The sequence below is a fragment of the Telopea speciosissima genome, chromosome 8, assembly GCF_018873765.1.
Source record: "Telopea speciosissima isolate NSW1024214 ecotype Mountain lineage chromosome 8, Tspe_v1, whole genome shotgun sequence".
In the NCBI taxonomy this organism is placed as follows: domain Eukaryota; kingdom Viridiplantae; phylum Streptophyta; class Magnoliopsida; order Proteales; family Proteaceae; genus Telopea; species Telopea speciosissima.
In genome coordinates this window covers 63,057,726-63,168,651 of record NC_057923.1, presented here as the reverse complement: position 1 = coordinate 63,168,651, position 110,926 = coordinate 63,057,726, and the positions used below count along the sequence as shown (strand labels likewise).

General features: G+C 38.7%; 7 protein-coding genes, 1 long non-coding RNA gene, 6 other non-coding genes and 1 pseudogene across 15 annotated transcripts; 4 read left to right on the top strand and 11 right to left on the bottom strand.

Annotated features, from left to right (window-relative positions):
- The first annotated feature begins 2,733 nt into the window (after positions 1–2,733).
- Positions 2,734–7,320, top strand: LOC122670927 (annotated as a pseudogene).
- A 1,396-nt stretch (positions 7,321–8,716) lies between these two features.
- Positions 8,717–12,709, bottom strand: LOC122670926 (ABC transporter I family member 20). The gene is made up of 7 exons (XM_043867969.1): positions 12,488–12,709; positions 12,227–12,360; positions 11,946–12,065; positions 10,100–10,195; positions 9,838–9,990; positions 9,679–9,756; positions 8,717–9,358 (listed from the first exon to the last, which is right to left on the bottom strand). The coding sequence occupies exons 1-7, from the start codon at positions 12,657–12,659 to the stop codon at positions 9,119–9,121; spliced, it is 993 nt and encodes a 330-aa protein (XP_043723904.1). The 5' UTR covers positions 12,660–12,709; the 3' UTR covers positions 8,717–9,118.
- A 2,443-nt stretch (positions 12,710–15,152) lies between these two features.
- Positions 15,153–15,312, bottom strand: LOC122638418. The gene has a single exon (XR_006329421.1). It is a non-coding gene; the product is annotated as a U1 spliceosomal RNA (small nuclear RNA).
- Positions 15,153–18,411, bottom strand: LOC122670930. Its single transcript, XR_006334288.1, has 2 exons — positions 18,245–18,411; positions 15,153–15,203 (listed from the first exon to the last, which is right to left on the bottom strand). It is a non-coding gene; the product is annotated as an uncharacterized LOC122670930 (long non-coding RNA).
- On the bottom strand, positions 16,302–16,496 carry LOC122638440. Its single transcript, XR_006329437.1, has one exon. It is a non-coding gene; the product is annotated as a U2 spliceosomal RNA (small nuclear RNA).
- LOC122638431 lies at positions 18,213–18,373 on the bottom strand. Its single transcript, XR_006329429.1, has one exon. It is a non-coding gene; the product is annotated as a U1 spliceosomal RNA (small nuclear RNA).
- Positions 18,412–20,907: 2,496 nt separating the features above from the next.
- Positions 20,908–21,103, bottom strand: LOC122638438. The gene has a single exon (XR_006329436.1). It is a non-coding gene; the product is annotated as a U2 spliceosomal RNA (small nuclear RNA).
- Positions 21,104–24,027: 2,924 nt separating this feature from the next.
- LOC122638478 lies at positions 24,028–24,188 on the bottom strand. The gene has a single exon (XR_006329470.1). It is a non-coding gene; the product is annotated as a U1 spliceosomal RNA (small nuclear RNA).
- A 1,182-nt stretch (positions 24,189–25,370) lies between these two features.
- On the bottom strand, positions 25,371–25,566 carry LOC122638437. Its single transcript, XR_006329435.1, has one exon. It is a non-coding gene; the product is annotated as a U2 spliceosomal RNA (small nuclear RNA).
- A 4,088-nt stretch (positions 25,567–29,654) lies between these two features.
- LOC122670925 (galactinol synthase 1-like) lies at positions 29,655–49,691 on the bottom strand. Its single transcript, XM_043867968.1, has 5 exons — positions 49,680–49,691; positions 31,813–31,818; positions 30,590–30,921; positions 29,987–30,442; positions 29,655–29,891 (listed from the first exon to the last, which is right to left on the bottom strand). Exons 3-5 carry the CDS (start codon positions 30,917–30,919, stop codon positions 29,670–29,672), a joined length of 1,008 nt encoding a protein of 335 aa, XP_043723903.1. The 5' UTR covers positions 30,920–30,921; positions 31,813–31,818; positions 49,680–49,691; the 3' UTR covers positions 29,655–29,669.
- Positions 34,682–46,776, bottom strand: LOC122670924 (chloroplast stem-loop binding protein of 41 kDa b, chloroplastic). Of its 2 annotated transcripts, none has more exons than XM_043867966.1 (10): positions 46,495–46,776; positions 46,083–46,220; positions 45,882–45,968; positions 39,383–39,473; positions 36,670–36,724; positions 36,493–36,553; positions 35,658–35,879; positions 35,445–35,561; positions 35,235–35,324; positions 34,682–34,993 (listed from the first exon to the last, which is right to left on the bottom strand). In XM_043867966.1, exons 1-10 carry the CDS (start codon positions 46,597–46,599, stop codon positions 34,814–34,816), a joined length of 1,146 nt encoding a protein of 381 aa, XP_043723901.1. In that variant the 5' UTR covers positions 46,600–46,776; the 3' UTR covers positions 34,682–34,813. The 2 variants fall into 2 exon arrangements, with proteins under 2 accessions (XP_043723901.1, XP_043723902.1); XM_043867967.1 differs by having other exon boundaries at positions 46,083–46,217; positions 46,495–46,773.
- A 2,088-nt stretch (positions 49,692–51,779) lies between the features above and the next one.
- Positions 51,780–56,121, top strand: LOC122671303 (30S ribosomal protein S1, chloroplastic). The gene is made up of 7 exons (XM_043868435.1): positions 51,780–52,227; positions 52,912–53,187; positions 53,594–53,674; positions 53,793–54,074; positions 54,187–54,297; positions 54,633–54,719; positions 55,638–56,121. The coding sequence occupies exons 1-7, from the start codon at positions 51,940–51,942 to the stop codon at positions 55,740–55,742; spliced, it is 1,230 nt and encodes a 409-aa protein (XP_043724370.1). The 5' UTR covers positions 51,780–51,939; the 3' UTR covers positions 55,743–56,121.
- A 1,766-nt stretch (positions 56,122–57,887) lies between these two features.
- On the top strand, positions 57,888–74,273 carry LOC122638280 (Golgi apparatus membrane protein-like protein ECHIDNA). Its single transcript, XM_043831164.1, has 6 exons — positions 57,888–58,043; positions 58,599–58,655; positions 58,737–58,940; positions 59,140–59,199; positions 71,298–71,424; positions 74,176–74,273. The coding sequence occupies exons 1-6, from the start codon at positions 58,029–58,031 to the stop codon at positions 74,262–74,264; spliced, it is 552 nt and encodes a 183-aa protein (XP_043687099.1). The 5' UTR covers positions 57,888–58,028; the 3' UTR covers positions 74,265–74,273.
- A 4,073-nt stretch (positions 74,274–78,346) lies between these two features.
- LOC122671889 (AP-3 complex subunit mu) lies at positions 78,347–94,055 on the top strand. Its single transcript, XM_043869363.1, has 8 exons — positions 78,347–78,480; positions 78,902–79,001; positions 79,461–79,571; positions 89,829–89,918; positions 91,012–91,259; positions 92,326–92,535; positions 92,612–92,819; positions 93,412–94,055. Exons 1-8 carry the CDS (start codon positions 78,446–78,448, stop codon positions 93,655–93,657), a joined length of 1,248 nt encoding a protein of 415 aa, XP_043725298.1. The 5' UTR covers positions 78,347–78,445; the 3' UTR covers positions 93,658–94,055.
- An 11,029-nt stretch (positions 94,056–105,084) lies between these two features.
- Positions 105,085–106,515, bottom strand: LOC122671941 (MYB-like transcription factor EOBI). The gene is made up of 3 exons (XM_043869430.1): positions 106,323–106,515; positions 105,869–105,998; positions 105,085–105,769 (listed from the first exon to the last, which is right to left on the bottom strand). The coding sequence occupies exons 1-3, from the start codon at positions 106,480–106,482 to the stop codon at positions 105,118–105,120; spliced, it is 942 nt and encodes a 313-aa protein (XP_043725365.1). The 5' UTR covers positions 106,483–106,515; the 3' UTR covers positions 105,085–105,117.
- Between the last annotated feature and the right edge of the window lie 4,411 nt (positions 106,516–110,926).

Here is a 110,926-nt window from a genome sequence, read left to right as displayed (position 1 = left end):
CCGAAATTCCAAACTGGTCCATCGAATGACCCTTCCCACATATCGAGCCTTGTTTTGACTGCCTAGATTGGTGGCTTTCAAAGTAAGGGTGTCAATTTGGAACCGAAACTGACTGTTTAAAACTTTACCATACCAAATTGAAGGCGAATCGGTATGGTTTCAGTATTCAGAAAAGACATCTTCCTTGGTTTGGTATGGAATTGGTTTCTAAGGCAAAACAGTTCGATATGTACCGAATCATACTGAATTGTCTATTTTTTAACCAAACCAAGGATACCAACTACACATGTATATTCCATAAAAGTCAAAACCCTAAGTCCCAAGGACCTAATGTCCTAACCATTATAATCCTATTCATGAATGCTAAATGGAACCAAAATTAAATTTGGGCTGAAATGAATATGTGCTTTGTTGCCTTGTGGGCTGGAATCGAAATAAAAATATTGTATGACAACGTTTCTGTTTTAAAAAATTGATTTTGGTTTCAGTACAGTTTTTTGTGTTTTGTGTTTTTTGAGTGTTTCTAGGTCTTAAAATGTTGATGGTAACATTGGAAAAAATAATGTTCTTGGAACTAAAAAGAAATAGAAACCTATATGGGTCGCACTTAATAGAATCATTTCTCAACTGGTGTTATATCGACAGAAAGATCATAGATGGTGGCTCCTTGCTGAATTTTTCAAAGACAGTCCAAACAGAAAAGATTCAGATTGATACCCTAAAGATTTAACCCTATAAATCCTAACCGATAGAAGAACTGCTGCGTCTACTCCCTGTGAATCCTTGAATGTAATATATGCAAGCTGAGAACTTTCACATTCCCTAAAATTAGGTGATGCAAGTTTTTCTTCAGAATTGAACTAGTAAACAAGCTAGCAAATACATAATAATTGAAGCTCTCCATTAAAGCTAAATTTAAGCAGATACATGATAGTTGTCATGGCGTCCTGGCGCTGGAGAGGGCTGCATGGCGACCTACGCCATGGCGACCCTCTTTGATTTCTTCTTCCGACTCTCTTTCCCTCTTCGATTTCTTCTTCCTGTCTTCGATTTCTTCTTCCCTCTTCGATTTCTTCTTTCCCTCTTCAATTTCTTTCGATTTCTTCTTCGATTTCTTCTTCTGTCTTCTTTCCTCTTCGATTTCTTTCAATTTCTTCTTTCCTCTTCGATTTCTTCTTCGATTTCTGAATTTTCTTCTTAAAACTTGAGAAATAATAGAGAAAAATAAAACATGGCTTGAGTATACATCTATTAACACATTAAAAATAGAGAAAATAAAAAATAAAACATGGTCGACATGCTCGCCATGGCAGCGCCCGTGGGGGCGACATGTCGATATCGACGTGACACCCTCCACCGACTTGGATCGCCGTGACGCCGTGACAACTATGGATACATGATAATTAACACTCCCTAAATACACAGATGCACTTGGAGAGAGAGAGAGAGATGGGTTCATAAACCCTAAATCCAAGTAAGAAATTGACACAAAGGATTTAAAAACTCTAAATCCAAGTAAGAAATTGTTTTCTTGAATGTGTTATAGTTCATACCTTGGGACGAGTAGAAAGGTTGCAGAGAGTCCTTCACGGAGGAGCAAAGTTGAAGCTAGGCGACATTGAGTTGCAGAGGTCAAGCGGTGTTCTTGTGAAGATGAGAGGTTATGTTTTACCTCGTCCTTGTGAGATTTTATCTCATGTTATGTTTAGATGAAAAATTCTATCATTACCCCTCGTTCACTTAAGAGGAGGTTTGTTTCTCCGCAAATTCGTAGAAGTGACTCTCAAATGCGAAAAACACCATTTTGATATTTCTCCAATGGGATTCAAAAATGTGCCAAGTGCTGGGTTCGTTTAAAAAAAAAAATGACATATCATATGATTTTCAACCCATTTCTGTTTTAAAAAATAAATAAATAAATTTTTTAGAACATTGCCATACAGAGCCTAAGATAGTACCTACTAAAAGGATTCAAATAAGGACTTTAATCTGCTGTTGTAACTGCAGCGTTGCTGTACTTATTGTGCGACGCTGCAGGTGCCATGTATGTACAACGGGCCCCACATAACACACATGGCACTTGCAGTACCGCACGATGAGTACAACAACACTGCAATTACAGCAACAGATATACTCAACAGCGCTGCAGTTACAGCAGCAGATAAAAATCTTTCAAATAAGGAACAAGATCCAAGTTGAATAAGGAATTGTATTATATTGAAACGTACCAAACCGGTTCAATATTGGTATTGAAAATACAATCATGTTCTCGATACAATACAATTTTAATATCTACTTTCTGTCTTTCGTACAGAACCGAAATCTACCCTTACTTCAGAGTCCTGACTCAAGTCACCGGTCAACCTTTTTCAGGTCGGACCAGAACGGTTTGGTTCGAACCTGGAGGGGCTGGCCCCGGGCTGCATCATGAGTTTTCATTACGCGGTTTTTATTGGCGGATTAACGGTCTCCGTCTGCTTGCACATTACGCGTTAATTTTACTAACGAGGTGTTAACGCCGTTCTCCTCGATCTTCTATATATAGAATCTCCATTTTGATGGAATCTAGTTGTGGTGGACAGCTCCTTGAGATCTGATATCTCGGATCGCCGAAAACTTCCTCCTGCTTCATGTAAGATTTTGTTTCGATTTCATCGTTCTTCCTTCTTCCTTCTTATTTATCTCTGATCTATCATTTCAACCTTTCATTTAGGGGTTTTTGAATCCCTTGGGCTTTGCTTTATGCTTGGATCTGCTCTGCTCTGTTCAATTATCTAGTCCATTGAGCTGTTACTATTTGAGTTCGAATTGTTGTTTGTTTTGGTTTATCGATTTGCGGAATTTAGGTTAGATTTTACTTTCGTCGGATAGTCTTTTGTATTTGTGTTTATATTACTGAACTCTGCTACCTGTTATGTCCGATCCACATTTTTATTGAGAACATGTTTTTTGTTTGCTCGATTTATGCGTTTTTATGCGTTTGAGGGTTGGTTCGATATTTTTTAATGAAATTTTCTAGTTGAATTTCTTACGGGATTTATTGATTTGCCGTCCCAAGGTTGATGTGAATTGCAATTTTTGTTTGAACGTGGAAATGGGATTTGGATGACTGGACATCTTGGTTGATCTGTTTCACCAAAAAATCTGAGTTGATCTTAAATATTTGTATTGGATGCATAGCTTATCAATGTCTAATTCATCAAGTGAGATCTAGTCATCATTACGTAATGATTTTGCGTCGTGTTTGCGCTGTTGGAAGATTTTATGAGTTTACTTTTGACAGGTAGTGTTAGCTAATGTAAATATTTCCCGTTCTATTTTGGCTTTTAGATGATGATGATGATGACGATGCTGATGACGTTGACGATGAAAATGATAATCTTTTTCATTTTTTTTGTTTGAATAAACTATGGCTTGTTTATGTGAATTTTGTTTCAGGTTAATATTATGAGTTAGTTGAAATGTTCTTCCTTTTTTAGAAAGAATTGTTCTAATGCGTAGGACTGGTCTTCCATAAGAGACATTTTGCATTGATTCCTGATTTGTTTCTTGAATTCTTTACTCTTTTTTTGGCTTAAAAGAATCCGTCAGAGATTTTATTTTTGTCATTGCTATAAATATAAAATTACAGCTTTTCCATTATAGATTTCAAAGATAATGTTTGAAAGTCTATGTTATACCCTGTTGTTCAAGTTGTAGTAAACTGTGCCAAGGTAGTATCTTCATCCTTTGTATACCCATCAACCTTACATAAACTTGTTTATGTTATGCCCTTTGTAAGGATTTTCCGTTTATACATTTGGAGACGCTATCCATTGGTGTACTTTGCATGTTACCTTCTTGCTAGTATGACATTTCACACAGAATCCTTGAACATTGCATGGATTTTTGAGTTAGGATTCTTTTTGCTACCAGATACGAAGATGGGGCTGTCTTTCACCAAGCTTTTCAGCCGGCTGTTTGCCAAGAAAGAGATGCGTATTCTTATGGTGGGTCTTGATGCTGCGGGTAAGACCACCATTTTGTACAAGCTCAAGCTGGGAGAGATTGTCACCACCATTCCTACAATTGGTATGTCCTATTTTGTTGGCTGTCTAATTCGTAGTAAAAAGTATTTTATCATTTCTAAATTCGTGCCAGGCATTATTTGCTGTTTTGGCTTAAAGTTTTCCTTGCATCATTAAAGAGTTGAATTAGAAATTGCTTGTATTAACTATTTCTCTTGGTACCTTAAAATTTCAATGTAGAAATTCATTCATCTAATGGGAGTTTGGGAGTGAGTGAAATCCATTCACGATTCTGTTATCTTGGTGTTGGTTTATGTTCAACCCCTGGTTGAGCTGGATTAACTTGTCCCATTCCTTTTCTTGGCTAGACATCAGGATCGGGTTCTAAAACATTCTTAATGACAACAAATATGCAGTGATGTCCTCTTCTAATATAAATTCATGATCCATAATCATTAGTTTTCTGATTAACCACACCTTATTTACCACAGATTTGTCATGTACAGATCTTATGTTGCACCTATACACTAGTCGTGTAACTATGGTCACTTTGTGACTTTGTTGAAGGACATCTATGGTCTTGTCTTGTCTTTGTTTAACTTGTTGAACTGTTCTTGTATCAGGGTTTAATGTTGAAACTGTGGAATATAAGAACATTAGCTTCACCGTCTGGGATGTAGGAGGTCAGGACAAGGTATGTGGTTGCATCATTATATCAGGATTTTGGTTCTTCTGCTTTGTTTTCTTTCTTCTCATTTTCTTTAAAATAAAAAAAATATGGAATATTGTTATCACTATTAGGCAAAAGGTTATTTGTACGGCCATGCATGGAGACAATAGGAGGGTCGAAATGACCAAAACCCAATCCCCTATTTGGCGAATCATTGATGCACGAAATCTCCTGTGTGTCAACCCCTTTCCCTTACTTGTTGGGAAAAAACTATAGACTGAGGATGTAAAAGTAAGATAACTAGATGTAGGTTTGTGCAAATTATTCCAACTAGCACGGTAGCTGGCCTACTAGTTGGTTTAGCTCAACATCTGCATGGGTTTCTCACTTCATGCTCAAGAGCATTTAGATGATGTTTTGATAAGACCATTTCAGGATGGCTTCCGAATTTCCCATTGCATTGTCTAAAATTATTTAAGAAGGATTTTTTTTTTATAAAGCATTAAAGTCTAATTATTTTTATGCACTGCTACTGCAGACAAATGTTTGAAATTAATTCTCTTTAGAATTGTTTAAAAACTCAGAATGCACAGAGAGACAGTCTTATTGATCCAGGACTATTCTTACATGTTGCTCAGCTGACTAGGCCTGTATATACTTCTGCAAAGTATTCTTGCCACTACAGAGATTTGGCAGAGTGACATTTGAATGGTCTTGCAACTGGGGCTTTTGCTTTAAAAAAAAGTCTTAAATTATATTCCAATCTTGTATGATATTTGCTTTTGTTAATTAGCCTGCTTATGGAAGGTCTTGTTCTGATTAGATGTCCTTTTTCAGTACTCTACACAAACATAATATAGATGTAGTCCCTGTCACCTTTGTCTTTCAATCCTTCCTCCTGTTTTACGAGGGAAGATGATCCATGTTGTGGCAACTATTATATTTAAACACATTGATAAAAGGTGTGATCATATGTACCATTATTTCAATCAATAGTTTTGTTATAAAATATATGTTAAGGGCATGTTTGTCTTATAAATGTGCATTTACTTGTATGTGTGACATGTGCTTACTAGTTTAATGCATGTAGTTGTTTGTTAGAATTAGCATGCTTATGGACGGTCTAGTACTGATTTGATTTATTTCCATCAGCACTTAACATAATCATAAGCTAAATTTTCTCATGCCACCTTGTCTTTTCAGTGTTTTCTTCAGTTGCATGGAGAAATGACTATATACATTGTGGCTGACATGTCAAAAAAATTTCAGCAATGTTTTGTATATGCTTGTTTACGTCTATAAAAACTTTACTTTCTAGGTATATAGATAACAAGCTTATGGATTTTTTTAAAGAAACTAACATGCTTATGGATGGAATGTGCTTGTTAGGGATCCTTCCATTATCATTATCATGAGCATCTTCCAAAGTTGCCTTGTCCTTGATAGTTGAATCTTCAATATTATTTTGAAAGCTTCTTCAATAACTCACTTTGTTTGAAGAATACAGATTAGAGACCCTTGAAAAAATAAAGTGATCTATCATGAGACCACATGTTCTAAATAGCCGACGGTCTGGGAATATCCTCCTAGACTGTCTGTTTAGGTTCTCTTTTTCCTATATTATTTACTTGGCTGGCCCTAAAAAAATTTTTTGATTTCACTCTTCTGTGTGTGCAAATGTAGATTCGGCCATTGTGGAGACACTACTTCCAAAACACACAAGGTCTTATCTTTGTGGTTGACAGCAATGATCGGGATCGAGTTATTGAGGCTAGGGATGAACTGCATAGAATGTTGAATGAGGTAACAGAAAGCTTCAAATGGATCTTTTATTCCAAGCTGGGCATCCTATTGATTGGTTTTAAAGGAACTTTGTTGCATATATGTCGTTTCATAACAATAATTCCTATTTGCCCTTGATTATTTGTCGTGGGCAGGATGAATTGAGGGAGGCTGTGCTGCTTGTGTTTGCAAACAAGCAAGATCTTCCTAATGCAATGAATGCCGCTGAGATCACTGATAAGCTTGGTCTGCACTCACTCCGCCAACGTCACTGGTAAAATAAACTATATAGCATTGATCTCTCTCTCTCTCTCTCTCTCTCTCTCTCTCTCTCTCTCTCTTGGGTAGAAATAATTTTTACATTCCCCCCCCCCCCACCCCCCAAAAAAAAAAACAAAAAAACAAAAAAAAGGGTCCATCGTTGATGTTTCTTAATTCCAGACGATAAGATATTTATCTGGTCTCCTCATGTCACTGGCAGGTACATCCAGAGCACATGTGCCACTTCTGGGGAAGGGCTGTACGAGGGACTGGACTGGCTGTCCAATAACATTGCCAACAAGGTTGGTCCATATTGAAAATTGTTTTATGTGATCCCAGTAGTATGCAATTCAAAGTTGCAATAAAATGTGGAATTGGTTGAGCTTTTTGTTCCTTTCTGATTTGCATTTTTGTTTTATTGCAGGCATAGAATAAGGGATGTAATTTTCAGTGATTTTTTGGGCCTGCAGTCAGACATGTCGGAGTAGAGACAGTTACTATTATTATCTTGGTTTCTTGGATTTTCCCCCCTTATATGTTCTGTTTAAAGTGATATGTTTATCCATTCTCTCACAGTTTATGGTATATACATTGGTTTTTTTAGGTCCCAGTAGTACAAAATATTTGGAAAAAAAAATCATTGCAGCTGGAAGTGAAAGTTAAGATGAACCTGTCGCTGTATTCGTAACTTTATTTTCTAGTAAAATTATACTAATGTTTACTGCACTCTAAGTTACTGCAAAATGACCACAACCATAGAGGGAAAGCTCTGAACTCGAGAATCCCTTTTATCATATCCTGGTACCCAGATTTAATTCACTGTCACTGTGTGGCTTGCATTTGTTGTTGAAGAAAAAGCGTCAGTGGAGTTTGAAGCACTCTTATCAGGACAATAGGTTTGCTGGGTTGCTGAAACTACAGAGCTTCTCCCAACTAGTGCTTTCAAGCAATGTGCAAAACACACATTGGGTAGAGTTACTCTAGGCAAGTATGTCAAGAGGACATAGTATTCCTCTGGCAAAACGGTCCAGATATTAAGCCAAAGTAGTCAGCTCTCCCTTGATATACTCTCCTAAGGTTTCTAATTCTCCAATACTGACAGAGATTCAACCGGTCAACTCATTATCTGGATACTTTGTCCCTTTGTGGCAATAGCTGGAGAAACAATTTTTACTGAAATATCACAAGTCCATGGAACTTGAAACTCTATACCCCATGAAAAAGTAAGTCTGCTCAAAATCAATGAAACGTATCTCTAGTAGCAAGATAGATCCTCAATTTTATTGAATCAAAAACTCTCAAAAACATTGATTTTGGGTAATCTTTCTTCTACCCATTTCTAATTTTAAGGTTTATTCCAATTCCAGACCAATTCTGACCGATTCGAATTGCTGGAAACTTGTGGTATCCGATCCCAGGTTGGTATAGTTGAACCATGACTTTGGAAGAGTAATATGCTCCTCGGTTGGCAGTAGAGTATTATTTTTGAAGCTATTGGATTGTTTAATTCATCTATTGTGGATTCATTTGGCAAATCGTACAACTTTTAAGAGAGAGAATCAATGAAGCATGACAAAAGTTGAGGGTTTTCTGGAAATGATAGAGGACCACCTTCACTAAAGAATAGTGAAAACACAGCCAACTCTAATGAAATGTAAAGAAACTTGGTAACAGGACTCAATAAAGCAATACATTTTGAACATCCTGAAATTGCTTTGGATTTGCTCTGACTTATGTAATTCGAAAGCCCATGTAAGTGGCTGCTAATGAGCAAATAGATTGCACTTCGATCACAATCAATGAAGCATGACAAATTCCGGCATTGACAAAGTTACGAGGCACAGCTCAAATCATTGATAGGCACCGCTGGGTGCTGACGATGGGTTACAGTACCCCAGTTCACCCCCTCGCCCCTGAGCCAAGTGAAAAGTTGCCTACACTCGTAGATCTGAATCAAAGCGGGAAGTGAGAGTAGCTTAACATCAAGTCAAAAGCAGAATCTAAACCAAGAGATTTTTGTGGCACATAGTGCAAAACACTGTTTGACAAGATTAGATCCATCACACAAATTGAGAAAACTGGAACCCTCATTAATGGAATTACTAGCAATACAGAAATCTATATATCTGTTTTCTTTCAAGAGCTGTTGCTGATTACAACTTTTCCAGTACCTTACATATTGTAACCCACCCCCCATAACACAAAAAAAGAAGACAGACAAAATCCACTTACATGGCTTAAGAATTAACAATCCATCAGTGGATGCAAATTATTCTCCTCAACATAAAAAATATTGAATAGTTTTTCAATGACATCAGCAGTAAGTAACAAATTGATCCTAACAGGTGCAACTCCACTGACACCAGTCTACTGATTGATATGTTATGTGCTAAAGCCACTACTGTCTCAGAATGCTGTTTGAGCTGTAGAAGAAATTCTCCTGACCTGCTACAGTAGAGTGAAGCCTCCCTGCCGCCCAACCATTGTTCATTGCACGAGCAACACTACGAGCAGGGTCCCCAGTCACTCGACTTCCCTCGACTTGCTTTTCAAATTCTGAATAACCACTTGCCTTCCTTTCTTTCCTTCTCTTTCTCTCTTCATCCCTCTCCTTCCTCAGCCAACTCTCCACGGTTCTCTACAAGTCCAAACCACATTGACAAATAGAAGGTATTCAAAAGACAAGCTGAACTGAAAAAAGGAAAAAAGGAAATTGGCTGGTAGTACAATGAGACATGGCCTTTGAAAGACAATTAGACAAATCCCACAAGGGGAGTAATCCAAGAATTTATACAGAAATAAGCAAAGGGAATAGTGAAAGCAAATTATAGTCATCCATACAGTGAAAAAATTCGAGATAAGGTGCATTAATATCTTAGAATATCATGACATCATGATTCCATAATTAAAATGTGATTGATGAACATGCTTTGGCATTCAGAAAGGAGAATAACTAACCATAAGAGACAAACTGCTAATCTCCTTAACCTTTTGCATTGGCATTGCTAATTGTAACTTCCCATGTGCAACATAAACCTGGAAGAACAATTTCATTATAGGAGGTATGGATACTGGAGTTGCAAACTGAGCACCACCACTTAAAAAAAGAATTCATACAATATGTGATGGCCAATCCTCAAGACCGTCGAATATATGGGTTGCATATATAATTGTAGCACCTCGCTCTTCACATTCCTTTCTGAGGAATTTCAAAAGGTCAGCCCTTCCTAGCACATCAAGGTCAACTGTTATCTCATCAAGAAGAAGAACCTACAGAAGAAGCATGACAAAGTGTTTGTTATATACCCTTACTAAGAAGATAAAAATGAGATTATAAGTTAAAATTTTAAATGTTGCACAAGCCAGTGAGAGAAAATACCTTAAATGGTTTGAGGAGACCCATACAAATTTGTACCCGTCTTCTCTGACCATCAGATGCTTTGTGCATTCTCCATGACAGGTCAACATCTAACACCTACACTACCCAAAAACCACTGCCTAGTCAATATCCATCGAAGTTCAGGAGACAATGATACTATTTTATCTTTCCATTGTACCAGTTGGAAAAATAGTTCATAACATGAGGATGGCTTCTAGAAATCTATCTGCATAATGCACGGACATATACTGCAGAAGGTTTTTCATGGAACATATACTACACAAGAATGGGCGAGCCTTGGTGCAACGATTAAGTTGTGCTATTGCCACGTCTTGGCTGCAGGTTCAAAACTTGGAAACAACCTCTCCTGCGAAGCAGGGGGTAAGGCTGCATACATTTGCCCTTCCCAAACCCTGTAATAGCAGAGCCTCGTGCACTGGCACACTCTTTTATATAGTACACAAGGTTGTAACTAAGTTCTCCGAAAATTGAAAAAACTGATTCTAACCCACAGCTACGTACCCCATTATGTTCAATTTCTACCTTTCTTGACAAAGCCCTAAAGGAAGAGCATGGGGCCCCAAATAAATGTTCTCCTCACATTTTTTTGCTTTAAATAAAAAATGGGAGTGTTCTCTAAGCTGGTCGGGTAGGTAGCCCACGTCCTCTCACATCATGGAAAGGGCATACCCAGTGCACACCCTCTCACATCATATATATTTTATTTTCTCTCGCCTAAAAATCAATAAAAAAAACGTCTGTGAGGGGGCGTGGGCTACGTCAACTGTTCAGAGACACTTTTCCCATAAAAAATATAGTAGCCCTCTACAGGGATCTATTCAAGTTGCTTCAGGCTGGATGCCAGGAGGAGGGACAGGAAATTATAAGAATGGGACATCAACCTCCAACAACAACAACTCAGCCTTATCCCAACTAAATGGGGTCGGGCGACATGGATCTGTTCAAAACAAAGTAGGGAAAATCGAGGTCCTCACAAAGGGAAAAGAAAGTAAGAGGAATGAAGAATAAAAATGAACAAATGTGATAAGCAAAGTGAGAAATGAAAAATGAAAGCTTAGGTTTAACACATGATTATAATGTCATATTGACATCAACCTCCAAAGGACATTATAATCACGTGTTAAACCCGTTAAACCAATCTATCAAGAGGCATTCGCTTAATAAGCTTAGGTACGCACAATAAATTAAAAAAAATAATAATAATAATATTTGAATCATATGTTTCCCATGAATTTGCTTGTAAATCAGTAAGGTATGCAGAACATTAGCTTCTTAAGCTACTCTTGCAGTAACGGTGAAGGGAACCAAAGCAGAAACGGATACAGGAAACAGGGATGCAGCTCTGAATTTTCAGAAAGATGCAAAGATACAGACATGTATATATTAAATTAATTTTACTAAACCTTAGAAGCATTAGGGTAGGACCATGATGAAAATGGTTATGACATTGCTACCACTACCTATTTTGAATCGTATTTTTTTCTCAGTATGTATTCAGATATTAAGAAATTAAATAAAATTAACTTGGAGAATAGATCCTAATAATGGTAATATAACTTAAAACTAATTGGTGTTTCTCAATTAGATGTTTGCGCATTGATTAGCTTCTAAATTAATCAAATACGCAGGGCAGTTTACTATCTTATGAGCTATTTTTCCAGATAAGGATAAGAACAGTCGGACACAGATATGAATATGAGAAACAGGAGCGCTAGGTAGCATTTTCAGAATCTATGACAGCTAAGACATCCTTAAAAAAACCCCAAGTTCAGTGATAAAAAATGAACATAACACCTTGGAGGCTTGGACATAGAAGATGGGGTACCTTAATGAGTTCAGCTCTCCTTTGAGGATCGATACCTGAAACCCCAAATATCATTTTCTCTGCAGAAATATCCATTTGAATGGGAACCTCAAAGCCAGCAAATGCAACATCTCGCTTCCACTGCAAAAAAATATCTCCACACTATAAGAATTAATTAAATAATGATCTTTCCTTCCCTCTTCTTCTTCTTCTCTTTTTTTTTGGGGGGGGTGGGGTTGAGGGGGTTCCCCTAATTACAGAAATAAATGAAACTTATAATAGAGAGAACGGAAGCCGAGAACCTCTCCGCCGAGATAACAGAGATCGCCCGACGACGTCAAGGCGGTGTCGTGGAAGGCGGATCTGCCAAGAACACGAACCATGTGAGGCTCCACCATGTGTTTCCCTCCCAGTATCTTAAGAATCGTTGTTTTTCCTGCAGCATCACCACCAGTAAACACCAGATCATAAAATTAGAAAGAATATGGTGGAGAGAAGAAGAAATTAGGATGAGAATAATTAAAATTGGGAGGGATCAAGAGAATAGGGGAGAGAAAAGGGACCAGCTCCATTAGAACCGACGAGAAGGCAACGTTGGCCGGAAAGGAGAGACAGAGAGAAGTCTTCGATCAGAGGGGTTGATCCGGGAGGAGGATGGCCATCGATGCCGGGATACGTGAACCTGAGATTGTTGATCTCCACCATTGGTGTCCTCTCCTCCCCTTCCTCTGACATTTTTGTCTCGTACTACTCAATATGACTTTGGAAGTTTCTCTCAAGTCTCACGTAGCAGAAGTAGTTATAGTACAAAGCTTGCAAGCTTTCGAGGGGCGATGGCGACTCAAGATTTGAAGACTCGGCAAGCCGAGTTGCAGACTCGGCCATGTCGACTGTGAATGAAGCAGAAAGCGTGGCATCTTCTCACCCATTACACTTTTTTTTTTTTTTTTTTGGTAACATCTCACCCATTACACTATCTCATCTAATTTCATATCTCTCTCTCGTGGCATATTTTAATCCATCGGATTCTCTCACCTAATATCACTAGTGTCTCCTTCGTGAGCAACGTTGCGGAGTGTACGTTCAGCACTCAACACTTATTTTTTTTTTCACATAATAAAAAATAAGGAAAATATTCTCTGTGATGCAGCGTAGCCTGTGCAGATCCGAACAAAGTATGGAGTGGATTTTTCAACTCTTAAGGGTGGGTTAGGGCTGGAGCTTACATTCTTGGAGTGTACAGGCCTGAGATCATGGCTGGGCCAGACCAGAGTTGAGGCCTTGGGCTGAGCCCGGCCCAACTATAGGTTATAGTGTAATGATGATAGCATATTTATTGTGTTACATTTTAAGCTCAATTTAATTTTAAACCAATGAACACAAGAGATGAAAATTGTATAAATTCTATCTTCTGGTTAGATGTTCTATTTACAATTTGCATGCATTTTTAGATAATTAGATGTTCTAGTTGTAAATAATTATGCGTTTATACATGTGTTGAGTATATTTAGATAAGGCAAATGGATTTGTGTAACAATTTTTTTTCTTTTAATAGTCAGATAAATTGACCTGAGATAAGGATAATTCTCACTATGAATTAGGATAATTCTTGAAAATATTAGGGTCAGCCAAGGTCGAGGTCAATAAGGGTCACCCCGGCCCTAAATGGCAAAACAAGGTCAAGGTCAATTAGGGCAACTGGGCTAGGCTGAGCCTGACAGGGTATGGCCTAGGTTGAGATTCTTAGGCCCATAGTTAAAACCAAGATAGGCTTGGGCTAAGATAAGGGTATCGAAGGTTAAAAAATCTGGCTTATTGCAGCCCTATGTAGTATACATCATGGATTTTAAACTTGGGATCGGGTCGAATGGATCCACACCGATATTGATTCGGATATGAATTGGTAGGAATTGATCCCAAAAATACTTTTGAATTGATCCTTTAGATCTGAAGCCCAACGATTTGGTCCTAAAAACCCTAGAATTGGCTGCTCCGGAATGTCTGAAATCCTGATTGGTCACAGAGGACAATGATGTGATTCCAAATGCTGATTTTGATTTTTGTAACCATGACATATACACATATATGTAATTAAGTACAGTGACTCTCTCTCTCTCTCTCTCTCCATTGTCATTGGGAGGGGGGAGCATGGGGGAATTCTCCCCACACTAGCATTGTGGGGAACCCTCTACCTATTTATATTGGGATTGAGTTCCCTCTCAGTTGCATAGTATACGGTAGCACCTCCTTGTGTTGCTCTCTCTCTCTCTCCTTCGTTCATTTGAAGCAATGATTTTATTTGTGAAAATAGTGAAATGTCATCATTAATTCATATCTTATTTTCCAAGGTTTGAAATACACTTTATTCCAATTAGGTCAGAGGGTCATGTCTCATGTGGATTAAGAGGTTCTCTCTTCACCATGATTTCAGTATCATTTTTATCAGATGTCTCCGAAGAGACTTTCAGTATCATTTTGATATCGGCTGATCCATATCAGTATGATACTAGATCAATATTAAATTAAATAGAGGGTAAAATAAAATTAAAAAGAAAAAAAATACTATTTGATCTTGTAGCTCTTGCGCTTAGACTCAAGAATGCATGAAGTAATCGTTCTACACCCATGGAAATAAAAAATCTCATCTATGTTGATGCCCTTGCGGACGCACTCATTGACCCCCGTGCTGATGCAGGGTATACACACCCAGATAGCGATATGTTGCCAAAAAAACAAATAGGATTTGTATTGATACCTTCGAGTGCAAAACATCCAATACCTAAAACCATGGTCTTCACCTGTGTGGGAGAAAGGATACTCAATCCTTTTGAAAATAACATCTTGAATTCCTAACAAGTAAATGTTGTTATTAAACATGCATGTGCTTCTGAGAATTGAGATTAAGGAAATATCCCTTTTCAACTCAGTGGCCCTTCTTATACAAGAAATGCAGATGGCAATCTTCAATGTGAACATCTTCCAAAGCATTAAGAAATCTGTGACTCGATCCAATTTTAACCATAAAATATATTAGATTCCTTTAACTTAGATCAGAGTCCTCTCTACAGATACCAAGTTTCAAAACCTAACTACCACAAGGAATCTCCAAAAAGCTTTCACTTACTTGTGTTGGTAGGGGCCGCGCGAACGCGTCCTCTCTACAGATACCAAGTTTCAAAACCTAACTACCACAAGGAATCTCCAAAAAGCTTTCACTTACTTGTGTTGGTAGGGGCCGCGCGAACGCGTACCCCTCTGCCACAAATTATGACGTACACTCTCCCACTTGGGGAGATGTTAGGCAGGCACCCCTCCCAAGTGCAATGGAGGTCACCAACCTAGGCAATGGGCCTTCTTGATCACCCATAAACCCCGTCCAGGTAAGTATGTTCTAACTCTATATCCTTCCCTTATTTATATGCTTCTCTTCTTCATTCCCTTATGAATTGATCGATGTGGGACTTAAAAAAAAAAAACACCTCATGTTACCCATATTACCCTCCCTATGTGGTCCCTCTTCTTCCCACCAATGAAAATGACTGAAGCATATCATATTTTGGTTGGTTGCACATAAGAGTTCTGATCATCTTCTCTTACACTGCTTATTTATTCTATCTTGGGCTGTGATATCATTAATGTTGGAACCCGATGGATAGTGAAAGAGTTTATCACTTTTATCATATCAAACAAAGTCCAAAGAGAAATCTAGTTTTGACATTTAATAGACAGAGTTTAGACTTCACGAGGTGTATTGGATGATAATTGAGCTTTGTTTACGAGGAGAAAAAGAAAAAGAAAAAAAAACGAATTGGAAGTGTGGTTTGGACAGGTTAGTGGGAGCTTCAAATTGCAGGTGTTGCACTTTTTAACCTTTTTCTTCAGCCTACAAGCTTTCTATAGCTTACATTACATGTACCTCCTGTGAATGAAAGAGAACCATCTTTAAACAGTTAGGTTCCTCTCCGACATGGTTTCAAAAATTGGAGTTGACCTCTCAAATCTGATCTAGATCTAAGGGTGTCAAAACCTCGTTCAATAACATGACTTGATGGTACGATATCGGTTCCTTGACAGTTGTGGTCAATCAAAATCCCAAATACTCAAATATACCCAAAATTCCTTTATCATATATATAAGGGGATACCCAATGCACAAGGCTCCCACCGCTACAAGGTCTAGAGAGGATCATAATGTACACAGCCTTAACCCTTGTTGTGTCGCAAAGAAGCTATTTCCAGAGATTGCACCTTCCCTTAGCCTCATATCACACCTTAACTAACCTGTTTTAGCAAGTATAGTTGGACAACAAAAGAAAATTTTCTCAGCTACTGTAGAGATCAGATCATTATAAAGGTGGAAGCTTTGAATATTGTATTAGTGGGGTGCGCCGGGCCCTTGCAGTAGTGCAACGCATGGGCGACGCTCGAAGACCCCGGCAGCAAGCTACCGTGATGGGCTTCCCCCTTAAAAAATTAATTTAATATCATGTGAGTCGATGACCCACGTATCAGATATTAAACTGATAAGAACAGATACTACACTTGATCTTAGCCAAAAGGCCGAGAAAGGTATGCTTTGTTATCTGTCTCTGTTTTCCTTTTATAAGCTCTCTCTTCACATCCCTCTTCCCTCTCTTGCCGATGTGGGATTCGGTCAGTATTCACCTCCCCTGTTTATGCACTCTCTGATATCCCCAAACCCAAAACAAGGTTTGCTCTCTATGTTTCTCTGTGCACAAAAAAACTGTGTTGATGCCCAAGGGTGGCACTTAAAACATGAATCCTGTCAATCACCTCTTGTATATGTACCGGTCTAAACAGTCCAACAAAGCATTAGTCTCCTTGCTTCAGGTACAAGTGGATAACTACACATTTCCTTGGGTAGATCAACAACACTTACTCTAGAACACTTTCTCTTCTCTCCAAATAGCCCTACTTGTGGCCTGGCCAAGTCAAAAACTGAAGAACTGCTACAAACCACTGGTGTAGTTGAATGCAGAAATGACAGAGTGCTCTTCTTCTATAGGAAGAAGACTCCAACCTGTGCCCATTCTGTGAAACATATTACAACTGTGATTCCTACTACGAGGAACTTCATGACCAAGGGCTTAATGCTCAAAAGTGTGATTGGAGCCTTTGTAATGTTAGATTGTAGTTAGTTTCTATTTTATAATGTTCTAAAATAACCTCTATTTTGAAAAAGTCTTAAGTTATAAGGGATTCTTCCAACCATACGTAGGGGTTTCCCATTTTTGTGATTGTTATGGAAGTTATAAATAAGAGAGAGACCATAAACCAATTGAGTTATTGAGAAATTGGGTTTTGCCCTCTTTGGTTCAGTAGTGAATAAGCTGTCCTTGGACTGTGCTGATGCAGCTCCAGCCCTATTGTGATTAAGCAATAGGTTGGGATTGGTGGTGAAGTCATTCCCACAGGCCTTGGTGGTGATCCAAGAGTATATCCCCCTATCCTTTCCCTTCTCACCTTCTTCTTCTTTAACCTTTCGAGTTTTCAGATCAGATTACTTGATCTCAAGTTCTATTGACAATTCACTGCCCCTAGTACTACTTCCCTTGATTTCTATTCTCTACAAATTACTAATTACTGATGTACTTGCTAATTCTGTTCATCTGAGTGTCCTAACCTGATTCTTTGTTTCGATTTTGGGTATTATTTGCTTCCTAGATGCTATTTCTGTTGGGTACTGAATCTGACTTACTATTATTCCCTGTTAGTTTCTAATTTCAGTGAAGTAAGTAATTCTTTGTTTCTATTCCTAGGTACTTCCAGCGAAGAAAATGGCCAAGGAAGCATTATAAGTCAGTAACTGCAAGCAACTCCAATATAGATAGTATATTATGATTATCAAAAGGAAAAGAAAACAAAAAGAAAGATTGATCCTCCATTATCAGTTTGAAATATACACATGAATTATGTGTGAGAGACTCTTTAATATATGTCTTATGCATACATTCATGCATTAATGAAGATCTTTATGGATGAAATTGTCAAATCTAATGGTTAAAAATCAGTACTTTTCCACTTAAAATGTAAAATAACAAATTAATTAAGAAGAAGCCTCCCAAGTCCCAAATTGGTTAATGGCCTTCTAACAGGTATGGTAGAAATAGTACAGCAAATGATAGCTGAGTTGTTCATAGACAGCCCTTTCCAATTCCAGACCTATCAATGTAAATCACGCTTCCTCAACCACAGATCCATTAAAAACAGAGAGCCATTACATTACCACTCAGATGAGGAAGTTTAAAAGCTTTAGATTATGGAAATGGTAGGGGCCGCACGAACGCATACCCCCTCTACCACAAATTATGACGTACACTCTCCCACTTGGGGAGATGTTAAGCGGGCACCCTTCCCAAGTGCAATGGAAGTCACCAACCTAGGCAATGGGCCTTCTTGATCACCCATAAACCCCGTCCAGGTAAGTATGTTTCAAATTTATAGTCTTCCCTTTTTTATATGCTTCTCTTCCTTCATTCCCCAAGGAACTGATCGATGTGGGACTTAAAAAAAAAGACACCCCTCATGTTACCCATGTTACCCTCCCTCTGTGGTGTCTCTTCTTCCCACCGCTGAAGTATATCGTATTGATCGAAATCTAGTAGTAACAGAGCAGAATCGGTTGGATCGGTCACGTTAGGATTCTTAAGACTTTGATTGCATGTTAATTGAGCTTTGTTTTGAAGGATCTTAAGGGAAAGGAAGCAGTCAAGTTACAAGGAGAAAAACAAAAACCCAATTTGGAAAAGTTTGTTGCTCCATTCTATGCATTGGACGGATTAGTTTGAACTTCAAATTGCAGGTAGTGTTGCACTTCTTAACCCTTTTTCAGCTTACCTTACATATAACCTTGTTAATGAAAGAGGGGATTGGTCGAATCAACTGATTTAGATCAAGATTGGCCATGACCGATTCCGATTCTAGCCACCATTCTGAATCAGACGATTCTACGGTTTTGGGACTGGACCATTGGGTTTCAGATTGAAGGACCAATTATATGGTCTTCTGAACCAATTCTGATCCGATCCACAAATATAAGGGTGTCAAATGGGATGGTTTTGGGTAATTGAAAACGATTGCTAGTTAGGGTCATAAGGAGGCCCATCCCAAAAACATCTCATTTATTAATTAGTTTTAAAATTAGGATCCGGTCTCATTTAATAATGGGATGATCCGGTTCTAGTTTTTTAATTGTTATGGCTAGGGGTGTCAATTTTGGATCAGAACCAAACTGCACCGAAACCGGCCCGCTAGGAACCGGAACCGACCCACCCAATAGCTTATTGGTCCGGTTCCGGATCTACCGATAAGTTATTGGTCCGGTTGTGGATCTACCAGAATAAATTCACATCCTAACCCTAATTTTTAAGACGACTCAAGGTCATGAGAGCTAACGTCAAACCCTTTTATTTTTTTAGTTTTTCAATTTGCCTTGTACCACTTATGTCATATACTATTTTACCAAAGATTTGGCTGTAAATTTTTAAAATCCATTTAGGAATGCTAACTTAAGAACATACCTTAAAATAATCCTAACTTATGAGAGTGGTGGTGTTCCTACTCATTAATTAATACCAAACAAGAGGTAATATAGACTACTTATGCCACTTATGTGATTTGAGGGGAAAAAAAAATGAATCACATCTCAAGTGAACAAAATTAGTGTCTTATTACAATATTATTAAATATGTGTAGAATGTGTTAGGGAATTTTTTTAAAAAAATTTTGATTGGACTGCTTGGAACCGTTTAGGAACTGAAATCGGCCCACCCATTAGTTAATGGTCCTGGATCTTAAGTTTGGAACCGATTAGCTTATGGTCCGGCTCTGGTCCTGACCCCTTAGGACTGGAACCATTAAGAAACTAGACCGATAGCCCAGAACCAGACCAATTGACACCCCTAGTCAAAACCTAGTCTGAACTATATCAATATGAGCTTATTGGATCATGTTTCGGGCTGGGGATTTGTGGCACCCACACAATTAGATTGCACCGAAACCAAAATTGATAAGACCGAACCAAAGTTAAAAAACCTAAATGACACTAAAATCACCTGATAATAAACAGACAGCAGCTCAAAATTCATAAAAAAAACACATTTTTTTTATATACTTATTAACATATTTACATGGTACATTGAAACTGGTGAAACCGAATTAAAACCGACCCAAATTGACCGATTGGCACCCCTAGTTATGGCAATTAATTTCTTGAACACTCAAATATGTCTAAACTTTTTAAGTATACGAATAATTGATTTTATATATATATATATATATATATATATATATATTCCTAAATATACAAATAATCAAACATCAATTTTTAAGCATGTTAAATGGGTCGAAAATTTTCCGGGACATCAAGCATCTTTGCTCTTCCTTTACCTTGGCCCGAAAGGCCCTATTGTTTGCGAGTATTGATAGAATAGCCATTGTCCATTCCTTGGCTTCATGACTTATGTAATGCTAAAGCCATTGCTTGTACTCATTTTCCCTTTCAATAAGACTCCCTCAATCCCTCTTTAACCCCCCCCCCCCTCCTCCCTCCCACCCAAAAAAAGATGGTCAATCTTATTAGTATTTAATAATAACAGTTAACAACATAACTAATAATCCTTAGTTTTTCTTTATAGTTACAACAGAACTCTTATATAAGTCATAAGGGTGTTAATGTGTATTGAGTATCAAAACCGATTCTATATAGATATAAGATATACGTACCAAATCTTCGTTTCAATATTGTATTGATATGAGATAGATACCTGTGCCAAATCGGTATTCAATAAGATATCATTATGGGCTATGGAATGTTGATATAATTCTACAATACCAAATCGGTATTTAGTAGCAGGATGGTGCGCAATGTACCAAACCAAATCCCTTATTAACATCCTTAATTATAACTAGTATATCTTTTAAGGTAAGCCCGTACTACTCGACAAGTATTAAACTATGAATTGGTGGGGTGCGCCAGGCCCATGCAATAGTGCACCGCATGGGCGACGCTTGAAGACCCCGGCAGCAAGCTACCGTGATGGACCTTCCCCCGAGAAAAATTAATTTAATATCATGTGGATCGATGATCCACGTATCAGATATTAAACTGATAAGAACAGATACTACACTTGATCTTAGCCAAAAGGCCGAGAAAGGTATGCTTTGATACTTGTCTCTGTTTTCCTTTTATAAGCTCTCTTGACAATCCTCTTCCCTCTCTGGCCGATGTGGGATTCGGTCAGTATTAACTTCCCCTGTTTATGCATTCTCTGATACCCCCAAACCCAAAACATGGTTTGCTCTCTATGTTTCTCTGCATCATTCATTCACTTATATCTGAACGCATCAATCAAGCAAATGTACTAGAAATAGTTTAGTGAACAACTTACTTTTACTTCCTAACTTGTCCACTTCAGATTTTGACTGCTTCAATTCCTTTAATATACTGTCAAACCTGTTCTTCTCATCCAAGCCTACTTGAAAAACTGAACTTCATTCACCCTCTTTCATCTGGCTAGAGACATCTTTAATTTCTATTAAGACCTAATCCCTTCTTTGTTGTCCATTTTAAAGTAGGAATAAAATCAAGAATATTGGGAAAGCAAAAATCTGGATCATAAATAAGCCTGTATTCACCATCATTATATGAGCTGAGAGGTCCTAAGAAAACAAATAACAGTTATAACAAGAGAAACTGTAACGATTATCGTTACAGAAAGGGGAAAATAAGGTTGCAGAAGGGGAAGAGGAAGAGGAAATGCTGTCTTCGAGGGCACCGACCTCCTAGAAAAAAGGGGAAGAAGAAGATAGAATGGAGAGAGAATTGATATTTCTTCATTGCTCTTTACAACCTCTTGCTTTACATTATATATCCAAATTCTAGAAAATTACCTATCTACCCCTAACAAACTAACCCAACACAAATTACCCATCTACCCCTAACAGAATAACCCAACACAATAACCCATCTACCTATGATCATAACAGAAACCTTTAGAATTTATCAAGAGAGGAATTAAAATATGGTCAACTGTGTTAGAGATCAACCCAAAGAGGAGCTTTACAAAAAAGAGTGTCGATGCCCAAAGGTGGCACTGAAAACATGAATCCTATCAATCACATCTTGTACAGGTCTAACCAGTCCTGCATAGCATTAGTCTTCCTTGCATCAGGTACCCTAGAACCATCACTTACCCTCGAACTCCCCCCTCCCCCTCTCTCCAAATAGCTCTACATGTGGCCTAGCCAAATCATTAAATGAAGAACTCCTTCAAACCATTGGTGTGGTGAATGCAGGGATGACTGACTGACTGCTCTTTTCGTTTTTTTTTTTTTTTCATTTTTTTTTTTTATAAGTAAGCCCAAAGGAGAGTTGAACTCTTGAACTCTTACTTCACTGTGAGGTGTTGGTCCTTGCCAACTGAGCTATCCCATTGGGGTTACTGAGTCCTCTTCTTCTAAAGGAAGAAGACTCCAACCCACTCCTATTCTGTAAACGAAAATTTAAAACTGCAAACTCCAGCCAGTCATCCTTCAAAACAGAACGCCTTGAAATTTTCAGCAAATATAACACACTACTTAAATCAGTTTTCCAAAGAGAACACCTTAATTGAAAGTCCCAGTAAATCCAGAATAAAAGTAATGAAAAAAAAGAGAGTAAGAGATGATCCACTGTTTGCACAGGATGTTAGGACGGCCGTGCCAGACGCGTTCTGGACACTCAGAGCATCGCATGGTTTAGAGTTTCACAACTGGACCTTAATTTTCTTTTCTTTTCTTTTTTGTGTTTGATAATTTGCTTCTATTTTGAAGCAAGACTGAAGTTATAAGGGATTCCTCCTATCATACATAAGGGTTTCCTATTGTGAAGCAATAGGTTGGGATTGGTGGTGAAGCCATTCCTGCAGGCCTTGGTGGTGAATCCAAGGTTATATCCCCCTATCTTTTCCCTTCTTCTTCTTCATGTTCTTTCTAATCTTCTTCTTCTTCAACCATTCAAGTTTTCTGACCAGATTATTAGTACCAAAAAGGCAGTAGATTCATCCCATTGATCTCAAGTTCTATTGACAATTCACTGCCTCTTTTCTATGTTCTGTTACAGCAGTACTACTTCCCTTGATTTCTATTCTCTACAAGTTACTAATTGCTGTTGTGTACTTGCATTCGACCAGCAGATTTTGCAGATCTGATCCTTGGATCTGAAGATATTTGGTTTCTTAAAAATTTAAGATCTTGGTTTCAATTTCCTGTTGTGAGTCACAGACCAGAATCCAGCCATTGGATTCCCTTGAAAGTTTGAGAATTTTTTCTCTTGCTTGAGTACTGCCTAAAACCAGAAGTTGAGCCATTCTTAGATTTCCCCTAAATCTGGTTTTTCCTGGATTGTCCTGAGATCCTTACCTGTGGGTTGCATCTGATCCTACTTTAGGTTAACCAGATTGCATTAGGAAGAATTGTTAGTCTTTTACCATAACCTTTATTTCCTTACTGGGGATCTGCTCTTGGCTGTCATACTTAAATTCTACTCTGATAATACCAGCTCTTTGAAGGCACTTCTACTAAAATTCTATGGTAATTTCCACTGCCATGCATGTTCCTCAGTTGCAAGATCCAACATTTCTCCATCATCCTACATCACACCCACCACACTAGTAGCCCTGGAAAACAATTGATCTGATCTACAACTTCTATTGACTCACAAATGGCCTTGTATGTTCCAACAGTAATAAGTATACTAGAAATAGTTTAGTGACCAACTTACTTCTACTTCTGTAGATCCATGCCTCCCTCTCCCTTGCACAATAAAAAGCAAATGATAGCTAAGTTCCTAAATGCTTGATTCTTGATCAGTTTGTTCATACACAGCCCTTTCCAGACCATAAAAAAAATTACGAACATTCTGCTGCCAAGAAACAAAAGAGTCGAGATTCTTCTTCTTCAACCACAAACCATTAAAGAGAAACAGAGCTAGATGAGAAATTTGAAAGTTCTAGACTATTAGATTTGAAAAACTAGAGGGGGTTAAGACAAAAGGTAACATACCATTCAGATGACAAGGATTAAAAGTTTAGTATTTTGAAATGGTAGGGGCCGCGCGAACGCGTACCCCCTCTGCCACAAATTATGACGTACACTCTCCCACTTGGGGAGATGTTAGGCGGGCACCCCTCCCAAGTGCAATGGAGGTCACCAACCTAGGCAATGGGCCTTCTTGATCACCCATAAACCCCGTCCAGGTAAGTATGTTTCAACTCTATACCCTTCCTTTTTTTATATGCTTCTCTTCCTTCATTCCCTTATGAACTCATCGATGTGGGACTAAAAAAACGACACACCTCATTTTTGTTCTGGATAGATATATTTTTCTTAGTTGAAAACACACACTTCATGTTACCTCCCTTATAGTGGTCTCCCCCCTCTCCTATTAACGAGATTAACTGAAGCATATCATTAGAAGTAAGTATTGAAATCCCCTATGGACTGGGGTTAGCTCTGCAAATGTGCAGAGCTATGTGTAGTGTGGTGTAGTAGTAGGCACTTCTAGGCTTCCTTATCGGCCACTGGATCACTCTAATGCTTCAGGTTCTGTTTTTTTTAAGTGTGCTCTTCGCTTTGTCTAGGAAAAGGTTAAAAAGAAATACCTGATGTAAGAGAATCAAACGGGACAGTTCAATATACAAGAACCGTCTCATTTATTAAATGGTCCAAAAACTAGGATCGATCTCGTTTCGTTATGGGATGGGCCGATTCAAATTCCTTAGTAGTTATAAAAATCTTGAACACTCAAATATGTCCAAAATTTCTGCATATAAATAACTTTGACAACATCAACTCAGCCTTATCCCAACTAAATGGGGTCGGCAACTTATTCTTAAATTTTTTGTATTGGGGGTAATCATAATCGTCCAATGAATTTTCACTCGATGTCCTGGTGAGAACCCCCTCCTCTCACTGCCGAATCCTATGTCTGTCCGTCCTTCAAAGGTCTAACGAAACTCCACATGGGTCATTTCAACCAACACCGCTGCATCTCTCCCTCATCTCCTTGGAAGTCGAGAGTAACATTATTTACTACCATCATTGGTTAGAACTGGTTACAAAGCTGGGAATCTCAAGTCTACAATGAATTGTGATTATGTGAAGAATTATTACAAGTTCCTTGCGATTATGTGAAAAATTATTACATGTTCCTTGCTATGTTTGATGCTGAATTTAAACCAACCTAGATTTCCTTAAAAAGGATGTTTGTGTTTTGCTAGAATTTATTGAATAAAAGCCGCATGTATTAGAGTTTCACAACTGTAGATACCTTCCTCCACCATGGTGATTTCCGCTACTGTAGTCCTTGAAGAGCCTTAACCGCAAAAAAGGAATGATTTCTACATCCGATAGTAGACATTTAAATGTAAACTTTCACTTTGTATTAGTGGGGTGCGCCAGGCCCGTGCAGTAGTGCAACGCATGGGCGACACTTGAAGACCCGGGTAGCAAGCTACCGTGGTGGGCCTTCCCCCGAGAAAAATTAATTTAATATCATGTGGATCGATGATCCACGTATCAGATATTAAACTGATAAGAACAGATACTACACTTGATCTTAGCCAAAAGGCCGAGAAAGGTATGCTTAGATACCTGTCTCTGTTTTCATTTTATAAGCTCTCTCTTGACATCCCTCTTCCCTCTCTGGCCGATGTGGGATTCGATCAGTATTAACTTCCTCTATTTATGCATTTTTTTTTTTTCCATATATCATTCACTTCTGTTTTCCATTGAATTTCTTTAATATATACTGTCAAACCTGTTGTTCTCCATCCATGCCTACTTGAAAGATTGAACATCACCCACTTATGTCTGATTAGAGGCATATTTAATTTCCATTAAGACCTAATCTCTTCTTTATTGTCCATTTTAAATTAAAGTGAGAATAAAAACAAGAATATTGGGAAAGCAAAAATCTGGATCATAAAAATAAGCCCTTATAAATGATCGATCATTGTATGATCTCTTTTAAAGATTAGCTCAAAGTGGAGTTTTATAAAAATAACAAAAAAGTGTTGATGCCCATTTGTGGCACTCAAAATATGAATCTATCAATTATGTCTTGTACAGGTCTAACAAGTCCTACATAGTATTAATCTCCTTGCAACATGTACAAGAGGTAAGTATACATTTTCTTGGATAAGGAAACAACACTTGTTCGAAGAACTTTCTCCTCTCTCCAAATAGCTCTACATACCAAAAGAACATCGAGCCAAGCAATTTGAGATGGCCTCCAAATCAGGAAATGAAAAACTACTTTCTTTTTTTTTACCCTGAATATTCTCTGGGACCCGGGACAGCCCCTACGATTTTATTCCATCTTTCAAAAATAATAGGAGTACAAGAGGGGGGGGACTTACCCGCCTTACCCCAAACCCAAGTTGACCAGAGGCTCAATCGCACACACTCTAACGCTCCTATCTGAGCTCACACCCACCCTTACATGATTGGCAATCTTAGGATCTAATAACCGGGAGACCAATAGCGTCCTCATGAATAATTCGCCGCAGCTCATGAGGCAACCGAGATTCCCCATAGAACGTGGAATCCTTCTTCCAATCACAAGCTAAATTTGCCAGATAGTCTGCAGCCCTGTTTCCTTCTCTGAAGGTGAATTCTATCACTGGTTTAAGAGCGCTTACCAAGCCTAATACTTCCTGGAACCAATACCAGGCCACCGTTCGCCTGGAAGAATTGACACCACAGGGGTTTTCCTGACATAGCTCTCCACAGCCCCTTCAAACGCAACGCCCTTGTCATGTCCTCTAGGTGTCGAATTCCCAACCCTCCTTCTGCGAACGGTGCACACACCTTGCTCCATGCAACCCAATGGTGCCACTTTCCCCACTCCGAATGACCCCACAAAAAGTCCGAGCAGATTCCATTGAATTTTCTTAGGATTATGGTGGGGAAGTCCAAAGAGGAACTAACATGAATCGGCATGGCAACCCACAAAAACTACTTCAAACAACTGGTATGGTGAATATAGAAATGCTTGAGTGCTCTTCTTCTAGAGGAAGAAAACTTCAACCAGCTCCCTTTATGTGAAATATACCACAACTGTGTATCCTTCTAGGTGGAACTTCATGACCAAGGGATTAATGCTCAAAGTGATTGCATTGCTCCACCCTAACCTATCAAATTGATGTAATTGTCACCAAAAAAAATAATACTAATTTATGTAATGGAAGTAAAAACTCCTCTTGTGGTACAAATGAACTTGAGCAACAACTAGATACTACAACACGCTCCAAATGAATATCGAAGTAATGATGGGCTAAGTCATGCCACGAGTCATTATCCTTAAGATTGTATTCACCCTTTACAGAGGAAAAGGGTTCTCACGAATCAATCCCCAAGATGAAACAACCCCTTAGGTAGTTGTTGCACTCACATATTGAGCCACGTCAAGACACTCTCAAATCATGCATAATCAACCAACAGATTTGAAGAAGAAGCATTTTCAAAATAGAGAGAGAGAGAGAGAGAGGAAACCCGTAACCTAGAGATGAGAGAGGAGAGAGAGCTAGCCTTTTTTTCAAGGAACCTTACTCTTGAAGTTTTATTACTATGTAAATTACCCATTCCTCTTTTCACAAGCAATGCGGATGGATCCGGCTCTTCTTCAACGCATTTGTGTGCCGCACGATATGCAGTGTACATCGTGCAGCTGGGGAGCTCTGGGCACTCCGATCCATACGCCAGCACACATCTTGATGTGTTGGCGTGTGGATCGAGGCCTCCCTAACTGCACAATGCACCAGCACACATCTTGACGTGTTGGCGTGTGAATCGAGACCTCCCTAACCGCACAATGCACCAGCACACATCTTAACGTGCTGGCGTGTGGATCGAGGCCTCCCTAACCGCACAATGCACCAGCACACATCTTGACGTGCTGGCGTGTGGATCGAGGCCTCCCTAACCGCACAATGCACCAGCACAGGAGAGGAGCCCAATCCATGCGGAACTATACATTTCTCACTCCTCCTACTTTACAAAAGCAATATGGGAAAAGTAAATCATTTAAATCTTGTGGAAGACAAAAACAAAGAAAATCAAAGAGATATTTTGATACTTATTTTTTCTTTGAAATTCATTTAATACAACAGAGACAGAGAGAGAACGTTCAGAGGATCTCTTTTTATTCATTTCCCCAATAGAAATTCAGAATAACCAAAATTGCATCAGATGCTTTGCCCCAAACATTACATCTCTTTAAAGATTCTTTTTATCCATTTCCAGTGCGATCAAAATACAGTTAATTAAAACAAGTTTTGTTACGTCCCCTTGAGGTAGAGATGCTCGTTAATTACAAGCATGAACCTGGAACTTGGAGCTCACTTCGAGGAAGAAGGAAATGAGGAGAGAGAGAGATGGTGTGGACAAAGCAGAAGCTATAAAAGAAAGTATTCTATAAGAAAAGTTGGGTAATATTACATTGAATCACCACAAAAAAAAAAGAAGGGTGAGGTTGGGAAGTAGGCCCATAATAAGGCAGACAGGAATACACTTGGCTCTTAAAATAAAGCGATCTTAAGATCCTGAAAAGAAAGTATTTTACAGGGAAAACCTTAATAAACAAAGACTTGGCCTTTTAAAATTTTAGAACAAACTAAGGAAAGCAAAGGCAATTGTTCTTTTAAGGTGGTTGGTGTACCAATACTTTACCTGCATTTAATAACTAATCACAAAAACATTAGAATCTAATAACCGTACCAGCAGCGCGGCTTAATGTAGAATCAGACTGTAACTTTGTAAGGACACCATCTCTTATTTTGGACACCATTTCTTATTTCAGTTATATCCCTAAGGGAGTCAACTATTAGTGGATTTCCTAACTAAGAAGGTCTTATTTATCTCGTATACGACAGTTTGACCAAACTTCACTCTGTAATTTATCAAAGCTTGTAGATCTAAACTTGTAATCTTCCGTGTATTTGAGCTGAATAGTTTTTCTACTTATCCAAAAAAATGAAAAATACATGAAGACAAATGGCATAATTTTCTCTAGAAAATGCATTTAGAAACACACTAAAAATCAGACAAAAAAAAATATAGATAAACGGGAGATCCATTACTTTCCAGGAACCTCTAATGGGCTGGCCCATTAAGATATCACCAAATGGGCTGGCATTATATTTCTGGATAACTTGTTCCTTTTGTGGCTTCTCATTAGGCTGGTTTAATGATTAAGAAGTCTACATTCCTAAACAAGATAAGTGTTATTGGCAAAGAACTTAAAAGTGTTGTTCGGCCTGAACTGCTGATGAATTATTTTCAAAGATAAGTGTTACTTTGATGCATGAGAATCGCTCCAAATAGAAGACAGACTTCTGATACTAGGAGACAGAGAGTGTGTGTGAGATAAAGAGTCTTTAAGAACACAGTATCAATTTTTAAATAGGAATAAGAGATACAAATGTATAGTAGATACAGACAATCAAAACAAGAAACCTTTTTAGAGTACGGGATCCACTTTACTTTACTTACAGTTCCCAAACCAAAACAACTAACAAAGAAAAAAAGGTGAGGGACCATCAAAGCCCTTCCAGAAAGGCTCTCTCTCTCTCTCTCCATCGCTATTACAAACTGATCCTTCTTAATTCATACACTAGTTTTCCTTTTTTTGTTTTTTTATTTTCTATACACTATACTGAATTGAAAGACTCACAAAGCCGCCAACCTAAGCAGCGGACGGTGCCGTAATGTAGTGAACAACGCCTGCCTCCGACAATGCATCAAGGAAGGGTTGCCGGTTAACCACCGCCACGGCCTCACCTTCTACAGGCTTCTTGTAGTCCAAAGACTCATCGTCGTATATGTCCCACCACTTCTTCACCAGCATCTTTGTGTCCTCTCTCTCCATGTTTTCTTCCTTACCCGTGTATCTCCAGGGTTTCGATCCCTGTCCAAAAAGCCCATGAAGAAATCAAATTAGACGGATACCCACCAACTATTCGTAGAAAATCTTTAAAGAAACATTTGAATTGAAGAGCTTACCGCAGCACAGTAGTGAACGACTTTCACTTTGTCCAACTCCACATTCTCTGGGTGACGCCATAACATGGCCAATACCAGATTGTAGACTAGAGGTATGGGCTTGTAAATATCCTTGAAGAACATGTTGAGGTAGTCTTGCTCTGCAAAAGCGGTGGTAGGGGTGACTTGCAATCTCTTCAGTAGATCGTCACAGGTAGAGAGGCTTGGCTGGTACACGAACATGCCGGCGTTGAAGTAGAAGGCAGGGGGAGAACCCATCTCGGCGGACCACTTTACCCTGTCAGGGCACTGCTGGCAGTACCCGATCTTGTACTGTGGAGTGTGGCTCCATGTCTTCTCGCAGAAACAATCCATTACAGCATAGAAGTAACCATTTGGCAGATCGAAGAGGTGATCTATGTTATCGTATACCTGGATGTCCGCGTCCAAGTATATCATTTTGCTGTACTCCACGAACTACAGAACAGATAAAACCAAACAATTTAGAAACCACATCGGAAGGTCTCTGCAATCTGCATGTGTTTGTTCTTACACATGGAAGCACATAACCCAACATGAACAGAGGAAAAAGACAGAGAAACAGTGAGAATCGACTAAACTTACCCCCCAAATACGGAGTTTCGAGTAATTGATGACGTAATAAGCCATGGCGAACTGAGTTTGATTCTCTGGAGGATGCACCGGTTCAATTTCTCTGACGATGCAGCCCTGAGACTCAAGAATCTGTCGATGCTCCTGAGGGACGTCAGGCAAAACGGCCACCACGAGTGGATACGCACTGTTCACCTTCCTAAGCCCCTTCGCCAAACCCACAGCACCTTTAATGTAATCTCCATTCCCTGCCAAGAACGTAACGTATGCTCTTGCCGGTGGACTTGCAGGTTTAGAGAAAGCGGAGTTCACGACTGTGTTGCTAACAATTCTGGGAGCCATTACTGATCAAAAGGGTCTTTGTCGTTGGAATCGTAAGGGAAGAAAGCACTAAATTAAGCCAAAGAGAGATTGGATTTGTAGAGGATAGCACAAGAGAGAAGGTTATAGGTTTGCTAATGGCAGAACAGAAGACGAGAAATTTTGGGGATTGTTGTCTATCTGGGTTGGTTGTAGCTCTGCAAGAAGGCGGGTTTGGGTTTTACTTAAATAGACTATGAAATGCATGCTTAGTGGAACGAAGTTACCTAAAGAAAGGTAATTAGATTCCAATGATCTCGGATTTTGTGCAAACACGTGGAGGGCTGAGACGATCTAACGGTGATTCGGATGTCGACACGAAAGTTCTCGAATGGGCTCACACGTGTCAGGATTGGAAGACACTAGAAGACCTCCACCTCTACGTCTCATGGATCTCCTCCTTCCCAAGTAAGACTGTAGGACCGTACCCCTAATTAAGTATGAGTCATAGATTTTTCCAAAGATGACGGAAATGCCCTCTTCCCATTACATCAACATACGATGAGTGAGAGGAGGCGGTGTCCTCCTCTCATGAAGCACCGACACTGTGAGACTTCATTTTATATTCCAGCATGACCTCACTCAGAAGTTAGAACCATGGCTTTAAAAAATAAGAATCGGATCGGTCGGATCTGTCGATTGGGATCCGAATCGGACTCATTTCATATGTTTCAAAATGATCAATTCTAGGGTTTTTAGATTTTGGATCGCTGGAGTTAAGATCTAAGGGGTCGATTCTAGGGTTTTTGGATCCATATTGATCGTTACATATAGGATTTCTAAGGTTCAAATTGATTCTTGTCGATTCCGATCAATTATGAATAAATTGAAATAAAAATTGGAATTGACTAAGGCCGAATGTTGATTCCACTTACTTGAATCTTAACTCTCGTCTGATAAATGTTTGAAGACCCGAGGCAAAACCAAACAATGATCGCAAATCGGATAAACCAAATCCAACCATTACATCAGCCAATGTTAGTAGCGACATCTTTTTGTATATGGGGCCAATGAAAATATGCGTGAGGACATCTAATGGGGATGTAATTTTTCATTTCATGGGATAAGATGATCATTTTGCCCTTATTGTGTTTAGGCGTAGGCGTCAATGCACCACGTAGCTTGGCCTTCTTTTTTCCATACTAAAAATGATACTCTGGTTAATATTTTTTGTAATATTATTTATCATCTTGTCTAAAAATTGAATTTCAATTAAAAATAATTTACTTCCTCCAAAGATTCCAAATCAAGTCATAGGTTTGTTATCACTAACCCAAATTGACCGATCTGACCGTCCAAATTAATGGTACCAAAAACAAAGGATTCAAACAGTTCCACCTTTCAAAGTCTTTTATAGAGGTCTGACTCTAGACCTCTGGACCACTGATTTAACATATCCTGAATTGGATCGGAGGTTTGCCGATTCGATTCGGATTGGCTGATCGGAAGGAAATACCTGTTAGATGAGCTTATATCAATTGGGACAGTCAAACTGACCTTAATCTAGACCGTCCAATCCACCTGATACGATTTAGGATCCCTACACTTGAATCCTTGATCCAAACACCGCCAAGTCTTCAAGCTCAGACCCAATGGAATAGTTGTGCGTGATCGAACGGACATGATTCTGTAAGGAGTACATTTGTATATGCATCGCAGAGTACAATACAGTTTCTCTTCTCTTTGATTCTAACAGTCTTAACTGCTCTAACCTCAGCAGTTAAGATTATATAATTTATAGATAAAAACGTCGTCGACACGGATATGATAAAACTAAAAGAAACTAAATTTGCCACGTGGATGAAAATTATTGGTCAGTTACATTTCAACCGTTTTATCTACTTCGCTCTTTACTTCTAGCTTATAAAATAGAATGTTTTAGGTACCTTTTACTCCATATGGTCGGTGTGGGACAGTTTTCCGGTATTTTGGGCTCTGCTCGTGAATGAGAATGGGGGTCCTCCATAACTGAAGGAATTCAAAATATGAAGGTCTACATTGAACTAGAGAATGCCAAGTGTCAGTATCTCTTCTTGCGGACGGTGTTTAACCACATGGCAGAAGCTCATATCTCCTCCAGTCAAGCTTAACGGTAACGAGTTCACTTGAAATTTCTAGGAACCTCCATGAAAGTGAGATATTCTCTCAAAGTTTCTTATTCTTCTTTCAAAGGGTTCGTCTTTTCTCTTTCTTTTTTGGATTATAATATCGATAATCCGGATTAGAGTATAATAGAATTGCTAAGATTTTGTTGTGGGCCCATTGAGAGATCTCTTCCCTTTTTTTCTTTTTTCTTTTTTTTTTTTAATTTTATTTAAAATACAGTATCTCTTAAAAAGGATTCCTTTTTTAAGGGTATTCATTGGTTGTTTTATGGCGGTGTAAATTATGATTTCGGATATTTAAAAAAAAAAATTGTATATTAATAGGCCAATTGCGTGATTGGTCAAAAAACAATTAATGTGGTCGGTCGGTGGTCGTCAAACAAAAACTTACCTTCCTGTGAAGGCAGATTTGTTTCAAGCCAGTTCGTGTTTTGGTGACCCAAAACCAACTGGGCCAACAATAGCAACTTGAAATTTCTAGGAACCCCTCAAAGTTTCTCATTCTTCTTCCAAAAGGTTCGTCTTTTCTCTTTTGTTTGGATTATAATGTCGATAATCCGGTTGGATCCAGTTTAGAACTGGGACGTTGAGGACAAAACTAAACCTGATCAGCCATACCTGCGTTTAAAACTGAACCGGCCAGCATATGGAGGTAGGATTCTCCCCAATTAAGGGTTCTAGCTCCCCAATGCATGGTTTTAATGCACAGTATCGGCAATGGTATTAGTAGTTACTGCTGATACTGATATTGATACTAATATGGATTGGCCGTATCAGACCTTTTGCCCTTCAAAATATCAATACAATGTTTTTGGACCATTTTCCCTCCTCTATTCGGATACCACCAATACAGTACCGGTCAGGTATCAACCACGACCAATAGCGTTTCGGATCACTGATATGAGATTGCTTCATCTACCTCTTCTGAATCTTGAATCCCCCTTCGCAATCTGTTTCTATAACTTGACATGAGTATAATGAGTTACTTCCTTGGGATTCTTATGTTGTAATTTGTAATGGTAGTTATTCTAAGGATTCTGCAAGAGGATGTGATTACAAGATACCAGACAATTAGGTGCGGAACTCATCACCATCTGGACTGACTATCAAATCTTGGTTGAGGTTTTAGATCAGGATATGGGCGTAGGTACATACTCATACACAGCACTAGTTAGCATTCCTTTTCCCCTTTTTTCTATATGAGAAACAAAATAAGTAAATTAAAAAAAGATTACACAACTAAGAAGTATGTTTGACCATTCGTAAATCGAAAAGGATGTTTTAGGACCCTAGAATGGGTGAGTTTTCCTTCACAACCCAGTCAAAGAAAACTTGCTCCTAAAGATCTAGTGTAACAGAAAACATCAAAAGATCTTAAATGGAGAGCGTATCGCCTTTTTTTAAACATGGAAAATATATATAGAAAGGCCTACAATCATATCAAGTTTGTGCCAACATAACTCATTTATAAGTTATAGATACAATAGTGAATTTCAGACTACACAGAATCGATTTCATTAGAGCATACCACCAAGGTTATATTCTTGAATGAGATCACATTCATTGAAGGATGAGTTGGGGATAAGAAGCAAATTTGCAATGAGATAGCCTCCAGCATGGCAACACATATGGGCCATACGGCAAAGCTACTACCAATTTGATTTTCTCTGTGCAAATGTGTTCTCTCTGTAAATATGCAATCCCAGAAACTCTATGCCAATTTATGAGAAACTTGCAAGGGAAAAAAAAAGAGAGTATAACAAAAAGGGAACTAGCTCTGGAGAACAAGGTTCTTGCCGAGAATAATGTCATCCGTTGAGAAGTCTGCTGCTTTCCTAAAAGTGCCCCGACCAAAGTCCAAGTTGTAGGAATCAGCAAGACCATCAACCAGGTCAAATTCAGGCTTCCACCCTAGCTCGCTCTTGGCTTTTTCAATGGAAGCAAAAAAGTGCTGCATTTCATTTGCAATGTAAAGATAATAATGCCATCAGTGAGACTGCTTGCATAATGATGGATGTTAATCCATCTGAGAAAGCACACACTTCCATCATATTCTCTCAACTTAATTAATTTGCTCTTACTAATATAACAAGGCAATTCAAACTATCCCTTTATTTCGACTATTCAATTTATTTATTTTGTTCTGTTAATGATCAGTGGATGTATAACAGTGAATAGGTCCACTAATATACCTGATCACGGAAGGGAAACGCCTTCTTTTTACCAAAATCAAACTCCTTTGGATTGAAATGTATAATCTCTGGCTCAGGAAATCCAGCAGCCTATGAATTAAAACAAAGAAAAAGAAAAATAGAAACCACCATTTAGTTTGTACATTAATTCCTAGTTTCTTCTCAAAAATATCAATAAACTTCTCCAGGTTAATAAGTTGAAAATTTTACCTTAGCACATGCTCTTGCTAATCCATCGAAGGTGACATATTTTTCTCCAGAGATGTTGAAGACTTGCTTACTTGCTTTCTGGTTGCCAAGAACCTGAACAAAGGCCCTAGCCAAATCCTGTGATTTTGTTTTAACTTAAATACATCAGCCAAATTAGTTTGATAGAGGTCAACGCGTCATGAAAATAAACAATAAGAACACAATTTTGCTAACCTTAACATGACCAAGTTGGGTTATTTGAACTCCAGAGTTCGGAATAGGAATTGGGCGACCTGCTTTCAGTCGGTGGAAAAACCACTCCTCAACAGGGTTGTAGTTCAAAGGGCCATAAATATAGACTGGCCTTAGAGAAGTCCAATTAACATCCTTCGCTTCTAACAAGCTCTCGGTCTCGAGCTTCCCTTTGTGCCTGCTCTTTGGGTCAACTGCATCAGTCTGTCACCAAGCCTTAACAAGTTAGAATTAAAACCATTATGATAACCCAAAAAACTAGAAAGTGACTTTGCATCACAACAACCCTCATAAAGGATGAAAACTTAAATCCCTCCTCTTAGAAGCCAGTTTGGGTCAAATGGTTAATATAAAGGCTTTTGCCTGTCTTTCAACCTTGTTGGACCCTTGTGACATATAGATAAGCACTTTCTGAACAAAGCATAGGATAGAGATATGGGGTCCAGTTTAGCACTGTTAGCAATTGGCACCAAGAGTACTGAACCATAAGTTCAAATCACTCCATAAAAAATTACATTCTTTTTTTCTGTCCCAGCTCAAGATGGGGACAGAGTACAGAATCATATGCAGCATTGCTCCATTAACTAAGAGATTATTGGGTTTGATCCATTTGAATTGGCCCAGAACAAGAAGATAGAATCCCCATTCATTTGTGTGATGATTCCATTGTCTCTAAGCAATACACATAGCTCTGGGAGCCACAGGTGATGTTTTAAGTCTTCATTTGATCATTCACCTTACAGTGAATCCTGAGTAACCTCAACAAGGGCAAAAGTGACTTGTAACTTGGAAGGACAATGTATGATCACATATTCACCTCAAAGTGTGGTAGTAGATCAGACTTGAGATAAACACCAGCTGATGAGCAATATATGTACCTGTGAAAGATTTGTTATTTCATGTTAATTATAAAATATCACAAACTTCAGATGCTGTTAAAATGATGATAAAAAAACACTTTTAAAGGGATTAAGGAGATCTGATAAAAGCTTACTGCTCCAGCTTTGGCAATGAGTCTATAATTGGCTCTACTTCATCAGCCTCTCGTCCTAATTACAACAAAATATCTCAATAATTTTGGGGGTGGGGATGGGAGAAGAATTTATGCAAGTGCAAGCTTCTTGTTTTAAGGAAGCATAGGGCTGCAGGACTACATGTAGGGCTGTAAATGGATAGCCGAAAATCCAAATCCGATCCGAGTTCGAATCCGTTTAGAAGGTTCCGAATCCGGAATTTTGGTTTCCGAATCCGTCCGAAAGCTAATCGGATTCGGAGTTGGATAGTTCTATTCGGAGTCGGATAATAATCGGATAATTTGATTGTAAATTATGGTTATTTAATATTTTTTATAAAAATATATAAATATTACTATATTACCCTTATTATTAGTATTTTTATAAGGTTATTTTTGTAATATCATCCTAACTCTTAACCTAATACAGTAATACTAGGGCTGTAACCCTAATCGAGAAATCCCAGAATCCCTATTCTCTTGAATCTCTTCCTCCCTCTTTCATTCTCGATTCTCAAGTCTCAGAGTTTCAAGCCCTCAGCGGCGCCGGCACTCTGCACTCAAGCCTCAAGTTTCAAGGTCACTCACTCTCGATTCTCGACTCTTAGCGGCACCGGCAACGGCACACGCACAACCCTTCAAGTCCGATTGTTCTCCTTCTTCCGTATCTCTCTCTTGGTTTTGTCTCTCGCTCTCTTCTCTTTGCTTTTTTTCCTTTTTTTTCTTTTCACTGGTCAAACTGTAGAAGGGGCTGATCGAAGTTTCAGAGGGGAAAAAAAGGGGTGGAGAGCGTTTTCACTGGGAATCGACAGTGGGTGTTTTTTTAGTCAAATGGGTGGGGTGATTTTCATTGAAAATTGAAGAAGTTATCTGGTTTGGCGTCAAGGAATTGGGTGGGAATGAGACTCGAAGGGAGGAGTGTTTTGCTGTGAACGTCAAGTGTTTTTGTTTGTTTGAATTCGCTGTTACAGGCTTACAGCAGGGGGTAAATGGGTAATGAAAGGAGAATAGGTTATTACTGTTGGAGTCGAGAGGGGGGAGGGGTTTGGGCATGAATCTTTGGATCTCATACGAGGGTTTTTTATACACAAAAGTAATAGTTAAAGCTCTTTATCTCAAGTGGACAGCATGGATCATTGCATCCTCACAGGTATTGTAAATAAATTTCTATTTACCTTGTTTTCCTCTTCTTGTTTGGTGTTTTCTTTCATCAGGAATTGGTGTAATGTGACTTTTTATTTTCTGGTGGTGGTGGGAGCATCAGGAATTCTGGACTCTTTATGAGTGCCTTATTTAGGTAATGAGGCTAGGGGAAGTTGAGAGAGAGGGTCTTTGGCTTCTTTAGCATCTCTCTTTAATTAATTTTTGTTGCTTTATTTCTTCTCTGTTATAAAGTGGGTTCATGGAAAACCTATGATAGGGATTGGGTCATGTACATCATATGGTGTGAGGTTTCTGGTATTTTTATTGTTGTCATCTCTTTCGTCTGTTATTGCTCTTTTCTAGAGAAGGATATCCATTTTGGTAGATAGGCTCCAGTATCAGAGGGCTTTATATGGAAGTTCTATGTAGGCCACCCCAGAAGGTTGAGTTGTTTGTCCATATCCTTCTGTGCTTGTGGAAAGAAAAGGAAACTTGCATCACCATTTTCTTACTTCACAATCCATTAGATCCACAAAAAGAGAGAGAGTGCAGTGAGGAAAAGGTTTTTAATAACTTGTTCATGGTTTAGGAAAATTCAAGAATATTTCAGTGTCTCTTTACAGGATAAAAGGTTGCAAAATTTAAGTGAAGCAATGATGTGGACAATCTGAATGGTTGGATGGATTTTAGGCCTTTTGGACTGAGCATGTCTAACATGTTGGTTGAACTCAATTCTTACCTTATGTTTGGTTTTTCCCCTTGTCTTCAGCATTTCATAGTTTAAATTTAAACTCTGTTCCCCTTGCCATAATAATTTGAATTAATGAAAAATGATTATTGCATATGCTTCAAACATTTCTGAGTTCTAAATTCTTCTATTTTCCCCCTAGGGGGTGGCTGCTAAACACTTTCTTGACATCCTAGGTGTTTGGGGCAAGAATATTGTTAATAGTGTGCCAAATTGAATTTTGGTTGCCCTTCTCTTGCTGTGCATTATTATTTACATTTTCTTTTTCTCCAAGTCTTGGTCAATTGAGTGATAAGTTGATGTTAGTCTCTTTTTAGATGGTTGCCCTTATCCGGAATTATAGTGGTCTCCCTCGAATATCACTCATGTACATTTAATGAGATGATATCTTGCAACTTCATTTTGAGGTTTGATTTGAAGATAACAGGATCAATCTACCATTTAATTAATGATAATCCAATTTAAAGAACAAAACTACACCTTTCTAAGAATAGGCAGCAGTTTAATAAAACAGGTAATCGGAGTCGGAAATCCATAAGTGTAATGTTCACGAATCAGAGAGTTTATCGGATCGGATAGTATCCGGATATCTGATAAACTCTCGGATTCGGATACGGTAATACCTTTTAAATGTTCGTCGGATATTGGATCGAATTCGGATATTGCATTCGTTAAACGGATTCGGATTCGGATAGTAGTGAATCCGAGCCGTTTACAGCCCTACATGCATAGTTTAAAGAATACATTTGAGAGATTTGGAAAGAACCATGACATAAAGAGATAAAACTAGCGAATGAAACATACCATTTATATCATAGACAACATCAAAGCCTTCAGCCGCGAGGCTGGTCTTCACAAATTCAAAGTTCTTCCTGTCTCCTTTCAAATGCAAGATCTACCCATCATCATGATCAATGCACCATAAGAAAATTAATAGTCACTTCCCATTTTAGGATCAAGCTCTTGATCTCCATTTTATTTACTAAAGGTATTTGTTTTGTTCTGTTTGGCAGCAATAGTCTAGTGGTTATGTTAGAAGAATCAGAACTGGAGGGAAACAACAGGTCCCACAACTTTCTACTCTTCTACAGACTTCTGTAAGGGCTTCATCAAAAACAAGTTGTGTAGTGTAAAAAAATTGTGACCCTGTGTGTACATCCAGAGCTTATTTTGGGAAGCCTTGGATCACTCCCCAATGGCACACTCAAATCATGGTTCGAGAACTCGCGAGATCTCGCCGAGTTTCTCGGTTTCGTGAGATAGCGAGTCGAGATGGGAATCGGTTCCTAAAACTGCAATATCTCGCCGAGATCTCGAGATCTCGCAGGCCAAGTCTCGATTGCCATTTCTCTGTTTTTTTAGTTATAAAATTTCAATATCTCGCCGAGATCTCGGCGAAATCTCGATATCGAGTTATATGGTTTTTTACCCAGTTTCCATGACCCATATGCCCATTTTTTTAAAAGAGAGCAATGTACAGAACTCGGAAATCTCGAGTTCTGTCCAAAGCTCTCTAAAGTTTAGAGAAAAACACTCCAAGAGCTCTCTCTCTCTCAAATTTCTTCCTATTTCTCTCAAATCTTTGGTGGATTATGATGTTTGAAGTGAGATTCAAGTGGTAAAGTGAAGATTCAACTCCAAATCATCACCTATTTGTAGGATTTCAAAGGTATTTTCTAATTTTTCCCAAATCTATTTTTTTCAAAAAAATTTGTGTAATACTTGTTAGATTCATGTGGTTTTGATATATGTTAAACATCTTTGCCCGATCTATCTCTTGATGGAGTCGGGTTTATTTTCAGTTATTAAATTTTTTATTATAATTTCTGAAAAAATAAATGATTTATTTGAAAAAAGAAAATGAAAAAAATAGGATGAATAGTGATTGTTTGAAAATGAATTTGATATATGTTAAACAACTTGGGATGCTCTACAGCCCCATGGATTAATTTTTTATTTTCACCCATTAAAAAAATTATTTTATTTTTCAGATTTAATAAATATATTATAAAAATTTATATAATATAAAGGAAAAATACTTGTTGCTTATGGAAAATTATGTACAACATATGTACATAATATTCAACTTGAAATGGTCTCAAATACATCATTACATTATATTTTTCTTATACTTTAAGTTATAAATATTTTTAAAAAAATTTCAAAATATTATTTTTAATTAAGAAATAAATACTAGGGTTAGGGGATAAATAAGAGATAGTTATTTCATAGTTCTAGTTGCTTGACATTACGTTTAAGAGTTATGAATAGCATATTTTAAGTCTTGAATACCTTACTTTAAGTGATCCATGGTTATTAATACATGTTTTTTTATGTAACAGTGTAAAATATAAGACATTTTGTACACAATGTCTGATATAGCATGGCAACATGGAGTCCCCATGTCCGCAGACAAAAAGAAGTCCAAATGCAATTATTGTGGGAAGTTGCTATCTGGAGGAGCCACTAGGTTAAAGCAACACTTATCTGGTACAGGCAAGGATGTTGTCTCATACCCAAATGTTCTTGTCCAAGTGAAAGTGACAATGGCACAACACTTGAAAGGAGGAAGATTAAAGAAAGCTGAGAGGGAAAGAATGCAACAAGAGTTTGGTGAGGCAGAACTAGAGAGGACTGGTGTAGAGGTCCGTGGCAGAGATGATACTGACATTGGGCCTCCACCTGGTGAGTTTCAATCAGAGGCTGAATGGAGAATTTACCAGCAGACTTTGGCTGAGAGTAGACAAAGTTTTCATTTTGAGAATATAAGAACATATGAGCAAGCAAGAGGAGCTGGTGGATCTGGCTCAGCTGTACCAGTGCAAGAAGATGAGAGGAGGAAAAGCACTGGGACAAGAAATATACCACGAACCCAAACCCAACCACGAGAACAAGCTCCAGATCCCATTTTTTAGCAGGATCCCACAACTTTTAGGCAACAAGATGCCTAGCAGCCAACCATCCCGTAAATATTTAGTGGTAAACAAGAGGAAGCACGAAAAGCCTTCAGCAAGTTCATGCTTTACCATGGCATTCCAGCCAATGTTGCACAAGGACCATACTATAATGCATTCCTTGATGCTGCAGGGAGGGCTGGTGCAGGATGGAAGGGACCTTCACCACATGAATTATACAATGTATATTTGCCTCAGGAGGTACTGGAGCTGAAAGATTACATTGATAGTTTGAAGCCAATGTGGGAGACATATGGGGTTACTCTTATGGCTGATGGATGGACTGGACCTACTAGACTATCCATCATAAATTTCATGGTGAGTTGCAATGGAAGACTGTATTCTTGAAGTCCATCGATGCATCAAATAATGTAAAGGATGCATCATACTTGTATAAGGAATTGAAGCAAGTGGTGGAGGAGGTAGGACCAAGGAACGTTATCCAAATTGTGACGGATAACGGTTCCAACTTTAAAAAGGCTGGAGAGAAGTTGATGAATAAGAAGAGTAAGAGGATCCGCCTCTTTTGGACCCCATGTGCAGCCCATTCTATTGATTTAATGCTGAAGGTCATGGGGAAAAAGACTTTGGTGGCGGGTGTGGTAAATAAGGCAAGACAAGTGACAACTTTTGTGTACAACCATTCTTATGCTTTAGCCTTGTTGAGGGAGAAATGCAATGGAGATTTAGTGAGGCCTGGTGTCACTCGATTTGCCACCAATTACATTGCATTGAAGAGCTTTCAGACTAAGGCGATAGGTTTGAGGTCTATGTTTGCAAGTGATAAATGGTTTGGTTGGCAAGAATTCTAAGTCAGGAGATGCAAAGGCAGCACAACAGACCATTGCAAGTGATGGATTTTGGAAGGACTTGGGGAAAGTGGTTGCCATATTAGAGCCAGTGGTGGCAGTACTGAGGATGGTTGATACAGAGAAGAAGCCTACCTTGGCCCACATTTATGCTGCCATCCAAAAAATCAAGGAAATGGTTAGAGCTGCTATACCTCGAAGTGCAAAATCCTACACTAACATCATTGATAAGCGGTGGGAGAAGCACTTGAGTCATCCATTGCATAAAGCTGATGAGTTCAACATACTTTACACTTTAAATGTTATAACTTTTTTACATTTACATATTCAAAACCCAAAGGCATTAAGTCAGTAAAGTCACTAACAAATCATATTTGTGGGGTCTACTTTACCAGCATACTATTTGAATCCAAAGTATCACTACTCCCATGATCTTGGGCTAGACATAGAATTGTTAGAGGCAGTTCAAACTGTTACTGCGAAGTTAGAGCTCAATCCAAAGACACAATCTGCTTGCAATGATGAGGTGAGAGTATGAGACTTTGGTACTTAGTTTATGAGTGTAATTACTAAATAGGAAATACTAATTCCTCAAATTGAAATTAGATCAAATACTTTAGAGATGCCTCAGCAAGTTTCGGTCGACAAGCTGCAGTGGAGGGTAGACAAAAGTTAGACCCTGGTAGGTGGCATGATATTGCATATTTACATTTATGAATTATAATTTTATCTCTTTAGAATGTACATATTCTTACTATTCTATATATGTAATGCAGCCGACTGGTGGGTGCTTTATGGTACAAGTTCACCCAACCTGAGGAAGGTAGCAGTGAGAGTGCTCTCACAAACTTGTTCATCCTCCGGATGTGAGCGCAACTGGAGTACATTCTCATTGATACATTCAAAGAGGCGGAACAGGTTGGGTAGCGAACGGCTAGAGCAGCTTATGTATGTGCCCTACAATATGAGATTAAGGATGAGGCACATACGTGAAGGAATTGAGGCCAATGATAAAGAACCCATTGAACTGTCCAACATTTTCCAAGAGGACTCTGATGACGATGAGGATCCCCTAATCCAGTGGGTGAGGGATCGTGGTACACCTGATATGGATCAGCCTGGGGGTAGGCCCGACCCCACCATTGCGTCTGTAACCGGCACTGATGTTGAGGATTATATGTCGTCGCAAGAGGGGCGTGCACATGCAGAGTCACCGAAACCTTTTGAGCCTGCTGTAGGAAGTCCTGCTGATGATGATGATGGTAGTGGTGATGACAGTGGTGATGGTGATGGTGATGATGGTGATGGTGGTGGTGGTGGTGGTGGTGGTGGTGGTGGTGGTGGTGGTCGTGGCATACCGAGTGGCGGTTATTATGATGATCGTCATGAGGGGATGCGCGAGCAGTACCAGTATGAGGTGGGAACACAGGGGGACCCTGTGCGTTTCACCGGTGAGTCTCAGTTTACGCATACCACTCAAGATCAAGACCATGGTGGCCACCCTAAAACATACAAAAGAAAGAAGGGTCGCCAACACTCACATCAGTCAGATGCTCAAGATGATGACAACAGTATGAACACCATGCTTGCAAGTTTCAGAAGCATGAGTATAGATACTACTAGTGAGCATCGATCATGGCAATCATCTTAGCATCATCATGGCTATGACTATGGCCAGGAGAGCACCGGTTCTGATTATAGTGCCTATGGTCAGTATGGGCAGTCAGCAGCTGAGTATGACAGACAAAGCTCTGGGTCAGGTTTTAGGTACATATTCTCAGTCCCAAACCAGCCATACATGCCTCAAACTCAATATGACAGTAGCAATGGATCTTACACTTCATACCAACAGCCTCCCATGTACCCTAAGATAGGGACATTGGTATATGTTGATGAGAAGACTTATATGGCAGCTGTGTCACACTATGTGCAACACTATAGCAATTCCATGACATGGGAATTCTTTGTGGATCAATTTGGGGATGAATTTATTACTCAATCATATTTTATGTAACAAATTCAGTAAACATTGATGTAATGTACTTTTTATTTGAATGTTTTGATTGATAATTTGATATGTACTAATTAGAATGTTTTGATTGCTAAATTTGCTAAGTTTTACTAAATTATATATAGAGTAGGTTGTTTTAGACTTTTAGTACGACTCGTCGCCTACCAACCTATGGTCCAAAGTAAAACTCATATTTGGACTTGTTTTTTGGCAAATCTAGGCATGCCATTGTGTTTAAATGGCCTGAAATAGGCTGGATACCAAGTTTCAGACCCAAAATATGTGTAAAACCCACCGAGTTGGGGGTCCGAGTCAAAAAAAAAATAAAAAAAATTGCACCAACTGGCCGAGATCTCGACTCGACTCGGTTTCTGGCTTGGCCGAGATGCAACCGAGACCCGAGTCTTAGAACCTTGACTCAAATAAAGCCATGAGAGTTTAGTCATGCCCTTGTGCTGTTGTGCTGTGCATCAATTGGGTTAGGCGAGGGCAGGGTTAACCCAAGCACAACACTAGGCTTTTTACCCTGTCCAACTGAAGCCCAACTTGAGCTAACCGACAGACAGGCTTTGAGTGGGTTGTGCTTGGACGCTGGCTGGAGTCCAATCCCATAGCACAACCCACTTCTACTTTAGGATTTGGGCAATCTGAACCATTAGATAAATACGATGCTCCATAAATAGGCCGTGTGTCCAATGCACGAGGCTCTCGCCACGGCGGGATTTGGGGAGGGTCATAATATACGCAGCCTTACTCCTGCTTTCACAGAGAAGCTTTTTCCAAACTCAAACCCAAGGCCCTCATCAATTTACATGTCTGCAAGAGATATTGGGATCTACATATCCACAGAATTTTGGTCTCATCTGATACTCTCATAGTTTTACAACTTTCAGAATCTTTCTTCATGTAATTTGCAAAGCTACCCACCAAGCATTCATTTTTAAAAATGTCTACAGGTTTAGCTGTAGTTGTGGGTGTCTATACCTTATCAGTTCCTCCCTTAATTTATTTCAAATATTATCGTAAAGCAAATGGATAAATCTCAACCGGCATCTCATCCTCATCCTCAACCTCAAACTCATCTCCTTTGGTCTGTCATCTTTGTCGCTGTGTTTGGTCGGCATAAGGTGTTTCTAACTATTTTCTAAGTGGATAAGGAGCTTGTCATGCACGCACAGCTATGGGCCTATGAGGCGTTTAAGTAAGAGCTGTAAATTAAACAGCTGACTCTCGAAGCCTCACTGCTATGCTCCGCGTGTCGGATGAAACCTGCACCGGCAGGAGGAAACCAGGTTTATTGCCCAATTGCCTTCTTGTCCATCTCAGAAACTAGAAAAATCCCCCCTCCAACCAAACGCAACCGACTCTCTCATCTTCATCAGTCATTCCACCAAAAATTTAGTAAAAATCAAGGTTTGGACTCTGGAGAATGGAGACCATCGATGAAACATCGTCTGGTGTGGGCCGTCTTTAAAGGGGATTTCCAGTTGAAAAGAAAAAAAAATTAAAGAAAGTGTGGGCAACGGTACCTTAGACGAGAAATCAGCAAAATCTTGGTTTGATTCCCCAGGAAGTTGCTGGGCGATGGGTGCTTTCCCTCTGGTAAACAAGGTCACCTGCAAGTGCCAACAACATATTTCCTTTTCAATTTGCCCATTTGACCAACCCTACTAGTTTCAATTAATTAGCAGAAAAGGGGAAGAACGACTGAGAGAAGAAAAAAAAAATACCTGATGACCTTCTTTGACAAGGAGTCTTGATAAAAATATACCAATAAATCTGGTGCCTCCCATTATAAGGATTTTCTTTGCACTTGATGCCTTCACCTGCAACGCTCCTTTTGTCTGCCATGTCTTCCTTCTATACTGCCAATACCAAATATTACCGCCAAATTAATAGGTGAAATCTAGCTTAAATAGGATATTTTTTGGCCTAAGAATGCCAAATTGCTCAAGATTCCTTGTTATCATCTAGGATTTTAGCTTGTTGAATAAAGGGTTTTCCAAATTGAGAAGGGAAAAAAGAGAAGGTAATTCAGGGTTTTGTTCTTCTTTATCCTTTCAGCTCCCCAAACTGAATTAAAGGAGACAGTGGGCTATACATTATGAAGTGAAGTGAGGGATTTGCAGGTATATATCCTACCTGAATTAGGTTGTTGTGCAATCGTACGCCATTGAAGTCAGAGAGAGAAGATGCGAGAGGAAAGAAGGAGGGCTGTTTCTGCTGCACCACTACTAGCCTCGCCATGCTCTTCTACTTTGTTGCTTCTCCTTATCAGATGGATTATGGGTTCCGAGTTTAAGGCCTCTCTCGCCCATTGCTTCTCCTTTGGCTCCTTCTCTCCACTCTTCTCTGAATAAGGATAAGACAAGCCCCACTTCGGTTTCTTCCATCCACAGCCTCTCATTCAAAATGTTAGCCAAAGCTTCATGTCTCGATCAGACTCTCCATCCTAGAATCTTTAGCAGTTATATTTGTTTGTTGTTCTCAAATCTCAAGTAGTTTTTTTTGTTTTTTTTTTTGATGAAAAAATTCTCAAAGCAGTTTTACTCTTTCCTATGATGACTTCAGTTTTTAAGGCAAACAAGGGAAATGTTTCTTGCATACTTATATTACAAAGCATTGAAAGATTAACCATAACATATCAAAAAAAAACAAAAAAAAACAAAAAAAAAAAGATTAAACATTTAGGACATCCACTTTCTTTCTTTCTGTTTTATTTTTGGTCTAACCTAATCAGGGACCCCATAGGCCAACTACAGAAAGGGGGAAGGTTCAGAAGCCAACCTCATACTAACATAAACCTACAGCTACTAAGGAAAATAGGAGCCTTTCTATGGGTAGTAAAGGACCCATAGCCATGTAACCTCAAGTGACTTTCTCCTAGCTTATATGCCCCCGCCTTAGGAGAGTCGATCATGCGACCTCCTTGAGCGGGAGGGGGGGGGGGGGAATGCACTCAACTAGCAAACCACCGACCAACGGACCAAACAATTGTATACATCCTTAATAATTTGCCTATCAAATTTGGTGTTTATCTCATTTGTATGGCATATCATTCATGACTCTTCTCAATTGTTTTTCAGTGGTTTCGATTAAGTAAAAATGTTTGATATTTGATATGGATAACATATGACAGGCTATGATGTACGGTGCAAAATATTGGATAATTAAAAAGCATCATATAGATAAATTCAGTGTAGCAAAGATGAGGATGTTAAGATGGATGAGTGGCAAAACTAGGAAGGATAAAGTAAGAAATGATCATATTAGAGCTGATTTGGGAATAGCTCCATTACATGATAAGCTATGAGAAAGTTGTCCGAGGTGTTATTGTCATGTTCAACAGAGGCCTGAGGATGCTCCAATACGGAGGAGTGATTTGATCCAACTTGAAGGAGAACTAGAACACTGAATTTATTAAACCGCACAAAAATGGGTTTCTTGTGTGAGAGTGTTGAAGCCAAAAAAATCATTTGTAGAAATTGATTATTATTTTTTTGTGAATAGTTGGACACCTTAAAATTTGAGGGACAAGAGGTCAGAAATGTCCTTCACTTGTCTTTAAATAATTCCAATTTTGATTATATTTCCTTGGTGAAATTGGGGTGCATTGAAAGTGGTATCTTGATTATTGGACTAAATAAAAAAATTGGTCAAAAATCTGTTGCAAATTTGGTGATCATAGATTTATGTATATATATTTTGGGGAGAGGGGTCGCTAACAGAGGCCAATGAGAGCGGGGGAGGGAGCATCCAACAAGGGTGGGTTTTTTCATTTCACAAGGGGCAGGGTGGCCATTTCACCCTTCCAGTATCTAAACACAGGCGTCGTGCAACCTGGCAGACTTCTTTTTTCCGATTTTTCTTCACGATTATTTCGATGGTATAATGTTTAAAAGGAAAATGATGTACACACTGTCAGTAGTGCAGGCCCTCTCTTTGTCTCTCTCTCATGACATTCTTTGCCACGCTCTCTCTTCCCTCCTCCCTAATCATGTGGGCATCTTGTATAGTAATCACAAAACCCTCCCTCCCATTCGCTCATTGGCTTGGTGTTGGAGATGCCAATACACATGGCCAGCATGTGGATCCATCCCCAATGTTTAAATAGGTTATGTTATTCGATTTATTAAAAATGTTTTTCAAGTGTTGAATAAAGATAAGGGAGAGGGTTCTCATAGCCAACGGAATGGAGAACCAAACAATTAGGGGGCAAGTTACTCAATGAAGGGCAGGAGGAGAGAGAGGAGTTGTTGGCATAGCCTCCATTGCTAGCTAACAAATAAAAAAAGGAAAATAGGTTTTTGAGCCACCAAGCTAGGGTACTCTAGCATCCTCTCTATCTCTCTCCTCCTCACATGAGATGACCTTGTATGATAGATATATATACAAGAGTGATGAGTACATGTATAAGGGCAATAATTAATATTACAATGCAAATTGTTAAATTTGATGTTTGTGTTGCACTGCGTGTCAGCACCTACTATATACACTAACACCCCCTCAAACTCAAGATGGTGAATGGGAAACCATTTGAAGTTTGGATGTAAGAAATCAAAGATGTACAGAAGTGTGATCCTTGGTAACAGCATCAACTAGTTGATATGCAGAGGAGATGTGTGATAAACGGAGTGTGCGTTGAAGAACATAATGACGAACAAAATGAAAATCAATTTTGATATGTTTTGTTCTTTTATTAAAGACTTCATTGTGACTAATTTGGATAGCACTTTTATTGTCACAATAAAGTGGAGTTGGAGTACTCGAGGGAACACTCATATCACGAAGAAGTCGTCGTAGCCAGATAATCTTATAAGTGGTGTCGGCAAATGCACGATACTCAGCTTCACTATTGGAGCGTGACACAACAGATTGTTTTTTGCTACGCCATGAGATGAGAGAATTACCCAAAAGTATACAGAAACTTGTAGTTGACCAACGATCAATAACATCACTAGCCCAATTAGCATCAAAATATGCTTGAAGCTCAACAGATGAAGAGGCTGAAATAAGGTGTGTTTTATGTATCAAAAAATGTGCAGCACAACAACATAATGAACAGGTTGAGGAGCAGCCATAAATTAATTGACTACATGAACAACATAAGCGATTGGCTAATTTGGAGGTCGTAGTGGTGATACGCAAGGTTGAATGGGTGGGTTGTGATGCGCACAACAGGGAGATGCGATGGAAGTGTTGTAGCGACAACAAGATTTAAATCAGTGGTGATAACAATTGCAAACTCATATTAAAGGAAGCTTGTGGGACAGTTGTTGTGCATTGGAGGGACAACAGCGATCACGGTGGTGGAGTGACTCTAATACTTCAGACATACAGGCAGTTTTAGAACAGATGATAGCAAGCAGCTGCGAAACTAATGGTTGGAGGAGCACTTGCAGTGATTGGGCGGAGCGAGTGCAACGGTCAACAAGACAACAAGTTAGTGCACATGATGTGTAGGGCAACAATGACTTTGCTTATAGAGGCACGACAATAGTGTTAAGTAAGTGTGTTGAGGTGTTGGGACTTGCAGTTGCTGGTGTTGTGGAGAGACTTAGTGGGCACGGAGTGGGTGACTTGTAAATATCCCATGATGGATAGTGCAGAGGCAATGATGGAGGTTGTGGGTTGAAGTCGATGATGAAGGCTATGCGGTGTCTTGTGAGCCGAGGTTTTAGACGTGGGTTGATGTACACAGATGTTGGAGCCGCGGATAGCAGATGCTCGTGCAGTGTTGGAGCATAGATCGATGCGCACAGATGCTGTCTTGCAAGGGTGAAACTTGTACATTGAGGAACATGACAACTATTTGAGGTAGGCAAATCTGGTGAGAGCTGCAAACATAATAGACAAGCGCATGTACGACTAGTTGAGGCAGGTAAGTTTGGTGAGAGTTGCAAATAGAATAGAGAAGGACATGGATGACAGAGTACAATCGTCTACACAGGCTCTGATACCATGTGAACTAACATGTGACATTATGTATATTTTTCATTCATGTATGATAGGGTAAGCCATGGTGCAACAATAAGGTTGCTCCATTGTGATCAAGTGGTCACGGGTTCGAGTCTCTGTAAATAGTCTCTCCGCAAAGCGGGGGTAAGGTTGTGTACATTATAACCCTCCCCAGACCCCACAGTGGTGCGAGTCTCATGTGCTGGGTACTCTCTTTTTTATGATAGAGTATACATACAAGAGTGTTTATATGTACAAGGGCAATAATTAATATTACAATGCAAATTGTCAATTTGGTGTCTGCGCCGCACTGTGTATCAGCACTTACTATATACACTGACACTATGTATATAACTATTTTGTCACATCTTATTGGTACACTTCTCTATACCACTTGCTCAGAAAATCCTCTCCCAATAAAAAAAAGGAGAAATGATTCTTTGAGCAAGCGGCATATATAGGAGAGTGCACCAATGAGGTGCAATAAAACAATATCTTACATTGGAGGGCAACAAGGGTATTTCATGCAAGGAAGAGAGAAATGAACACATAAGTGGTAGCATCATGACTTTATAAAACAATATACCAATACTCATATGGATCGACCTTATCGGGCCAAAGTAGAAGTACAATTTGCCTTCAATTTCAATAAAAAAAATTGTTTTCTAAACAGATTTTCCCCCCTAATAAGAACTGTTTTAGTGATATAGGATCAGACAAATGCTAGTATCAAACACAGCCAATACTGATACAAATATACTCGATCTGATACCATTTATTAAAACCATGGGTAGCATACCTTGCCCCGACAACTCAGGGAATCTTTTTTCAAAAAATAAATAATAATGGGAGGGTGATCGTTGTTGGGCTGCATGGCCCCTGCACCAACATGGGGGCCAATGAGAGTTTGCATTGTGGATTTCAAGCATACTCTCAGAGAAGGGAAGTTTGCTGTTGACTGCATTGCGTCTTGAGCCTCTTTGGATAATGTGATGACTTCTAGGAGATTTCTCCTCCCGCTTTTCTTTGTAATTTTTTGTTTCTGGACTCCTCTGGGACTCTTTTGCCCAATGGTTTTAGATAATAAAGATTGTTATAAAAATAAAAAAAAAGAGTTTGCAGGGGTGACATCTAATAGGGGTGAGATTTTTCATTTCAAGGGTGGGGAAGGCGGTCATTTTGCACTTTTTTTTGTCTAGGCGCAAGCCTCACACACCCTTTTTTTCCTCATACAGAGAGAGGGGCAACCAGCAGGCTGCATGGCCCCTACACCACTGTGGACGAGGGCATCCAATATGGGTGGAAATTTTCTTTCCACGGGCTAGGGCGGTCATTTCGCCCTTCCTTTGTGTAGGCGCAGGCGCTAAAATCTCCAGTCAGCGGGACTTTTCCCTGAAGCGAGACAACCACCCACGCAGAATCCCTCTTGCTAGCTAGCTCCATCTATCTTAATTCTTATCTGGTCAGGGAATGAAAATGAAGCAGTGGATAAAGCAAACAAGCGAGAATCCTTGCTCTCGTTTCTGGACTACTTGAAGTTAAGTGTTGCGACTTTCGTGTGAACACCGACACTGGGTAGACTACTAGGGACTACAACCCAAGTACCCAACTTCGTTTCAATCTCTAAAAATGGCATCTTCGGTTCAGCAGTTTGCAGGCCTGAGATGTCCATCTCTCTCCTCCTCTCACCTCTCCAAGCCCTTCTCTCCAAAGCCCCAAAAGACTGCCTTTTCCCCCATAGTCTCTGCTGTGGCCATTTCAAATGCCCAGACTAGAGAGAGACAGAAGCTCAAGGAAATGTTCGAAGAAGCATATGAACGATGCCGTACCGCTCCGATGCAAGGTGTATCATTTACATTCGAAGATTTCGATGCCGCACTCGAAAAGTACGATTTCAATTCCGAAATTGGCACCAAGGTGAGGGACTTCTGTGCCCATGCTTTCACCCCTTCAAACGGGCTAAAAAAAAAAGGCTAAGTTAAAAGGACATTAGCTTTTTTGACGTTTATGAGATTGAATGAGTAAATTATTCACTGATGTTCCTTATATAGTTTGGCTTGACAATTAACTCCTTCTCCGAGGAGTTTTTATTATTTGGGTTTCTGAAGAAATGCTTGTGATGGGTTTGAATCAGTGTAGCTAATTCATAACTGGACCCTTTTTTCATTTGTGTAGACTTTTGGCACAAATGTGTTGATGGGTGTGAATTTGAACTGATTACAATATTTAAGTTCGTGAAGATCTATGTGCCCAAATTTGTGGTTTTGATTATATGCTAGTTCTGGGTTGGGTCTTTATTGCATCATTTTCTTCCTGTGGACTTTTGGGGAAAATTTTAGGAAAATTTTAAAATTTTAATATTTTAATAAAGAAGTACATAGTTCTTCATTCTTGCAGAGTATCTGTTCCATATTTAACTCAGAATCTGGATGCAGATATTCCACTTTGTTACATAACAAGATTATTGGCTTTGTAGAGGCAATTTATCTGAAATGTCAGTCTTTTTAAGTACTTTACTTCTTTTAAAGCTTTTGGTATGTAGTCAAATGTGACTCTGTTTGCGAGGAAAAGTTGTTTGATGATTTGTAGCTGCATTTTCAGGTAAAAGGTACAGTATTCTGTACAGAAGCTAATGGAGCACTAGTTGACATTACTGCAAAATCTTCAGCTTACCTACCTGTGCAAGAGGCATGTATTCTCAAGATTAAACACGTAGAAGAAGCTGGCATCATTCCTGGCTTACGAGAAGAGTTTGTAATTATTGGTGAGAATGAAGCTGATGATAGCTTGATCTTGAGTTTACGTTCAATCCAGTATGACCTTGCATGGGAGCGATGTAGACAGCTTCAGTCTGAGGATGTGGTCATCAAGGGTAAGGTGAGAAGATTCCATGACAAGAAAATATTATATTGCAACCTATGAATGGCATACCCATTCTTCTAGTCAGGATATGCAGGACATAGACACCATCACTGTAATTTCTCCTGCAATTGATTTGTTCTTTCTTATGCAATAAAATGTCATCCTTTGCGCATAGATTTTTCTAGAATGCAGGTATCTCTTCTTAAGTGTCTGACTGGTTCTAGTTAGTTAATTTTCAAGTTATTCATTCTTTACATCTTCAAGTTTCTTACTGTATTCTTGCTATTACTCACTGCTCATAGAAAAGAATTTTTTCCTTTTTCCAGACTGGATCGTGTTCCTCTTTTTCTTTGTACTCTGCTACCCTGCAGTTTGAATTACTGTTTATTATTCTTCATCTCACCAAGTAAAAAAAATGCAGATTGTTGGTGGAAATAAAGGTGGAGTGGTAGCAGTTGTAGAGGGCATTAGGGGATTTGTTCCATTCTCACAGATATCATCAGTTAGATTTTCTCCCTGGCTTTTATATTTTGTTTTGAGCATTGCATTTTTTTTGTTAATTTTTTTAAGTCCCAAGCATGTCTGAGAAATGAATGTTGATGTCTTCATGTGCTTACTAGAAATCAGCAGCGGAAGAACTCCTGGGTAAGGAGCTTCCGCTGAAATTTGTGGAGGTTGATGAGGAGCAGTCCAGACTTGTCCTCAGTAACCGCAAGGCCATGGCTGACAGCCAGGCACAGCTTGGGATTGGATCAGTTGTTACTGGAACTGTGCAAAGTCTGAAGCCGTATGGTGCCTTCATTGACATTGGTGGGATTAATGGCCTTCTCCATATCAGTCAAATTAGTCATGATCGTGTTTCTGATATCTCGACTGTCCTTCAACCTGGTGACACCCTCAAGGTATTTCTTAAACCAAAATCCTAGTCCAGTTGAAGAATTTATTTACCATCTCCCAAAGATTGTCCTTTTAATTTCTATGTTTTTATTTTATAAACTGTTTTTCATTGTGAAGGTTATGATACTGAGCCATGATCGTGAGAGGGGCCGGGTGAGTCTGTCTACCAAAAAGCTTGAACCCACGCCTGGAGACATGATTCGCAATCCAGAGCTTGTATTTGAGAAGGTATTTTTTTTCTATCAATGAGTTATCATGTAGTAGTTATCGTTTTTACTCTGACCAATGTTTTGCTGTGGTGCTCGGAAATATTAGCTGTTCTTTGTATGCTTCCGGTTATCCTTTTAAATAATTTTATATTAATCTTGATATTTGTGAAATTTCACGGATGTGAGAAGAGAGTAATAGTGGGGATGCTATATATTCTTTTAGTTCCTTGTTTTTTCTTCTCTCCCCCTCTTAGTGGTACCCCTTCCCGATTTTTTCATGTTCTTGTCCTATCTTTAATTTATATTATATAATCTGGAGTTGTAACAGTATGTTTGTGATTATGCTTATAACAGGCAGAGGATATGGCTAGAACATTCAGACAGCGAATAGCCCAAGCAGAAGCCATGGCCCGTGCTGACATGTTGAGGTTCCAGCCTGAGGTATTTCTTCATATATTAAGTTCATAGGTGTTTGAAAAATAGAGAGGAATACAAGATGAAGATATACTAAATATTTAGCTCTCTCTTACTGACTTGTAACTAATAGAGAAGTAAAGGGGGGGGGGGAGTTGGGTGATGTAATTTCTCTTAGCAATAAATCTGAGCTGTAGATGTGGAGATGGGTGGTGAGACTAGAGAAGATAAAATCCGAGAAGAATGCATCCCTCAAAACTTAGGGGCAGCACCAGTAGTTGACAATGTGAGGGAAGGTTGAACTAGATGGATCATGTGTGGTTAAGACCAAGGATGCACCACTACGGAGCACGGTTGGTCATGCAAGGGAAAGGGGATGGCCAAAAATGACTTGGGATGTAGTGTAAAAATACACGACATGAAATATGGCCCATATAATGTGGAATGGTGGGAGAGGATATGTAATCATCACCTAATAATTAGGTGGAGGCTTTGTTGGGTTGGGTTTTCGAATTTCAAATATTTGCAAAATCAAATTCTTGGAATTTAGCCGATGACTCCTTGCATAGAATTTCAATGAGTTTAACCGAGCTTTCCCAGGGGGAATGTTTCACTTTCCTTCTTCCCCAAGTAATCTGATGTGTGGGTATCAGATTTTTAGTACTCCGATATACTTAAGATGATTATGGGAATCTTATCAGATAAAATTTTGAAAGGAAATCTATGAGATGGCAAAAATACCTCTACGATGGGGGTATCTATTCCCTTCAATTTGTAAATGCAGCATATGATGTGGTTCTACATATGCTCTACTTCAGAGGGCCATAAGTTTTCACTGAGCTTATGAAAGTTTTTACATTATTGCTTACTTAGGTGTCCATACTTATTCAATTGATCTGTTCAAGTGTTTAAGCCCTAATTGTTGTCCTCTTTACCCTTTTGCAGAGTGGATTGACCCTCGGCTCTGATGGAATCCTTGGCCCGCTTACACCAGATTTGCCAGTTGAAGGTCTAGATTTGAGTGAAGTTCCACTAGCTGTAGAATCCTAACTGAAAAGTACACAGAAGCTTGGAAGGATGTAGCTTAAAATTTTCACCAAATATGATTATTTATCCTGTACTATGTTGCATAAAATGAACAAATGAGTTTCTATGGAAATTAACACTCTCATGCTCTCCTCTTTGTCCACTGGATTGTCCAGACAATAGGAGCTGGGAAGGAAGAAATGTCATTTGCAGTTTGAAACTTCTCAAGATGAGTTTTGTAACAGTGCCAGCCAAAAGGGTTTTGCTTCTGCTCTTACCTCTTGAAAAATCAGAGGCTTTGGTGGAAGTTTGCACAGTCGGTTTGACATCAAGATCTCCTTGTAAAATAAAATCATCAGACTTGAACTTAATGGTAGTAATGGTTTAATCTTTTGTTGCTCAATCCAGCACCCCCCCTCCCCCAAAGTTTAGACAATGATATTGAACAGTGATACCCCTTCTACCTGTGAAATTTTAATCCAAACCATATCTTATATTTGATGAAAAAAGATGTTTAAGTATGGTTAGAAGGATGGGGTGGGATTATAAGATACTAAAGTACATCTGATGAAAATGTTCTTAGGAAATAAATTGGGATGGAAGCCAAACAAATCTTACTCAAGACTACTGTTTTGTTACCCAAATCAGAAAACAAAGACATCAAAACTCCAAATTTTAACAGATACACCAAATTACCAAATTGCCAAATTGGCCTTATATACATGATCTTAGAATAAAAAAAATACCTTTAAATGCCATGAAATGTTAAAACCTAACCGTCCCAAAACCTCAATAAACATTAAAAAGAAAGCAAGAAACATTCAAAAAAAAAAATTGTTCTTAAAAAACCATAAGAAACTGTTCCTATGCCTATATGAAACCCTAAGATCCCGTTTGCTTGATGGGGACTTAGGTGGGGTGGAAAAATGTTGATGTGACATTTTAAAATCCCATCTCAACCTTGTTAATTTGGCTTGGGGTGATGTACTTATAAAAGTTCAATGAACAACATTAAATGCTTTGGTCGCACATCACACTTGAAAATCTCACTTCTATGCTATTTAAAGTTCAAAAAAAAAAAAGGACTTTGGTTATTGTTCATGTGAAAAATAAAAATCCCACTTTTATTCTCCAACCCAATCCATTGTGGGACCCAATCCCACAACATTCTCACCCCGTCCTCCCCGTCAAACAAACAAGGTCTAAATGCATGTATGCATGCATGGGAATTCAAATTACATGCATCGGAATTCAAATTAAGCCTGGTCGCGTGGCTCCTTTGTCTAGATATAGCAGCGCATGAAAGTACCACCCTACCATCATAAAATAAAAAAATAGCATCTATGTTGATGCCCTTGCATTGACCCCGTGCTTGTGCAGGCGCTACATGACCAGATAGTGATCTCTTACCTTTAAAAGAAAAAATCACTTATATTAGTCATAATAATGTTCAAACATTTTGTAGCATTTAGCACTTTTTGTACGTTACTTGAGAAACAATCTTTTTTGTATCAGAAACTCATATGGACATTTACCCTAGTAATACTATTTTTCTTTAATTCCCCCCCCAAAAAAAAGAGCAAACATTAAGGCCGATATCGATGCGGATCGACTACTAATATTGATGTGTATGTGGATACCGATATTAAATTCCTTTACCAAAAAAAAAATGCAATTGGATTCGACTCCTCTCCTCCAAGCCCAGCACCCAAGAGGCATCCAATGATGTTGGGCTGTTGGATGCGCGTCGGGCCTCACGCAAGCACACATTCCCTCGCGCCTAACAACCCAACATGATTGGATGCCTCCTTGTGCGCTCCCTCGACACTGGGGTTGTAGGAGAGGAGTCCGATCGTAATGATTTCCATGTATCTCCCACAAGCAAATATGAGCCTATGGGTATCTCGGAAAGCAACGATCGTTTCTCGGACAAATTTGATTCCTCTGCATGTATACGTGCAGGTACACGTACATATGAGAGGGAACCACCTATCATATTTTTACCATTTACAAGGGAAGAAGGGGTATTTATGAAAACAAAATAAACATGTGATTGACTCTAAGATGTATATTTACCTCCACCGTGCAGATGATCCATTCTTCTCCGACACCATAAGTACGCACCCATTAAACTGATTAAACGAAGGAAACTCATTTGCCCGTGCAGGGAAAAGTTAGAGCAGGGGGGGAAAGTCGGCCAAAGAGGCTGCGAGGGAAGATCTCTTGTTGGTTTTCATTTCTCATGAACAAGGAGTCGAGGAGGAGAGGAGAGCCTAGTGATATCGATAGGGCATCTGTCCATCTCTTACCATGGATCTAAACCAGGTGATTCCTCTATACAATTCCATCATCTTCAATTTCCTGCGGATCTGGGTTGCCTAGATTTCTCTGTTTTAAACGTATGTAGGACCCCACTCTTTTAGGGATAGATGAAAAGGCATCTGTTATTTCTTGCTATTTGAGTTTCGAGTTCGCTAATAATCCGTTATATCTGCGTAAGTATCCATTGATTGATTGTTTGTTTTGGGGATTTTCATTGCGACTCTCGGTTGTAATGCTATTAGTTAGACTTCCCAATATCCTTAGAGTTTCGAGTTAATGTTAATTTTTTATGAATCCATGAACTATTTGGAGTTAAATTTTGTATGGCTGAAAAATGATTCACAGGGTAAGCGATCAAAGTATCTTAATTCGTTGTTTTTTTGGCCCATTTTGTTAAGCATTTTATGATTGACCATGTCATTGCCTGGGAGTTATATTCCATGCTGCATGGTGGTAAGTGTAAGATCTTGCATCTGGGGTTCTTGAATCAAAGTTGGTTTGATGCTTGACTCATATCTTCTATTTGTTAATTAATGGGTATTTTCTTTACGTGTTCAGCCTGCAGGTGAAAATTATGCCAACCCAAAGACATGTTTCTTTCATGTGCTATTCAAGGTCCAGTGTTTCATCTTTATATTTTGATAATAACATTTTTTTTAACCCATTTAGTAACTTACTCTCTCTGAACTTTGATAGGCTGCTGCATTGGCGTTTTACATTCTTTCAGCCCTCTTCTTTGATGGCTTTGTCATCATCTTCGTCGTAACTGTTCTTCTTGCTGCTCTCGACTTTTGGGTGGTAAAGAATGTCAGTGGGCGGATATTAGTTGGTCTGAGGTGGTGGAATGAAATAAATGATTTGGGAGAGAGTGTATGGAAATTCGAATGCCTTGACCAAGAGGTTAGTTAGTAGTACCTTGTGTCAATTTTATGCAGGAATTACTTTTCTTTTCCTTCTTTGTAAAACATGTGGGAAATAACCGAAGATATGCTAGATTTTTCTTTTGGTGCAAAAGATATGCTAGATGAGTCTGCACTTTTGCAATAATTTAATCTGCATCTCATTTATTTAATATATATTGTTTTTTTTTTTTTTCTAGTCATTGTCCCGGATGAACAAGAAGGACTCATGGCTCTTCTGGTGGACGCTTTATCTCTCAGTAAGTGAACGTTCATTGAGGGTACTATCTGACTGTTCTGCCTGCAAATTAGCATCTGATTCTGTATGTGATGAATTAAGCTATTGTATTTAGTTTCTGGAAGTAAATGGAAGGACAACCGAATAGATTGGAAGAAAAATTGTCAGAATATGCATCAATAAGCAGAAATTAAAACCGTTTAAAGTTAAGAGGGCTACAAGATCTATTGTTTAGAGAAGACAAGTCTTTGGAGGTTTTCTTTTCAGTAATAATTTAGACTTGAAACTGGTTTGCTTAAACTCAGCTTGTTTTTGAGCAAATGGATGCTGAGTGTGGGATTCCTTGGAGGCTAATACCATAGAGGAGGCTGTCTGTGGAGGCATTCATGGACACCTTGTCTGATTGGATGCACAGATAAGCCAACTCAGTGGCAGATGGCTTGGCCAAGAAGAAAAATGTGCTAAGGGTCTCCATGCTTCTAAGTTTCTAGCCCCCATCATGATTATGGGCACTGGTCTATATATCTTGTAATGTCCTTGCATCAAACTTGTAATAGGGTTTTAAAAAATGAAGTATGGTAGTGAAAACACCCTATTTGAAAGAGATATTGATGTAGGAGCACTTCCTTGGACCAATGCAAATCTGTTGGGAAGCCCAGATGGAGAAGAAAACCCTTAATTTTATATTGGGTAAGATGATTAGGAGATAGAGTTAGATTTTACTTCTCTTTCTTTTAGACTACAATTAGGAAAATTTCAATTTCCTTTTTATAACATATGCTTGTAATCCTACAATTTAGACAGTTGATTCAGAATGAATTAGTTGTGAGGTAATGTGGTGTGGCGTGGCCTGCTGGCCATCGTGCTCTCTCCCCTCTTCCCAATTTCTCTCCCATCCCCATGCGAGATCCTCTTCCCCTTTCTCCTTCCTTATTTCCAGGTATGATCTCTCCCTATCTCCCTTCGTAGTTCTTTTCCCTCCTTTCTTCTTTTTTTTTTGGTTTTCTTTCCCCATCCCCTTTTCTGCGGTACTAGTTGATTTGGGAAAATTGTTTAAAATGCCAATCGGTTAAACCCAGTTTGGGCCAAGGATTTTGAAGATCTTTCTTGGTTGGAAGCAACTAATCATCAAGTCTTAGGTCGAAACTCAAAGAGGGCTGTGAGAATTAAACCTGAAACTGCTGCTGAATCTTCTTCCGCTAGTCCCAGTTTCAGTCAAGTCTTGTTTCGATAATCGTTGTTTATGGGACTAATATTGGGTGATCTTAGAAGGTCTATGGGTCAATGAACTCCACTTGAAATTTCAGTCTCATTGGTTAATGTAGATGGTGTTCAACTAAGAACCACTCTACAGTAGGATCGATGATAGGTTGCAGCAGGACATCAAATTAGAATCAAAATCAAAATTATTAACTTACTAAATAAGAACCAAACCAGCCAGCAGAAGGTCACCAAACTTAGGTGGAGTGGAGGTGATGTTGAACAGGTTCTATGCTCCAAAATTCAGCCAGTTATGATGGCTGAAGGCGGAGATATGAAGGGGACTCGAAAATAGAAACTTAGCCCTCAAAATAGAAGGTTGTACAGTATTTTACAAACCAACAGCAATCTGGGCTCCAAACAGGGATCGGGTATAGGTCCTGGTAGCAGTGACAAGCCCTCAAAATCTCAGTCCACCTGAGATCCACTGGATAGTCTTTCAAAGAAAGTTTTTTTTTTTTTTCTGTTAAAATTCTGGTTGCTGAAACAGCCTCCATGATTTGGTATATATAGGGGAAGAGGAGACTAAACATCCTCTTGAGATACATGCATTTGACATAAAGAGACTGTTGGAATTCCCAAGCTAGATGGAATTCGACACCTAAAAAATTAAAACCAATGCATAGAAAATAAAACCTAGACCCAAAACTAAAACCAAGAAATAGAAAAATGTTCTCGAGACATTGGAACTACAAACAAGAATAATTAAAGAAAACATTTAAAACTGCCTAGGAACATGAAAAGACACTTAACTAGAAACTAGAAAAATTAAAAGACACTTTGTTGGAATTGAGGAGTCACTGCTGGGATTGAAAAGTCGATAGACTGTTGTGGACTTGTGGGGCCAGACTTGGCAGTCCCAAGGGTCCACGAATTTGCTGTAAGGGACAGAATTGAAATCAGTCCAGGTTGGAAAGATCTGGCTGGGCCTGGCAGGCTGGCTGAATGCCCTGCATCAGAGTTCTTCTTTTTGAACTGTATCTGGTTCTACTGCCTGCAACTCCATTCAAGAGGTTGAAGACAACATCTATCGTAAGGTATTTTAACCTCCCTTTTCCCTTGGTTCTACTGCCTGCAACTCCATCCAAAAGGTTGAAGACTAACATCTATCGTAAGGTGTTTTAACCTCCCTTTTCCCTTGTTTCCAAGTTTCTCATCCCTTTATCTCTAACCTACTTATTTCCTTTATTTTGCTTCCATGTCTACCCCTGCTCAATAAATCCTAAACCCTTACATAGCCTTTCCTCTTTAATTTACCTAGTAACCTCTTGAAAAATATGGTTATTTATGAGTTTGCCACTTCTCCTTTGCAACCTTTGTTATATTTACCAGAACTGCCATTTTCAATCTATTTTTGCCTATTATACATTTGGGTGGGCCTATAGCGATACTGAATTAGGTTTCTGAACCCCGAGATCACCATCAATTGGGTATCAGAGCCGAACCTAAGGCTACATCATGGAAGTTGATCCATACGATTTACTCCTTTCGATTAGAGATGGTCTCCATAAACTGTAAACATGACTTTGTGGTCTCCAAACAAGAATTATTGATCTCAGGATAGGTTGTAGAAAGATTGTTGATAATAATGACCACTTCTATGATGAAATGTTGAGCATGAAAGAAGCTTTAGAGGAAATAAACGGGGTCCGACCGTCCGATCAAGATTGAACCTAAAGATTGATCGATGGTCTGATTGTAGATGTCAAGCCCCATGATTAGATTCCAATCAGAGAGATATCGCTTGCCAATGATCATTAAGAGATCGTGATGGTTTGATGCAGCAGCACTTGGTTTGTTGGACAAATATGACCAACTCTGGAAACCCAAACCTAGATGGAACTGGTCCAACCTAGGTTTTTGGTCCAACAAGGGATGGAAGTAGTTTAGTTATTTTTAAGTCTTTTATTTGCTTGGGTAGGTAATAGGCTATTTATTTTATTTTGAATTCTATTTAATTTTAGAGTTGGTTTATAAGTTAATTTCAGTCCTAATCTAATTAAGGGTCTTGTTATTTTCCTTTATGTATTTGCTTGTAGCCTTGTACTCAACGTTGAAAGACAGGATGGAATAGACAAGAATTGGGTTATGCTCTGAGTGAGTGTGTGATAGTGAGCTTCCTCCTTCCCCCTGCAACTCTGAGACCCTATCTCATATTTCTCTTCTTCCCTAACCATCTCTCCACCAATTTCGTATCAAAGCCACGAAGGATCCATCTTCCTCCCCTCCTTGCGATCTCTCTCCTCCATTCTGTTCTTCTTTTGTTTGTTGTTTCCCTTTGAGTTCCTTAACCTTGTACCCATGATACCTTATCCCAGTGGTATACACAATGCCTTCATCATACCATACCCTTTCTTCCCAAACCCACGGTACCAACTGAAACCTCAATGCCATCTGTGTAGTTACCTTGACACCCTTTCCCCTTTGATTTTCAAAAACAAACCCCATTGCCCTTCTTTTTTCCCATTGTGACATCGATCGAGACCGTTCCCCTCACTTCCTACTCCCATAGCAACCCTGCGCTATCACCATTCCACTTCCTCACAGTTAGAAACTAGGTATGGATCGATTGTAGTGAAGGAACAAGGATTTACGGCTAAGGAAGGAAGGAGAAGAGAAGTAGGAAGAAGAAGAGAAGAAGAAGAAAGAGAGTTGAGAGAAATCGTGGGTAAGTGAGAATAGACTCCACTCACCTATTTTGTTCATTAATAACTTCTAGAAAATTACATATGCTTCCTAGGGAGGTAAAAGATAAAAGGAAAAAAAGATAAAATACAACTTAACATGACTTATAATAAGCCAGTGACAAAAGTACCCCTAACAACATAAACTCTAACACTCCCCCTCAAGATGGAGAATAAATGTCATGCATTCCCAGCTTGCACTAGAGGGTATTGAATTGGTTAGGAATGAGACCTTTGGTGAAGATATCTGCCACTTGATCACCTATCTTCACAAAGGGAGTACAAATGTAACCAGAGTCCAACTTTTCTTTGATGAAGTGCCTATCAGCCTCAATGTGCTTCATTCGGTCATGTTGTACAGGATTATGAGCAATACTTATAGCAGCCTTGTTATCACGATAGATCCGCATAGGTCCCTCAAAGTCGAACCAAACCTTGAATCAACCGCCTCAGCCATATGGGTTCACACACTCTATGAGCCATGACTCTAAATTCTGCCTCTGCAGGATCTAGCTACAACTAGTAGATTGGAGATGTAGATTGGTGCCACTATCGAAACAAAAACTTGACTCTTGTGAACTGCAATGACCAATTATGCAGCATGGTGTTCGATAGTGGTAGTTGTATTAATGTGGTCTCTGAAAACACTGTTCGTAAGCTGGGATTGCAACAGAGTATGCACATGATAGAAATTTGAGAGTAATTAGAGAAATTCGACTAAGGATATAAAACTTGGGAAGAATAAAATCAAGGGTTAGGGTTTAATCAACAGAATCTATATGCTGAAATCAATTGAAAAACAGAGTATGCACAGGAGCTTTAGATCTGGAATTAAATTCTCATCTGTACTTACTTGATGATTGGGATTGGATACATGATGAAAGAATAGTCCATCCTCTTGAAATCAGATAACAAAACACCAGCAGCAACAATGGTTCTTGATCTGTCGATCAGAATTCAGACGCACACAATACTTGGTGGTAGAACAGAGAAAAGGGTAGAATAAACCTATCGCAGGTACAGGGTATCCCACCCAATCTATCTCTCACAGAACTCTAAGGTCATTGACAACTTAAACTTTTGTTGAGATAGGCTACTTACCCGATTGGGGTAATTAGTCCTAGTTATATTTGGTTTTGTCTTTCCTTTATTTTTCTCTTTTTATTGTTTTTCCCTCAGCCGATCTCTATTTTGGTATTCCTAGTTGGATTAGGAATTCCTAATAGGATTAGGCTGAGGTGGCATTCCTATTCCTACTTTGATTATTTGTAATTCAGTTTATTATAAATAAAGGGCCTGTGTGATCTATTTTGATCACTCAAGCATTCAGATCTCACAGCTGTTTACATGGTATCAGAGCCTGTTTTGATCTAATAAACAGCCTTCTCAGTTTTTTGGTTTTTTTTCTTCCCTCCCCTCCACGGTTTCTAGCTCTCTTCTCTATCACTCTCGGCTCTTCTCTCTCATTCAGGGCAGCATCTATGAGGTGAATCTGCTAAGGATTTAGATGCTGCTCTCCATATCACCTCATTGAAGACTTCAGATCATTGGTGTGCCCTAATTCTGCCGGCAGAGCTTCTCCAACCTTGAAGATCAATTTCTGAATACAATTGCAAATCGATTCTTCCTTTTGTTTTGGGTTTTTTCTGCTAATACTTGGTGCACACCTCCTTTGTTTGAAGACTGCAGGAGTAGATCACAATCAATTCAGATCCAGCCCTGCAATTTCTCCAAACCCAGGTTTTCCTAATTTTTTTCAAATTAGGGTTTCTCATTGGCTCATCCAACAGTGCTGTTTTTTGGAGGATATATTCCCCACTTCCAGAGGAGTACTCGACCTGTTTTTCAGCCTATTCTGACTGCTGAAAGTGCTGCAATTTCAAAACCCTAATTGGAGTCGACCTGTTGGAGGTTGATCTTCTGTTTGCTGACTGATTTAAGATAACCTTCTTCATCTCCATTGCATATCAGGCACCATGCCTGATTCTGATGTATCTACTGGTTCGGATGATCAAGTCACTTCTGGACCTGATGCACAAACTCGACAAGAGTATCTTCCCTTTGCTGCCTCCATCAAACTTGATGGAATTAACTGTCTCATGTGGTCCAGATCAACCTATCTCATCATTGCTGGCCGTGGTCTCAGGCCACTTTATCGGTACTTCAGAAAACCTTCTCTTGCAGGTCCTCTGACTCGATGGATCTCTAATGACTCTCGTGTCATGGCCTTTCTTCTGAATTCTATGCAACAAGATCTTGCCAATGGCTATTTACTTCTAGAGACTGCTGCCCGATATGGATGATCGCCAAAGAAACTTATGGACAGATTGGTAACGATGCTCGGTTTATGAATTACGGAAAAAATTCATGAAACCACTCAGACGGACCTCTCTATTTCCAAGTATTATGCTCTCCTACGAAGTCTATGGCAACAATCGGATCATTACACGATTACCAGCCCACTAATCCTACCGATATTGCTGCCTATCGCAAGCATGTTGACAAAATCGAGTATATGATTTCCTCTTGGATTAAATGTGGAATATGATCGATTCGGGTCCAGTACTCAGCGGGATCCCTTTTCCTACTTTGGAACAGTCCTATGCCTTAGTACATATCAAGAAAGCAGCGGACTGCTATGTTACACACTCCCACCAGTGATCGATCGCTCTAAAAATCGCGCCACTCGCTGTTCCTACATGATGGGCTTTCTACTAGTAGTGACTCTTCTAAAGTAACCGTGAAGTTTGAACATTGTAATAGGCCATATCATACCAAGGCCACTTGTTGGAAACTCCATGGTAAACCGGCTAACTTTGAAGCTAAACGTGCTGCCCGGAAGTCGAAAAACAAAGCCAATCATACTGAGGTTGTCGTTGCTACTCCTACTACTGACACTGGTCTATCCAAGGAAGAACTTCAAGCGTTCCGTCGTATGTTACAGGTTTCCGCTGCTTCTACTACATCGACTCTTGCTGGTTCTTCCACCAATCCAGGTTCAAATTTTGTCCATTCAGGTATTTCCTTTGTTGGTCATTGTGCATCGGTAGTCTCCTCTCCCTGGATCATATACTCCGGTGTCACTGATCATATGACTGGATCCTCCGGCCTCTTTACTCGTTACTCTCCTACATCTGGTAAAGATAAAGTACGGGTGGCTGATGGTTCTCTCTCTTCTATCTTTGGGAAGGGCTCTATTAGTCGCACTCCTTCCTTAACTTTATCCTCTGTTTTACATCTTCCTAAATTTAGCACTAATCTTCTTTCCATCAGTAGTCTTACCCGTGATTTAAATTGCAAAGTAACTTTTTTTCCTTCTCACTGTGTGTTTCAGGATCTGGCAACGAGGGCGACGATTGGATGTGGTAAGATGCATGGTGGATTGTACCTGCTTGATAATGGGAGTCCTACTTCACCACCATCTTTGGCTTCTCCCATACATCAAAGCTCGTTAGTTATTTCTGAACTTCAACAATGGCATAACAAACTAGGTCACCCCCCTTTAGGAACATTATCCCGTTTATTTCCAGCATTAGCTAAAGAATGTCATAGAAACGAATTTTTTTGTGAAACCTGTGTTTTGGCTAAACAACATCGTTCTACTTATCCCATTTCTAATAAAAGAAGTTCTTCTCCTTTTAATCTTATTCATTCTGATGTTTGGGGTCCTAGCCGAAACCATCTCTTAAAGGCCATCGTTGGTTTGTTTCCTTGATTGATTGTTATTCTAGGAGTATGTGGGTCTATTTAATGCATAATAAAAGTGATGTTTTTTCTTGTTTTCAAAATTTTCATAGGATGATTCAGACCCAATACAATGCCACTCTCAAGATATTGAGGAGTGACAATGGTAAAGAATACATGGATGGTCAATTCCACCACTACCTTGCTGCCCATGGTATACTCCATCAAACCAGTTGTGTCGATACCCCAGCTCAAAATGGTGTGGCTGAAAGGAAAAATCGCCACCTCCTTGAGGTGACTCGGGTTATTATGTTTGCCCATTCTGTCCCTTCCCAATATTGGGGAGATGCTGACCTGACTGCTGCCTATCTCATCAATAGGCTCCCTACCCGAGTCCTTGACTCTGACACCCTTTCCTCTTTACTGTTGGGTTCTTTCTCCTTTGTCGTCCCACCAAAGGTTTTTGGTTGTGTCTGTTATGTTCGGGATACCCGCTCCCCTGGTAAGCTCGAACCCCGTGGGGTCCGTTGTATTTTCTTGGGATATTCTCCATCCCAAAAGGGATATAAGTGTTACCATCCTCCTACACGTCGTACCTTCACCAGTATGGATGTTGTCTTTCATGAAACTCTCTCCTATTATCAATCCACACCTCTTCAGGGGGAGACTTTCAGTGAAGATGTGATGGTTGACCTTCCGGTACAGACCCAGACCCGGGTCCAAGTCCAACTACCTGTTGATCCCACCCCTCAACCGACTATTGCTTCCTCCCCTCTTCCCTCTGATGGTTCCCCACCGGATTTTCCCCAAGGGGAGAACTTAGAAGATGCTGAAAATCCTATTGGTGGCAATTCCCTTCAGGGGGAGATGACTTCAGTCCCACAAACCATTAAGGAATTTCAGAAGAAAATTAACAACTCTAATCTCAAAACCTATCACAGGGGACATTCCAAATACAAGCAACTCCCATCCACTATAGCACCAGCACCACCACAGTTGTCGGCCCTGGAACCAGATCAATCTCCAGGTAACATATCTTCTCCTTCGTCTCCTGATTTACCTATTGCTCATCGTAAAGGGGTATTCGGGCCTGTACCCAGCACCCCATTTCTCATGTTGTCTCTTATGACTCTCTTTCTCCATCATTTCGTACATTTGTCTCTTCTCTTTCTTCTGTTTGTATTCCCCAAAATTGGCAGGAAGCTTTTACAGATGGAAAGTGGAAAGCAGCAATGATGGAAGAAATGCAAGCCTTAAAAAAGAATGATACATGGGAACTTGTGGTCCTTCCTCCAGGAAAGAAACCAGTTGGATGTAAGTGGGTGTTTGTGGTGAAACAGAAGGTAGATGGCACTGTGGATCGATACAAAGCACGTTTGGTTGCAAAGGGATTTACTCAGACTTATGGGATCGATTATCAGGAGATTTTTGTACCAGTTGCGAAATTAAACACCGTTAGAGTGCTACTTTCTTGTGTAGTGAATCTTGGCTGGGAGTTACAACAATTAGATGTGAAGAATGCCTTCCTCCATGGAGAACTTGACGAGGAAGTGTATATGGACATTCCACCGGGTTTCTCTTGTGATAAAACCAGCGGGAAAGTTTGTAAATTGAAGCGTGCTTTATATGGGTTGAAACAGTCCCCCGGTGCTTGGTTTGGACGATTTCACAAGGCAATGGTCTCTGCAGGTTATGAGCAGAGCAATGCTGATCATACCTTATTTATCAAGAAAAATGGTGAAAAGGTAACCCTCCTAATAGTTTATGTGGATGATATTGTGGTGACTGAGAATGACGATCATGAAATCACCCAGTTGAAGACTTACCTTGGGTGAGAATTTGAAATAAAGGATCTGGGAAAACTAAAGCACTTTCTAGGGATAGAAGTTGCTCGGTCTTCTAAAGGCATCTTTCTTTCTTAAAGAAAGTACATCCTAGATTTATTGACCGAGACTGGGATGCTAGGGTGTCATCCTTCTGATACACCTATGGATGCTACTACCAGACTTAAAGAAAAGGAGGGAACTCCTGTCGACAAAGGTCGTTATCAGAGATTGGTTGGTAAGCTCATTTATCTGTCTCATACAAGACCTGACATAGCAATATCTGTGAGTATGGTTAGTCAGTTCATGTATGATCCACATTCCTCTCACATGGATGCTGTTATCTGGATCCTTCGATATTTAAAATCAGCACGGGGTAAAGGTATTCTTTTGTCTCTGAATGGTTATCTGCGTGTCGAAGCATATACTGATGTAGATTGGGCTGGTTCCTCTGACAGAAAGTCCATTTCTGGATATTGTTCATTTGTTGGTGGCAATCTTGTTACGTGGCGTAGTAAAAAGCAGAACGTAGTGGCAAGGTCTAGTGCTGAAGCCAAGTTTCGTGCTATGGCACAAGGTATTTGTGAGATGTTATGGCTCAAAGGTTTATTGCAAGATATTGGTACTCCGGTTCATCTTCCCATGATGTTATATTGTGACAACAAGGCTGCTATTAGCATTGCTCACAACCCTGTTCAGCATGATCGTACCAAGCATGTGGAGGTTGATAGGCATTTTATTAAAGAAAAGTTGGAAGGAGGGCTGGTGTGTGTTCCTTTTGTGCAATCTGCTGACCGGCTTGCTGATGTGTTCACTAAAGGTTTAAGTGGAAAGGTTTTTCATCCTATTCTGGTCAAGTTGGGTATGGTTGATATTTATGCTCCAACTTGAGGGGGAGTGTTGAGATAGGCTACTTACCCGATTGGGGTAATTAGTCCTAGTTATATTAGGTTTTGTCTTTCCTTTATTTTTCTCTTTTTATTGTTTTTTCCCTCAGCTGATTAGGAATTCCTAATAGGATTAGGCTGAGGTGGCATTCCTATTCCTACTTTGATTATTTGTAATTCAGTTTATCATAAATAAAGGGCCTGTGTGATCTATTTTGATCACTCAAGCATTCAGATCTCACAGCTGTTTACAACTTTCAATTAATCAAATCGTATGTGGCTGAGCAGCCTTACATTGTTTGTATAGACTGAAAAATAAACTCCTAATCAAACTATGAATAGGAGTGTTTACAACTTAGCTGAAAATAAAAACAACTATTAAATAACTTCTCATACTTATACTAGGATTGAAAGTAAAGCTAATAAGCTACTGCTAAGCCTAATCCGGTATCCCTACCTTGTGTCCACATTTTAGGCCTATTAAAGTGGCCCATTACAAAGAAAACACATGGAATCAAAGGCCCAATACATATATAACCCATCCCAAGGCTTTCCCCCCCCCCCCCCCAATAAAATAAGCCCTTTAGGTGACTTATCTGCATCACTGTTAGAATCAAACCTGAAACTGCTGCTGACTCTGTCTTCCGCTAGCGCCAGTTTCGGTCAAGTTTTTGTTTCGAGGATCCTTGTTTATGGGACTAATATTGGGTGATTTTAGGAGGTCTATGGGTCAGTGAACTCCACCTGAAATTTCAGCCTCATTTGTTGTCATTGGAGGGAGTTCTTCTCTTCGAACTCCATCTGGTTCTACCACCTGAAACTCCATTCAAGAGGTTGAAGACAACCTGAGAAAAACCATCTGGTTCTACCACCTAAAACTCCATTCAAGAAGGTTGAAGACAACCTCTATCGTGAGGTATTTTAGCCTCCCTTTTTCCTAGTTTCCAAATTAACCCCTCGCATTATCTCTAATCTACTTATGTCCTTTAAATACCTCTATCGTGAGGTATTTTATTTTTCGTCAAGTCTACCCTTGCTCAATAAATCCTTAACCCTTCCATATCCATTTCTCTTTAACTTACCTAGTAACCCCTTGAGAAATCTGGTTATTCACAAGTTTTCCACTTCCCCTTCGCAACCTTTGTTATATTTATCAGAACTGCCATTTTTTCTCTCTACTTTTGCCTATTACACATTTGGGTGGGCCCATAGTGATATCAAATAGGGTTTCCGAACCCCAGGGTCGCCATCAGGTATTTGATATAAAATTAAACCTGTATGATGTTAATTGTATGCATGAAGATGAATTGAATAAGTTTGTTTATTTTGTGAACACAGTGCACATGTGTCTATACTTTGCCTGACTGCATGGTTAAAGAGATCGTGATTGATTGGTTCTTGGATTGGACCATATTGTCAGAAACATTGGCAGTAATGGATTGATCCAGCTGGTGGATCATACAATCCACTACGTATTCAATTTTGGATTGGTTCTAGACATTCCTTGAAACCATGGTTTTTTTCCCACTTGTACAGGTGGCATGCCAGAGCCTTGGTGTGTGGAAGTTTAAACTACACTTCCAGGCTTTTGAGCGGTTCAACATTGGGAGCTGTAGTCATGCATGATTTCACTTTCTAAGTGCAAAATATTTAATTAAACTTTACCTGGCAACATACGGAAACCAGCATAAAAATTAAGCCATATACTGCTATGTAACTATAAATATGTCACCTCTCTTTGAGCATTGTAATCTGATGGATGGATGTCTTCTTATTGTTCAGGCAGTTGCATGGATCTTCCTTGGTATATTTTCACTCATAAGATTTCAAGCAGATTACCTCCTAGTTGTGGGAGTTTGTTTGAGCCTCAACATTGCAAATATTATTGGATTCACTAAATGTCGCAAAGGTAAACAATTATTCCATGTTCTATCCTGTTCAGTTGTCAATAGACTTATGCATTACTTAATACCTAAGTGCCTTTTGTTCTGCATTACATGTCCACAGTCCACTTAACTCTTTGCTTTTGGATGCAATACACCAACAGTTGCTTTTTTAGCCATCATCGGGTTGTTGATGATCGTGCCCTAGTTTTGGTCTTCTCTTTAAACATGGTGGATTATCTATGTCAGGGAATCAGCTGTCATGATAGATTTAGATTACCGTTTCTTTCTGTTGATTACTTGATTTGGTTATCAGTAGCTGAGTTGGTTCTGAATTTGCATTATGGAGATCTGTGCTATCCAACCGCTTACATAATCACCAAATTTCATGTTGTGCATGTTTGGCTAAGCCTCTCGGGCTTTTGCTTCTCACAATCCTCAAGATGAAAATCTCTAGAAAGTGGATCCAATGAGAAGCCAGGGATTTGGAATCCTTCCCTCCAAAGCCAGGATCCTCCCCCCCTTCTGGGCTTCTGCTTCTCATACAGAAGTGGGGAGCAAGAAGTAGCCAAATGTGCTACTTAGCTACTTGCAGTCTTGCACATAAAAGATGAACAGGTTCTGTGATTTATTCATGTAACGCTACAGTGTTGGTCATTCGATGGCTCCTGTTAGAAACTAGCTTATATCCAATCACATTTATAGGGCTTTACGTGAACTCCCTGTATTTTTTCCAGTCTTTCATTTATTCTGAAATGAATTTCGTACTTAAATTATATGAAGATATCTCACAGTGTTTCATGTGGACCTATATGCTTGTAGTAGATGCTTAAGTTTTCCAGAGGGTTACATGGATTTGTTCATGTAAAGTTGTGAACTTATCGTACCAAAAAGAAAAAGTTGTGAACTTAAATCTTGAGGAACACTTAACTTAGTTTGTAGGGTATATGCATCAATGGATAAGATTCCATCCTCTTAAATTGATTCATTTGAACAATTGTCACTGGGTCTGTACTTTTGGATCTTTTCTCATCTAGGCAGTCATTTTTAGTTTTAGTTTCATCTCAGTTGTTTACATAGTACTAAAACTCGGGTCTCAGTACCAACTCGGTCCTTGGAAAAACCAAGTCGAGTCGAGATCTCGCCGAGATCTCACCGAGTTGGTGCATTTTTTTTTTTTCCCGACTCGAAGCCTCAAGTCGGTGGGTTTTAGACCTAGTTTGGGTCTGAAACTTGGTATTCAGCCTATTTTAGGCCATTTAAACACAATGGCACTATCAGATTTGCAAAAACAAAGTCCAAATACAAGTTTCAATTCGGACCATAGGTTGGTAGGCGATGGCGTACTAAAATACCCTACTCTACACATAATTTAGTAATAGAAAGCAAGCAAAACATTCAATTAATAGCTAAACAACTTAAGTAAGCAAAAGTGGAGTTGAATTATCAAATATGCAGCTGAATCTTGCAAAAGTGGAGTTGAAAAATCCTTCAAATTTGTGATGAATCTTGCAATAGTGGAGTTAAATCTTCAAATGTACAGCTGAAACACAGTTCAATGCTTGAAATCTATCCAAAAAATGAAGTAACAGAGTAGTTTTGGGGAGAAGAGGTCTCGGTTTTGCAAAGAAGAGAGAATTTTGGGGGTTTTGGACAGAACTCGCCGAGATATATCGAGTTTTGTCGAATTAGGTGGGGTATTTAAGTGGTAGATGGGTAAAAATATGGGCCGAAACCGAGATCCGATATCTTGCCGAGGCGAGATATCGGCGAGATTTTGCACTTTTGAGACTTGCCTCTAGTCTCGTCTCGGGTCTTCAAAAAACCGAGAAACTCGGCGAGATCTCGCGAGTTTTTGAACTATGGTTGCTTAACTGTTTCTGATTGGAGGGCAAGGATCCATGTAGCTGACCCCATTTAGTTGGGATATAGCTGAGTTATTGTTGTTTTTAGTTGTTTGACTGTTTAACTATTATATCTCCAATTTATGTAAGTTTGCTAATAGGCAAGATCACTTTGTGATTAGCTTCCATATTTTGATTTTTGTCAAATAGGAGATTTCTGATACAGGTGGAAGGTGCTTTGGGTGAACAATATTGGAGCTGAAACTTCTCTTTTATAAAACTCATAAAAAAAATCCCCATCTTCTATATTTTGCTTTATTATCAATTTAAGGAGTTACCTGATTGATTAATATTAAGGAAGATTTAGCTGTTCTTGTTCCAGAACTTAAATTGTTTCCCTCACATAAACAACACACACTGGTTAGACATAAAAATCGATATGTTTTGTTTTCAAGACCTGGTTCATATGTTTCCTGGTTGATCAGATGCAAGCTAATTGAGTGCTGATACACAAAAGAAGATGCAGAGCTTTTTATGAGCACCAAAAAGAGGAATATACAACTAAAAACAAAGTCAAGAAGTGTTTTATATTTATTGTCGTTGGTGATGTGTTGTTGGCATGTGTTAGGTGGGAAAAATATACTGTCAATAGCTAGAATGAATGGAGCATTTGCATGCAGTGTTGCTTTATATTGTCTCTGTTTTAATGAAGTCCTTATTCATCCAATAAGGAATGGTTTTAGCAAATTAGGATTCTGAAGTGATCACTAGAAAGCTGATGACAAATGGATATTAGATTTTATTATGTCCAAATAAGAAAGTGCTTACGACAAATTGTAGATTGCCAGCATATATTTCCTCTTTCCAGTCATCACTTGATGCATTATTGTACTCCTTAACATGATGCTGAACTTAATATTTTCCTTCCTTCAGATGCCAAGAAGCAGATTCAAGCATTTGCCTCCCAGACAATTGCATCCCATGTCTCATCAACGCTCCAGTCAGCATTTAGTGTTGTCTGAGCTGTTGATAAAGAAAAAGAAAAGATGGAAATAAGATGGATTTGACAGCACAATTGATATGTTTAGAGTTGAGACATTGAAGAGGTTTCGCTTGATCTGGTTCTCAACTGTTCTTTGGTGCTTCCCCAACTTTTGTAGTCTACCTTGAAATATACTCTGTATAGGTGTTCCTTTTGTTGTTTGAAATTTTTTTGCTACAGTTTTATTAATTCTCACCAATTCCATTATCTTGGTTCACTACTTTGGGATTTTCTAATGTTCTGTATATTAAGAACTATATAGAGTTTGTTAGGGAAGAAAAAGATTCACTTTTGTATCTAAGATTCTCATCGGTTGAATTGTTTTCAGTCTCTTATTGGTAACTAACAGCTGGTTTACTAAAACCACATAGAGCACCCATCTCAGCCAAGATGTTTCAGGACCCATCGTTCTCAACAACATTGGCACCTAATCTAGGATTGTATGTTTACTAGGGAAGCAATTGAGGATAGAGACTCTTGGAGGGGTTCTTCATCCAAAGTCTTTCCTCTAACACCAATCTTCCAGCCATTTCCAAATGGCATTGGGAAGATAATTGCAAATTGAGGGGAGAGATCAGAGAAGCAAACCAAGTTGCTCTGGCCTCTTGCCAATTGAGAAGGTAGTGGATGGTAGAATCAATTTCCCCTTATAAGGTTCCGTTTGTTTTGGCATAAAATTTTAACTTTTCTTTGTAAATATTAAGTTGTGCATGTTGAAAAAAATTTTAATGTTTGTTTTCATTAAAAAAAAAAAAAAAAAAAATTGGAAATTTTACATTTAAACTTTTTTGAAATAAAAATTTTCAAGTAAAATTTAAGAAAATTTTACGTCAAAACAAACGGAACGTTAGCAATCTTGCAGCACACAGTGATGATGGAGATTCTCATGAGACACCTCCATATGAAGTCCTTGGTAATATGGCTGTTTTCAGTTGTCTGGATGCAGGGAAGAGGATTGGAAAGTAAAAGTAGAAAATGAAGAAAAAAAGGTAGGAGTAGAGAAATTCTGTTTTTGAGCAATATGTTCGGAGGGTCTGGTTCCTACACATCCGTAGTATAACCCTTTCCTACATTCCCACTTTAAAAGCCAATAAGCGTCACATGGCAGGTCACGTGGGTCCAAATTTTGTGGGTTTCAACCGTCCCATGCTCAATTTATGACTGCACTCATATTTGGCTTGAAGGAAATATTTTCCTTTCCCATTTATTTTACTGGCCGTTGTCCATCGTAAGAATGTCTAAATTCATTCCCTTGGCAAAATGGGAGACATTCAGTTTATTACCCAAGAAAACAAAAGAGGAGATATTCTTCATTGAATGATGTACAATGCATCATTATATTACACTGTTACCATTTGATGTGGACCATATAAGACAAAGATAATAACATCAATGGACAATGCATAGATTTATATGATGTCATTTTTACCACTCTCACCCTTATTGTAAAAAAGATGAAAGATTCGATATGCTTATAGTCTCACTGTAATCAGTTAAACAAAGCAAAACTCAAAAAAAAAATCATTAAATTGGAAGAAATAAGAGTTGAGTAACTGTTGTGTTGGAAAACTTTTTTTTGTGCTATTAATTACGTATCGGCAAAATCTTGTTGTAATTAAAATTGGTGAAAAAAGATATTGTAACTTTACTTTTTACCCTTTTAGCATAATACACGTGTACTAAAAAAATATATGTAAGACAATGGCAATACTCTCTCTTATCTTTATTTAAAGAATTTTTGGAAATAAGACAAGGGTAGTCAAAACAAGTTACTTCTTAGCTCACTGCTTTGATTATATAAGATGCACCCCTTATATATGTCATTCTTTGATCAATTCAATTAGAAGACAAAGGTAGTGATATCATTGGATGGTACACAAATTTATGGGTAAGAAATCGCTATCTCGCTGTACCAATGCGAGGGCCAATGAGAACACACACAAGAGCATCAACATAGATGTGATTTTTGATTTTATGACGGCCAAGGTGGTACTCTGGGCGCAGGAGCCATGAGACCAAGTAGCGGTATTTTTCCCTCAATTTATATAGGCGAAACTTTCTTTACTCATAGAAAAGGAAGAATTCTTTCACCATGGCTGAAGTGACCCATGATTGGAATCTTGGATCATTGTTACAGTTTCACCACCTATTTACGAGGTCAAAACTATCCTTCCCTATGGCCATATGATGGATGCAACTATGGCTATAGTGAGAGATGGGTGAAAGGCAGTCTGTGGACCTTTATCCGCTATTGTAACTGGAGCGCTGCTGTGCGCATCGTGCAGCGCAGCAGTGGCCATGTGTGCATAGTGGGGCCCACTATGCACACATGGCCGCTGCTGCGCTGCACGATGGGCACAACAGCACTCCAGTTACAGCAGCAGATAAAAATTCGGCAATCTGTCCATTCATAGAAGACAAAGAAGACTGCCTCTCTCAGTGAAATAGGGTACGTTGCATCCGGATGATGAATGCAACTATGCCTATGGTGAAAGATGTGTGAAAGACAGTCTGTCCATTCATTGAAGACAAAGAAGACTGCCTCTCTCTGTGAAATAGGATAAGTTTGTTATAAACTTTATCTGGAAAAAGGGTTGAGTAAACTAGCGGTATACAATAAGCTAGCACCCTATGTGTCTATCTCTCGGTAAAAGAGTCATTTCAAAGAAAGGGGAAGGGGGAAGAGAGATAGACACATAGGGTGTTAACGTACGGTATACCGCTAGCATGCATACCCAGCCTTTTCCCAATCTATAATCTCAGTGGAACCAATATTTATTATACAAAGCAAAACTCCAACCAAATTAAGAAAGGGTAAATTACACCAGAGGTGCCCAATCTTTGTAAAAAAGACATTTTGGTTGCCCAATCTTTGAAAAGTAATGTTTGTGATGCCTTTTGGATTAGTCCTACTCTAAAATGATTAAATTTCCAAATTTACCCCTCTCAAATCTCAACTCTCAACTCCAACTTCTCTTCCAACCAGTCCTAACCCCAACCAGCACCGTCACCGTCTAGTCTCACCCCTTGCAACCCCACCCCACCCCTCACCACCCCGCCCTCCACTACCCCTGCCCACGCCAACCCTGCTTCACCGTCCTCCCCTGCAACTCGCCCCGCCCTCTCTACCACCCCACCGCACCCGCACCCGCACCATGGTATCATGCTCCAACCAGGAACGCTACAAATGGAAATTTGCTCTCCGTTTTTTCTTTCTCTAATGGTCTGCCAGACTCTGGTTCTATTTCCACTTTAGTGCTCATTTCCCCATCTGTCTCGGCTTCTACGACTGAAACCTCATGCTTCATTCTTGAGTCTTCACCACCAAATTTCTCTGATAAATCTCCATTCTGAAAATTTCCGCTATCCAAGATCCAATTGTTCCTCGATAAGTCTGATCTAGAACTTAAATTCACATTTTTCGACTGCAATGAACGAAGAATTAAAGGACAATGCCAGTGAAAATCCGGATTTCCAGTTATAGGATTTAGACGAGGAAAATGAAAGAGAAGTCAAAGAAATAGAGCCATGGAAATTAATAGTGGATAGGTGAGGACGTTTTGGATAATAGAAGTGTTAACATGAAGGTCTGCAGAGAAGAGAAGCTTGCAGAGCAGTCATGCTGGATATCGGGTTTTGTATTCTCTACAAAGGTGTTAGAGAAATAGATAGGGTTAGTGATGAATAAACTTTGAATTACTCTCTCTCCATCCCACTCTGGCTTCTGCAAGCAAGCAGAGCCAATGTTCAAGCTTCTTAGCCGCATGATCTGTTCTGAAAAACCTTATCCCCGCCCTCTTCGCCATCCCACTGCACCCGTAACTGTAATTTACCCTTAGTTTTGTTTGGTTGGGGTCAGGACTCAGGATTGGTTGGAAGTGAAGGTCGAGTTGAGAGTTGAGAGACATGGGAGGGTAAACTTGAAAATTTAATCATTTTAGAGTAGGACTAATCCAAAAGGCACCCCAAACAGTACTTTTCAAAGATTGGGCACCCAATATGTCATTTTTGCAAAGATTGGGCAACTCTGGTGTAATTTACCACCCATCAACGTGGTAGCAAAGAGCCGGGAAAACATTCCCGCAGTCTCCGTTGGTGTTATTACTTATATGTCCGTCAATCCGATCGGCTCGTGGAGGGAGACAGCGGGAGACGTTAGAAATGCTGCAGTGTATTTTTCTTCTGTCCGATTCCGGGTAAACTCTCCTTTCCATCTTCTTATCTTCTCTTGTTTCCTATCCTACTTGTTGTAAGGTGTTTGATTGATGGGAAGCATAAAAAACTTGGATCCGAAATTTCGAACTAAAAATTCAGTTTTTATTTGTTCGGTTGTTCCTTCAATTTTTATTCGACCCTTTTGTTTGACAAATCTTTCTTCACTTATTATTTTTTTGGTCGCCCGGATGAAACAGGAGAGGAGTTGGGAAGAACCAAAAAAAATCAGCTTTGTGTTGTTTCTCATTAATTTTTAGTCGCTTGATCCATACTCCGTGGTTGCCCATTTATTTCTTCTTCTTCTTTTTGGTTTTTTTCCCCCGTTTCCTTTAATTTGGGGAATAAATTCGATTATTGAAATGGATTAGTTGAGTGAAAAATTGTGCTTGCTTGGATCTACAGGGAGGTAATGCTCGAGAAACAGTTAACTGGGCATAAAGTGGATAGGTCCATATGTGCTTGGTTTTGGGAACAAACCATTTCTCAGGGCGAATCATTTAAGGTACACAACCCCTCAATTTCTTCATATTTGGTTGATTCCAGTCCTATTTCTTTTTATTAAAGAGTTAAGTTCTTTCTGGTTGGATGTAAAATGTTGTAATGTAGAGTCAAAACAAAAACTAAATGTAAACTTTTGTAATCATTACCAACACACTGTATAACTGAGCAAAAAACTTACTGAATGGAGTAACTAAACCTAACTTCGTTTTCAACCAAATTATTGAGTTTTTGCTAGAAAGTATAACAATGCAGAAATTCTAATTCCTTTTTTTTTTTTGGAGGGGGGTGGGTGGGAGGGCGCTTGGTATTAGTTTTCAACTACTATCAAATGAAACTAGTTTTTATGGAGTTATTAGTAGCCTCCTCTTCAAATATTTTACATCCAATCAGATTGAACCTTAATGATTGTGCTTTTATGAACTTTGTTTTCTTTTATTGGCTTGTTCGCATTGCCTCAAAGCTTCTACCAGTTATTGCATCACCAACACACTACCTTTTCCAAATTGTTCGTGAGGGGGTCACATTCTTAGCATGCACACAGGTCGAGATGCCACCTTTGATGGGAATTGAGGTAAATTTCCATGTTTATTGCTTGGCCTGGATATCATTGTAACTGTTACTTATGATTAAAATCCTCGACTGTTGAAGGTTTACTCTAACTATCGCTCTCTTACAGTTGTGGTGTAAGTCCTTAGGATAGATAAGACATTGGTATGATCAATAAAAATCCAACATTGATTAGATTTGCTGTCAAGTATTTCTTCTCTTAAAGATGTATTGATTGGATGCTCAAGACACAATCCCCATCATCAACCATGTTCTTTTTTTTTTAATACTCTCCCGCACCAGTCACCACATTCCAAGGTCCATTTTCTTTCATTTTCATGACTTCTACCACCCGATAGACTGATAGAGTGATCCCTAGCATGCTTCTCTAGCTCTTCCTCTCCCACTATCTCATCTATACTTAGCAATTTTCTTGAGTGATCAAAGTGGAAATGAATTGCTATTTATGAAATTTTATTGGATTTCTAATAACACTATATGTTTGAAAAATGGTGACAAAACTTTCTCAACTAGGAACGAACATTTCCAAAACCTTTTGGTAAATTACCTACCCATCCCCATGCCAGGTGGTAGTCATGCTTTTTCTATTGGAATCGTACAACTTTTGTGAAAGTTAAGTGTCATGAACAAGGTTAATGTCAGCTATTTCATTTTTCTAATTTCTGCCCCAAGAAGAGAAAAAAAGAAAGAAAGAAAAGTGCAATTAAAAAAAAAAAAAGGAGAACTATGAGTTGAATTTCATTTACATATGACCAAATGTGCTTCTATTTTGTTATATGCTCCAAACTTGATAGAGCAGCCAAGCATATAACAAGGCCTGACATTATCTAATCATCTTTCTGAGATATGAGCATAGTTGTCATGGCGTCGCCATGGCGTCCTGGCGCTGGGAGAGGTGGCATATCGAGCTACGCCATGGTGGATGTAAATATATCGTTCGATATGTCTTCCATGGCGTCGCCATGGACACCATACCACGATATGTTGGCATATCGGTCGATATTTGTACATATAAAAGTTAGATTTAAATTTTTTTTTTTAAACCATTTAATAGCTTAGATGCTTTTTTATTAATGTCTATTGGAGGTGTAACTTAAAAGTATACACCTGCAATACACATTATCAATTTATCATAAAGTTTAAAAACAATAAACATATTACCCTAATAATTGGGGGGAAATAGAAATTACAAAAGGCTAAACAGTTCGAGACTTCGAGGTTGAGAGGAGAGAGTCGAGACGGGGGAAGTGAGGAAGAGTTCGTGAGACGAGATTCCGGCAAGCTTCCTGCCACTCTCGGCAGCAGTTCTTCACTCCTTCAAAGTTGCAAACATCTCCGGCAACCTCCAGGACTCCATTCCGGTAAGTTTTTATTATTTTGTAATTTGTATTTTTGTTTAATTTGGTTCTTCTTCCTCCTCCCAGTCCTCTGCAACTCGATTTTTGAGTTCAGTTCTTCTCCTCCCAGCAGTCCTCTTCTTCTTCTAATCTTAACTTCTTCTTCTTCAGTTCTTCTCCTCCCAGCCTCCGGTAATGATTAGTGATTACAGCCAGTAGTAGTAGTATCGTTTTTTTTTTCCTTCTTGTCTTGCACAGCCACACATACACAGTTACACAGAGACAGGGAGAGAGTTGAGAGACAGAAGGGGGGGGATTTATTTCAGTTAGTACTTAGTACTCCTCTCGGTTTTTTTATTTATTTTTTTCTCTTTTCTTCTTCGCAACTGCTTGTACAGTGGGAGATAGTCGAGAGACAGAGGGGGGCCTCTCGGTTTTTTTTTTTTTTTTCTCTTTTTTTTTTCTTCTTCAGAACCTCTTTGTTCAGTCTCTGTGAACAGGGACTCAGGGAGATAGTCGAGACTCGAGAGACAGAGGAGAGCCTCTCGGTTTTTTTTTTTCTTCTTCGCAATTGCTTGTATAGGGAGATAGTCGAGAGACAGAGGGGGGGGGGGAGGGATTTATTCCAGTTACAGCCATAGTACTCTGTTTTTTTTTCTTTTTTCTTCTTCTTGCCTTGCAGTTGCAGGCTTGCTTTCAATTATTTGATAGGTTAATCTATATTTTCAATTTTTCATACTTTCATATACACTAATGGATATTAGTTACACTTTCATGAATTAAACCATAGTGGCATCGTATATTAGTAGTAGTGTAGTACACTTTCATGTTGATTTTTGATGTTATAGGACATATATTATAGCATACTAAATGACATTAAAAATAGAGAAAATAAAAAATTAAACATGGTTGACATACTCGCCATGGCGGGCGACATGTCGATATATCGACGTGACACCCTTCCACTGACTTGGATCGCCGTGACGCCGTGACAACTATGGATATGAGTATGTTCAAAATGTTGGAGTTTTCTTTTATAAAATTATAAGAAATTCTTTCCCTGCTTTTAACTACTCAATTGATCTGCACAGAAAAATGATGCAACCTAGTATGTTCATCTCGAAGGGCTAGTGCTGTCTAATGGAAACTATTTATTTAGTTGTGAACAGTTTGAACTTCAGCCTTTGTTTGTTCTGTGTGTATAACCAATTGGACTCATCTTTTGTGCCAGGCTGTTGGAATTTCTTGTCATTCCCAGTTTACCCATTTCCTGTGCTGAGTAGTCCTTCATTCATGCAATTGAATCAAAGGAAACTCACTAGGATCAGTATTGTCAATATTGGTTTGCAAATCATAAACGATCTTTAGAAACAATAAAAGGTATTCATGATAATATCAGCTTGTAGAAAATAACTTATGAGAGGTTGCTTCAGTTGCATTGTTTGAAATCTTGAGCTAAATCTATAAAAAATAAGCGAACTATTTCTTTTCGCAAGGGGTCAAAATCTAGTTAAATTGGCAAAATTTTGGGTGAAAACTGTCAAAATTGGCAAAATTGGCAAAATAATTCTGTTTTCCAACAGATAGAAATCAACCCCCCAGATGAGATCTTAAACAGTGTTCAGTTGTTACTCACATTGGATAAAAGTTTCTCACCATGCTTTGCAAGGAATCACACCAGGCTTACTGTCTCTCACAGCAACTAAGGCAAAGGCCAATTTTATCAACTATCAAAATTTTGAGGTTGGGTTCTAAGGCCCTTACAAAATATATAAGGGTCTACTCACTCCAAAAGGAAACTAATAAAATAGAAACTACTAAAAGAATAGGCCCACACATGTAGTAGTGGTGCCTTGTACATCAAGGAAAATAAAACTAGAAACTACTTAATGTAAGACTAGAACCTGAATAGGTCTAATCCCAGGCAAGATCAAATAGAAAATCTCCAAAGAAATAGAAAGAGAACAATGGGATCTCAAAAAAACAAGAATGATGAGATCTCAAAAGATAACCAAGAGACAAATTGGTTGGAGGAGAATGGGATGATCTCAAATTGGTAACCACAAGAGAAGTAATAAATATAAACCCACAAATTTGTAACCTGTTGAAGCAGCAATCAAGAATAAATAATCTCCTGAATAAAAAGAAGTCACAACAATTGAACCAGTGGTGTGGTGTTGAATGACTCTTGGAACTCCAAACCTTGCTGCAAACTCCAGAATACACACCAGATGGCTTGGTTGCAGTTTTTAAAACAAAACAAAACAACAACAACAACAACAACAACAACAACAAAAACAACAACAAAAAAAAAAAAAAAAAAAAAAAAAGAAGAAGAAAAGAAAGAAAGAAAGAAAGAAGAAGAAGAAGGGGGAAAGGAAGGGTTGGCTATCTCAGCCTGGGCATCTCACCCATCCTATCTCAGGATTTTCACAAAGGCTCAGCCAATATTTCATTAATCAAATTTGTGTACAATGTTGGCCTCCCTTACAAACTTATACAGAAGACTTAAAAATAGACTTAGACACTAAAAAGGAAAGGCCTAACCCTATCCTTAACTAATAAGGTATCCTAAATTGACTAGGAAGCTAAAATAATGAAAGAAACAGACTCAAAACAGGACTTTAGCTAAACCAATGAAGTAAATCCTGTTTTCCTACTTTCTACCCATATTTTAGGCTCATTAAATTGGTCAATTACAAAATAAGTCCCAATACATATATAACCCAATCCAAAGCTTCTTTTCAATAAAATAAACCCTTTAGGTGACTTATCTACATCACTATTTAAATAGAAAATGTTGGACTATGGCTGGTGTTGTTGTCATTGTTGTCAACACAGTCAGTTGAGCTACACACTCACACAGATGGCATAGTGACCAGAGGAATGGCAGTGATACAATTTGTTTGGGTACCAGTGGCCGTATAGACATGTACAGGTGTTATGACAACATTTCTAGAGGTTGTGGCAGTGTACTGGTTGAGTTGGCATAGTTGGATTCGTCAAACAGGTCATACACAGGTTGGATTGTTTACTGAGGCTTCTGGGCATGTGTGACAGTATTCGGAGGTGTTTGGTAGTGTTTTATGATATTTGGTAATGTTTGACAGAGGCTGGAAGCAACAGAGTTTTAGTTAATGGCAGTTCCGAAAGTGCATCACATGCGCACATGAAAGGGTTAACTTTGGAGCTAATTTGGAACAGTTAATTGGCAGAATCTGAAGAAGGCATGAACTGGAGAGTTGTAGTGTGATGAGTAATCTTTACAACACAACTGGAATCACCGAATTCTGAGTTTGTATGGAGAAGTTATGTTGATTTCTGTACAGTCGCACGATTTAGGAGCAAATCTAGGAAGATTGCGAGTTTGGAGGAGATACGGCATATACGGTGCACATTCCAAGGTGTTTTGATGGTATTCAGATTTCTAATGATGTGGGTCCCATTTTTCATGTTTTGAGCATATTAGTCATGTGGTGTGCATGATGAAATGCATGGTGATAGTATGGGGATGTGTTAGAGATGAGTTGGGAGTGTTTCGAATGTTTCCAAATGTTTTCGGGATGTTTCAGCATGTGTTCGATGCCCAAGGGTGTTTTAAAAATTTTCCGCAGCCTTGGTATGATAAGCGACATGCTTTGGTGCATATTGATGCATTTGTTTTTGTATGGATGAGTATGTTGAGTTAATGAGAGTGTGCGTGGTATGCATGGTGGTGTTTACAAGAGTGTGGGCCCCACCAAGGACTGAGGTTGTTTGATGATATGGCATCGCCGTGGCATTTCTTAGGGTGATGTGGCAAGAAACAAGGCCACATGGCCTGTGGAGAGGTTTGGAGTTGCTGCTGGACAACAGAGACACACATGGGTGCATGGATGGGCAGTCAGGCCCCTTGCGCATGGGCGGCAATAGGGCCACAAGGCCATATGGCTTGGGCATCTGGGTGGAGGCAAGGGCTCATGGCCCATTTGAAGCAGCAAGGCCAGTGGGACTCTACGGCAGGCAGGGGCATGGCCGCTGTGCACGCTGGGTGGCTTGCCCATAAAGGCCCCCGCATTCGTAGGCAGGCCATGCTGGGCCTGACTTCATGGCCCTTGCGCGGCAAGGCTATTCTCCCATGCCTTAGTTTTTTCTTTGAGACTCTAACTTCCAGTGGCCTATTTAGACAAGGGGTTCATTTGTAATTTACAAAAGTCAGCTGGGTTTAAAAAATAACTCCAAAAGGCGCAGGGTTCTTGTTGTTATTTTGACAAGTATGTGGGATTTGAAATGGTTGGCTCAAATTGAGCCACGACAATCAAGATTGCATTGTAAGGAGTACAAGCCGCCGTGTGCATCAGATCCAGGTGCGGGCTCTGCCATTGGTTGGTGCAGAGTGGCTATGGTGAGCCGTGCATTACTGAGAAAAAACTAATTCCTTGATTCCATTCCACCACCCATTATTAACCGCGCAGAAATATGCACCTACACGATGCTACTTGAAATCGAAATCTGAGAATCAGCTTTTATTTAACGAAGCACCAGTGCATCATGTGCTGTCTTCTAGATTCCATTTGATTGGCTTTAATGGACTAACTTTTTCAGGTGTCAGTGGATTCAAATCCAAAGGCCAACATTATGGCACCGGGAATCTTTTGATATGACGCCTTTAAAGGTGCCGACAGTCTTGTTATGCACGGTTCGTCAGGAGTTTAAGTACTCCTGTTCGAAATGTCATGAAAATGGCCACAAAATTACAGTTTTTCCCTTCAATCTTTACCTGGCCATATCTTGGTCATTTTAGGTTTGAGTTTGGTGATTCAAATTGGGGATTTTCCAGAATTTCGTGAAGAACACATTGGGAATGCTTGGAGGAGCTCATGTGTGCCTAGAAGTTCAATTTTTGAGGTAATTCCCAGATAGCGGCAAAGCCTATCGATACCTAAGTGTTGATCCCTAATGGATTTAAGGGGAAAGAGTATTATTCTCAGGAGACGCTAGGCTTCAGAATTTCTCAATTGTCTTCTTTTTCCCCTATTCCATGTCAAACCGTATTCCGTTTATCGAAATAGATTCCGCTAATGCTAGCATGAGAATAATAGAGCCTACTAATGCCGCAAAAGCCTTTACCTTTTGGTTTTGATTTAATTCGAGAGAATCAAAGTCAGGCCCCGCCAACATCCTTCGGAGTTTGGTGTTTAGAGGCTCCCCACACTCACATGGGCTGTTCACATGCTGAGTGCTACAAATCTTATTTACGAACGTATCCTTGGCCACTCTAGTTAGTAACTCTATGTCCGGTGCGGCAAGCACCGGTGGTTTTAGCAGTAGTGGCTCCGGAGCTAAGGCCCACCATCCCATAAGCCAATCATCGCACAAAGCACTAATACAAAGCGGATTTCTCCCCAGTACGAATATATGACCATGTCTCTCAAGCGAAAGCTCTTAATCTGTGAGGTCTCTCTGGTAATATCGGCCAATCCTTGCTTTCTGTCCGGCAATCTAAGTAATGGAGTCCTCCTAGCTCCCCCTTCATCTATTTTGAAGGGGAGTTGCTCTTTTTTTTGCGTTGTAAGCTTCCTAGTGCCCCATATAATAGTTTGTCTCGTAAATATCTTCTGCCGTAAAAACTCTCTGCTGCTTTATATGCACGTCATCTGATCGTAGCAACTTTTTTGCAATGAAACCACGTTCATTATGTCACAAACCATCTGCCAAAGAAAGAGAGGGAACTCCATGAAAGTCTTGCATCTCATGTGGAAAGAAATGATGCTACCAAAGCTTGCTGCAAATGAGACTGCTGCAAAGGGTGCAAAGCTCTCTGTTACGAAGGAGGAAGAAAAGAACTGCCATTCTTACCGGAGTTGCCAATGACGAATCCATGCTCTTTCGACCTCCAACCACCATGATAATGCAGCGGCCACCTCTTTCTGGTGTGCCGAGCTACACGGATGAACATGCCAATCCGGAACTTAACGTGGCAAAACAGATTTGCATGCCCTTGAGTAACTCCTGCCGCAACTTGTCCGCCGAAGAGGAGGCTGCACACAATCATCGCATGACTGTGAAATAATGAGGATGGCCGCTCCCCTCTTCTCTCTCTCGAGATCAAACCTTTCGGCCTTGAGAAGGAGCCTTTCATGGCTTTGAAATGGTCTACGATATCGAGCTTTTCGCCTTGAGAAAGAGCCTTTCATGGCTTGAGATGCCTCATCAACATGTATGCAAAGTGTGGCCAAGCCCATGAGAGTCTCCTCATGCTCTCGAGTACCCATGCGAAGAGCACTGATGGTTGGATCTCTAACATGCAAGTCCTTGAAGTTCTCGGTCTCTCCTATTGAATGACGATAATCACAATAGTACCAGACCTCGTGCTGCTGCTCCTCTTGTCTTGGCTTCCATGAGGCTACTATGGAGTGGAGAACACAACTTTTCGTCTGCGCGTTGCTCCTACAACCACTAAAATGCTGAGGTTTTCCAAGCAATCTTGGGCTCGTCAAGGCTATTGCTCATGGTGGATTTTCCCATCGGATGCAACCGTAGCAAGGCTCATGGCAAGGACTGTTGCTGTTGTGTGATTGCAGCACCTGAGAAGCACTCACGGTCTGACATTTAACCACAAGGACCAATCTTTTGTCACTCATGCGGTCCATTTTCGACCATGATGGAGATGGGAGTGATACTTTGAGTTTAATCTCTACTACTGTGCCATCAACTTTGGCTTCTGAAACATCACCAAGCCTGATACCGAACAAGGCTCCCTCCACCTCTTCCTGCAGCAAAGGTTCTTTACTTGACAGCTTTGAAACGTTGTCCCCGACCCACTTCCCTCGAAAGGTTTGGCTATGCTCCATAACTGGCTTCTCGGAGAAAGAATGTTGTCGGCTTTGAGGCCGTGACCGTACCCATGGCATGATGTTTCAAGATCGGTCCTAGCATGGTTTGCTAAGCATGGCATTCCAAGACCAAACCTGATGCGTTCTCTTCATATTGTTAACCAAAAAAAAAAACGAAAAGAAGGAAAGGGGGGGGGGGACAGGGGGAAAAAGAAAAATGAAGATCAAGTGGGCCTTATGCATATGGGCGTGGCCCTCACGAAATGGGCCCGATGCTAATGAAGTGTGACAATGCTTTATCCCTAGATGTCCCATTTCGAGGAGAACCAGCTAGCTCTGGGTTCGAGTGGCATTTCACCCCTAACCACAACTCATCTGCTGATTCTTCAACATCAGTCGGTTTGGACCTCCACTTAGTTTCATCTAAGCTTCATCCTAGTCATGGATAAATCACCCAGGTTCGGGTCCATAAGCAGTGACAATTGCCTTATGAAGATTCACTTTTGCTACGGCTTTGGTGGGTTCCCTTAACCAAGCCACTGCCTATGAGTCGCCGGCTCATTCTTCAATAGGCACGCGGTCAGAGCCTTGGTTGTTTTGATGCTCAATGCATTTAGATGCATGGAATGACTTGAAGATTGCTTGATTTCAATACTTTGGAGGTGTGTGAGCTTGGAGGAGCTTGTGGTGATGTTTGTGAGTGGAGAACTTCAAGTGGCTACCCCACTTAGGTGAAATCTTATCTTTCTTCCATTAGTAGATCGTAGGTTGTGTTGATGCATGATGTATACATCTAGTTGACCATTGTGGGGATTGTGGATTTCCATTTTACTTTGTTATTTCCGTTGTGATACCCTTTTTAGTTGTTGCTCATAAAGTGTTTGTAAAAAATCCTAAAATGATTTAGGTTCTTGTAGTTGGGGGCTGTGAGTGTTTGGGGTAGTTGTCCTTTGTCTTTTTTGTACGATCAAGGACCGAAGCCATAATTGTAGCTGTAGAGTTGGAGAGTATTATACAAATACAAAACCCAATATGGGTATTGCACCGTGGATGTAGCCTTATTGCCGAACCACGTATATTTGTGTGTTGTGGTTTGTTATGAGTGCTCTTTGAAGTGTTGTGGTGTATACAGAGTGGGTGTGTTACTCCAGGTAGGCCTAACCAATCTTGGTGGTAGGCGGGGGTACACACGAATTGTTGCTGGCCAATGGGGTACCCCAGCCAGTGGTTCAGCTCTTGGCAGCTTGTGAATGTGTGTTTGAGATTGGTGACCATTGGGACTGTTTTAGAAAGGAATTTTTTAAGACTATTGATTCACCCCCTATTAGTAGTGAAACCTAGTACAACAGAAACTTGCCTATTGCTACCAAATATCCAAAATTGAAACGAATTACTTGCAGTAACTACTAATAAGCAAAATAGAACTAGAGAATAGGCCCCCACACATGGATTACTTTAAAGGACTAATTGATGGGCTTTAGTCTGGCCCATTAAGTGGACCAAGCTCAACCACAAGGGGCCAAACTGGGCTGCTCGATGAGCTAGGCTTCCTAGCCCCTCTTCTCTTCTTCATAATTTGAACTACATCACATCCTCTAGTAGAAGTTCTATAGTAATTACTTCTTGGTCCTCAACTAGTTGGGCAACTACAAGGATCCTCTCATGGTTTCCAAGCTTATAGTATCCTTATCTTCTGATCCAAAAATCATTGTATTAGATGTTAGAGGGGGAACAGCAGGTACTGAAATTTTATTGTACTTTGTCCTAGGGGTCTTCCTATCCAATGCTCACAGTCATCAGAATCATATCAACCTTCTCCTCTGGTATACTTTTATACTGGTATGAATATCAATCGCTGCATATAGTTTTAGAATGCAAATTTATCTTTCAAGGCAGAATGTAGGGTTTGAAATTTGCATTTAGGCTACAGCTACTATTGAAATTTGCACTTTTTTGCTCCTTGAAAACTTATTTAAAGCTTTATTCTAAATTGTCAGGGAGTGGAAGAGTTAGTAGGCAGACTCTGCATTATTGATACAGTTCATCACCATTATATGCCCTTGGAAGGATAATGAAATACTCACTGACCTATGTTTTGTTTGTTTCAAGTTTCTTTGTAGAGTGGCAGATGTCCTTGTAGATTATCTTGGAGGCTTGAATGAAGATCTAATCAAGGACAACTTTGTTATTGTTTATGAGGTATTTGAGTGTGTCTTCTTTGGTTGCTTATTGTAGCTTCTATAGATTAATTTGCACGAAGATGCAGCATGATAATTGAATCTTGGTGGGAAAAGTGTGCTTCATCTGTGCTGAATTGCTAGGCTTATCTGCTTACATGTATCCAACTATCCATCATATATTCTTATGGATTCATATCTTACAATCAAGGCAGTGCGTTAAGGTCCTTCTCTCTCTTCCCCCACCCCCTACTATGTGTTTTCGTGAATGGTGTGAGCTTGATATTAGCTCCTTAGGCTAATATCGAGATAGGTGAGAAAGGGTAGTTCTGTCTAGCTTTATTGCTTATTTATTATTACGTTTTTCTTGTTTTGCCCTTACCACTTGAATATAATTAAGTTTAGAGGGAGATTACACATATCGTGTAACTCCCAAGTTGCGCATCTTCTCCTCTCCTCTTTCTCTCGATTCCTCTTCTTCTTTTTCTTCAGTTATTGACACTATGTAAGTAGACATGTATAAAAAGACAGAAAAAGGAGCACTTCTGATCGATCTTTACTCTTGGGGAAGTGGTTTCTCATAGCATCTTCCCAACAAGGCCTTTATATGTAGGTACAGTCTTCTTCTGGATGTGCAATGTTTCAGTATCAGTTGAATTATTTTCTCTTGTTCTTACACCCAAACCACCGGGGCAGGGGGAGAAGTGTGGGGGGTGGGGTTTGTATGAAGCAGTTGAGTGTAGTTGACTGGAAAATCAATTTTTGGATTGCTGGTACACATCTTCTACATGTTCGATCTCAGGCTTTTTAGGTCTACCTAGTGACTTCCACTTTGGCCTTCGATCATATTATGTGGCACACGACTTGGATTCTTGTTATTCTTTTTCTGTTGTTATTGTTATCACTATTATTGTATTATCATCATCAGTGCAGTTGTTTTAATCATATACAAAATTTTCTATTCATAAAGAAATGTTTGCTGATTGGTTTATCTGTTAGAAAAGGCCTTTCACGATTATACGTTGGTGTTTGTTTTGACCATATAAGTTTCCCTGAATTGTTTCAATCTGCTTGAGATATAGAATAATGACAGGTTTATTTGGTTCATCTTGCAGCTTCTTGATGAGATGATAGACAATGGTTTCCCTCTCACAACAGAACCAAACATCTTAAGGGAGATGATAGCTCCCCCAAATATTGTTAGCAAAGTGTTGAGTGTTGTGACTGGTAACAGTTCCAATGTGAGCAACACCCTTCCAGGTGCAACAGCATCTTGTGTCCCTTGGAGAACAGCAGACCTGAAGCATACAAGCAATGAAGTCTATGTCGATCTTGTTGAGGAAATGGATGCAATCATAAGCAGGTCCATATGTTGCATTTTTATAAAGTTCTTGTTTCTCCATCTCTTTAGCAATTTGGATGTTTTATATTGCGTTGAAATTCAGATCCAATTAAGTTCAGACTATTGAAGGATTATTTTATTGGGAACTTCCTATTGTTTCAAGTTGAAGTTTGTCCCATAGCTGTTCCTCTACAGTGAACCAGTCAAGCAACAAGATTAATATAGAATAAAATACAAATTTCTTATTGGGGAGAACTTGTCAACAATTTTTTTTTCTTCCTCAAACCACCTTCTTCATTGATGATTTTTCGAATTCATGCACAAGGAAGCAAAGTGCAGACATTTAATTAGACAACATCTAACCAGTTATCCATCAGAAGTAGTTATCCATGGAACATGCAAAAAGTGTCATATTTTTACTTAGACAACATCTAACCAGTTGTCTATTAGCAGTAGTAGTTATTCATTGTTTTTCTCTTGATTACACCTTGAAGTTGTTTGTTGACTGTTAATGGTGTTATCACTAGGGCCTAACAATCTAACCGCAACTCATGTTTAGCACTAGTCTTTCCCTATGTTTTAGTTCTTCCTTGAATTGTTAAATACATGTCAAGCTTTCCAATGTGATCCTTATTAGTAATCTGTTCTACTGTCAATGGTCATTTGATTAAACATGCATTTCTGTCCAGAATATGCTTTATCATCTAATTTTGTTTGTCATGATCTTCTCATTGGTAAAGAGGATGTTTGAAGTTCTGATTATTTACTCGGTGTTTCACATGCTGGATGAACTACATTTTCCTATTTTTCTTTTTTATGACTATTGGTTCATTCATCCAAACCCTTCAAGTTTATAATCTTCAGTTATATGTCTTTATCAATTTTTATGAGGTCAGGTGCATCCACGCACGTAGGATTGTTGTTTCCATTCTTCAAAAAATCAAATGGGGAATTAGTTTTTTGATCTATTTTCCTGTAATAACACTGGCATGCCATTAGAATTATGAAGCACATATTATGTGTTTGTAAGGAGTGTTTTTTTGGTTATATTGCTAATTAAATTTCTTGATTTTCTTATGCTATTCAGGGATGGCATCCTTGTGAAATGTGAAATATATGGTGAAGTTCAAGTGAACTCCCATCTCTCAGGTCTTCCAGATTTGACTCTCTCATTTGCTAATCCATCTATTCTGAATGATGTGAGATTTCATCCTTGTGTTAGATTTCGACCATGGGAATCAAATCAAATTCTGTCTTTTGTGCCTCCTGATGGGCAGTTTAAGCTCATGAGTTACAGGTATATACAATAGTGTAAAAGTGTATTCTGTTTTATCTGCCTATCCAGCTCCGTAGTTACATCTCTACTGTTACAGGATTAAGAAGTTGAAACACACTCCTCTATATGTAAGACCTCAGTTGACGTCAGATGCTGGAACATGTCGTCTCAGTGTATTAGTTGGAATACGGGATGATCCTGGGAAGACAATCGACACTGTGACAGTGCATTTTGAGTTGCCTCCTTGTGTTGCTTCAGCAGATTTGACTTCAAATCATGGAACAGTGAACATCCTCGCTGACAAGGTAAACAAATTGATCTGTGTGTGGAGGTTGCTGTAATCCTTGCTGAACATTGTGGTACGTTTCATTGGACTTTAATGTGAGTTTACCATTAGGAACAGAAGAGACTATTGCAAGATTGGAAATTCCTTCCTAACTCTTCCCATAGCCTGTGAGACATGGATGGCTACTTAGTCTGTGATGTGGTTGGTAAGACAAGAGGTAGCCATTGTCACTGTCTCTTCTTTAATTACTCCTCTTCTGAAGATCTTGTTGGATTGGCGATTTTCTGAGTCTTCCTGCACATGTTTCATGTGCATGACAAAAGGTTGGATGGAGTACTTCTTCCATCCCTCCTATTATAATGCAATTATGTCTCCTCATTTTAAATTAATAAACTAGAGGGATGGAACAGTATTCGCATTGCCAATCCCCTTTGGTTTGATTTAGTCTTAGTGAATTGAGTTTAGCTTTATAGCTCTTCAGGAGTTCAGGTTAAAATTTAAGTATATGCATATGACATGGAGGATTCAAGAAATCGTTCAAGACAACTTAAATCATGTGTGATACGTTTTCCTGGTACAGATTTTATCTATTCTTTTTAATATTCCTGCAGACCTGTTCCTGGTCCATCGGGCGGATTCCAAAAGATAAAGCCCCATCTATGTCTGGAACCTTAGTGCTGGAGTCGGGTTTGGAACGGTTGCATGTTTTTCCAACATTTCGGGTTGATTTCAAAATCATGGGTGTTGCTCTCTCAGGCTTGCAAATCGATAAACTAGATCTCAAGAACTTACCAAGTCCCCCATACAAAGGTTTCCGAGCTCTCACACGAGCAGGAGAGTATGATGTAAGGTCATAAATCCACTCTCATTTAAGGTGTGCTTCCAGGATCTGCTGCTGCTTCTTAATGCTTGTCTGGATTCAGATATGATTCTTTGTTTCATGCTAAGTATGAATGAGGCAAATATCTATGGGATTCATTGTACTACTACACTTTACAGTCGCTAAGAGTTCAGAGGACAAGTCTTTATGCTTAACTGTGCAACTCTCTTGCTGACTCAGCAACCTAGTTGTTATATTGTTGTCAAAACCATAGATGCTGTCCATGTTGTCGCATTCTAGAAGGAAGCAAGTATGATTCACTTTCTTGATTTACTTTCTTTTTTGTTGGTTTTCCTGTTTATTGTTGATACTAAAATATATAAATTTTTAGCTTTTGTATTCACTATCAAATTTGTGCAATACTACATTCATTGATAACTTCTTATGCTTGACTACTTTTCAGAGAAGAAGTGTGTACTTGTTCTATATTATAATAAACCCTTGTGACTAACTAAAACAATGATCTGATAATATGATGATTTAGCATCTTATAGGGCACTAAATTGCATGAAAATTTACAGTACTTAAGTTATTGGATATCATGTTATGCGGATTAGCATGCGCAGGTGCAACAAAAGCGGGGGTGGGTCTACCCTTTAACTGGAGGAATCATCTGGATGTATCTGGCAGTACTCTATAGGCTAGAAGAAATTAATGCTGTGTTTGGTATGCATTCTAGAAATAGATTGTGTCTAGATCGCATTCTGAAACTCAATTCTTCTCTATTTTCTCACTTCAGAATGTGTTCTAGACCCAGAATCTATTCTGAGAATGCATACGAAACATAGCTTAAATTTCTTTTAATATGGGCAGTTCTAGGCTTTTGAGTTTCTATTTTTTCCCCTTTAAAATCTAGAAGAATAAGGATGCAGGTTCTCTGATGGATCCCCAGCTAAGAATAGCTTGGTGACCCCAAGGCCCCTGTTCTGGACCATTTTACCCTCTCCTGTACTGATACCACTGTTATGATATCAGTATCAAATACTACCAATACCGATACGGGCTAATACAATACCGATACATTGAACTGTGCTCATCACAGCCATTTCCTTCGCAGCCAAAAAGCTGATGTTGCAATTCTTCAATAAAAGACCTAAATTGAGTTTGATATGTATTTTTAGAATACATTCTGGGTCTAGAATATATTCTAAAACTCAATTCTTTTTTATTTTCTTGTTTCACAATACATTTTAGATTCAGAATCTATTCCGTGAGAGATTTGTTTGATGGGTAGTGGCTGACTTAAACCTTGGACTTGTAATTGGGTTTTCTCACAATTGGCTTAAGTCTTTGCTAGGAACTCCTTTGTCAAGTTTATGAGGAAGAGAAAAGTTTTGCTCGACTTGATCCATATTAAACACCCAAATAGCTTTATGCAACTGTTCTCCACTTACGATTCCCCTTCTTAAAATGTTCAAACACCAACCTCTATCTTTTTCTAGTACATTAATTTACAAGTGGTGGTAGAGGTGGTGGTGGTTCTTGCAACTAGCAGGTTTTCACATTGTTAGAACAGATCAAAATAACTTTTAAGATAGTTCTTATATATGTTTGTCAACGAAAGCCAATTTCTATAGAGAGAGCTTCAGCTTCTTCACAAGTCAAACATTACCTTGAGAAGCCAAATTCTATTGAGCTTCTTCAAGTCAAACATTAACTTGAGAAGCCAAATTCTATTGAGTTTCTTCAAGTCAAACATTACCTTTGTGTCAAAGCTTTTCACACTGGACAGGACACAGGACAGCATCTCAAAACGTAAGCAGTGATTCCATCTTGAAGCACAGCACCTTCACCAAATACCACTTCCTCCTTTAGTTTCATAAAGATCAAAATTTATTAATAGTAAAATTTAGTTGTTTTGACTCATTCTTTGTTTCTCTTTCTCCTCTATAATGTGTATTTTCTGTTTTTAATATTGCTCTAATGTTTTTGAGTTATGGTCAAGGCCTCACTAAATCAGGCTGCCATTCCTTCTGAATCAATTCTTTGGTTACCATAATATATAATATTAATTAATGCGGCGACGTCGTCGCAACAAACATTAGTCGCCTTAATAACAATATTAGTACTAAGCACTCTGAATTAGAAGCTCCACTAATTGATTCCATAACTTTTTTAGTAGAAAGTTCTTCATGGAGTCAATACTAAACTAGTTGCAAGCCTTTATGCCTTTGTGTCTCTCTGTCGATTACCAGATGTGATTCAACTCTTACTCTTCAATTCGTCTAACTTAAATCCCTGTTTAAAGAAAATTTACCTCAAAGTGGCCAAAAATAAAAAAAAATTTGCCATCAGCTCTCTTCTTATCTTTCATATAAGGGCTTTTGATCTTTTTCTGTTGCACATTTGACCACTTACTGCTTTTCATGTAATTGAGCTTTTTTACTCTCATGTACAATTGACCATATTCTAGTTGCACCTTGTAAGCTGTAAGTAACTTATAAGTGGTTGCCATTAGCTATAGTTTCAAACCTTCCCAAGCACGGTTCAAGGCATGGTTTAAAAACAAAAAAGGGTATCGAGACCGGCTGATGCTGATACGAATTGAAGAATCAGGCCGAATCAGGCCGATTTGCTCTCAATTTCAATAGAAAGATCATTTATTTGGATAGATTTAGCCTTAGAATTGTTCCACTGATACCAGATTGGGCATGTATCAATATCAAACATAGTTGATACCGATACGTCCGATTCGATACCGTTTTCTAAAATCATGGTTCAAGGTACCAGTATCATATTGGTAGTATCAAAATGATACATATCGGTATTGGTACCCCCATATCTGACCGATACGGTAATGGTGTATCGGTCTGTATTGAGGACAAAATGGTCCAAAAAAGTGTATCCAACCTCACCCTCAACCCCCAAATGAGGGCAAAAGTGTCCGATATAGACCGTATCAACTAATCTACCATGTTCCCAAGCACAAAAAAAAAAAAAAAAAAAAAAAAAAACTCTCTGAGAAGGCGGCATAATCTACGCCTCTTCACATGGTTTTTTTTATCAATTCTTTTGAGGAGAGAAAAAAAATCTTTACAAAAGGGCTTAGGCTATCCCGCTTGCTCGGAGAACCCTCTCCCTTCCTTTTTTTTGAATTCCTATTTATCATGGGAAACAGGTTTGTAAAATGAGAGACAAGACTTCATAATTTGGGACTATACAGTCCAATCATATCTTATGTTAATTAATCACAATTAACATTGCTAGCAGTTTTATTCTCAAATGTCCAAACAGAGAACTGTGGGCTTCTTCTTCCTCTGTCATAAGTAATAAGACCCAAACAAATTAACCACAAAACAAAAAAATTAACTGTATATTTCTCTTAATTTTTACTGAGATAATGGTATTTACCATTGGTTTATCTTTTCTTTGTATCTCTCTCTTCTTGATTAGCAACAATCAAGATCAATCCCCATCCATGCCTAACCTTGGGATTGAAACTCTGCAAACTCAAATTTCTCATCTCATCCATTCTTATAAACAGTGACTTGGAATGCACCATTTCCCATTAACATATCCATAATTGTGTATTATAAAGAGAAAAGCAAAGAAGGTGATGGATAACCATCAAAGAAGTTATGATTAGCAATATGAAATACAAAGTTTAATATAAGAAAATCAATGTAAGAAAGCAGAAAAGTGAATGTTTAGTTAAGTCAAGATAGTTTCATCACCGTGGATCGCGGGGGCGTAACAGTCACAATTAATCACAGTTTTTTGAATTGATCATACTTATCAGTTTCTAAATGTAAAATATTACTGAATCATTGTAATAGTTGATAAAATAAAAAAAAAGAAGGATGCATTAAGTTCAAAAGTACATGTTTAAGTACTGTTTATCCAATCAAAATCCAGCAATTAAGCATAAAAATTTTCAATCCAATCATCCAAGTTAGGTATTGAAATAGGGTACCTCACACCACTAGCATTCATGTGGTTCCTCTTCTTCTCTACTTTTAATTGCTTAGAAGACTTGTTCTGCTTAGCTTAGTTATGTCTTCTTAAAACCTAACACACCAAGTCACCAACCTTAGTTTCAATGACATGAGAAACCACCCCCCCCCCCCAACTCACCTCTCCCCCCCTTCTTCTCTCACCCAAAGAGAGAAAAAAAAAATGATCTTTACTTAAAGCAGAAACCCAAGTTGAGCATGAACATAATTTGTTCCGGGCAGGAAAGATCTACTAATTATTTCAAGTAATGACCTAGAAATTGAGATTTGAGAAAGATGAAAATTGGGGCAAGCTTTTATTGTTGTATAGCACATGTGAGTGTGGTGTTTGTTAGTTCATAAGAGGCATTTTATTCAGTTTCTTTCATTATAACCTCTAATGCAAGCAAGGAAGACAAAACAACAAATAAGAGACACCAATCAAATTAACCCAAAATAGTTAAAAAGGGAATCAAAATAAAAATGCACATTCATGTCATTCTCTTCTATGCTATATTTTCCAATTGTAGTTGGTCCAGATATGACTACACTCATCTGTTTTCATTTTTGTGGGTTATGTGTTTGTCATATTAGTTCCCAATAATTTGACCTAATAGTTGAGGCAAAACAAGATTTAGTATTGTTTAATGTCCATAACTACAAAAAAAAACAACTAACACTCCATATAACCAAGCCATGGTCGGGTGCCTACTTTTGTCATATGACAGATTAGATTGGGTTAAATTTTTGCAGACACGTAAACCCCAAGATCTCTTGCTAACGTGTGAATTGTCAAGTTTCAACCTAAATGGAGTTTTGCCGTTGAAACAAAGTATTGAAAATTTAGAAGTGATCCAATAATGGTTGGACTTTTGGATCCGGTTCCTCTGCAGGGAGTGCCTAGGGGGCATCCAACGGTTGGGTTGTGCCGCACACCAGTCAGCCGTGGGGATGTGTGCAACGCAGCCCAACTATTGGATGCCCCCCTAGGCACTCCCTGGAGAGGAGCTCAATGCTTGGACTTCGAGTATGTGTGTATGGACATACATGGGAATGCATATCAAAAAATGTTAAAGTAAATATATAAAAAAAAAAATCTTTACTCACTGATGGACCTACCTATGTTAAGTCCCACTATATTGAGGCTATCTCTTAGGTAGCTATCTAAAGGTCAAAATTTTCATTTGTTTCTTCCACGTGGTAAGATTAGATGTTACAATCAAGACACTTACCTAGTCTGTGGATCAAAGAAACTTTGCCACATAAAAATTAGGGAGAAGAAAGTACACACACTCTTACTCAAGAGTGTGTACTTCTTTGTCAAAGTCTCTCTTTTTTTCTCTCTGGCTCTCCTCATTAAATATATGAATCTCTTTCTTTTCTCATTAAATATATTGTTTCACTCTTTACTATTAACTTGACATGTAAGATGTTGATATAAGCAAACAATGTATAGCTGCTTTTCCTTAAAAATAAAATTAAGTTGAAAGAATGCTGTTTGGTCATGTGGCCGGGCTCTGTGTCAATATTGGAGTCAATGGAAATACGTGCCCAAGCATCCAACATGGAAGGGGCAAGATGGTCATTTCTCCATCCTCTATGAGAATTTCCAAATTCCAACCAATTTAACCATTGAAAAAACCAGTTGCCATTATTAAGCAGTCCAGTACTCACAATCTACAGCTTTAACAAGCAACTTCCACCCCCAATTTTCGTTTTATTAGGTTAGAATCACTGTTCTCAACAGCTCCCCCGATGACCATGACGATGACTGTGATCACCGTGACTGTGACACTGACTGTGACACTGTGACACTGACTATTCAGTAACTAATGAAGGTAGCGTGTCATATGTTCTAATGAACTTTACTTTACTGTAGAATGCTAACGGTTTCAGAATCCACTGTCACCAACCAAACTCAACCATGTGCGAAAGACGCGTGTTATGACACGTCTCTGTCGGTAAGGGTACCAACCGGTCCGATCTGGTCTGTTTAAACGGTCTGGTTTAATAGGTCAGGCCTAAACACATTACTATAGTCGGGCTTTACGTATAGAGAACTAATTGAGTAATCATACTATGAACGGTCCGGTCCATAAATGGGCTAATCAGTTTATCAATGGTCAGACCAATCTCAAGTTTAAACCGATCCATTCAGGTTGAGCCAACCAATGCGGTTAAACTTTTGACACCTCTAGACTGTAGCCGTCTGGTAAGTTGTTGTTGGGCTTGGGCCGGATGGAGGTATGAGGGCCCAATGAGTTGACGGTGGTTACAAGATCTAGAAAACATCGAAAGGGAAGGGGGCCCACTTACCCAATCACCGACGGAGCGTTGAAGAATTTAAAAAAGAGAATAAATACAATACAAAACCCTAACGTCATAGTGACGTGTCGAAGACCTGAAAGCCGAGTCTTCGAGTACTGGTGGATGCCAGTTGTTTTTTAAATTCTTTTCTCTAATGATTTCTTTTCGTTAGAAAGTTGACGTGGCAACGAAAGAAATTCACGACTTTTTTTTTTTTGGTGAACTCATCAAACTCTTTTGCAGTTCAACCGTTGCGGCTGTCAGTGCTTCAGTCGAGGAAGCCTAAACCATAATCTCAATTTTTTAACGGTGACACGTTGTGATCTTAACTTCTTCTACGGTGGGGACCACTTTGGAGGCTTTGGAAAGCGGCACGCGGCCACAAACATAGATTCCGCCGCCATTACTTCTCTTCCCCCACCTCCTTTTTTTGTTGTTTTTCCAATCTTTTCCACTCTCTCTTCCATATCACGTTTTCCTTCGGTTTCCAATATCTTTACTCGCACTTTGCTTGCTTAGATTCTTGTTTTATTTTACTCATCTCCCACCCCTCCCCCTTTCCACTTTTACATTTTTTTTTGCCATTTAAGAGGAAAAAAATTCCTCACCACGGCAATGTAGGGATGCTCCCACCTAGGTCTTAGGTATCGGTATTGGTATTGGTATTGGTATTGGTATTGGTAGATTGATATTTGTATTAATCGATGCAATTACAAGTCGACCATATCTGGCCGATCGAACCGTTTTACCACTCATCAGTGCCTTGGTTTGTTGAAACATTTTATCAATAACGTATATGGGAAAGAAATCGCTAGTTGGGCCTCTAGAGCTTGCAAGCACGCGTTCGCCAATAGGAGCGCACACACAAGCATTGCCCTAGACAGGATTTCTACCTTTCCATAGAGGTAACATAGTACTTACGTATATTTTTGTGTCTAGACACAGCCGCACAGGAGCCACATGAACCTCGCAATCAGATAGCATTCTTTTCCCTCATTGTGTATATATATCAGGCATATGGGCCCTTTTTTGGAAAACCTCTCCTCATGTCATGATTGGTGTAGGATAGGTGATTCCTCTTACATTATTGGTAGTGAAAATATTCTCTTTTTTTTTTTAATGCGGAATCTCAAGGAATATATTTACGAATAAACCTAAGGTCTCCTTCTTCAATCATATCAGAATCAACCCCCAAAACACGTCTCAATGCATATTTAAATTCCTTAATCAACTTTTAGCATAAAATAATCAATTGTTTGTTTCCAATCTTCTAACCCATGAGAGTAACTTGGTATGCACCATGTTTTCAAAATAAGGATTTATATAGACAACACAAGTCATGGTATGTATGTACACACAGGCATTGTTTGGAATGCATTATTTACACTTTAATATTATAGTAGATATTAACCTTTTCACATGGTAAAATATCTTATCTGAATTATTCCCCCCCCCCCCCAAAGAAAATTTTTTTTTTAAACATCAAAACACATTAGACCTTAATAAAATTAAAATTTTGTCTTATTTTGGAGAGGGTTTTCCACAATGCGAGTGCGGGGAAGAAAATAAAAGAAATATTAATGGTGGTTTTGAAAAAAGTATCATTCACATGGGATACACATATTTAATGTAACCAAGTGAAAATAATATAAAATCTCACATAAGAGAAAATTGTACACTAAACGTAGTGGGAAAGTTTTCACTTTCTTAAATTAAGTTCTATTTATTTATAGGCAAAAATTGTGTAAAAGGAAACTTGCATGCACTATCAAAACAAAAAGTCAAGAATCTGATTAATAAGGTTTCTTTACACAGTTTTTACCTATAGGCTCCGTTTGTTTTGACGTAAACTTTACTTGAAAATTTTTCCTTGGTATATTTTACTTCATAAATGAAAAATTTTATACGTTGAAATTTTTTTCAATGCTTTTTTCCATCAAAAAACAAACATTGGAACACTTCTCAAAATGTAAAATTTTTACAGTGAAAATTTTACTTTTCTAGGTAAAATTTATGCCGAAACAAACAGAGCCATAGAGATTTAAGACATATTATAGATGACCGAGCATAATAAATATCAAAATAAATTTCTAAAAATCGTGCGAAAGGGAGCTTCTTTTTCTTTCTTTTTTAAGAACTAATAAATACACGGTTTAGGAGTTAGTTATCATTCTTTGCTTCTCTTTTTATTCTAGTAAATTTTTGTTTTAAAAAAATTACTAACTCAACTCAACTTAGCCTGCTTATTCCAACTAAATGGATTGGAATTTTTTTTTCTCCAACCAGCTCTATTCAAAACTATACTTGATACCTTTTTTTGGGCTAAAGGCCATCAAGAATATAATAAGAGAAAGAAAAAAAAAGAGAAGAATTTACAGATTTAACGTCTAAGCATAACTAGATGAATGCAAAAAGTATCCCAAAAGAAATTTGGGATCCTACCTTCGGCATTGCCATTAGTAGGAAACCAAATCCCTAAAACAAACTAACAAGAACTAATAATCAAAACGATATCTTGGATAGGATTGAGTGTTCCGAATCAACTCGTTTCACACATGATAAAGGAGATTCGAAAAAGCTTCAGAGGTTCTATGAGTAGCCGCTTCTTTAGCAAGGATGTCTGCCACCCCACTAGCCATACTTAAAATTAGCTCAAATTTGCTTGTTCCTTATTTTATCTTTACAGTTTGATCACTCATCCATCTCAATGACCTCATTTTAACTACATTAAATTTATTTACATGTTTTTCACTGGTCTATACATTGTTACAGGTCATATAACCGTTCTATAAAATTTTCCTTCGAGATGTAAAGGATTATGACACACAAGACTCCAGCTATAACCACCACTTCAACCATTCTATTTTGATTATTTGTGCAACATCATCGTCTATTTGTCTTTCTTTATTTAGACTGAACTTAAATACCTAAAATTTCTCTTTGTCGTATCTCTCTATCATCAATTTTCACCACACCTCACTTTCAATCGTATTGTTACAAAAGTTACACACCATATGATATGTTTTTGTTCTAATTATCTTAAAAAAATTTAATCCCAAGGTTGATCTCTAATTTAATTGCATTTATAATTGCTTTTGTTTCATTCACCAAAACAATATCATCAACAAAAGGCTTACATCAATGGTTCTGATCATGAATGTCTCTATCCAACTCATTTATGATTAGTGTAAACAAATATGGGTTTAAATTTGATCCTTATATAATCCAATTGTAATTAAAAATTCATTAACCTGCCCCTCCCCTGGTTCTTACACTAGTCATTACAATATGATACATTTTTTTTTAACTATGTCCACATTTACTAGAAACACTTTTCTTCTCTAATATTTCCACATTAACTCTCTAGGGATTCTATCATAATTTGTTTTTTTTAATTCAATAAAGATGATATGAAGATTCTTCTTACATTCTCTAAATCTTTCAATTAGTTCCATAAGCAAATAAATAGTTTTAGTTCTTTTAAAAATTAAGGCAAAAAATCTCCTAGTATAATGGGTGGGACAATACCTAGACTAAAGCCCCTACATAGACCACATAGAAAGGTGTTGTGTTAGTTCTGACTGTTGGATAGATGGCACATGATATAGATTCGCCATATGTCAAATTTCGTGGTCGAATTAAATCTAGTATCAGATCTTTCTTAATTTTTTACCGGGTTTTTTAGCTTCATCTAACCTACCATGACAAATATAGTCATGCGGACTAAGAATTTAAAGAAAACCTTAAACTCCTCAAATTCTTATATCATGTTTTTTATGGGGTTTAAGAAAGATAAACATAATTTTATGAAATGTGTCTCAATAAAGGGGAAAAAAAAAAGGTAATCTATATTTGAATATATCTAAAATCCTCCAACAATCTAGGAAGTTAACTTCTTTTTTTTGTTTGGGTGCAGTTGTCATGGACCTATTAGCCATCAAGGCCCCACAAGGAGACAAGAGAAGACCCACAAGGGATCAATATGGTACCCACATGGGTTCTACTTCTTGGAAAGCAAGTAAATGTGGACTTAGTGTCGCTAAAGAGACTTGAACCCCCGATTAAGCTCCTAACATAGTTCTCCCAAGGGAGTAGCAAACCATTCAGCATGTTCATAAAGGAAACATTCCTCATCTCACTTTCTCACAATTTGGAACCCCAAATACTCCATTTGGGTTAATCAAATTCATTCTAAGAGGGACTAGCTGAATAATTATCACCTCCAATTCATGGGCACCTCCAATTCTTCTAATAAGGGGGAGTGGACCTCACCTTGAGCAGTGTTTTCGGGCAAGGGATAGGGTGATCATTTCCGCCCCCATGTGAGGAATTGGAGGAATTGGAGCGGACACCTCCAATTCCTTTTTCCCTCATTTATTTCTTAGACAGAATGAGAGAGTTTTTTTTTTTTTTTTTTTAAATTCTGTTATCCATTACCACCCCATAAGCTATTAAAAAAACATATCACATTTTTAACTGAAAAACTTAGTTTAGTTTATAGGAGAAGTGTCCCAAGGCACTAAATATATTAATTAAGTGCATTTAATCATGATCTCCAATAAATGGATCAGACCAGAATTGCTGAATAAACCATCGAACCGAAAATTGACCAGATTACCATATCAAAATAGAAACGATCAAGATAATTTACTCTTCTTGTAGTCTATGTAACCATCCTTAATTAATTGCTGATTAGAGTAAACTTGGATTAATGGGCTTGCACCATATGTCAATCATTGTCACTCTGCTTTCTAATTCATAGAGCAAATTGTTTTTAATCTGGCCGGTTCAGACCCAAATGGGCTATGTAGTTTCAGAAGAATTCCATTGTCTAGATTAAAAGAGACAGAAGTGAAAGATAGTGGATTTAATTATTATTCACAACTTGAACTATAAATAAAAGAACAATTTTAAAGTTCTAATTGCAGAACAAATTTGATCTAAAATGTTACAAAGTCAAATTAAAAGAATGAGATGGGGTAACCTCAACGTACATATATAGTTCCCCTTCTCCCAACAAAACCAAACACCCCCAAAAAAAAATTGGAAAAAAAGAAAAAGAAAAAAATAATAATAAACAGTAACTGTTGTTGTTCTTGACCAATTGAAAGATTAATTCTCTTTCTTTAATTGGATTTTTCTTTCCTTTTTCTTCTTCTAATAATCTAAATCGTCCAAACTCAGATCCTTCTTGGTGATTAGCTACTGCTGTAAAACCAAATGTCATCTCCATTCCACAAATTCTCTGATACGTCTCCACCATCTAACCAGACATTATTGTTGCTGCTGCTGCTGTTCTGTTCAATTGCTTGGAAATCCAACCCATGATTGAAGTACGCAATTGGGCTAGTTAAACAATCTGCATAGCTGCCCTGCATCGATCCTGATTGGAATCCATCACTGCAATTGGTGGGCGGAAAGTTGTAGTAATCTGTGGTTAGGTCTGAAACCGGAGAAACTTGAGTTCCAAACAAGTCTGAAGAAGCGGCGCCGCTGCTGGAATTCTCCTCCGGTGTGAAACTTGGGTTAAACTGTGCCACAACCCCAAATTCTTCGTTTCTCGACGTGGGCAAGATCTGTCCTGTGACGAAATTGTTAGGAAACTTGGGATTGTTTGTGATGTGTTGAGTAGTGATGGTAGAGTTGGTCGAAGTTGAAGAAGCTGAGGCCGCTGCTGCTCTGATTCTCTCAACCAACCTTGGCATCCATACTAAACGCATAGTGTCTTTGAATCGTTTGCTGTTCACGTCACATTGGAGTTGTTTTGCGTGTTTCTGAACTCTTGTTCTCCAGTAATTCTTTATCTCGTTATCTGTTCTTCCAGGCAAGTGTTGAGCGATTTTTGACCACCTATAATTAATCAAAAAAGGGTAAATAAGATTAAAATCAAACAACTCTGTAACTTATAACAGAGGTGGAGAGTAATTGGAAAGTTTTATGAGATTATACCGATTCCCCCAGCGAGAATGAAGTTCCAAGATTAATAGTTGTTCTTCAAGGGTGATGTTTCCACGTCGAACATCTGGTCGCAGGTAGTTTAACCATCTCAATCTACAGCTTTTCCCAGTTCTTTTCAGACCTGTTTCGATTCATTCATTAATTTCATCAGAATTGAGAATTCCACAACTCAAGAAAGACAAAAAAGGTTGCTTACAGGGGTTTTGGTAAAGTTTCCAGAGAACCCACTTGCTCATATTTTATTTATCAATGTTGTTTTCTTAAACCCATTAATTATCTTGGGTTTACCCAAAAAGCTGCTTCTTCAATATCCAAGAAAGGAAGAAAAAAAATAAAAAATTTATGGGTTTTGGCTCTCTGGAATCTCTTTTCACAAAACCCAGTTCTGAAAAAATCAAAGTTAAACAGGAAAACTAAGAAGAATTGGAAATTAGTGTTGTGTTACCTGCGTAACGAGCGAGGGAATTCCAGCGACCTTCACCATGATTAGCTATGTAATTGATGAGTATGAGATCTTCTTCAACAGTCCATGGACCTCTCCTGAGGTCCATCATATCTTCGTCACTTTGAGTTGCAGAGCTGCAAAGTATACCATTAACGTCCATTTCTCGAATATGGAGAGTTTGATTGATTGGGAGATCGAGCACGAGTTTGATTAGAACTTAGAAGAGCTGTTATTAATACAGAGGAAAGGAGAGAGAGAGAGAGAGAGACGATAGAAAGATTGATTGGATTAAGTTGAAGAGATAGAGAATGAAGTTTGGGCCTTTTATAGAAAGAGGGATAGAAGAGATGGGAATAGATTGAAAATTATTAAACAGGTGGCATGTGAGAAAACACGCAGCTAAGAAGACTAAATTAAACCATAAGCACAGCACTAAACACTAGATTATTATTAATTAATTAAACTGATGGTAAGTTTGAGGTTTTTGAAGTTTGACGCTTTGACTTTCCACGTCTCCCTTCTTATTACCCTTTAAGAAAAAAGAAGAATAAGAAGAAGTAGAAAATTTAACAGAAGAGAATTCCGTCAGAGAGTGGTTTTATTTTTCTTTTTATTTTTCTTTTCCATTCTCTAAAAACAGTTTTGGGAAAAATAAAGAAGTGATCTTAGAAACCCAAGCTCTAAGAATAGAAGGAGGGATGACACAGGTAAAAAGGACGTCAGAACCAGGTTTTGGCGCATATATGCGAAAGAGAGTACTTTACGTCACAATGCATATTGTGGCATGGCCCACTTGGGGAGGGGAGGCTGGGAAGGGGGGGTTGTATCCAGGATTATTCAAAATTAAAGATTTGGGATTGGAACCTCATGCCTATTCTGATGCAATATTTTAAAACACATGTGTTTAGAGGTATTGGGTCGGGTTATACCGTGAACCACCAGGGAGAAAGAGGTGAGGTCAGTGAAGAGATCTATATAACGTGGAAAAAGTTTTCGATCTGCAACCCATGATGAAAGAAACACCCAGAATCTAAGGGTCCTAAATACTCCATCTCCCTATTGTATGAAGTCGATAATACCCTTCACTATTTCCAATTCCTTTTCCATGCCATCCAGACCTGAAGGAATATTCGGTCCATATTATGTAGTGTAATAAGATTGAGAAACATAGCCGTAGGCTTTGGCCAAACCATGTGACCTTTGTGCTTTCTTCTTCTCTGTTCTTTTTTTTATATTTATCATGTTCAACATAGAGCTCAGATCTATTTGTGTCCCTCCTTAAGTTGTATATTCACATGTAAAGCCAGATATGCTGGAACTATCTGTGGTGTGAAATATTAAGATGTTGAAACTTAGAGAGTTATAGTTTTATATTGGTTTATTCAAGTCCTTAGTGTCTTCATATACTTGAGGAGCCTTGAAGTTTTGGAGTGGAGCCTCCAACAACATGTAGATCACAACAAAGTTTTTAAACGTAGTTGGTTTGGATCAGCCATTGGGGATCCTGATCCAATCACAATCGAAATCGAATGATCCAGTCTGATCCTAAGTATCAACTAGAGCTCATCATCTAGAGATCCTAATGATCAACTGGTCCAATCCTAATATTTGAAACCATGCAAACAACAATTCATCACATATTGATTCAAAACCAAGGTTCAAGCAAGTAGAATCAGCAATTGAATAGGGCTTCGTTGATTCTAATTTTGATTCAGTCAAAATTGGTCAAAACCAATTTTGAATTGGTTGGAATCGGCCTGAATCTTAGAAATCCCAAATGAGTCAACCGATTCAAATCAGTTGGCAAGATTGGATATAGTTGGGACCCTTTGATAGGCCATCCATCAAATGTGATCATCTATTCAATTATATAACCCACTACGTATGGATTTTCTCCCTTAATTTTTCAATGGTTCTCTTAATTTCACTTGATAAAATTTTCAGCGAGAACTTCTTTTAAATCTCTATAATTACTAATTAGGATGCTACATTGATCAATTAAAGATGATGTGGAAAATATGTTCATTAATATTATTATTATTATTATTATTATTATTAAATCCCCACATGATAGTTATAGATTTAAGATGTGATGAGAGGGGGTCTAGAAATATGGTGTGAGTGAATCTTACTCCCTTAAAATGATGATTAACCGATTTTACCAAAAATATAGAGGGATTGAGTTCTCTTTTACCCACGGTGAAGAAAGAATCTCAAATTGATGATTGGATGGGAATCCTGAAACATTATCGGGTTTACCTACAATAGAAAAAGTAACTATGACATTTTAATGGTGGGATGACTGGCTTATTTCTATTCTTTGCCATCCTTGATCCCTACTTTAACAACTATAAGATGCAATTGAGGATAGTTGCTAGCGCAGCTAACTTGAGGTTACTACAATAGAACCTAACCCCTAAGAGGTTTTAAGTGAGAGACCTCTTGTACCTCATCTAGTCTAAGGAACCCTGGCCCCCAACACACACACACCAAACCAAACTGAAAAAAAAAAAATAAAGTATACAATTAAAATTGATAAATTCTCATTCAATCATTGTATCAGATATTCATATCGGAGATCGAACCCCTATACATTCCTACACCAGCACACCTTGGGTTCTTGTCTAAGCCTCCAAGCTTTAATTTATATCTTGTCCACAATATATCAATTCAAGTTATCCTCTCAGTAAGTTTCTGCGGAACAAACGGAGTCAATATGAATAGGATGGCAAATATAGCATCAGAAGGAGTCAAAAAGGGCATTTTCTTAAGGTCTAGCGGCTTAATGATACCTTTGAGGATTAAAACTAAAAGGATAAACATAGCCTGATCAGCAGAATAAGCTATACATGATAATATTCACTAACATGTGACAATTTCGCCACCTTTGACGGAACAAAGAGATTTAAGAGAGAGAGAGAGAGACAGGTGTCATGCTTTGAATAGAACTAATCCTTAAAAGTTAGTTGTTATGGAGAGATTGTCTAAGTATTTATAAGTCTTCACACATCCGATGTAGGATTATTATTTCTACTTTTCACGTGGAACCCCACCAATTTTTTGGTCTCATTTCATTCTTGGGAACTTGTTACATTAGTTACATTGTTCTAAGAATCGGATCCTATTTGAGAAAATCGGACTTTTTTTGGGTTCAGTTGCCAATTCCTTCAAAAGTAGAATTGGAATCAGAGGAGGCCGATTCGGTTTCCGATTAATTTCCTCGAAAAATGCTTGAGTTATTAAGGATGGCTCATTCATAGGTAGAATGTAAATGAATAGCCGAAATCCGTTTCCATATCCATATCCGTTTAGTATTATCCGAATCCGTCCGAAAGCTAAACAGAAGCGGATATATACGGATAGACTATAGCTACCCGAAAAGCTATATTTACTTGTAAACAGATAAAATATCCGATCTGTATCCATGTCCGTATCCATTTAGCACTATCTGAATTCGTCCGAAAGCTAATCGGATGCGGATGCGGATATAGCACTATCCAAGCCGAATCCGATCCATTTACATTCCTACTCATAGGGTTTCAAAAAAAAGAATTTGTTTCCAAATTGGATCCAACCGGAATCGGCTGAAAATCAACCAAAATGGATCGAGTATTATCTAGAATCGGCCAATCCAATTCCAATTAGATAATCATGCCAATCGCCCTACATCCATTAGGAACTGTGAGCTTCTCCTCTACGTCTGTATCAATAATTAACCATTCCTTTGTGACTTCACTTTGTCTTTGTCTTTCATTTCTTTCTTTTATATATGATGCATATGACACGAAGATGCTCGATTGGGACTCTTATCTCTTATGCTACGTAACATATCTTTTTTGCCTTTAATTATTTTGTTTTTATGTTTAATCTTCTACTCCTTCATAATAATATGCATAATTGCTTATATATAAACTATGTTATAAGACCCAATAGTTAGCCAACACCGACTAAAAAAGTATAATTAAAAACTTAGAAACTAATTAATGGAGATTAGACTTAAGATGGGGTAGATGACTAGATAAGAAGGGCATAGAGAGATGGTGGGATCAACTTCAGCAGTTCAGCACCACTTACTTTGTCTTCTTTTAATTTCCTCGATCAAACCCCCCCCCCCCCAAAAAAAATATAAGTCCTAATTGGTTTGTTTAGTTGTATAAAATAATAAATTAAGAACCTTTGTTAGCATGCATTAGGAGCTTAGGGATCGACATTTCATTATTAATTAACATTCATGATTATTATGATACATGTGACATTTCAACTCATTGATCCTAATTAAACCATTTATTATTAATAGCTTTTGAGCACCAAGTTGGATTGGATTTTTTTCTCCAAAATTTGATTTCCTCATCTAAAACTAGAAGATGGTCCCAACTACTAATCCTAATCTAATACTAAGAGATGGTCGGTCCCATTGTTGGAACAATTCTTGATTTTTTATGCGAAAGAATAATTGTTTCAATTACTTCTTTGTAATATAATTAATAGGATCGCGTTCCTCGTCACCATGAATCTCTTAAGCCACAGCATATGAGCTTTGGATTTGGATTGAGAATGGATCACATCATGGTGGATGAAGATATTCTTCTAAAAGCAAAAAACGA

What these genes read in the sequence shown, in the direction of transcription:
- LOC122671941 (XM_043869430.1), bottom strand. Translation starts at nt 106,482, where the DNA reads ATGGACGTTAATGGTATACTTTGCAGCTCTGCAACTCAAAGTGACGAA. An exon ending in TTCCCTCGCTCGTTACGCAG is followed by an intron (nt 105,999 to 106,322) that starts GTAACACAACAC and finishes GAATCGAAACAG; the next exon opens with GTCTGAAAAGAACTGGGAAA. An exon ending in CATTCTCGCTGGGGGAATCG is followed by an intron (nt 105,770 to 105,868) that starts GTATAATCTCAT and finishes GATTAATTATAG; the next exon opens with GTGGTCAAAAATCGCTCAAC.
- LOC122671303 (XM_043868435.1), top strand. Translation starts at nt 51,940, where the DNA reads ATGGCATCTTCGGTTCAGCAGTTTGCAGGCCTGAGATGTCCATCTCTC. An exon ending in ATTCCGAAATTGGCACCAAG is followed by an intron (nt 52,228 to 52,911) that starts GTGAGGGACTTC and finishes CTGCATTTTCAG; the next exon opens with GTAAAAGGTACAGTATTCTG. An exon ending in CATTCTCACAGATATCATCA is followed by an intron (nt 53,675 to 53,792) that starts GTTAGATTTTCT and finishes TGTGCTTACTAG; the next exon opens with AAATCAGCAGCGGAAGAACT.
- LOC122670926 (XM_043867969.1), bottom strand. Translation starts at nt 12,659, where the DNA reads ATGTCAGAGGAAGGGGAGGAGAGGACACCAATGGTGGAGATCAACAAT. An exon ending in GGAGAGCTGAACTCATTAAG is followed by an intron (nt 10,196 to 11,945) that starts GTACCCCATCTT and finishes TGGGTAGTGTAG; the next exon opens with GTGTTAGATGTTGACCTGTC. An exon ending in GTCTCCTCAAACCATTTAAG is followed by an intron (nt 9,991 to 10,099) that starts GTATTTTCTCTC and finishes CTTCTTCTGTAG; the next exon opens with GTTCTTCTTCTTGATGAGAT.
- LOC122670925 (XM_043867968.1), bottom strand. Translation starts at nt 30,919, where the DNA reads ATGGCTCCCAGAATTGTTAGCAACACAGTCGTGAACTCCGCTTTCTCT. An exon ending in CGAAACTCCGTATTTGGGGG is followed by an intron (nt 30,443 to 30,589) that starts GTAAGTTTAGTC and finishes TCTGTTCTGTAG; the next exon opens with TTCGTGGAGTACAGCAAAAT. An exon ending in TCGTTCACTACTGTGCTGCG is followed by an intron (nt 29,892 to 29,986) that starts GTAAGCTCTTCA and finishes CTTTTTGGACAG; the next exon opens with GGATCGAAACCCTGGAGATA.
- LOC122638280 (XM_043831164.1), top strand. An exon ending in TCGAATGCCTTGACCAAGAG is followed by an intron (nt 58,941 to 59,139) that starts GTTAGTTAGTAG and finishes TTTTTTTTCTAG; the next exon opens with TCATTGTCCCGGATGAACAA. An exon ending in GGTGGACGCTTTATCTCTCA is followed by an intron (nt 59,200 to 71,297) that starts GTAAGTGAACGT and finishes CTTATTGTTCAG; the next exon opens with GCAGTTGCATGGATCTTCCT.
- LOC122671889 (XM_043869363.1), top strand. Translation starts at nt 78,446, where the DNA reads ATGCTGCAGTGTATTTTTCTTCTGTCCGATTCCGG. An exon ending in ACTTTGTTATTGTTTATGAG is followed by an intron (nt 89,919 to 91,011) that starts GTATTTGAGTGT and finishes TTCATCTTGCAG; the next exon opens with CTTCTTGATGAGATGATAGA. An exon ending in TTTAAGCTCATGAGTTACAG is followed by an intron (nt 92,536 to 92,611) that starts GTATATACAATA and finishes CTACTGTTACAG; the next exon opens with GATTAAGAAGTTGAAACACA.
- LOC122670924 (XM_043867966.1), bottom strand. Translation starts at nt 46,599, where the DNA reads ATGGCGAGGCTAGTAGTGGTGCAGCAGAAACAGCCCTCCTTCTTTCCT. An exon ending in TTGCTGATTTCTCGTCTAAG is followed by an intron (nt 39,474 to 45,881) that starts GTACCGTTGCCC and finishes GATGATGGGTAG; the next exon opens with ATCTTGCATTTGAAAGGAGA. An exon ending in CCCAACTTGGTCATGTTAAG is followed by an intron (nt 35,562 to 35,657) that starts GTTAGCAAAATT and finishes ACAAAATCACAG; the next exon opens with GATTTGGCTAGGGCCTTTGT.